The following is a 114,106-nucleotide window of genomic DNA, read 5'->3' as shown; positions in this document are numbered from 1 at the left end:
TGGAGAAAGGCGAACGAAAAGTTATGTGCTAGGTGCATGGAAAATGAAAATGTTTTCAACAACTTCAGAAGAGGGTTGTTCAATCAGAGCAATACTCGCGCAGGTCCAATATAGAAATTAAGGGACTTGTGCAACAGGACAATGAACACGTTGCTGAACTTGTTGGGAAAATTGGTGATGCGCTGGCTGAGCCCATAACTTCTTCTGGCATTGAAGTCTGTCACCGTGTGCCCACCCGAGAAGCTGGAAAATCTAATATAGTTGTCCAGTTTAAGAGCAAACAGAAGAGGGACAGTGTTCTTGAAAAAGCGCGGAAGGCTAGGTTGCGAAACAATCAGGTTGGAATTCCTGATGATACCAGAGTATTTATTAATGAGCACCTCTGTCCGACCTTGAAACGTCTTCTTTCGCTGGCATTAGCAAGAAAGCGCGAATGTCAGTGGCGCTTTGTCTGGACGCGAAATGGTAAAGTACTTGCACGCAAGACTGAAGCCAGTAGTGTTGTCCACATTGCCTCAGAGACTGACCTTCAAAAGATTGCCTAAACTGCAGCGTCTAAAGAAGTTAAACTTTGCTCTCTTTTGACTACACGATGTATCGTGAGTATAGCTTTCCAAGCGAAATTTCTCTGCCCGCACACGCAAAAAACATTTCCGCGCTTCTCGTGAATGCGCGTTCACTTGCCTATAAGCACGACATAGTAACTATGTTTCTAGCCGAGTTTACTTTTCCATTTGACATTATCATGTTCTCTGAAACATGGTATCAGGAACACAGTGAAATGCTGATCATAGATGGTTACAGACATTTCTTTATTAATCGCACCGATAAAAGTGGGGGCGGTGTAACATTGCATGTCAAGCGCGGCATACAGTGTGATGTGCTTGAGGAATTCACCTGCGTCACGCCACATTACGAAGTGCTAAGCGTTAAATCTGACAATAACCTGTTTGTTGTGATGTACCGACCACCTACTGGTAATATATCTAATTTCTTAGAATTTACTGAAAAGCTATTAGAGCATGCTACTTTTCACAATTACAAAGTGCTTCTTGGTGGTGACTTCAACATTAACGTGCTTGATGAAAGCGCTCCAACTCGTGCAGTAACCAATGTAATCAACTCTTCCGGTTTCTGCAGCGTTATTACGACACCTACTCGCGTGACACCATCTTGTCAATCAGGTCTCGACAATTTCATTGTTAACGCTGGTGCAGAGATATACACAGCCGGGACTATCAGCTATGATATCAGTGATCATTGTCCGATATTCATAATATGCTCATTTTATATTCACGAAAGAACTTTACCTGATACCACGTTCAGCTACAGATGCCTGTCAGGCGAAAATATGGAACACTTTCGCGCACTTGCTTTGCGCACAGACTGGTCTTCTCTTTATAACAATAAAGATGCTAGTCAAGCGTACGATGAATTTCTATCCATATTCAGTCGCCTATACAATTTGTCTTTCCCGCTTAAAACAGGAAAGGTAAAAAAACGCATTAGAAAGCCGTGGGTGCAACCACAGCATGTTCGAATGATTAACAAAAAAAATAGGATGTTCAATAAATTTCTGCGTACACGTCAGCAAAGTGATCTCGTTGCATTTAGGAAGTTAAGGAATACACTAAATAAAGAACTGCGAAAAGCTAAAGCACTCTATTACGAGAGCCTTTTTGCAGCCGTGCAGAGAAAAAATCCAGAAAAGACTTGGACAATTATCAATGATGCAATCAGACAGGGGATTGTGAATCGCAGTTTGGGTGAGATAACCGTGAATAATGAAAAGGTTTCAGGCATCCTCTTAACCGAACGTTTCAATGAACACTTTGTGAACATGACGGCATCATCAAATAGCACGGTCAGTGATACTACTATTAAGAGATGTACGCACAGCATTTTTCTCGAGCCTACTGACGATGCCGAAATTTGTCGTATATTTTTGGGCTTAAAAAACAGCAATGCTGTTGATGCAGACGGCATTCAAATCAGACCTATAAAATTTGTAATTGATGTCATCGCAGTTCATCTCGTATTTGTGTTTAACCTTGTTATAGAATCTGGACATTTTCCAACAAATATGAAGAAAGCAAGGGTGTCAGTTATTTTTAAAGGTGGGAACCGAAATGACCTGGGGAATTATAGGCCTATTTCCATTTTATCCGCTTTTTCTAAGGGTTTAGAAAAACTGATTTCTGCACGCATTACCAATTTCTTTGCGAAAAATGACGTTCTTTCTGATTGTCAACACGGATTCCGCTCGGGCAGGTCAACCGAAACAGCTTTGTTACGCCAAAAAGAACTAATAATTGATAATATTGATGCGGGCAAACTAACGTTGGGTATATTTATTGATTATAGCAAGGCATTTGATCGTTTAAGTCATCAAATTTTAATAAGTAAACTAGAAGGATATGGTATCCGTGGCGTGGCAAATCAGCTCTTTCAATCTTATCTGTCTGGGCGGACGCAGTGCGTTGCTATCGAAAAATACTGCTCTTCATATAGGGAAATTAAATCAGGTGTGCCCCAAGGTAGCGTTTTAGGCCCGATTTTGTTTAATATCTATGTAAACGATATTGCTGAAATAATAAGTGACACATCCATTGTACTATACGCTGACGATACGAGCCTGTTTGTCTCTGACAATGATCTTGATAATCTGTTACAAAGATCTCGCAGTATCCTTTCTAAACTGTCGAGTTGGTCTCGTGATAACGCTCTAACAATTAATAGCTCCAAATCAAAGGCCATATTGTTCAAGGCAAGAGGCAGGCGGTCTTATTTAAATGAAGAATTATTGTTGGATGGCGCGCCCATTGAGATTGTAACCAGATACAAAGTATTGGGCGTGACGCTGTCAGAAGATATGAACTGGACATATCACATTGAACAAATTATGAAATCATTGTCATCTGCCGCAGGTGCATTGTCCCGTTGCCGTCATTTTTTCCCAGAGAAATTAAAGTTGTACATATATTATGCCTTGTTTCAATCGCATCTGAATTATTGTTCGCTTGTATGGGCCATCACCACGAAACGTAATCTTCATGCGCTTCTTCAACTTCAAAAACGAGCACTTCGACATGTAGCGAATGTACCTTATTGCCATTCTACTGCGCAACTTTTTGAAAGTTATAACATAATACAAGTAACTAACATTTACGAATACAGGCTACTGTATTCTTTCTGCTTTGGCTCCGAAAAGTTTCAAATATTTTTAAAAAATACGTCACGACTTGAATATGACAGAAGTGATGCGCGTACCCGCAGCAAAGACAGGTGGTCAGTACCGTACAGGCGTACAAATTACCTCATGCAGTCGCTAAGACACACGCTACCTTCATTGTTCAATAAATTTGGGAAAGAAATTGTTATGACAAATACCTTGACTCGGAAACAGCTTAGAGCATATTTTTGTAAAGAAATTTTTGAAATGTGATCTTTGTAATTATTGTAAATGTAACCCATTGCATTGTATACTGTATTTGTACTTGTACTGCTGCCATGTGAGGGCCTTCGGGCACATTCAAGCTGTATGTCGCAGCTTTTCGCCTGGAGGACCCCCAACAGGTTTGTTGGAAATAAAACATTTTTGATTTTTTTTTTTTTGATAATGAAGCATACTCGTAGGAGGCCACAAGCGTCCTAGCTAGCACTGCGGCAGATGTGCTTAAAGGGGTGGAGACATCAAAATTTTCGTTCATGCGTTCGTTGATTTAAACGTTGCGTCATGCTTCAGGGAGCACGATACACACAGCGGGATTCATATATATCCGATAAATAATTTAATAATACCATTATTATACCGAGCGATTTCGGTTTCTGGGCTCCGGAGGATGCTATGACGTCACAGCGGAGGAAACGCAACATGGCTTGGTCACGTGGGTCACAAAAAATAGTGACGTAAAACTATGCTGCGTCGTCTGCTCGCGCATACGCGTGCTCTGCCAGCAGATGTCAACAACTGGCGATTCGAAGTGCATGTCGCGATTATTATAATTATTGCGAAGAGCGACAACAACGGTAAGAAAATATTGCGGCTTGTGAGAGTCGGTGATTCATTCCGAAGCGCCGTAAGCTTTAGCTTTGAAGTGAACCTTAAAAGGCCTAGCGACGATATCGGCGGCGCCGAACGATCAGAGGCGGTGAAGCTGCCGTCGGTGCCAGAGTGACCACTCCTTGGTCGCTGATTGGCCGCTTCGCCGTACGGCTGCCGCACAAAGGGGTCCCGGGCGTGTATTTAGAATTGCTCGTAGGTACAACGGGGCGTGCCACTTTTGACGGAGCTCGACGTTTCTGCGCAGGCGCGAGTAAGAGCGGGCGCGAGAGAGAAAATCTGGGGGCTTTTGCTCCTTGAATATATGACTCAGCCTAGGCACTACGGAGGAGGTTTCTTAGATTGCGTTGTATTCGTTTGTCCCCTGACATGCCGGCATTGCGGAGTTCGGTCGAGTTGGTTTATACGCTCCGCCGCTGGCTGCCCGCGCGGTGAGGCAGCGGGCGCGGACGCCGCTTGGTGATCGCTGTGTCTGAAGGGACAATGTTCTGACTGGTGTTTTATAAGTCGCGGGTCGAATTTTTCGTCGCGAGGATAGATCGGATTTTTTACAAGCACTGCTCCAGGAGGGCACATGTAACCGGCAAACGGAGGCCTCAGGAGAGCACCTGAGGTTATATTAAAGCAGGCGGCGCAGGATCTCCGGGGCACCCAAGCGGTAGCGGGGGGATCAAAGCTGGAAGCCGGGCGGCCCGTGGGTTGGGGCCGCAGAGGCCGAAGCGTGCCTGGGGGTGTTCGCATAAAACATTGGCTGTCCGCGATAGCGGACAGCCGATCTTATACTCCCCTGGCACGCGCAGGCCTCTGCGAGCCCCAACCCACGGACCAGTCCGGCTTCTAGCTTTGATATCCCCGTTGCCGCTTTGGTGTCCTGGAGGCGCAGCCAATAATGCGAAATAATGACACGTTGTTTTCATTAGTAAAAACATGATCGATTAAATATGATTGCGTCGAGCCGCCAACTTGCGATGCTAAGTTCAGCACAACCGCGCCCCGCGACTTCTGCCGGCACGGCGCGCCTAGGGACAAGCGCATACACCGCGCCCCAAGGGACTCCTCCGTAGTACCTAGGCAGAGTCGTATTTTCAAGAATCAAAACTCCCCACATTTCCTCTCTCGCACCCGCTCTCACTCGCGCATGCGCGCAAACGTCCGTCGTCTCCGCAAGTTCCACGCCCCGTTGTACCTACGAGCAGTTGGAAATACGCGTCCCGGGCCCGTCATCTCTACGGCAAGGAAATCTCGCCGTTCGCGAGCAAAACCGCCGTCGCACGGGAGCCCGCGAACGGCAAACGGCGTGCGGCGAGTTTCCGTGCCGGTAACGTGGACGGGCCCTAACATTGAGAAAGGCCAAGCGAACGAGGGACCGCTCCGAGCTGCCGAACTATGCGACTATATATATGGTAAGAGGGAAGCGGACAACACGAACGCCGCATATCCTGGTCCCTTTCGGAGTCGGCCGGCTAGTGTTACACTCAAACGTAGGCCCGTCCGCACGCAGTGTGCCGTTCGCGGGCCGCCGTGCGGCGTTCGTGTTGTCCACTTCACTCCTCTTGTGTCCGTGCCTGCACGCCTTACCCATTCTTTGCATTAAGAAAGGATTTCTATACGCCTGTAGCTCGGTCGTAGTGGAGGCTATGCTCGGTCGCTCGGCTCAGCAGGCTCCGTAATCGGCATTTCATCGCTACTCATCATACGTCACGTTTTTGTGCTAGTGTACTATGACGTCAATATTTTCGTTCCTCCTCTGTGACGTAGTAACTACCGCGCTAGCGATGGGTCTCGACTACGAGAAGGAGTTTTTAATGACTTTTTGTAGCTGAATTAAAATTATTTTAAAATGTTTGCAGCGTCCAATACCTCGTTCTGGGTGTCCTTGCATACGGAAGCAGCCTACAACATGCTTTTTATAGCCTCAAAATTTGGTGTCCCAACCCCTTTAAAAGTACTTGAAGACGTTTAGCAATCGTGGCAACCGACGCAGCCTCTCGAAAGAGCGAAAGAGTTGGTTGGCAAGTGCCTGTCGTCTGTGAGAGAAGTCTCGCGTTCGCAGCGAGCAGGCGTCGTAGCAGACGACACTTGTATCATTCCTCTAAAAGGCGCAACGCTTTCTCACAATACCATATGTTTATTTCCATGAGTACTTGATGATTATTTTTACATAAGTACATGCACGATTGTTATTGCTGTCGTAAAAATAAATAAATAATTATTCTCTGGCATTAAATAGGGAACAGAATTGCAGAAGAATGTATACCCTGGTGTGCCCTGGTGGCATGGAGCATAGAGTTTCCTACAAATAATTTTTTGTAGGAAACTCTATGGCATGGAGGAAGGAAACTGAGGAAATGACTGAGGTATTGGCCTCGAGCTCCACCACTGGAAAAGCTGGCGCCACCGTCGGCGTGACGTGCTATTAGGGATCACGTGGACATAGCGTCCGCGTCGGCTGCTTCGGGAGCGCCGAAGCGAGCTGAAAACGAGAGTTTAAATTCCCTCGTACGCTGCGGTCCTCATTTAGTGGCGAGATTCTCCCGCTTTGAGTGTCTCCTTTACAACGCTTGAAAGCACCACAATAGGTAGTGGCTGCCTTTGAAGGCGCGCAACATGGTAGGCTACTGCTCGGTGCCGCAGTGGCGGACGTACGCAACGGAGCCCGGTGTCAGCCTTATTCACACGTAGCCGCAGGACAAGACGCTGCGTGAAGCTTGGCTCGCGAAACAAAAAACCGGCAAACATTCATCGGCTACAACTCGGGTATGCAGCAAGCACAGACGCGAGGAAGATTTCTGCTACGGCGCCGGGTCTGCGATGTTCGGAAAACGCGCGCTGAGACGTTCGCCCGAGTCCGCTGCCCGACTCATGTCATGACGGTTTGGTCTATGAACTTGTCGATGCTATAGATACTGGCAAGTTCACTGGAGTGGAAAGGTAGTGGTAAGAAGCACATTAAAGAAAGCATGGCATATGGTCATGTTTGTGTTATGAATTAATGCACTGGATTACAAAGAAGAAGCAGCGGGAAATCGCACGCTGAGAACACCGATAAACATACAGTGCGACGCAACTCGAGAAATAATATTGAAACGTCCAAGAATTTAGAAGAAGAAAAAAAAAAGATTGAATCGTCGCGACGGCACATCCCAGTCCCCGTCGAAGTCTCTAGAATGAAATTATTTTTGAACAACTCTGATAGCGCCCACGCACCAAGGGTTGCTTGTATACTGTCAAATGCTCATCTTCTGCGGCCTAAAGCTCATGGCACGGTGCGAAAACGCACACGCGGTGAAAGCGAAACAGTGCGCGGACAAGCATGCAGACGCGCAGTCGGTCGCTGCGAATCTGTGCGATCGCTGCATTGAGGCTTCATTCTATTACGCTCCATTCAGTTATATAAACACTATAAGAATATATTTCACATAGTTTGCTCTCGGCGTTTACCTACCTTTCACCCAAGAAGCCGGTTTGAGAGACTCCATCGCGGCGACCGCGCGCAGTGGCGTTCACTGTACGTATTCGGTAAAGAGATAGCGTCTGTAACCGATTCTGTACTTTCAGTTTGCCCATGATTATTATTTAGACAGTAACAAACTTCTCGTTTCGAAAGTACTTACAGAAATGTCCGGGAGAGCTCGTGTGTGGTGTTTTCAGTGAGCGATGACAGCAAAACCTATGAGGAGCGCGCCACGTGATCCCTCATACTACGCCAGCCAGGCGCTTCCGATAGATGACGACTCCGTAACTCCTCGCCGCCAATACTGAGGAGAGGCCCTACCCCCTCCGCGCGCTAGGAGAAAAGTGTGGAGGAAGTGACGTAGTAGGTTCTCCTCTTTTTTGCTGATTTTTTATTTATTTGTCGTAGGGGCCACGCCTTTCGGGCCACAATGGCGGCTCTGTTTTGGTTCTGTGCGCTCACACGTGTTGCTCCGTAGGTTTCGTACCGTGGAAAAGGCGCCGTGCGGGCAGGTTTGCGTTGGTCTCCGTGTTTTGATGCGCTGCGTTATCTGGACCGTGCTCGCCCGGATGTTGCTGTGGCCAGGTGGGACAGGAGGAACTAAAGTTTGTGAAATGAACGCGCATGCAACGCTGTACGCAATGTACCGCGCCACGGCAATGGCAACGGACGAAGGAATATCCGCGGGAAATTTTGCCCTCTTTGGCGGAATCATGCTAACGTGCCAACGATTGTTTAGTATTGCTGCGGAGCGCGCGGGTCCGAGCAGCAAGGTTGCGCGCAGCGCGGCGTGGTTTCGCGAGAAATCTAAACAAGAGAGGAGAGCTGGCCCGATAGGCGGAGCAACGCCATGAGCAACTCCAACTTCCGGCTTCACTTTAGCTTCACAAAGATTGACGTCAGGGCACGGAGGAAGGAAACTAAGGAGAGGCCCTGACGTCATTTGCATTTCACTTTGTGGGTGTGGCAGTCAAAATAGGATCTTAGTACCGATATAAAGAACGAGAAGGCCGTTTGTGGATCTTTCATATCTGTTATAGAAGACCAATCAGCTTGGCTTAGTGAATGAATGAAATCTTCTTTGTTGAGTGTCATCTTCGTGTAAGTGGCTTTGACAGAGTCGTCATTATTCTGAAAGCATAAAAATATCGGGTAGTGATCAGTTAGATTTTGTGACAGGACGCCTGCGTCTGGTGGAGACAGCAAATTGGAAAGCGCATGATCGACTATTGTACCATATGTATAGTTAGTGCACCGCGTAGGTACTTTTATTAAGTATTCGTAACCGAAGCTATTGAAACAATTTGAATATTGTAAGGCGTATGCAGACGAGCTGTCTGCGAGTTTAATGTTAATATCGCCTATAATTATAACGTTTTTATTCTCGTCTGCCAGGATATTTAGCACGTCATGAATCGCGGCGCAGAAATCATTCATAGACGATGAAGGCGAGCGATATACACAGCCTATTATTAGATTTTTGTTGTCCGCACTAATAAAGTCACTCTTAAGTTCGACACACACTGACTCACAGTCACGTACGCCGAGAAGAAGGTCGTGCCTTCTTTTGTACGTAACAGTACTTAAAATATAGAGAGCGGCACCGCCATGACAGCTATACGGACGATTTGAGTATTCTGCTTCATAGTTAGGAAAGCAAAACAGGTTCTTGTCGTGGTCACTTAGCCAAGTTTCCGAGATTCCAATTATTCAGCATGAGAATTGAAGTGTCGCAATCAGATTTGAAAAGACATCATAGTGTCTGCGTATGCTTCGTGCGTCAAAATGAATGATGGATTTTTGATTATTGGACATATAATTATTTAGCTCGTTAGTTGTAAAATATGACGACATTGTGAATTTGTGTGGTGATGCGATTTGTCAAAGGCGAAGGTAGCTAAGTGATTACAGAAAGGTCTGCCTCCGTGACGATCCGAAAAACGCGGCTGCCAGTTGTTTATGGATCTTTTAATATAGTTAAGCGATCTTGAGGCATCGGCTGTTATTTGTAGAAGGTTGATCGACCAAGTTAGTTTGTTAGTGATGATAACGCCAAGGTAGCGGTAACCGTCGACCTCAGATAAATTCACAGCGCCCAAAGAGTATAGAAATTTCGATGTAGAGCGTTTACGTGATACATCCATTAACTTGCATTCGGAGACATTTAGTTCCATCATCCAGCGTGAGCACCACTTGTCAATAGAATTTGGGTCATTTTGCAGAATGGATTGGTCAGTGTTAGTAGTGACATGACGGTAAATAACACAGTCATCGGCGAATAGACGTATTGTGGATGATATGTCTGTTGGGAGGCGTTAATGTATATTAGAAAAAGGAGTGAGCCGAGGACGGATCCCAGCGGTACACCTGATATTACTTTGGTAGTATCTGAACAGCGACCGCCAACACAGGTGAACTGGAGGCGATCTGTCAGGAAGCAAATGATCCATGATAGGAATAGTGGGTAGAGGTGAAGGCATGAAAGTTTGGACACTAGTCGGTGATGAGGAACGCGATCGAAAGCCTTTGAAAAATCTAATTACATCAGTCTGAAATGAAGAATCTAAGTTTAGGTGGAGATCTGTGGTGAATTCAAAAAGTTGTGTTCCGCATGATAAGCCCGGACGAAAGCCATGTTGTTTGCTAAAGAAAAAATAACTTCTGTCGAGGTGGAACGCTATATGGGAATATATGATATGTTCTAAAAGTTAACAGGCAATACAGGTAAGTGAGATCGGGCGATAATAGTATGGGTCGGAGCGCTTACCAGATTTAAAAACGGGGGTTACTTTGCTTAGTTTCCAGTCTTTGCGCATAGTACCCTCGCTCATAGACTGGGTAAAAATGATTTGTAATATCTGGCTATAAATGACGTCAGTGGCTTTAGTAAGCACTGCTAAGGTTACGCTAAAAGTTGGCTAATGGACAGCTTGAAAAGAACTGAAGACTTCTTTTAGACATACTCTCAAAATTTTGCGGCAGCTGTTACAGTAAAACGAGGTTTGCCCACAGTTGCAAATTATTTTAAATAAGGCACGGACATCAGAAAAAAAGTTTATATTGTCGGATAGTGATGCACATGTAGTCTTTCCAGATGCGAACCATGTGAATAGTGTAGTACAGTCTCATTGGTCAATTAGTGCTTCTTACTTAGACCAATCAATTGAATGCCGCCTGTCAGAATTATTTTGCAAATAAAACAAGATATGTATTGTATGCTAATATAATGCCAATGTTCGCCCATTGACCTAAACAAGAACGTCTCTTCATGAAACACGTCATTATTGACAAAACTTCGTACTGCTGGGTCTCCACCAAACTGAAATAGTTTCTAGCAGGGAAACATTTTGTCAGTGATGCTGCAGTTCAGGCAAAAAATTACATACTGGTTTCCGCTACAGGGGGCACAACAGCCTGACACCGCTATATGAAACAGAACGCTGTGCTTCAATGAACTGTTCAGAAATAAAGGATAGTACACATCTGGAAAAACACTCTGCGAACCACTCTAACTGGCAATATAAATATATTTTTTCTGATATCCATGCTTCATTTAAAAGTAAATTGTAACTTACTTTGTGGGTGACCCTTGTAAGGTAACGCCATATGCTTGCACATCATCACACAGAATAATGGCCAATTCTTCGGCGTACCCTCCATTAGTGAATTCCTTGCACAGTGCATGTTACCGGAACTGAAAGATAAATCACAATATGCTGTTGATTGTTTTCATACACTGTGCGATGAGTTTTTCACGCATAAAAGATGATTGCAAGCGAAAATGCAGCAAGACATCTACTTCACACCATGTCACATAGTCATACTTTATTACCTAATAAATTAGAAAAGATGCAGAAAGTGTAATTAACAAGAGTGACAAATAGCAGCAAAGGTGATCATGGATAAATCTTGAAGATGATTGTCGCCGCTGCCAGGGCAGGCCAACCTTCGTAGGAGAACTGGCTGCCCAAAAGAGCTTGCTGTCACAGGGCACGCGTGAAGGTTCTGGTAGACATAGGCAGGCAATACCTGCACAGAAGAGGGAAAAAAGGCGAGGGAGGAAATGGGAATGTTAAAATTGGAACTTCAGTTAGCAATATGTGCGAAGTAAGAAGTTTGGCTCACATTAAAAATAAATTCAAGCACTCATTTCTATTAAATTCTTAAGGTATCTTAAGGTATGTATGTGATGATGTTTAATATTGTTACACACGAGGTGTTTAATGCAGAACCAGATGAATCTGGTTGATAGGCGCGGTTGTTCAAGAGCGGTCTCGCGGCAGCCCGGCTAACGTCGTTCTCTTCTTTCTTTTTGTTGTCTCCGCGGCAGGCGTGGTTCATGACAGCTTGTGACATTTCCCCGCTGGCAGACGAAGCCCGCCGGGCGAGTCAGTCATCTCGTGGGTTGTAACGCCTCAGACGCGCGACGTGCGTCACTTCAGCCTTGGCCGAGCGTCGTCCACTGCTCGTGAGACGCGCAATGCGGTAGTTTACTTCGCTGAGGCGCTCCAGAATAACGTAAGGGCCGACGTAGTGGGCGAGAAACTTCTGGCACAAGCCACGCTTCCGCAACGGCGTCCAGAGCCACACAAGGTCCCCAGGATCGAAGGAAACGTGGCGGTGACGCCCGTCATAGCGGATCTTGGACCGGTCCTGCGATGCTAGGGTGCGTAGCCTAGCGAGGCGTCGCGCTTCTTCTGCTCGACATAGGATCTCATCAATTGATTCGTTGTCATGAACGAAGTATGGAAATATGGTGTCGAGGGTGTAGCGCGGCGGACGAGCATACAGAAGGAAAAATGGTGAGTAACCAGTGGTCTCGTGTCTCGCGGTATTGAAGGCATAGGTAATGAAAGGCAAGATACTGTCCCAATTCTTGTGTGCTGAATCGACGTACATGGACAGCATGTTGGCAAGCGTTCTGTTTGTGCGCTCGACCAGACCATTAGTTTGTGGATGGTAGGGCGTAGAATGGCGGAAGCTACATGAACACAGACGAAGGGTTTCTTCAACCACGTCCGCGGTAAACTGTCGCCCACGATCGCTGATTACTATGCGAGGAGGTCCATGTCGGAGTATAACGTTAGCCAGCAAGAAGATAGAAACTTCTGTAGCTGTGGCCGATGGCAATGCGGCGGTCTCACAATAGCGGGTAAGGTGATCTACGCAAACGATAACCCAACGATTACCCTTGGAGGATCGCGGGAAAGGGCCCAGAAGATCTATACCGACTTGCTCAAAGGGGACGCTAGAAGGGGGAACTGGTTGAAGCAGGCCATGTGGCGCTTGTGGCGGACGCTTGTAGCGCTGGCATTGAGAGCAGCTGGCGACGTACCGTTCGATATCTTTCCGCATCTTAGGCCAGTAAAAACGTTCTTGAGCCCGGTAGAGTGTACGTGTGGAACCAAGATGACCGGAAGTTGGGTCATCGTGCATGGCGTGTAATACTTGGTGGCGAAGGTTCTTGGGGACAACTAAAAGGTGGCGTGCACCGGTGGTCGAGTAGCTCTTCTTATACAGCGCGCCACCATCACGTAGGCGAAAGCGACTGCCTGCAGGTGACTCCTGTGCTGCCGCGAAGAGCGGTTGTAAGCTCTCGTCCTTGTGCTGCTCGGATATGACGGTACCCATATCCGGAAATTCCGGGGACACAAAAGCGATGTATTCATCAAAATTGTCCGCATCACATTCAGTTGTTTGAAGTGGCATCCGAGAGAGACAATCAGCGTCAGCATGTCGCCGGCCACTTTTGTAGCAAATAACGAAATCGTATTCCTGTAGACGGAGGGCCCAGCGCGCTAGTCGTCCTGAGGGATCCCGCAGATTCACAAGCCAGCATAGCGAATGATGATCTGTTATCACAGTGAAAGGGTGCCCATAGAGATACGAACGAAACCGTTGCACGGCGAAGATGACCGCCAGACACTCTTGTTCGGTGACTGTGTAGTTGCGCTCGGAGCGGCTCAAGGACCGGCTAGCGTAAGAGATCACGTGCTCACTGTCGTCAACACGCTGAACTAGCACAGCACCGATGCCTACGCCGCTGGCATCGGTGTGAATTTCAGTTGGTGATGAAGGATCAAAGTGCCGAAGAATTGGTTGGGATGTCAACAGGAACTTGAGCTGGCGAAACGATGAGTCGCAATCTGCAGTCCACTCAAAGGGAACGCCTTTTTGGAGAAGGCGTGTAAGGGGATGAGCCATGTCAGCAAACCGGGGAATGAATCGGCGAAAATAGGAGCACAAGCCCAAGAAACTTCTTAACTGCTTGACAGAGTTGGGTACTCTAAATGCTTCTACGGCCGCAGTCTTTTGTGGATCTGGTCGGATGCCTTCCTTAGCGACGAGATGGCCTAGCACAAGAGTTTGTCGTTCCCCAAAACGGCATTTTTTTGAATTGAGCACAAGGCCCGCTTTCTCCAAGCAGTTCAAGACCAAATCCAAACGTTTGTTGTGCTCACTAAACGTTCGCCCGAAGATCACAACGTCGTCTAAGTAGCACATGCAAACTTCCCATTTTAAGCCGCGTAATATCGTGTCCATGAACCTTTCGAACGTTGCAGGTGCGTTACACAACCCGAAAGGCATCACGTTAAACTCGAATAGTCCGTCGGGTGTTACAAATGCTGTCTTTTCTCTGTCGTCCTTGTGTATAGGAATTTGCCAGTAACCTGACCGTAAATCGATTGAGGAAAAGTAAGATGCCGCAAAGAGACAGTCGATGGCGTCGTCAATTCGTGGGAGCGGATACACATCTTTCTTAGTGACGGCGTTTAGGCGACGGTAATCAACACAGAACCGCCACGTACCGTCTTTCTTCTTCACCAATATCACGGGTGCTGCCCAAGGACTAGATGATTCTCGAATGACGCCTTTGCATAGCATTTCTTGGACCTGATCACTGATTATCTTGCGTTCTGACGGAGATACACGATAGGGTTTTTGTCGGATTGGCTGGGCGGCTCCTGTGTTGATGCGGTGACGAGTTCTGGACGCAGGAATTGATGGCGGGCCATCGTGCTGCGCAAAGTCGAATACCGAGGTATGTTTCGTAAGCAGGGCCATCAAAACTCGACGCTCGTGATCGCTGAGTGACTTGTCAATCATGGAAAGTATCTTCGAGCTCCCGGGGCTCGAGACACTGGTTGCTCCTCCATCGGGGAGCTCTGTAAGTACTGCCACCGATACGGGCGAGTCTTCCTGAAACGTGGCAATCTTTAGGCCTTGAGGTAGCACTGCCGCTTCAGTGGAACAGTTTAGCGCCCACAGCCCCGCGCATCCATTGGTCACTGAGACTACGCAGTGCGGAACTAACACGTTTTTCTTGAGGCAGTTCCGATGTACAGGTTCCACTGCAGCGTCGAACGAGATAGGAGCCGGAGATGAACAGGCGACGGCAACACGCATCGCGGATAAGGCGGGCACAATTCCTCAGACACGCACAGCACACTCTCCGGGCAAGCTTCACCTTCAAAGAGCACAGGTGAAACACTGGTGTCGACACTGAGTTCTCCCGTCCGGCAGTCAACATTCGCACCACACAATTGCAAAAAGTCAATCCCCAGAATCACGTCATGCGAGGAGCGAGGAAGAACAGTAAACTCTGCATTAAAAACTTTCCCACCCAATGACACATCCACGTTACACACACCAACCGGGTATAATGATTCACCACTGACTCCACGGAAACTTGTGCACTGGTCCCAACGAAACATAACCTTGCGTCCCAGAAGGCCTTTAAACCCCACACTCATGACCGAGACAGTTGCTCCCGTGTCGACTAAAGCCATTGTAGAGACCCCATCAATCAGTACATGAACCTTATTCTTTAGCATGAAAATAGTTGGAGGCAGTTGAGTCGGCAGCACACATTTTCCAGCGACCTCACCTCCATCGGCCGCGCTGGCTAGTTTCCCGGCGGGGGCGACACGAAACGGCGCCGAGGCGATGGTGACGTGAATCGCGGCCGAGGGGATGGTGATCGGGAGGCTCGGAAGGCTGGTGGTGGCGTCAGAGTACGGTCGGAGGCAGGGGAGCGGTAGCGGTTCCGGGTTCTTTCTTCTCCAAGGTAGGTTTCCTGGGCGCTGCATCGGTCCTCTCGAAAGTGGCTTCCTGAAGTGGAGTCTCCTGGCCACTGAGTGCGCAGTTGACGACCGCTAGACCGCATAGTCGGCGCTGACGATCCGTAGTTTGATGCTCGGCGTCGGCTACAGTACCTAGCTATATGGCCAGGCATGCCGCAGCAGTAACACACTGGCGAAGGGCGAACTTCAGAATGCGAATTGAAGTATTCTGCCGGAGACATCGGTTGAGGGTAACGAGGCTCTTCCCCTTGAAAGTCGTAGGTAGCGGCGAGTCTTCGTGGACGAAAGTTGCGTGGGCGTGGATCAAAACGTTGAGGGGGCGAATCATTGCGTGGTGGTTCGGTCGTAATGTAATGCGGTTCGTCTCTGGAGCCGTTAAGATCCGCGACGTTCACCGAGTGGTTCCAAGTAGCCGAAGGGGGTTCCCAAAGAATGTCTCGGAAAACGGAGGAGCTGCAACGTGGCGCCGCATAACGTGCCTGTTCGTCATGTCGCTGTAGCTCCTCGCGGACTATCTGGCGGATGGCGGACGATAGGTCTGGGAGCGGAGGACTCGTGTCAACACTTGCTACGGTCGTTACATTGGCCAGCCGTCCAAACTTTGGTGTAATTCGGCGAGTCTTCAGCGCTTCGAACGTACGGCAGTGCCGTATCAGTTCTGATACAGTGTGCAAGTTCTCTTTACCAATGAGGAAGTTGTACACGTCTTCCGCTATTCCTTTTACCACGTGCCCCACTTTATCTTCCTCTGTCATTTGAGGGTTGACGGTTCGGCACAGCTTCAAAACTTCTTCGATATAGGTAGTGCAAGTCTCGCCGGGTACCTGAGCTCTCTGGGCCAATGTGAGTTCCGCACGTTTCCTCTTTGCGTCTGAGTCACCGAAACACTTTTTGATCTCCTCAACGAAGCGTGTCCAAGTAGTTAGCATGTCCGCGTGGTTGTCATACCATACCAATGCCGTGCCGGCCAAGAAGAAAACAACGTTCCTAAGCTGACTGGCAGCGTTCCAGTTATTGTATTGGCTTACCCTTTCGTAATGGGTTAGCCACTCATCCACATCTTCCTCTGCCTTCGCCGAGAACGTGCGTGGCTCTCGGTAGTGCTGGATAGGGACTGGGCTCGCCGAGGCACTGCTGGTGAGGATATTTTGCTCTGTGGCCATGATTGAGCGCGACGGCGAAAGTCCGGCGAGGCGACGGCTTCGGCGTAGCTCTTGTGCTGGTGGCTCCGTTGTAGGTCGTGGGAGTTACCCCGCACAGCTCCACCAAATGTTACACACGAGGTGTTTAATGCAGAACCAGATGAATCTGGTTGATAGGCGCGGTTGTTCAAGAGCGGTCTCGCGGCAGCCCGGCTAACGTCGTTCTCTTCTTTCTTTTTGTTGTCTCCGCGGCAGGCGTGGTTCATGACAGCTTGTGACAATATGACTAGTATATTTCCTGGAATATAGTTATTAAATTGCAGAGCTGAGTTAAAGTCAGCCTTGAAATTAGTATATTGTGTCTTGTGGCTAAAAAGCCACTTATCAACTTTTCAAACAAGACTGAGAAAGTCCCTGCAAAATGTAATCAGTTTAAAACAGTAACCCACTCTGCAGGTAAATGATGTATTAAGTTAATTAAAAAGTTAAATAGTGTTTTATATTGTTAAACCAAAAGCAAATTTGGCATTTTGCACTGTCTAGCCGTTGCCTTTTTTTCAAACTTAAACATGACACAGTACAGAGTAAGCAGGTAGCATGCAAAAGAGTACTGGTGCTAAAGTAGTGTTCCAAAGCAGCACTCCTAGGTAGATCAATCACTTTTGTTGACATATTTTTATAGGACTTTAATTGGCTTAGGGCAATCCCGCACACAAATGATGCATTAACTTGGATGATGCGTCATACAACATTGAAAGTATCTCATGATGTGATCAAACGATAACATTGCCCACTGTCTTGGAAGTGTTAACATGCTGTTTGCGCGAGAAAGTGCAAAGTGATTCGTATACGTGGCAAATTCATCAGTGCATCTATAGCCTCAGGTAATTCTGAGCATCTACATTGACTCGCATTCGAGAAGCCACTGCACACAAAAAGGTGTATTCAAGTAATGGTTCATGCTGAATAATTGCCCACCTAGTGAAAAGTCAAATGTGGCAGGCTAATGGGCCAGGGCAAATAAATGGCTAAATTCTGATAGCACCTCCAATGATATTATAGAAATAGGTGACAGAAACAGCACAGGTAAAATTATAGTTATGACAAAATTTTAAAAGCACCTCTGTAAACTGCTGGAACTCTGAACATCATGCCTGTTCTACACGCACATATGTTGCAGTACAATCTCTATCTCAGACGCAGGGGCCTCCACACACCACTGTGTGATCTCCTCACAATAAGGTTAAAGAACAGTCTGGAACAAGCTACCTGATGTGATTCATTTTGCAAGCGCCAGCCAAGTGCTGACAGTGGTAGAGCGAAACTGGAGTTTGTCCTTGTATGGAAGCCTCGGCCCATGTTTTATCAATTGTAGCGGCAAAGCACACCTTTTACAGCACACATAAATCTTAAATTAGACTGCTTGCTGATGCTGTACAGTAAATTCCTGAAAAGAAACTAAATCATATAGAAAACATTTAGGATACAGAACTAATCCCATACTGGCTTGAATATATTTGTGCATTAGGGAAGCAAGGTGTAATGTACACTGTTGTAGCAAATTATTGCTCATCTATGGAATACTCGTATGACACAACAGAGTTAATTTGTGAGCTCTTACATAGCAATGACTATCTACAGGCAAATTTTGTAAGGCTTAGGGAAACGAATTATTAGTAGAACTGTGTATGTACACTGGCACTGAGAAATTGGTTGTAATAGTGGAAGCTTATAAGTGACCAGTGCAAAAAAAATATTCCCGTTCGTGAGACATCAAGTAGCTATTTTACCACGAAGCGCTCCCTGGCCTTAACCCATATACAAAGCACTTGGAGGACCAGAGAGGGTACAGTACATTGCCTTACACTGGCCATGATGAAGACCTGTCATCCAGCTAGCGCCAAGGTACAAGAAGGATGTCCAGCCGTCTATGGAGTGAAAGGAACAAAAGAAGACAGTTGAAAATAAGAGTTGAAAGACAGATTTGCAATTACAAAGGAGGTGACCCAGTCCCAGTCATTCATTAATAAATGCCAAGCAGTCGTGATTGCATTCCCAGATGAAGCACCTACTAGGCTAAAAGTATTGCTGCAGCTTATTTAGAAGAAAACACAAATAAAATTTGTAAATCAGCAGACGATTGCACTTGGAAATGTATATATGAAGTAAACATTGCAGTTATATTTTTCATTTGCCATAAAGTGGGAGCGCTGGAAGCTGCATAGTCATTGACATACGCGCGCGCGCAGGCAACGCTGTAACCCATGCAAGAAAAAAAGGACACAAAATAGGGCAAGTTCAGTCTGGTTCAGCATTGCAGCCAGCGCGTCGTCTTCGAATGTACTCCCTTCGGTTGGTTCGTGCTAAGTTAACCACAAAGACTAACAAGCAGGGCAAAGTTTTGACTGGTGTTGCGGAAGTCGTGGAGCGCGGTAGCGCTGAGCTGCTGAACACAAGCAGAACCGTCGTATAAAAGTAAAGATGACGGAAACCTGCAGGGCAGAAGAGCCCATCCATCAAGAATTGTCGCGTGTAACACCTAAAAATATTCACATTGTTGACAAAAAACGAAGTGCAATGTATTTCACTTACCGGAAAAAGTGTTATCCCAACGTGCGACGCACTAAGACGCACCGAGACACGAAGGCGGCGAACGCAGATCCCCGCCATTGTGGTAGTAAGCCGTCGGCGAAAACACGCAATACAGTCGATGTCATGAAGCACTGATGCAAAACACACGGCAAATAGCATCAGCACAGCTAAATGACTCCAGTTAATATCAAGTATAAATGTACAGAACGGCTTAGAATGACGCACAACTGGCATGACGAATTACGAACCCACGACCGAGACATTGCGGGCGGCAATGGCCGTTTCTTCAAACTTCTTGTCTTCCAGTGTTTACAGCACGGAATGAGATGTCTACAAAGTTAGAGTGTGCCTATCTAACTGCCGCCGAAGTGATCGCAGCACGGTGGCTCTGCGGTGCAACACCGGCATTTCGCTCCTGCTGCTGTTAGTACCTGCTGCGCGAGCACAGAATGGTTTCCAGGTGCCGTGTGCGCGCTCCGCATGGAAAACGATAACTCGCCTTTGATTGCTGAAGTTCTGGAGTGAAATTATTTACCATTAAAGCTAACTTATTATGTTGCTTTTAACGAGTTCGATTTGCCTGTGGCGTCCTTTATTCGCTAACGCCGACGGTAACCGCACTTTTAACACGTCGTTTGGCATTTTGTGCACTTTTAGACAAAAAGACTTAGAAGTTCTTGAGTTAGACGTTCTGAATGTGTTTACCAAAACAGACTCGAGTGACACCAGTAGTGGGTTTTGCAGCAGATAGAATATATACTAGCATATCCCAAGTGCTGATGTTATGTTTAGAAGAAATTCTATTTTCAGTCTTATCATAGACCATGACGTGTATAGCCGATTCAAGAGGTTTTCAAGAGGTTCTGTGTTTCGTGGCGAGCCATCTGTGTGAAACTTTTGTACAACGTGGAAAAGGCGCGTAAGTAATGTGAAATTACAAATTCTCTGCCGACAAGGAATGGACAGGAAGCTAAAAAGCAACCTTTTGTGTCGGTTTACAGTTCTTCCTTTTGTGACAACCAGCGTAATTCGCACGACGTTATCAAGCTTCTTATAATGCGTGTTTGCTTGTTGGGGTCTTGCTCCTAAATTCGAACTCATGAGCATGTCATTTTTCCTCCGCATGCATTCTGCAAGCGCGAGAGTGCAATTATCGCCGCAGAAACGAGAGCCGCGCTCTATTTCAACTGCCGCCCAAACCCACTGCCGTTTATCTCGGAACCAAGCACAACGCGAAGCAGCACGAAAGGCGCGAAGCGAGCCATGTTTTTTACAAAGCACGGTTGAGAGCACTGTAATCGTGGCGTATTCGGGCGCAGAGAACACGCTGTCATGTGGTATTTTTTAAACTCCGCGTGCTTTCGTTTTTTGAGAATAAAAACGGCCATGCTAAGTCTATCTCGTTGGAAGTGCCTGGGTTAGGAAATACTTGTGGAGCTCCGCAACTTTCCTCTTGACGCCTGAACGTTTCAAGCTATATTTATTATGTTAATTTATCTCGGCTAATTACCACAAAAAAGACGAGCATACGAATGGTACTGTAAGTTTAGATAACCGCTAAACCGCTAAAGCCATGCGATTTCTGTTCTGATGAATGCATAGGTCTTTTTCAAAATCTTGGTCCAAGTTAGCTGGTACACCCTATATATATATATATATATATATATATATATATATATATATATATATATATATATATTAAAGTCATTTTTGTCTGCTAAGGATATTACTTCTGCCAATGAAAGTTATGTGTGTGCACTATTCACTAATAAGTGTGTTTGCTACTGAAAACACGCTTATTCCAGTCGGGAGTTTTCACTTTTTCAATTAGTGCATTTAGAATGTTTGATACTTTTTTCTCTTGCATATATGTCGTGAATATATACGTCTATGTACCCCTTGATTTACCTAGAAGTGCATTGCTCATTCTTCGCGCAACGCAGTTAGTAAACATGGTTTCGTTTACTTTGTCATGGCTAAAACTAACTTTCCTACCGGCCGAGAAGGGTCATATGCGCACCAGAGCAACTAAAAACATAAAAAAATGTACTGCGCAGATTTTCTGCGAGAGAAAGTGGCCGTCCGCCAGCGTCCGCACAACGAACGCTAGCTCGCTAGCAGATGACGCGCTTGACAACCGCAAGATTGAAGACGGCACGTTGTATAACCCATGCCCCAAATTCATGTACGCAGCAAAAAGGTCTCAATATAAATTGGCAATTAAAATAAAGCCCCATTCTGAGTGCGTTCAAACGCGATCCGTCTCAAAACCCGCAGCGAAAGTACGTTGAATATGCCGCGAAGCGTGTCTCTGCCCTTAGTTAAAGCCCCTCAATCTCCCAAAGTAGCGCCATTCGCTTCCCTCCTCCTCCGCTCGGCGCGGCCTCGACGGTGGCGCCGCCGGTGGTGGGCCTGCCGTAGCAGACGACGGCTAACAAGCTACGGGAGGAAATCCGCAGAAAAGTTCGTTCGAGCCCTGCGGAGCAGTTTTTTAAATCGAGATCTTTCTTCGTCAGTCGGTAACTGGCCTTTAGAATTTCGTGTTGGAATTGCGGAAGAAATAGAGAAAATGACCATTATTGAAGGCGTATTTAAGGCGTAAAGCGCGTGACGTTGAGAGTTCGTGTTGCTGAAACACGACGCAAGCACGCGGTGTACTCAAACACGCGTGTAATTACCAAAGTTTCAGGTGTTGACAGCGTGAAAGTATGTGTACGCGGTTTCGTAGGTTCATTCACGTACCTGCAGGACACTTTTGTTCGGTCGGCGCGTGAGAGATTCCGGCTGTGTGCGGTGAGCAGTGACTGGCAACAGGGCCGTTTTTTTCATTGCGGGGTGCTTTGGTAATCGTGACGATATATATATTTTTTTTTTACAAGTACTTCTCCAGGAGGGCACATGTAATGGCTAACGGAGGCCTCTGAAGAGCACGTAACATTACACTAATGCAGGCGTCGCAGGGAGCGTTCGCATACAAAATTGGCTGTCCGCAATCTTATACCCCCTTGGCATGCACAGGCCTCGGCGAGCCCCATCCAGCCCTGGTTCTAGCTTTGGTGGTCCCGTTGCCGCTTTGGTGCCCTGGAGGCACCGTCAATAATACGAAATAATGACAAGTTGTTACAACTAGTAAATAAAATTTATTGAAGAAATACAATCGCGCCGAGGCGCCAACTTCTGAAGCAGCGCTAGCGCGCGAGTATTACGAAACGCCAACGAGAAATTTACCGGCCCACGTACGACTCTACGATCAAAGTGCACGTTAAACATCGCCAGGCGAGCTAGATAATGTTATCCGGAGCCATCCACTACGACCTCCATCCTAGCTTTAGTCGCTTCGGAACGTTAAAAACGTTAATCACCGCAAACCAAATCAATACATGCGGGCGTACATTCGAAGCTAAGAGACTGCATCGTAAGTCATAGTGAGCCTTGCAAAAGCGTCGAGAATGTCCTAACTTCTGGTGGAGCTCAAAACACACCCTGAATAAAGTCGCTTTTATGTCACAGGCCAGCTGCAGATGCGTGCATTTCACCGCAAGACGAAACTACATGAAACAAAGAGAGCACATTCGAAAAAAAAAAAGAAAGTCAAACAACGCGCTAAAAACCACGCAGAGCATGAACACACACTTTTTCGAAGCGGAAGGCGTGAACTAGGCTCAAAATAAGAAGTTGTGAGTAGCCGTGGCCCTTCACTAAGCCATGCGTTCTTTGCCACTTCCTCGAAGTCAGACCGCCCGATCCTGCGAATCCACAATTCTTTTTGCGTTGCGCCCGCCGGACGGCAAAGCAAAAAGCTTTTTGCCCTCGCTGTGTCTGTTGCGGCAACCGAAGGCGCAGCAGCATGGCATCGCATTTAAGTTCTCGGCCCTGCACATTCTACTACGCTAACGCACTCCGCCAGTCCGCCTGCCGTACTTTCGTCGCCCAGGCCCAAGAATGGAGGTCGGCGCGCGCTGGAAAGAAAAAATATACAAAAGCGCGGCGCCTGCTCCGCGCTGGAATGAAAAAAATATACAAAAGCGAGGCGCCAGCTTCCACGTGACACAGATTGGCCAATGGGGGAGCGGAGGAGGCTGGGGCGCCAGGAGGCGTTAAAGCCCCTTAAACTTCGTAAAGTAGTGCCACGCTTTGAAGAATGCCGCCCCCTCCTCGAGCGCTCTGCCCGAAGCCGACGCCGCGTCGCTATTGGCCTAATGGCATCACGTGGCCCCTTGCACCGGCTTCGTTTGTTTACAGTCGCACTTCAGTGCCATCTTTGCTCGAGAAGCGGCGCTTGTTGGCGGCATTCCTTCCGTACCTATTCTGTGTTTTGATTTTGTGAACGCCTTGAAGGATGTTTTGTGGCAAGTGCGACGTCGCTTCACGTCATTTTCTGTTACCATGACCTGCTGCGCGTTTGGATGCCAATATAGTTTAGCAAAGGCAAGAATATGTTCGCGATACCGTCCGGTAAGCGCAACGCGTTAAAGAGAAAGACATGGCTTCACCGAATCGGGAGGGACAACTTCCGACCAACTTCCTCCGCGCGACTATGTGATGTAAGTTGTGGCCCTCTCAGAGTATTGTATGTGCCAGGCTTGTGTATCGTGCTGCGGGCAATAACGTAGTAGATATTGCACAGTTCACTGTGCATGTTGTCATTTGTACGCACGCTTTAACATGATTTTTACGCAACGTCCGCTTTGCTTATATGCGCACTACGTGGTCGTGTTTGCACATTTGGTGCGCTTAATCGTTTTGAACGCCAACCGGCTTGAGTTCGCGGGCACGCGAGGTTGCGTGCGATAACGTGATTACGAAATTTTTAAGATTCAGCGCAGTCCTTTTGATAAAATTTCAGTCTCGATCATGAAAACGCCTCAGGAGAGCAACTCTCTGCCTTTTGTGGTTACTTACTAGCCTTCTTTAGATAGACTAGCTTTGTTTGCCACATTTGTTCGTGTTCCTCTTTGGCGGTCGCCCGGTGGATTTGCGATACAGAGGCACCGATGAAAAGCGTGCGTGCTCTCCCGAAACCGTGTTACGCGGTGCGTTCGTCGTCGAGCGACAGCATCATAGGTAATTGAGACGTATGTGCTAATTCGCGTGCGCTTTAGTGTGCGAAGCTTAAGATGCGGCGGTGGAGCACTCGCAAAGAAAACGTGCGGTCGCCCGCCCGTTCCCTGGCTGGTTTAGTCGTCGTTCGTGCTTAGTCGTTTGCTCGTTCGTTCGCACGCTCGTTTAGTCGTTTGCTCGCTCGTTTAGTTCGCGCGCTCATATAGTCGTTCGCTTGCTCGTCTATGCCACTATTAGTTTCTACAGTCACTATGCCTAATTGAGACGCGCTTACTGTAGGACTCTTAGGCTGGTGCGTTTATTTACGCAATGAGACAATAAATGGTGCACACGGACTTGTGACTGCAAAGGCAAATCTGTAATGCATCTATGTGAAAATAAACTGTTGACTTGCAACTCGAATGCCGTTTCATATCATTTTAACCTATGGATAAAACATCGTTTCACTTGCCGTAATTTCGGCCGCGTCATGGCGGGGGGATTCATTGCGCGATCATGATTTCACTAATAAAGTCATGTCTCGCAAATGTTACTTCGAAGGGAGTACAACCGTCCTGAATGCATGCACCTCAGTGCAACTCGGTTCGCGACAAGTACGTCACTTAGTAAACGGACGAACCAACGCACGGTGAAGTGTTATTCGTGATAAGTCATTAACCTGAAAAAATTACTGAAGGCCACAGTGGTCTTGTTTGAGATTGAGTCAAGCATTGTTATCGCGCTCCCGCTTCGCGCACGAATGCTAAAAAACTCATTTTATTTTCTTGGCTACGCACAGTCCTGACTCGATGATCGGCCGCGGTATTTCTGTCGGCGTTGAGACACGAGAAACATAATAGCACCATCGCCCACCTCTGAGGCTTTGCGCGCGCTTAGATTGGCAAGCACGCACGTTGGCGGCATTGTAGCTTGTAATACACTTTCGAACCTCCAGAGCAGTGATCTCCGTCAGCCTTTGTTCGTCATAGCTGATACGCGCCGCGAATTCACATGGTAAGGGCGGCGCGGATTCTTTAGGCTGAGGGCTTGCTGGAAGCCAAGAGGTTGTCATTCAATGGTAAACGTGTTATTTACAACCATTCGCAACAAGATCTTGCAACACGCCCTTGACAAATGTTGCGTACCTAATTGTAGGGCACGCGATACATTCGCAGTCGTCAACGCACAGCGTTAACACTCCTTCAGATACTTTTTTTAAGAAATAGTTATCAAAAAATGAAACAAAAGCTGCCGTTACCGAATTTGTATAAGCATCCGACTAGAAATTCTATGCTGTACACGAAGTTACGCGGAGCTGGAAAGTCAGCGTGAACGCCTAAAGAGCACTGCCTTGCTATGCGTGCATTCACTCTGCGAAAGGTCGTCTGCTGCGCTCGAGCAACGTAGGCGGCGCCATGGTCGAGGAGGGAGCGTGAAAGAGAGGAGAAACGAGGAGGAGTGAACGCGGAGGAGGAGAGTGGCACTACTTTACGAAGTTTCAGGGGCTTTAGGAGGCGTGGAGGAGGACGCGCCAGGGTGAGCGGGGTGGCGGAAAGATCTAAGAATGGCGCTACTTTTGAAAAATTGAGGGGTTTTACCCTTAGTTCGCTCGCAGCGCCCTCGCAAAATCTTTCCACACGCGGCGCCTCAGCGGGAGAGCGCCGTTCGGCCCACTCGACCTAGTGGACCTAGACTCTAGTGGAGAGCAAACTATAAGATGACAGGTGCCTTAAACAATTAAAAATTGCGGCCTTTTTACATGAATGCTTCTCAAATTACGAACGCTTAAAGTCATATTGCGCCTTGGCTCTGAGGCAGAGTGTACATTCACTTCAAGTGCAAAGCTGAAGGAGTTTCTTGAAGTCACTTCATTGCGGAAGTCATTTGGTTCTAATGGCATTAAATATCACTGTGTAGCAGCGAAATATTGCCATTCGATGCTAATGCCAATGAAACGTCCAGTATGACAGGGGTAGTTGAGCTGCTCCTTACCTTTCTGGTAACGGATTTGGTCACAGCATGTACAACAAATTTAGTTAAGTTGGCTTTTAAAAGCCTGTTCATTGGATGAAATCAGAGCAACAGACAAGTTGACCCCTATTTGTACAAGTGGCCAATAAATCATTGTATGCTGTCTTAAAGCATCAAAGTGGCTAAAATCAGGGTTCTCAAGCAGTATGCTTATGTACTATGTGATGCATGCAGTTAAAAGACTGTTCTATGTCGTCAGTTGTGGCTGCGAGTGCTACCGGCTAGTTCCCAGGGCTGCTATTCTACACACGCACAAATACTTAAGGTGGATTGGAGGATGAGTGCCACGCACAGTAGCTGAATTGGTAAAGCACCGCATGCATAATGCAGAACATATGAATTGAGTTCCCATTTACAGGAAGTTGTTCCCTCAACTTTTATTTCCCTTTTCCATTTTTATCTGGCGTCCGCCCCGATCCCGCAAAAGTTCGTCCTGTTCTCGATTTTCCTGTGCTGACCTGTGTAAAGACGTCCGCAGCTTTGTAGGCTTATGCTCTTATTTCCGTCGATTTGTCAGAAATTTTGCCTCACTGAGGTACGTATAGATGGTAGTGGCTATGGAATTGGCGCAGTTTTAGCTCAATGTCAACGTGGTCGTGACAAAGCCATTGCATACGCAAGCCACATGCTTTCACATGCTGAACGCAATTACTTCATTACAGAGTGCGAGTGCCTCGCACTCGTATGGGCAGCGAGCGAATTCCAGCCGTACTCATAGGGTCGACCTTTCACTGTTACCACGGACCATCACGCTCTCTGTTGGCTCTCGGCACTTAAGGATCCAACGGGTCGTCTAGGTCGCTGGGCACTACGTCTTCAAGAATTCACCTACACAGTGGTGTACAAGTCCGGTAGGCTACACCAGGATGCCGACTGTTTGTCTTGGCACCCCGTCGATGCCCCTGACTCCAGTGATGCAACTGCTGGAATATTGGCGTACAACTCTCCTCTTTGGTTGTGACCCAACATTGCCTTTCGACACGCTCCTGCCAAGTGCTCTAGAGTCCCCGTCTGAGCACGCTCGCGACGCTATAGCTACAGCTGCCCAGGCACGTCAGATTGCCCACCGTCGCCTTTCTGATTACAGAAAAGACAGAAGTTTCTTTATGACAACCGTCATCATGGTGTCCAGTTCTCTGCCGGCGACCTCGTACACCTTTGGACTCCTTCAAGGCATGTGGGCCTATCGGAAAAACTGCTCTCCCAGTACTCTAGTCCTTACCACGTCGTCCAACAGCTCAGTGGTGTGACTTACTAAGTAGCTCCAGCCGATACTTCCCCGTCGTCCATGTCAACTGATATCGTCCACGTGGGTCGTCTCAAGCCACATCATGCGGCCGCCATCTAGAAGGCGCCGGGTCGGTGCTTTTGCCACCGGGGTTATGTCACGGTGCCACGAGAGGGACAAAGACGATGATCACTAACAAGACAAAAAAGACGACGTAGTGGGACTAGCCTTACGTTCGGCCATACTGCTTGTACCGGCCATATCTTCTGCAGAGTAAACGCGGTCCCATTTAGCCTTATCTCTCTGCCCGTTTCAATATGTTCAAAACAAACATTTATCCAGCGATTTTTTAACCTCATTGTTTGTTTTCATCACCTGGTCAAAGGAATTAGGGCTCAGCTTGATACAGGCCATTTCACCTTGGAAGACACAAACATTCAAGGAGGCTTAAAGAAGTTACTTGCAGGGAGATTGTGGATACTGTTCAGAATGAGTTTTAGAAAATAAGAAGTCTTCAGCTAAATGCATGGCAGAGACGCTCGATTCGTCATAAAGGGCCTCAGGGTAACAAACATAAAAGTTCTAGCCTAGTGTGCCCCCACTGCTGACAAAAAATCGAAACATGTGTTAACGTCATATTCCACCATATGCTATCCTGAAAAAAGTAAAGAAAATTTTTTGTAGGCTACTTTTCATGAATTCACACATGGATAATTTTGTACAATCTCAAAACCAAGAAAAGTGAAGACATTTGTTTCCCTCAGTCCAAGGAATTCCAAATCCAAATTTCTGCAGGTTAGCTGATGCCGTCTATCTTTTGGGACCAAGAAGGAACTACCTTGGATTATTTGTAAGTGGGTGCTACAGTAACAGCAGTGAATTAATTGATGGACAAAATGAGGCAGATTAGACCAACAGGCATTTAAAGGCCAGTTTACCCTATAAATAATGCGTGCCATGTCCGAAACCATCCTTGAAAAGCTGAAGAGCATCTCAACGACTTACCAATCAGACACCACTAGACCTAAGGCTGCCATATGTGCACAAATTTAGCCACCGCTTGAACAACATGTCTGCTAGATAGTGTCTCACTTGTTTTCATATACGCCCATCAAATGAGCCCAGTTGCAGTCTTGTACCACAAGTGTGTACGAAACATTACGTCCATTTTCTGCACTGTGCTGCCTGGTGATCTACGAAATAGCTTTCAGCCTTGGGAAGTTCTGTGGGCCAAGTGGGGCAATGCTTAAATGACTATCGGAGGGAGCATTCAAACAATTTACATAAGCTGGATGGTGCAGTGCACATTGCAAGGCCTGCTCACTGAGCCATGCTTTCACAGATTATGATGCTGGGCAAGAGTAGCAATAAAACAGCACGAGCTTATGAAGGCATATTTTATCAGAAAGATCTTGCACAAGTTAGTAACACTTCAATCGCCTTATATTCCGCAGAGGGGCACTTGTTTAAGGTTGATTTGGAGCATTACTAGGAAAATGAACACTGTCACATCTGCATCTTGCATTTCACAAAATTTGCACCATATGTTCCATCCTTTAGCTTTTTAAATCAGTTAAAGTTGGCATATTGTGTGCATGTGTTCATCCTGTGTAAGTGCCTTTTTGTACACAGAAACTATGCTGAGAAAACTTCACTAAGTTGCCCTGGGGAAGTACACTTGAGTCTTAAAAATATCGTTCACAGTCTTTCTTTTTGCAAAGAGAAATTCTGTCACTGCATGGCATGCTGAACTAATTCTCATGTGGTTGACAACTTCACTGATAAAGATGGGAGTAAAAAAAAAGGTTATAGAAATAAAAAGTGCCACATTGTCACCCAGATATATTTCCTAACGCAGTGCTTAAACTATTTCTTTTTCAGACAACAGGATTAAGGTAAGGCTCAAGACTCAGGATACGATTGCCCAGGTCAAGGGGTTGCACAAACAACTCCTGTGAAGTGCTGCAAGGTGTAGATTCATACATTATAAACCTAGTATTTGCTTGAGAGTGGTGTATAGGTCACCAGCATTCCGTTAGAATGGCAGACGTTCGTGGCTACCCCTGGACAATGGTTGACTGTATATACGTACTGGCCTTTGAATAAAGGGGGCATTTGTTTGGGAAAGGACCTGTTGGGCGTCTTTCTTTCTATGCGGATAAAACATGGCGTCAGAAGTGGGATTGGTATGCCACCCACCCTTCTAAGTGAATGGCTACAGTGAAGCGTGGTCGATAGCAATCCAATGGCCAGCGGCGAGGACCAGCGTAGTGCCAGCGAGCAGCCAGGTGTCAAACAATTCAGCCTAAAACTGCAGCTGCCTGTAAAAATTGCCTCACCAATCCGGCAGCTGGCAGACATGGCAAACCCACTACGAGGACTACGCAACTGTTTTTGTACTCAGCCAGGAGTCAAAAGACATAGGGGTATGCTTGCTTCTTTATTCCATGAGTCCCAGAGCTCGCCCACTCCCCAATACGGTTTTGCTTGGCGCCCAGTCGCTTGCCTCTTACAATATGGTCACTGCTCATTTCACTGCACACTTCGTTTACGCGGCAAACGAATCGTATGCATCCCGATGCTTTCCCAAGCGGGTTCAGATGCCTGATGAAGGCGTCAATAATTGTTACTCTGACCTGTACTGGCTAGTCGAACGTTGCAACTATCCTTCAGCTGGGATAGAAGGAAGGCTATAGTGTGCGACCGGTTCTCCGTTGGCCTGCGCGACACTCGGCTATTGTCGCAGGTGTATCACAATGCGAATTAAGATGACACTCACAGATGCATGCACGCAAGCGCGAATCCGCAGATGCAGCTAAGGTACGAAAGTTGTCGTACTTTGGCAGCGAGCATTCCCGCGAGCTTCATTCAGATGCCGCTAAATCCAGAAAGTCCGCCTCCCGTTGCCGTAATGATGCAAAATTTCGAACCCGAACACCTACAAGAGCAGCCCACATGCAATTTTTGTGACCGCTTCCCTCACTCGCGCTTCGACTGCCCGGCTCGACATTGTTTGCAACTTCTATGAAAGGAAAGGGCAGTTTGCCGAAGTCTGTCTCTTGTGCAAGACCAAGCAGGCCAAGCTCAGCTTCATCCAAGTTCTTGCCGTTGGTGCACCCACTAAGGCAAAATTTGTGGACGTAACTGTTGCGCTGTTTAAGTTCGACTCGGGAGCCTAAATGTGCACGGTTCCATGCGACTTTCCTACGATGCCAGCGCAACTATGCCAGTCACTATTCGTGCTAAGCTCACATTCTCACATTCAGCTCAAACTCGCAACTTCAATGGCAACAAAAAATTAGCACTCAACCATTACGTTGCCAAGTCCCTCACTCTGCCTCTCCTAGGTTTACTGGCGCTGCAAGCTCTTGGAGTTAACAAATTTCTCGGTGAACTTGATGCTCCAGCAGCAACTCTGCATGCCGAGCCGTTCTGTGAACTCCACACACTCAAGGACGAGTACACCACCCATCTAACAGCCGATGGAGCACCCTTTTCAATAACCGTTTCACGTAGGATTCCTATACCACTGCGTGGAACTATACAAAATGAACAGGATAACTGGTGAAGGCAGGCGTGATACGCTGAGTAGAGTATCACACCATGGTGCTCTGATCGCGTCATCGTGCATAAAAAGGATGCATCCTATTGACACAGCTGAACAAGATGCTTCTGAGAGAGCACCACATACTTGCAAATGTGGGGCAAGTGCTTGGCCACCTTGGTGATTCAACTATCTTTTCGAAGTTCGATGCAACCGCAAGCTTCCACCAGGTGATACTCTCTCCCTAATTCCACGAGCTGACTACATCTATAAGCCATTTTGGTCGGAACTGCCTTTGCCGGCTGCTCTTTGGCATCATCTCCGCCCCCACATAATTTCAAAAGCAAATGGCTAGAATCTTTGAACGCCAGTCGGGGGTGGTGAATATAATATCTGATATCGTTGTCTTTGGTTGCACCCGCAAAGAATACCACTCCAGACTGGGCCAAGTGGCAACACGACTTAAGGAGGCTGGCGTCACACTCAACCAGACAAAAAATGTCTATTTGCGGTCTCGGAAGTCTCCTTTCTCGGAGTTGTGGTTTCATTCGAAGGCGTATCGCCCGATCCGAGCAAGGTCGACGTGGTTGAAGCCATGGAAGCTCCTAAGGATGTGGCAGGAGTTTGGCGTTGCTGGGAAAAGTGAATCACATAGCCTGATTCTTGCTGTACATTTTCAATGTCACAGCATCCATCTGGGCCCTCCTGCACAAGTCAGCCTGTTGAACCTGGACAAGGTCAAGAGGTGGCATTCATTAGAGTTAAAGAACTCTTCCACATCAGATCGCTGCAGGGCGAAATACTATCCGGCCTTTGCTACCACAATTTCCGCAGACGTAATCTCTTTTGGAGTTGGTGCGGTCTTGTTGCAAGTGCAACCTGCAGGAGAGAGTTGGCCAGTCACTTTTGCTCTGAGGTGCATGACCGAGACAAAGGAACACCATAGCCAGACTAAAAATGAAGCTTTAGCTATGACATGGGCTATCGAGTGCTTTGATGAGTTCATCCAGGGATTATGTTTGAATGCTGAAACCGACCATTTGTCACTCCTTTCACTTTTTGAGAAGATGGAGCTGGACGTGTTGCTTCCTTGAATACAGAGGCTGAGGTTGAAAACAATGTAGTGTCAGTTCCGGATGCTAAATGTACCAGGAAAGCTCCTAACCACAGCAGATAACCTGATGCACATGTCCCAAAAATATCTTACCCCTGTGGGAACGGCTCGGTCCCTCAGTTCACGCCAGCAGGCCCCAGTCCTGGCCAGCCGCGCCCAAAAGCGCCCTGCCGAGAGCCTCGAAGCACTGCTCGCACTTTCCAGTCCCTTCGTCCTCTCCTTCGACTGCTGCCTCCGATGCCGGAGTTTTGACGATGCCGGAGTTCCAATGATGCCGGTGGCTCCGATGATGATGATGGTAGAGTTCCCATACTACCCCTCCTTCTGCGAAGGCAACGATGGAACTGGCCCACGGCGGCTTGCCGCGGCGGCCCCGCATCCCCGGCAGCGGGCAAACCCTGCAGACTGCTGCACCGAACGAGGATCGGTGGAGCAGGCAACGTCTGAGTCACCTAGGTCTTCCAGGAACCCAAAGGCCCTAAACCTGGCTGGCTTCCCGGACTATGCTTCGCGAAGATGCGGCAGACTAGATGGTGGAACCTCAGATTTGTCGAGGTCTTGCAGGAACCAGAAGGCCCTAAACCTGGCTGGCTTCCCGGACTATGCTTCGCGAAGATGCGGCAGACTAGATGGTGGAACCTCAGATTTGTCGTGGTCTTGCAGGAACCAGAAGGCCCTAAAACATTCCCGGAGGCACACCTGGTCAGGTCTTCTTTACCGACCTCATTCTGGGGAGTGCACACAGCAGGTAGCCTGAAGGTGCAGCCGCATGCTTACTGTCATGCCACCGCATAGAGACCAGCACCAACCATCACAGGTGCGCAGGCACCACAGGTGAGCAGGTAACAGGATGGGAAGATGATAGGCTACCATTATCATTGCTCGAAGAGTGCTGCTTCCACTACGGCTGACAACCAGCCTCGAGCACCTGCGATTTCATTGGAATACCGGGCACCACTCGCCAAGTCCTCTTGAGTCTACTTTGTGGAAGTCCCCACACTACATCGCCGAGGGACACAGCCACTCATGGAGGTGATCGTGATGCCGTCGTGTTGCTGTCATCCACGCCAGTAGCGTCCTTCCCAATGACGGCGCCGAGAGCTACAGCAGGACATAGCAGACCATGACGCCCCCAAGTCCCATGCCAGACCCGATGACGGTGACCGAGGAGGAGCCAGCGGAAATGCTTCTTGGCGAACGCCAGAGCTGCAGCTCACGCCCCGGAGATGGCCACGTACCAAGCTAGGCAGGCCTCGCTACTGGCTGTGGAACGGGCGCTGCCCGTCTTCCCACGAGCATGGTTTGTCCCGGAACGCAGCCAAGGCCCCATGTTACGGCCGCCAGTGTGGGAATGGCGCGTCCCTCAGTTCACGCCAGAAGGCCCCAATCCTGGCCGGCTACGCCCAGCCGAGCCTCGAACCACCACTCGCACTCTCCAGTCATTGACTGCTGGCTCCGATGCCGCAGTTCCAATGATGATGATGGTGGAGTTCCTATATCCCCGAGGCTAGACACCGTAGAAATATTTGCAATGCAAGTAGTCTTCTGCTTATTCGAAGCCTACGCCTGAATATACAGGAATTGCGTCAGGCACAAGACTCGGACGATAAGTGCAAACCACTTATCACATTCTGGCAACATGGATGCCGACAGAAATCGAAGATTCCATTTTATCTAAGCAAGTATGCCTTAGTGGAAGAAAAGCGCTCGGTCTGCAGTAACCGTCTACTCAAGGGTGCCTGCATGTGCGTGTGCACTCCGTATAGCAGTACTGACTCTGCTAGATGTAAGGCACCAAGGAGTGAACAGGAGCAAGGCTCTGGCTCGTGTGTTTGGTGTCCTCGTATACTGGCAGACACCGCTTTTGTTGTCACCAACTGTGAACAATGTGCCCCCACTACAATCAGCAGGGCTGAATGTCCGATTCAGCCCTGCTGATTAGGTCGAACCACGTTACAAAAATATGCCAAACTGCGAAAAAGAAGCTTTGGTTCTTGCGACGGAAATTGCAGTTAGCCTCACAGTCAGTAAAACTAACAGCTTATTTAACGTACGTTCGACCCACGTTAGAATATGCCAGCATAATCTGGGACCCTTATCAGTCAGGGTTAATTGAGAGACTGGAAAGAGTTCAACGTCGAGCAGCGAGGTTTATTCTATCGCGCTATTTTCGCACAGATTCAGTCCACGAAATGCTCGGTTTGCTGAACTTGCCTACGCTCGCTGAACGCAGGCGCATAGCTCGGTTAAAGTTCTTTTTTCTTCTCACAAAAAACACATTCAACATCAACAGCGAACAGTATTTGATAGCAAGACAAGGTAGAACACTACGGAAAAGCAAATATAATACTTTTCAAGTAGCTCAGATGCACATTACCGCTTACGCATTTTCCTTCTTCCCAAGAACCATTAAAGAATGGAATGAATTACCGGTGTTAACGCGAGAAAGCATCAGTGCGGAAGAAATTGAGAAAAAACTTAAAGCAACATTGAAAGATGTACGCACGCATACTTGCTCACCCTTTTCTTTTTTGAGGGGGGGGGGGGTATAACTTCTTTTATTAACACCGCATTTATAGTCATATTGATCGGAGTATCTGCAGAAGATTTCGCTTATGTATCTTCTTTGTTCGCTTATGTTCACCTATTAAAATATTCATGTCCTGCCTTAGTCATGTACTTTACTAATTCCCGAAATACTGCTATTGACTTTTGTTTTTGTGCTATATGTATTATTGTAATACCATGTATTCTACTAATTGTTGAAGTGCTGCTTTGACCCACCCTGTAACGGCCGACAGGCCAACAGTATGAGTAAATAAAAAATTCCCACATGCCTACCTGGATGTCTCTGGGAACTTATTGACTTCGACTTGTTTCACTTTACGGGCCAAACATTCATTCTCGTGGTCGAGTACTACTCTAGGTTTCCCGAGGTGATTAGCTTGGCGGTTGAGGCAGCTCAAGCAGTCACTGATGTCCTGAAGTGCACCTTTGCACAGCATGCGATCCCTTAAGGTCAGGTCGGACCACAGCTCACCATTTGCATCCTGGGAATTTGCAACGTTTGCAGCGGCATATAGCTTTGACCACGTAACCAGACACCAGCACTATGCATTCAAATGGAGAGGATGAGAGGATTCGGACCGCGAAGAATCTGTTCTGTAAAGCAGAAGACCCTCACTTGGCCTTATTGAGTTACCAGGATACTCCAGGAGTCAGTGGTTTCAGTCGGGCTCACCTCTTGATAGGGCGACAACTACGGACCAGACTCCCACATAGTGATTGATGAACAGTTACATCCGAACTGGCCAGTAAGAGGGAAGATGGAACGTAGAGAAGTAAGGTACAAGCAGAAGCGGAGCAGAGACTTTAATAGGTGCCAACAAGCCGTACACCTCCTCCCACTACAAACAGGTCTGAGTGGCTACGGCAGGTCACAATGTGTGAGTGTGACCTGACCTAGTAAAGGCTACAGTTTAGCTTGGTCCAAAGGCCATGATGCAACGTGGTTGAAATGCAACGAGGCGGTGTACTGCAACGTAATCTCATGACTTGACTCCTTTTGTTCCTGCTAGAGAACAACAAACAACACCAGGTAGACAAGAGCCACACCAGCATCCTTTTGCCGTCTGGGAACCATCATCTTACAGCACAGCAAGGTCAAGAACAACCCCGGGACAGTCCTCTATGGATAGTGATCAAGTGGTGCGTACATGTGAGGGGGGCCTACGCATTGTTCCCCCAGATCGCCAAAATTTATAATTGTTTCCTGGCCTCACCTCTCCTCTATGGTCTTTAATGGGGGATATGTAGAGGCCGCCACTTCCGTTAGAATGACACAAGTGCATAGCTCTCCCTGGACTTTGGTTTGACTGTACAGTCGAACCCACTTATAACAACATTCAAGTGCCACGAACATTCCATCTTATAACCAATAATTGTTATAACCGGGTTCAATGAAAAAAATCAAAATAGGGGGATGGCAGAGCTGATGCGAGAAAACTATAATAGCAGGGAAATCAGTGCCCCTCCCCAGCACCTGTCTCCACCTAGCTGCTGATTCTGTTCACTCGTTTAACTGCTTCCTAGGTGCTCCGATCGTGTGTAACAAGCCGCGGCTGTCGGCGTTAAAGAATGGCACTAATATAACAACTGCAAAGGGGGTCACGGGTGGCACGCGATATGCGAGCACCGCCGAGGCATCGCTTTGGTGGTCCCAAAAGGGGCCTTTTAAAAATTGCGAGAAGGCTGCCGCAGCAGCCTGTCAGCTTGAGAAATCCAGAAGGAATGCTGAGGCGAGATCACCACAAGCATCTCGCCACGCACTTCTTACTGGCTTGCACGAGAAAACCCATCTACCAATCGCGCTACCGCACTACCCTTGAAGATGCATTACCAACAAGCCCACATTGCAACCCTTGTGAACCCTATGTCCGTCAGCCTTGCATGCTTTACGCGAAGCTTGCCTACATCCTCCAAGGCATCCAGGTGCACCAGGTAGTGCAGCAAAAGGTTCCTCGCGATAATGAAGCCCCAGAGGGACTGAATCATCTGCCGGGCCTCCTGCAAGGACAACGTTGAGGCAGCCTGCCCTACCGCGTCACCACTACCGTCGTCGTCATCGCTGTCTGATGCAAGCACGTTCGCGACGATCGCCTGATTGGTTAGAAGCACATAGTTTCCAAATCTATAGCCGTGCGCTTTCTTTTCACCGGCAATGTCGTGCATTGCCGATGATTAGCGGGCGGATCAGCCATCTTCCGTTTCGGCGGCAAGTCAAACCAACTGTTGGTCAAATGAGGCTGAGAAACTGCATGGCCAGGAACGATTTTGACGCAACAAACAAAGATGAACGCGAGCGATTAAGCTGTTTGCAGAAATGTGCTGAATGAGGAGCCAGCGAGCAACATGCGAGCAACCTGCGAGCAGCGCAGTTGATGCGGTCCATTCGTGTTTCGGAGGGTGGGGCAGCTTAGAGCTATGGGCGCAGCCCATTCGTGTTCGGAGGGGTGGAAGGGCAAACGGGAGAGGCACAGGAAAAACTAGCATGCGGTGGCTGTTGGAGCAGTGGCCCATCTTGCAGCGGCTCAAATTTCTCGTCTCTTTTCTTTTTCTTTTCAAGGATTTCGCATTTCACTACCTTTCGGCTCGGACACCCAGCAGCCAGATTTTATCGTTATAACCGATAATGCAGCACCGGGGCATTGTAGTAAGCAGGTTATTTCACCATGGAACACATACAAAAGTTGACGGTGCAGCAGTTTCTCATTGTTATAACCGATATATTGTTAAAACCGGTATCATTGTAAGTGGGTTCGACTGTATATACATACAGGCCTTCAATTAAAGGAGGCTCTTGTTTGGGATTGAATGTGTCGGACGTCTGTCTTCTTATGCGGACACAGCAAGTGACATGGGCTTTCAAGCCTACCCCAGTTATATTTGCAGACATCTTACATCTACAACATAGTATGGGCTCCTGCAATGAACCTACGTCGTGTTTGCACACAAGTTGTGAGGAACATAGTGCACACATAGTGCCTCGCATAGTATCATCAAAAGAAGCAATAATAAACAGCAGCTTAGTAAACTAGCTCCAATAAATCTCAGAAAAATTTCTTAGACTTCAAGGCAACCAAATTTTACAGCAAAATTAAGCATGAGTAGAACTGTCAGTGGCTGGGCCACATTCCTCAATATTCATGTTCAATGTTTACACTCGGGTTACTCAACATGTGCCTTTTTCACTGTGTCGAGCAGGTAGGTGCTCAAGCAAGTCTTGATTCACTAGTTGCCAAAATCAGAGATAAGCAGGGTAACAGTATGAACATGCAAGGCAAGAAACAGTACACGTAAACGCTACACGGAGTGCCAGTGAAATTTGCAACAGCTCACTCACGCATTATCTGCAACAGCAAGCCCCAGAAAAAAAGAAATTTTTTTTTCCCAAGTGATGCACAAAACTAAGTGGCAATGACAGTAACAAGTGTTACAACCAGCTTGAACCTTTCCACCATAAGAGAAGAAAGTCCAAGTTGAGAGCCCACATGTGCCCCATTCATAATGGCAAATTCAACAATCAAGAGCAACATCACTCAAAAAAGGAATAAAAGCTGCCGAAGACCCATCTACCAACCACACACACGCTGCAAGGCACAAGAAAATGAGCTGCTCCAGAGTTGTGCCCAAGTGTCCCAGAGTATGTGTGGTCTCACCCTAAGTTTAGCATGATTCGAGGCTAGTTGAGTGTTCAAAACTAGCGAGACCCAACGACTACATACGACACCAATAAGCAGGGTGGCCAAACCTTGATTCCTACGTGGGTGGTCGCGGCTGATCATGAGGTTCCAGAAGTACGTATCGAAATTCGAAAGCAAATTTTTGCTTCCTACAGCCTGGTTATTAAACTGCGTCAATACATATAAACAATAGCAGTAGAAAGAAGCGCACTGAACTGAACACCCTTCTAGATTGATGCCAGCTATTTGCCAACAGCAGCCATGTGTCAGTACCATTTGTATTACCAAATAAAGCAGCCGAACAAGTGTTAGGAGCAAGCTTCTGTCAAAAAAACAGCATATGAGAAAAAAGAAAGAAAGGTGACTGTGTGCTCTGTCTGTGAGCTCCACATGTCACGCATAACTAAAAAAATTTGGCTTAGATGTTCACAGCAGCACATCCTATCAGCGAACTGCATTTCTTCACCAAGCATGCGGGGTGGTTCAGGACCCCTTTAAAAAGTACCACTTAACAACAGTCACAGTGCTGCATTCCTGTCTCTATGGAGATGTGCCATGACTACATGAACTTGGACAATCTTTCACCTTGGAATTATACATCCACAGCCATTCAGTAGAGAACAAAAGCTCCACTGGCGAGTTCAATATTGCAACAATTGAAATGACCGTATAGCTACGAGGTGCTCTTTGATACATGCGGACGTGACGGTTAACTCAAGACGAGGACAAATAGCTTTCTCAAACCCTACACACCCCGAGATCCAAGCCACTCAAAGCTATGCAACAGACTTTTCAGACCGCTTATTATTTGAGCAGCAGGCTATGCACGATACTACAGAAACCATTGCCAACTTGCCTAACATCAGCATAACCCACATTTATTTGACAGGCTCAGTGCAGTTAAAAAAACAAACGCTGCGGATTTGTAAGCAGATTCACAAACTTTACAATTCTATGCACGTGAACAGTACTGTCTACTGGGTGCAGGCACATGTGGCATTGACCATAACAATCATTGGCCTTGAAGTTCAAATTCACTTTTTTTTCAACCTCCGTAACAGCTCTTTCACTTCCCTTTTCCCTCGCTATTTTATTACTGCCCGAAAATCCATCATCCGGTGTGACACACATGCCCATATCCCTCCACGTATCTGCTTCACTGCCCACAATCTCGGGTGGAGGAAGTCACTGTTCAGAGACTTCAAACCAAACCAAGGTTGCCTTTACAGCAGCCACCATTTCCACCTAGGGTCAGCGATATCTACACATTGTCCACTGTCTGCAATGCTCCGCTCCTGCATCTATAGCTGATGCCTGCCATCTATTTTAGACGTACCCAGGGCCTCTGGGTCAAATTCAACTCGCGAAAGTGTACTTCAAGGTGTGAAAATTAATAGTGATCAAGCAGAAGACTATGAAAGATTGATTGTGGACAGCACATCCTATAAGTATGTTGCAATATCTCAGTGAAACGAGATACTGCAAATATTTAGTTTCATACCGCTGTTACGCCCATGGCAACCAAAGAATAAAAAAGAAGCATTTTGTTGTGGACGAGGAACACTCCTATATTCAAGGCGATGCAGGCACTTATGTTTAGCCATGTGAATGATACATACAAAACCATTCCGGAACGCAAGTTCCATGCAACATTTCTTCGCAAAAAAATACTACAGGCTTTTGAGCACCTTACGCTTCCGTTTGTGTGACTAGGGTGGCCGCCACATGGTCCAGCTGTGCGGCATATTATGCAGCACAAAAAAGGAATAGTCCATATATCATCGTACATACCTCATCAAGAGAAATTGCCCTCGAAAGTAAGAATGAAACATTCAACTGCATGTAAAGGAGGCCAAACCCGGACATGGCAGCAATGCTAAGGCAGGTACAGAGGCATCCTTCTCCAGAGACATGCCAGCTTCTCTGCACATTGGGTGTGCAGCAACACCCCCTCTTATCCCGATTCGATTCTCCGTCAGCGTTAATGATCTCTTAAATCTGTGTGCAAACAAAAAAGTGGGAAAGGAAGGGATAGGAACTATGGAAAAGCGGGTGCGATATCCTGAAGGCCAAGAAGTTTGAGAACCCCTGCCTTGTGTAACTGTGCAGTGCTCTAAGAAAGGCATATCAACATCATCATCATCATCATCATCATCATCAGCCTGGTTACGCTTACTGCAGGGCAAAGGCCTCTCCCATATTTCTCAAACTACCTTGGTCATGTACTAATGGTGGCCATGTTGTCCCTGCAAACTTCTTAATCTCATCCGCCCACCTAACTTTCTGCCGCCCCCTGCTACGCTTCCCTTCCCTTGGAATCCAGTCCGTAACCCTTAATGACCATCGGTTATCTTCCCTCCTCATTACATGTCCTGCCCATGCCCATTTCTTTTTCTTGATTTCAACTAAGATGTCATTAACTTGCGTTTGTTCTCTCACCCAATCTGCTCTTTTCTTATCCCTTAACGTTACACCTATCATTCTTCTTTCCATAGCTCGTTGCGTCCTCAATTTAAGTAGAACCCTTTTCGTAAGCCTCCAGGTTTCTGCCCCGTACGTGAGTACTGGTAAGACACAGCTGTTATACACTTTTCTCTTGAGGGATAATGACAACCTGCTGTTCATGATCTGCGAATGCCTGCCAAACGCACCCCAGCCCATTCTTATTCTTCTGATTATTTCACTCTCATGATCCGGATCCGCAGTCACTACCTGTCCTAAATAAATGCATTCCCTTAAAAAGGCATATATGCTAGCACAAATCCTAAGGGAACCTGAAGTGACCTACGAGGGTTTCAATGTGTCACTCATTGTGAAGGGAGCCTGCACATGAAAAAATTATCTATTTCAATGAACATAACTGGTAATGTCGTTTTGCCTCCACAGACTTGGAGGCAAAAGGATCACTCATGGCAGAATGAGAATATTCCAGCAAAACGAACAAGCAAGTTCATTCACAAGTGTATTCACACTGCTTATATTCTAAACGCCTCGGCAGTGTAGCTTCACTCCAACTAAACAACGCATCCACAGAATGGTGTTATTTAACCAAACAGGTCTTCCCAAGAATTCAAGACAATAAGAACTCAGAAAAACAATATGTAATTATTTGTCCTTGTGTACATATAATACTCTTTTCATGCACAAGGATGTTCAACTAGGCAGCGATTTACATGGAGAAAAACATGCCTTAGTGAGACACACTACATTCGCAGTTTATCCCTAATGAGTATTTTACAGTGCACTAGAGCCTTTTGTAGGCAAAATGAATAAACAAGTACTTCGCCGTTGAGCTGTTACATCAAGGAACATCACATGTTCAAGGCCATTAAAATAAGTGCTAGAAATTGATTAACAAAATTGTCCCTGCAACCTTCAACACAGCTGGCCTCAGCTATACCTTAATATAACTAAAGAACTTGTTAATTAATATTTCCTCAATGTGCACCTACATAACTGGTACCCTACTTGACTGTGATATGGTGACGTCAGTGTCATGTGTCAGGTTATATCGGTGTTCTCAATTGTTTCATTACAATGTTAAAACACAACGAAATAGTTTGTCACATTATGTTGAAACATGCTACGAGTTACCCCGGCAGCTCAACATATCCGAGCATACGGTAACACTTTTGTAACAGAATGTCATGCAGCATGCTGCACATATATGCATATTCCCAGTTCAGGTTTTATGTAATACATAGATACCTACATGGCTGAACTATATGGATAGACAATTGCCATTGGAGTTCACCAGTTACGAATCTTTGAAAGAACCTGCACTGATATGGTCAATTGTTGGTGCAGGCACCTCTTCACATGGCTGTAACATGCCCAAGTCTGAAGGCTTACGTGTCACCAAAATGGCTGAGTGGATGTGGAGGTAATCCTTAGGAGTGGAACTTGGCAAAAAGAAAAGTCTCACATGTTTACTTTGACATGTAGGTACATTGTTGCTGAATATAGACCTAAACTAGTGGTGCGCAAAATAAATTTTTCAGATTGAATGGAATACGAATCAAATAATGCCAGAAGCAGAATATGTTTCCAGTAGTTTTTGAAAAATAAACAGTTATGATCAAAATATGTATAAAACAATGTGCACACAGTGGGGTTCATAACAGTCGCAAGTTCCTGTTGTTCCATCACACGTTATAAAGGACTGTTTACTAAAAGCACAAATGGAAGCACTAGGACCAAATGCTCGTACACAAAGGGCTCTTCGGAGAGTGGAAGTGATCCCTGTGTAGCCAGGAAAGTCTAGCTCCCTCAGCAATGTATGCAGCCTCTACTATGCACACTCTCATATTTTATGCATATACTACGCCCAAGAGTTTGAACAGGGTGCATACGTAATGTTTTAAAGGGTCCCTGAAACGGTTTGGAGAAGCTTTGTAAACACATAGGGTGGAGCTACAGTAAAACATTTGCACCACAATTTGTATGAAGCGTTTGAGATTAAGAGAGCTATGGACGAGTACAAGTTACCATCCTACATAGCAATGCATTTTCTCAACTTGTTTGCCGAGTGATGAGGTCTAAGCTCCATTTTCACTGGCTCTGCGTCATGATGCAACGTCGTGTCATCTACTTCCAGTTGTCATGGAGCCAGCGTGCCAAGCCCCACCAACCTCTCTGCCAGCCGCCTGGCAGTCGATCCCAAGCGAGCTATCGAAGCAGCATGTGTTGCGAGCATTCGGTTGCAGCGCCGAGCGTGTCCGGTATTTCGGTAACCACAGGCAAGCTGGGCATTTTGACGGATAGATGAAGGCATGAGCTACAGCCCCTCCATATTACTATTGCTGTGATGGAGGAGCTTTAGCATAGACATACCTGAGCGGTCTGATCGGTGTGCATGGTTCAGCCACCTGGTGACGCAGAGCTTAATCAGCCAAAGAGCTGATACTGCTTTAAGCATGTGTAAAATTTTAAACATTTAGAAAAACAATGTCTTCATGATGACACTCGTGCCAAAAATTTACACAAGCAGCAAAATAGAATGCACTTCGTTACTGCTGTATTATTCCTGTTTGGTTGAGCTCTGTGCCACCAGGTGACTGCACCATGCAGTCCTTTCACATTTGTGCCTCCATTCATCCCATAAACACCCATGCCCAGTCCACTTGCACTTTCATTTACACGAATACGCTAAAAGTCTCTATTATGGTAGCAATGCTCCTGTGGGAAGTAACATCCGCAAATGCATAGATTCTTGTGCAGATTGGATCCCGACAGTCACATGCACTGCAGCCACTAAGCTCATCTGCTGCCTTGCACAAGGAGTCGATGTCACAGCTTGACATATTGCCAGTTTGCAGCCCACAATGTAACAAAAGCGAACCATGGTGTTCGCAAAAAGACAAATAGAGACCAACACTGACCACAGAGCTCTTGTCAACACAGAGGACGTTGTAACACAAGTAGATGACACTTGCTGTGTGCCAGAAGTCCCGAGTCTAGTGATGAAATTGTCTTTGTGCATTCTCTTTGTTATTTTCTTTTCTATAGAAAAAAATTAACATTCCAACTATTTCAAACAAGATTTGTTCGCCATAAAGTTGGAAAGATTATCTATGATGCGCCCTAGGCAGCGAATGAGACAGCTCGCTCTACTAGCGTCATATGGTCACCTTGTGTCACCTGGTCAGGGGCAACTGAAAACTCAGCCGAGTGGCATGCTGCAATCGGTAGAAATGTACATTTTTTAAAACCTCATAATAAATTGCGCGCTTCATGTGGAGCTTTTAGATGCGGCATTGACAAGAACTCACCCTAACAACTCAATAAGTTTGCACAATATCGTCAAAATCGTTTCAGGGTCCCTTTAAGTGTTCAAAGGCTATTAGAAAATACTTCTATTTATGAAGTGCTTATTCGAAAGCATAAAATATTCGCACACCCTTAATCAAAACAGCTAATGCTTGGATTTATTTTCTGAAGAATGTGTCCTGTGCACAACTTTGTTGGTGAGGAAATTCCTTACGAGATACTGGCACAACTGTGATTCATAAAGAACCTTTACAAATGTGTAAAAACAGGATTGGCCTAATTTCTTGCCTTCTGCACACAACTTTATTATGAAGTGCAGGTGTCATTGTATGCTCGATTCGAAACATAAATTTTACACAAATACTTCTACAGATATATGTCACACTAGTGCTTCTTGATATGCTGATACATTGGTTGAAATAAAATGTAGGAATGAATTAAGCATGGGGCACTTGACATTTGACTCTAGACTTGAATTACTCATGTGTATTGGTTATAACAAGTGACTTCTGTGCTGATAATGAAATTCCAACTGCCATCACTCAACTTCCCTTGACGCCCCCCCGATACAATAAAATGCTAACATCACTATACCACATGCTTCAAGTACTAAAATACACACGAACAGCCAATGAATACTCATTAAACACAGGCATTTATATGGTGCTCTGATGAAACAGACAGTGGAAAGCTAACTTACTGAACAATCAATTCCTCTAAAAAACTACCAATCTGTAAAAAAAAAAGGCGCAAATAGAATAAGATCAGAAGTCTCCAGGATGAACCACGTATACCAAAACCTAGAGGCAACAAATACATGAATGAGTCAAACAGAATAAGTTCATATGTACCAAAAGAGAATACAGGGGAAAGAAAAAATACAGAGCTTAGAAAGCAGATCACTCAGACATCTGTAGTGTAATAATAATTATTACAATGAACATACATAGTTTGTAGGGGCATGCAAGCAGTAATTTTTGAGATAAGGTTGAACATTGAATACTTTTCGCATAATGAAAAGCCACAATTTAACAAAGCAAATTATTGATTTTCCTGTCATTACGTAAAGGTGAAACTGTACATTTATGTTTCTGCTCAGTTGTAACGGCATTGTGTGGGTCAGTTTTCATAATTTCTTTTGCTCTATGTACTATGACATGCTGCGAAGAGATCTAGAGGAAATATGGTAACCCCCCAAAAAAAGTGGTTTATACACTAAAGGCAAATAATAACTCGACGTGGACTGCTTAAACACCATTCCAAAAACATCACAACACTTGTTCTATGCCAAGAAAGGACTTAGTTTACATCTGAGAAAATTGCATCTGAAGGGTCCGCACAAATGCCCTTTTAGAAATTCAAATCTCCCGCCACACAACCGGGGGAGTGGTGCCGTTGCATATGCCATCACCGCCCGAAGCTGCCGTCAGTGAGGTAAACGGCATTCGATAAATGGTGGCAGCACTGAGCCAAGACAGAGCAGTGGATTCACCGCAGCAGCTGCTTGTTGGTCAAATGGTGTGAACCGTTTGGGCATCCCAAGACATAACATGGACGTTAAATTTGCTATTACTTGCAGTTTGTGCAGATTTCGCGAACCAGCAAAACCAGTCCAGCACTGCGCGATAACGAAATTGCTGAAACGCTAAAGTGTGGGCAGTGCAGAGTAGAGCAAAAGCAAACCCCTTCAACTGCCTGCATCATTGTCAAGGGTAATTTCAATGAGTTCTTTTTTTCTGAAAATAAAATAGAACTGGAGAAGTAGCATTTTATTTCGCCTTATAATACGACACAACAATGTTTCTTGCAATGAGTGGTTGAGTACTAGTGACATAATTTAAGTGAAGAGTGCTTTCGTCATTGGGCATGTACTTGAATGTCCCGGCAGAGTCAATCATGTCCTGCATTTTCTTTAGTTTTTCAATTATTAAGGCTCTGTTGGCGATAATATTGATGCCTTAAAGAGATTCTCAAGCACTAATCTATCCCTTTCGCTTGGCTTAATATTTGCTGCAGTGTCCCTTCAAGAGCACATGGAGACATTTGTGTTACCTGCTGCTATCCAGCATGCTACATGCCTGTAGATTTTTAATTGGCTCCAGTTCAACATGGTTGTCGACCTCCCCTACAGTATCATGGTGCTGTGCTCTCGTATGTCTGCTTAAGTGATGAGACTGCTTAAAAGACCTAGAGCAGACGGTGCAACTGTATGGCCGGTCACCTGTGTGAATGCGCTCGTGCACCTTCATGGCACTCTTCAACGAGAAGCTCTGGAGGCATAAAGGGCACTGATATGGCTTTTCACCTGTGTGGGTGCGCAGGTGGGATTTCAGGCTGGCCTTTCGTAAGAAGCGCTGAAGGCATGTAGGGCATTGAAATGGCTTCTCACCTGTGTGGGTGCCCATGTGCTCTTTCAGGTAGGCCTTACGTGAGAAGCTCCGAAAGCACGAAGGGCACTGAAATGGCTTTTCACCTGTGTGAGTGCGCAGGTGGGTTTTGAGGTAGGTCTTATGTGAGAAGCTCTGAGAGCATGAAGGGCACTCAAATGGCTTCTCGCCTGTGTGGGTTCGCACATGGCCTTGCAGGTGGGTCTTTTGTGAAAAGCTCTGAGGGCAAAAAGGGCACTGAAATGGCTTCTCACCTGTGTGGGTGCGCATGTGTTCCATAAGGTTGCTCTTTTGTGAGCAACTGTGAGAGCATGAAGGGCACTGATATGGCTTCTGGCCTGTGTGTGTGCGCAGGTGGGATATCAGGTTGGACTTATGTGTGAAGCTCTGAAGGCATGAAGGACACTGATATGGCTTCTCACCTGTGTGGGTGCGCAGGTGCTGAGTTAGATAGGTCTTTCGTGAGAAGCTCCAAGAGCATGAGGGGCACTGAAAAGGCTTCTCGCCTGTGTGGGTGCGCAGGTGGACTTTCAGGTGGGCCTTTTGTGAGAAGCTCCGAGAGCACGAAGGACATTGAAATGGCTTCTCGCCTGTGTGGGTGGACAGGTGTTTCAAAAGGTTGCCCATTTGTGCAAAGCTTTGAGAGCATGAATGGCACTGATATGGCTTCTCGCCTGTGTGGGTGCGTAGGTGGGCTTTCAGGCTGGCCTTTTGTGAAAAGCTTTGAAGACATGAAGGGCACTTAAATGGCTTCTCGCCTGTGTGGGTGCGCAGGTGCTCTGTCAGGTGGCTTTTTCCTGAGAAGCTCCGAGAGCATGAAGGGCACTGAAAAGGCTTCTCGCCTGTGTGGATGCGCAGGTGTGTCATAAGGCTGCCCTTTCGTGAGCAGCTGTAAGAACATGAAGGGCACTGATATGGCTTCTCGCCTGTGTGGATGTGCATGTGTCTCCTAAGGTTGCCCTTCTCTGAAAAACTCCGAGAGCATGAAGGGCACTGAAATTGCTTCTCGCCAGTGTGGGTGCTGGCATGCGTTTCCAGATGAGACAGTTTATCAGTCGCATAGTCACATAAGTGACATCGGTGGAGGCATCCTTGCTTTGAGTTGTCACATTTGGCAGTTGATGGAGAAATAGAAGGCCCAAGTGCTGCACAAATAAAACAAAAGTAAGCAAAAGTTAATATGTAATGCCAAAACACAACACAGACGCCAAATTTACTGGCAAGCTTTATTTTCCTTTTTTGTTTATTTGGGAAGTCTTCAGGGTCATTTCAAGTATGATGAAACCAAGAACTCCTAATGGTCCTTTTTAATTTACCCAATATTTCTGCACCTGAATATTTCATGATCCTGTTTGTGAAGTCCACCAATAAAAAAATTATTTTTTAGAAAGGCGAAAAATGACAAAGTGAATAGAGTGTTTGAAGACTTTCATGGATTTTTACGACCCTTACAGAACAGATTAAAAATACTTTGATTGAGCTCGCTCTCTCGTCCTAAATGAGCACTCGAGGATCAGAAGCCAGATTTGGCACTACTTGCAAAACTTGTTACAATTCGCTGGCACAACAAAATTGTCTCATAAGAGATTTAATCAGTGGGATTTTTCTTGATTGCATGCTGAACTTTGGCAACGTTTATGCAAGTTGAGAGTGCAAGGAGCCAGCTAGAAAATAGCGTATTTTCCCCCGTATAACCCACCGACATGTAAAACCCGCACCCTCTTTTAGAAAACGTTAAGCGTGGATGGCTGGGCTAGTTGGTTGTGAATAGCATTATGAAGCATTGTTCCAGAGCACAAAAAAACATGGACGAGCAGAGAAGGACAAGAACAGGTGTTCTTGTTGCCTTTCTGTGCTCACCCGTGTTTATTTCTGCGCTGGAACGTTTCACATTTTCAGAATAGGCCAGAAAGAAAAAATTTCACCTTCTCATGTCTGCTCTTGCTCCTCCCCCTTACATGAGAACTGCCTCTTCTCCCCCCTCTGCTATACCATTCTATCTAACTTCCCTCTGGACTTGCACATTAGTAGAAAGATAAGCAGTGTAATCTCTGCAATGCTTTTGTGGGGGATCACGGATAATTACAGCTGCTAAGAGGCTAATGTGGCGACGCCCAGGGAACTGTAAAGGGCATTGTTCACATTCGACACGGTGGCGTCGAAACGAGTTTCTTGTGTCGCCTTTCCTCTCTGCCTCGCTCCTGTCAGGCAAACGCCCACTCTGAACCACCCCTGATGCAGTGTGCCAAACAACAGTAGCAGCAGCAGCAGCAGTGGAAAAGTCGAAGGAAGAGGCAAAGAAAGCTTGTCTTTAAAAAAAAAAATAGCGCGTATAACCCACAGAAACAACTGCATACAATCCTCGGACAGTTATAAAAACAGTATCCATTTGGAGATGAACGACTTGCCCTTGTTTTATCTTCAGCCAGTGACTCGGTCCTACTGTTTTTAAAGGTGCTGCTGGGCCACTGATCACAGCTTATCGTGATCAAAGTTCTACTTTGCTGGCATTGTTTGCACTATTCGCTAACTGCTAAATGCAAGATGGCGATGCATACAGAGTAGGAGAATGACCGAAAATGAAGGGGAGAACGGAGTTTTGACACACAGGCGTGGGAAGACAGTGGACTTCCCCAGGAGATAATGAAAGTTTGATTAGTCCCGAACCTTGCCCTGAAGTGTGGCTTTGTGGCAACACACACTGTGCTGTCATGAAGCCAGACCTCAAACTGAAGTTTTACACTCTCACCTGCACATATTCTTGACTTCTATCACACCAACTAAAACTGCTGCAGTTTCCTTTATATTAGATGGCATGGCTGTTTGAGACCCCTCCGATATAGCTAATGTTTTAATGTCTACTTCTAATCAGTGTTCACGCATGACAACAACTCCTTCCTACTGTTCACGAATACTAATCCTGTGCTCTCTATCAGCGATGTGGTAATCAGTGAAAACAGCACCAGAAACTTGATTCTCAATTTAGACACAAAGAAATGCAGTGGTCCAGACAATATTCAAAACAGCTTTCTGGTAAGATACTCTCTCTGGTGTTCATGTTACTTAGCGGTCATCTTTCCCAAGTCCTTGCCTTAGGCATCGTGTATCAGTCCTTGAAGCTAGCCAGAGTCCTGCCTTTGCATAAATCTGGTGAAAAGCAATTTTTTTCTAACTATAGACCTATATCGCTTACCTCCAATTCCGGTAAGCTACTGGAGCATATCATACAGAAGCATATAACAAAGTATCTTGAATCGAATAACCTTCTCTTTAACATACAACATGGATTTTGTCGTAGTCTGAGCACAACACAACTGGTTAAATTTTCACATGACATTACTAAAAACCTTGATATTGGCAATCAAATTGATGCGTTATTTGTACACTTTTCCAAAGCTTCGACACGGTTATACACAACAAGCTACTAAGTCAACTAAACATAATTTGAAATAATCCTCGACTGATTGACTGGATAGCTAGCGTTCTTAATTCTCACTCTCAATTCATTTCATTTATTTCCACTTCGTCCTCAACTGTAAATGTAACATTAACAGCTCACCGCCCCTGGTGACCTTTTTTCGTCACTGACCATTCTAGGACCTTTGTTATTTTTACTATTTATAAATGACCTTCCCAGCAATATTAAGTGAAATGCCTGTCTTTATGCCAACGACTGCTTCCTATACCAGGTCACTTCTTCTAGTGATCACACCTTACTTCAGGATTCCTTCAACCGATTTTGCACCAGGTGTACGGACTGGCAGATGCGCATCAACTTTCAGAAAACCGTAGTAGTGTCATTTAGGAACAGCTATTTTCCTTCACAGCATGTGTACGCTTTCAACAACACAATAGTTCTTCAGGCACAGGTGTACAAATACCTTAGATTTATCTTCACACACAACATGCAGTGGTCACAGCACCCCCATATTGGGTAGGGAACTCTCGCTTGTATCAGCTCTCACTTTACAACAACTTTTCTAGTGTTTCTTTACCGAGTGCTCAAAAACGATTGTTTGCATCAGATCCGTGAAGGCATCAGGATTCTATCGATACCATATTTGACCACAGTGGGTGGATTTCCCACGAATTTACTGTCATTTTCTTCTCCTGAGAGGTGGCGCCTCGCTAACCCTAGGCTTACTTTTGCCTGCAGCTGGCCTTTTGGAGGCCTGGTATGCTTAATTTATTACTCAAGATGGAGTATCAAGTGGTGGGGGGAGGATACCTTGCCGGAAAAGGTTACTTAGGATCAAGCTTGACAGTCTGTGGGGGTCAGAAGAGTTGGTGCCAAAACGCACATGGAGGACCCTAATGTGCCATCCCCACAGCCGGGAGCATGCCGTGGCAAACCAGGCGGTGCTGCACTAAAATCCAAGGTGCTACGAGCAGGAAGGATGCCCTGGATGCCCTCACTTCCTCGAGATGATATCAAGATTGCGATCAGGAGTGCGAGGTGGAATCAATATCTTGAAGATTGGCGCAATTATGGTGGCAGAGGCAATACTCGCCGCCACTGGCATCAGCCAGGAAGACCTATGCCAAGATACTCTGTGCCCGAATCCACAGCAAATTATTGTGGTGGCCAGTACTCCCAAACGCGAGAATGTGAGCCGCTACGTTGGGATATGGCTGATACTTATCTCGGGCAAGGTACATGAGCTGAGTGCCTAAGAGATGGCCCCAAACTCCACATCCAAGGGGGTAATGCGCAACATCCTCCTTCACGATGGCCCTAACATCATCGATGCCAAGATTATCAACACGAATAATCCACTCACCTTGGCAGCCAAGAGAATAGCCCAAACCAGCAAGGTCATTGTCGCATTCGATGGGCATCGTGTACCGAACTTCGTCAAGTATGGACCGTTACTCATACAGTGCTCGCTCTACAGCAAGCAAATCGTGAAGTGTGTTATAGATGCGGCCACCTCGGCCATCGCGCCATGTGCTCCACTCCCCGTGATGCGATTTGCCCTGGCTGTGGTGCCCCTAGCCCTGACAAGCAGCATCAGTGTACCCCGAAGTGTAAACTCTGGTGGCCAGCATTTCACGGCAAGTAAAGACTGCGCTCAAAAGTTCAGGATCCCATGCATCGTTGTCACAGTGAGCGCATCAAGATGGTCGGTGCCATGCCACCATCCCCTCAGTGGCGCTCCGCATACAGCGTGGACGAGTTTCATCGTTTGTCCACACCGGGCGCTCAGTGCAGAGGACACTCCCATTCCAGGGGCCACCTGAGCGGTCGTTCCGGGCACAGGGGCCATTGCACCTCTAGGAGACGATACGGCTCCCGCCCCGGGTCCAGAGGACAGGCATGTCCCCGGGGATGCTCTGGTTTTCGGCTTTGCTCCAGCTCCAGGCCAAGGCACGACATGTCGCAGCGGACCAGGTCCCGCTCCCACACGCCCACCACCCTCAGAAGCAAGACAAAGCCAACATCCTCTCGGGCCGACAAGGTCCAAGGGGGACGTGAGGCCCTCAGAGGCGATGACCTGCCTTGTAATTCGCACCATGCGAATGAGCTCAAGGATTTAAAATGAGCTAACGAGCAGTTGAGGAAAGAAAACACGCAAGTTAGGCAAGAAATAAGCAGGCTACGCATTAAGCAGCAGAGAATAGACAGGAAGATGAGACTATAAAATCACTCTCGGAACTCAAGAATGCTTTCACCAGCGTGCAGGCTGGCTTGGTAAAGGTCCAATAAGCTATAGTGCACCCCAAAATGGGCTTTGGTGCACTCAGTGAGCGCATAAGCCAAGTTGAGGACGTCGTTGCCAGGAGAGAACCCAGGCTGGCTCCTTCGCAGGCTACAGCACAATACAGTCGAGCCCACTTATAATAATATTCAAGTGCCACAAAAATTCCATTGTTATAATCGCTAGTTGTTATAACCGGGTTGCATGAAAAAAAAAATCCATATGGAGGATGGCATAGCTGTTCCGAGAAAACTATAATGGCGGGGAAGCCAGTTCATCTCCCCACCCCGTTCCTCCATCCAGCTTCTGATTGTGCTAACTCGTTTAACTGTTTAACTCTACTTCCTGCACGCTCTGATCGCATGTTGTTAACAAGCCACAGCTATCGGTGTTCAAGAATGGCACTGCCATAACAACTGCAAAGAAAGGTCACGGGCAGCAAGTGACATACAAGCTCCGCCGAGGCATAGCTTTAGTTGCCCCAAAAGGCGCCTTTTAAAATATGCAGGAAGGTTGCCATAGAAGCATCTCAGCTTGAGAAACCCAGAATAAACGCTGGAGCGAGATCGCCACAAGCATCTCGCCACGTAATTCTCACTCGCTTGCACAAGAAAACCGCATGTCCGTCAGCCTTGCTTGCTTTATGTGAAACTTGCCGACATTCTTCTCTAAGGCATCCAGGAGCTCCACGTAGTGAAGCAGAAGGTCCCTCGCGAAAACAAGCCCTAGAGGGACTGAATGATCTACAGGACCTCCCGCAGGGACAATGTTGAGGCAGCCTGCCTTACCACGTCAGAGCTGCCATCGTGGCCATCACGTTCGTGATGATTGCCCCATTGGTTTGCAGCACTTTGTTTCCAAATCTATAGCAGTACAATTTCTTTTCACCAGCAATGTTGTGCATTGCCGATGATCAGCCATGTTCTTTTTCGACAGCAAGTCAAACGAGGCTGAAAAACAACGTGGCCAGGAATGACTTCGAAGCAACGAACAAAGACAAGCACGGGCGACTTAATCCGTTAGCAGAATTGCGCAGAATGAGAGCCATAGAATAATGAACCAACTGTGAGGGCTGAGTGAGCAATCTGGAAGCAGTGCCATCAGCGCAGCTGGCGTGGTCCATTCGTGTTTCGGAGGGTGGCACGGTGCAGAGAGCTATGGGCGCAGCCCATTCCTGTTTGGAGGGTTGGAAGGGCAACGCGAGAGATGCATGCGGGGCTGGGATGCATCGCTCATGGAGAGAAGCGTGCAGTGACAGTTGGGGTGGCGGGCGATCGTGCAACGGCTCGTAGTTTACTTTTCTTATTTTCAAGGATTTCGCATTTCATTACCTTTTGGCATGGAAACCCAACAGCCAGACTTCATAGTTATAACCGATAATGCAGCTTGGGTACATTGTAATTACCGGGTTATTTCCCCATAGAAAACATACAAAAGTTGGCAGTGCAGCAGCTTTTTATTGTTATAACAGATATATTGTTAAAACCGGTATTGTAAGTGGGTTAGACTGTATCTACTAGCACCACCGACGGTGGCCGCGATTCTCAGGGCCGCCTTAACTACTCAACCCTCCCTCAGCCTAGGCATGGATAGTGCGGAGGGTTTCCTAACAAGAAGCTGCTGCTGCAGCAACATTTAAGAACCTTCGCAGCTAAGCCCTAAATCATAGCTATTCAGGAAGTTGCATCTGATACCCCTGTCAAACTTGCGGGTTATCTAGTAGTATCCTCGCACTCATGAGGTAGGAGAGTTGCTACCGTAGTCAACAAAAGGTACAGTTGCCTCTTCTGCGACCTCAGCGCATTTGGTGATGGCATCGAGTGCAACATGACCGAAATCCTCATGGACCCACCAAGAAGGGGCCTCAAAAGAAACAGCCTCTTTATCCTCAATGTATACTGCAGTCCCAGTTATCACAGGGCGAGAGCAAACTTTCCCCTCAAGAGGGCCATCAGCCTGGCCAGTGGACGTGCCCTTGCCGTTGTTAGCAATTTCAACGCCCCACACCCATGACACAATCAGGGGACGCGAGCTGTGGCAAACTGCGATGGAAGCGGACTTGACCGTTATCACCGATAAGGATTTCCTCACTAGGAGAGGCAACTCCACATGCTGGGAACTACCCGGACCTCTCTTTCATCAAGGACGTCGCAGAGGTCAAGTGGGTCAACACAGCTCTAGACCATGGAAGTGACCACTACGTCATTGAGGTCTCCCTCACGATTGCCCACTGAAGGACGAGGAAATTCAAGGTGATCAACTGGGACGTTTTCCACAAGATCGTCTTTTTCTGCAAGATACCCCTCATGTAGAAGCCCGTTGGGGACACTTCAGGTTCAAATCAAGATTTTAAAAAATCAGAGCTGAGCATGCACTGACGGCTGAGACAAAGATTTTGAAGGTTGGTGCAAAGGGATCAGGGTTGATGCTGCGGCGGTGGCCAACAAGGTCGTTACAGACCTCGACGTTGACAAGATGACAGCAGGTTGGCCCACCTGATGGAAGTCAAGCAAGCCCTCCTCAGGAGATGGAACGGCGAGAAGCATAACAGGAGGCTCCTCAAGGTTTCCGAGGTTAACAGGGAGATCGAAGGGCACTGCAAGAACCTGTGTAAATAACAATGGGAGGAGCTCTGCAAATCTGTCGAGGGCCAGCTCAGATCCGGCAAGAGCTGGGGTCTGCTGAAACACCTTCTCGATAAGGGCAGCACCAGGTCCAGCCAGAGACGATCCCTTGCGTGAGCCATCCGCCTCGTTACTGGCTCTACCCCAGATGAGATGATTGTCAAAAGGCTCATAGGCAAGTACCTGCCAGCCGTGGACAGCTCTGCGCCCGCCCAGTTCCCAGACTACGCGAGGTGTGAGGTGCCGAAGTTGGACTAGGAATTTACTGTAGCCGAGATCCGACAGATCCTCTTCTCCCTCAACGACAAATCCACCCCTGGCCCGGATGGCATCACTAACACGATTCTCAAGAATCTCGATGAGTCAGTCGGCTTCAGCACTGAAAGAATTAGTGAACTTTGGCGCAGTGGACAGGTCCCCACACAATGGAAGACGGCCTGCATGGCACTCATCCCCAGGAATTGACAATTCAAGATCAACTTCCCTGATGTCCTGTGTTGGTAATGTCACAGAGCATGCCCTGCTCAACTGGCTCACCGTGCACATCGAGACCAACAATATGTACACCCACAATATGATTCGTTTCGGAGCCAGCTTCTCAACATAAGATGCCATAAAGCTGATAAAGCATTAGATCATCGACCGGAGGACAGAAGATACCAGAGCCATCCTTGAATTAGACCTGGAGAAGTTCTTCAAGAACATCTCAGACGAATTCATTCCCCAGTCTATTGCTGGCCTCGGGCTCGGAAAGAGGGCCTACGACTTGATTCGATCCTTCCTTAGCCAGAGAAATAAATGTAAAGCTCAAGATTGAAGGATACGTCTCGCAAGAGATCACCCTCAGTTCACGTGGTACACCTCAGGGCTCAGTCATCTTGCCAACATTATTCAACATCGCAATGATTGGACTTTCCAAGGAACTTTCCAAGATTCAAGGACTTAACCATACCATCTACACAGATGACATCACCATCAGGTGCATTAGAGGCAGCGACGGCCAAGTTGAGGACATTATGCAGAGCGCCATAGATGCGACTGGGCACTTTGTCCACCCCACTGGGCTCAGATGTTCTCCATCCAAGTTTTAACTGCCTCTCTACAAGAAAAAAGCCAGAGGCGGTGGCCATCATGATTGGAAACCAGCGTCCGAAAGCGAAATATGTACGACTTTTCATTGGCGACAGGTCCCCTGTGCCCAGAGTGGACTCACTCCGAATATTGGGGATGTATATCGAGTCTAACGGTCCCAATGGAACCACACTCAGACAGATCACTTCCAAGGGAGAGTGCTCACGGCCTCATCCGGAGGCTCACCAACAAGCAATTGGTCAACAGGCACCACGGAATCAAGGAAGACAATCTCATCCACATTATACATGCTTTTGTGCTCTGCCACCTTTCATACTCGGTGACCATGCATAATTGGCATGTTGCAGAGAGGAGCAAGCTCATTTCCCTCATCAGAAAGGTCTTTAAGCTTGCCCTCAGCTTACCTGTAAGCACTGACACCGAAAACGTGTTCAAGCTTGGAGTGCACAGCACGCTGGAAAAAATAATCAAGCCGCAAGAGCACTCACAGCTACTCAGGCTATCCGACACCCTGGCGGGCCGCAAGATACTCAACGAGATGGGCCTCCACACTGCCAACCAGTGCCCCAACGCCGTGTGGATTCTAAGCGCCATCAGGCCCCAACTGCACATCGCGCCCATTCCCCGCAGTATGCACCCTGCACAAGACGTCGGCAGACATCGTGCCAGGGGTAGAGCTCTACTTGAGCATGTCCGTAACAACCACATTGAGGCAAGCTTCGTGGATGCCACAGCTTATGTCCAACAAGAGGCATTTGTCATCTCCATTGTTGGCTCCAATTGCAGGATCACTTGCTGCGCTATGGTACACACATCGAAGCTCGTGGTAGCCAAACAGGTAGCAATCACATTGGCTGTACTCGATGGCCACAGAGAGACAATATATAGCGATTCCAAGGTGGCCATTAAGGCCTACCAAACCGGGATGGTCTCCCCTCAGGCCCTCTGCATTCTCCAAAGCATCAAAAGTACCTCTCCCCATTCTCTCACTTGGTTTCTTACTCATTTGGGGTTGATTGATGGCTCTCCCTCTAACCCTAACGAGGGCGCGCACAAGGCTGCGTAAGGACTCACTGACCGTGCCATCTCCGCAGTTCCCCTGCTCCGCAGGGAACCCTTACTCACATTCAATGATATCACCAAAGACTACCATCTGCCAAAGCGGGTATTCCCCCTCCCACACCTTGCCTTATGCAGGGCGCAGGCGGTGACCCTTCGACTTTTACAAGCCAGTGCGTATCCTAAGCTTGCGATTCTTCATGCTATATACCCTTAAAGGTATCACAGTGCGGACTGCTCTGCCTGTGGACTAGCGGCAACATTGGACTATGTGCTATGTGTGTGTGAAGCCATTGGCTCTGCCTTCAGCGAGAATAGGTGGGCTGCGCTCTTGGGCAGCCCCGAATTCAACAAACAAACCCTGGCCGTCCGAGTGCCTGCGATCAGGCCATCAAGCTAGGCATGGCAGTCCCTATGTGGGACTAGCTGGGTGGCGTGGGGTCTCCCCTGCATCTTCTCGGGACCGAAATAAAGTTCTTTCACCCACCCACTCACTCACTATGAAAATGAGGTTACTTAAGATGAACATAACCTAAATTTCCAAAATACCCTGAATTACTAACGTATAAAACATTCATTCATCCTGTATTAGGGTACACTTCATGCATCTGGACGGAAGGCTGTTTGTTTCATTTGTCATCGCTATAATAGTGATTTTTCGTCCTCGTCCGCAATTCATTAATTCATTTGTTCTGTGCACAAGGCGGCATATTGATTCCATGAAGCCATTACATTCAATTATTCAATCGTCTTGCCGACTATCTGCTGATGTCATCGCATATGCCAACGTTTTTACAACAAGACATTGTAATACCCTCAACCTAAAGCTTTTCTTTGCGTGCACTAACATGTTGAACCTAGTTATTTCGCGAGAGTTGTTGACTGGTGGAATGAGTTACCAAGGTTCTGTTTGTGAAATGGCACTGTCACATTTCGTAAAGCACAGCTGTGATAAGATTGTTGTCCTTTTTTTCTTTTTATTCATTATGTTCAACTACCTTTTTGTCTGTTTCATGTATTTGTTATACAGTAAAAGCTCATTAATTCGAATTCCGCAGGGATGCTACGAAAATTCGAATTATACAAAATTCAATTCAATACAATACAGAATTATACAAATTATCCAAAGTCAGATAAAAAAATGCTCCATTAAGGTGTGTGTATAGTCCAACATAGCATGAGCGCGCACACGCACACACTATGTCATGTTGGCGAGAACGTCTATAGTTCGGACCACTAGCACAGCCAACGTAACAGGACGCGGCCAACGTGGCCCTACACGCACGACGTTGAGATGGCTCTGGCTCCACCCGTGTGCTCGCCGTGCTGATTGCGCCGACCCACAATGCATGGCACGGGGAAAAAAAAGGTGCCCACGCCGCTTCAACCAACGTTACTGGACTAGCTTCAGTTTTAAAACTCGGTGCCGTTGCGCGGTACCGCCACCTGCCCGCGCCTTCGTGGCGCTGCAGTCGCGCCCGGCTTCACTTCCTCACTAGCCAGCTACGCGGGCGGGCCGTACAAAGCACGCGGTGCAACGTTGGTGTATTCTGTACTTCGTTGTTGACAGCTAATTTCAGCAAGCATGTCATCCGTGGAACTGTAGCCTTCGCCGAGTTTCTTAAGAATATCAGCATACGATGCCGACGTGCTGCGTACCTGGCTGCATAGGCCGCTATCAGAACGATGTCAACAGTTCGGCGCACCACCTTTTCTGTGCTCTTAGCAATGCGACGCTTCGCTCGACGTGAAACAGAGCAATTCCTCGTGCCGACCGGGAACTCTCTGCGAAATCAACGGCACGCGCTCGTGCCACTGCTCCCGCGTTCGTCGTCGTCTTCCACAGCTGGCTGCGTGGCCGTTCATCTTTCCAGCATAGAATTTCACTTTACTTCTGTCGTCGTAATGGGGAGGCCGCGTTTACGGGGGTATGAGCCATTGCTTAAGGGAGTATGAGCCACTCATGGTCTTACGTAACGGAAAGATTTAATTTTGAATAAATTTAATTTCGAAGAATCACAAGCGGCAAATCGCAGGCGAAGGCTGCTGACCACGCCGCCGAGCAAACTCGAGACATCGAACGCAAGCGACAACTGCGGACTGCGGGCATACCGTCAGACGTCATTCTCTCCGTCGCAGCCGATTGTGTGTGTAACCTCATAACTGAGAAATACTTTAATGAACCCTCGGGATTAACCCAGTAATAAACACAGGGGCCGCACGTTTCAGCTTCGCTGATTAAGCATCTTCACGGAACGAAAAATCCGACTTCTTTCTTTCTCTTTTTTTTTGTGTGTGGCTTGTGTGTACAAAGACCGACATCATCTTTCTTTTTGTAGCGCTTCTTTGGCGTGGTGAGAAGCTTCGGTGGGGATGAAGATCATCCTACAATCACGCACTTTGGCCAGATATTCAGGCTCGTGAGCCTAAACTGCGCGAAACGTTAAGACGACAGGAAGAAATACACGACATTTAGAAACGCAGCTTCTGCGCTTCGCTGTATGCGTTTCTTCCTTTCGTGCAGTTTACCCTTCTTTCAGTATTAACGAACTGGCGCGATAAATCTTATTGCTGTAGGTGGATACCACTCTCACGTGGTATCACTAATTCGGACTAGGGAGAACGCCAGCGAGCGTGAAACACGTGTAAACTGCCAGTCCGCACAAGCTCAAGGCTGTGACGAGGCGTCTGCAGTGGAGCCCGATGGAACTGCGTTGCTCTCTGGCGGCTGTCACAGAAGTGGCGACAGCGGCTGTAAGCGCGCGGGTGGGGAGTTTTACAACTGAAGCTAGTCTAGTAACATTGGCTTCAACGATGGTTGCAGGCAGCTGTTCAAAGCGGTGTGTGCGTCGAAGTCTGGAGAGGACGGCATTTAGGCTGGCGCAGCGCAAGCACCATAGCGTGACTGGCCATACGCAATGCTTCCCGCAGGAACAAGAGCCGAATTATAGAATGCACTATCGAAACACATTGCAATCTGCTGCGACGTTGGTCTCCGTTGTACATTCGTAGATGCACCGGCTGCATGCTGCAGAGTTTCAATATACGCATAGGTGGCATCCAAGGACGTATCCCAGCGATGCTTTCCTTTGAGTAATAGCCACGAATTTCAAAGGCTATGCTTCTTGGTACTGCGAGCACCGACAAACATCACGGCTGCCATTTTATAGACATTACCTGGTGCTGCTTCTCGGCAGAACACCTCGTAGATAAAGAGCATAGCCTCCAAGATGTAACATGAAACAAAGAAAGAGAAAAAGACGTAGCCATACGAAGTATTCATAGTACACTTGCTAACTAAAATACTAAGCATGGCGTCAGCGCGCACAGCAAACATGAACACATCACACCTGATGACTATGGACATTCGCTGTCAAAACAATGGCGTGAGGAAACGTGGCAACAGCAGTGAGTGAAGTGACATTCGTGCTGCCTATCGCTTCAACGCAAAGTGAGCGTTGAGAACACAAAGCACGCACAAAGCTACAAGCCGCCGCCGCAACTAGATACGACGTAACTAGATATGGCTAGAGTACACCCTAATACAGCCGCAACCGCACGCAGCCACTACATGCACAGTTGCAGCCGAAAGGAACCCCCCCCCCTTTGGGCATCACAACGTTGGGTGCCTCACATGCGCGAGAAAATGGCGCGCTTTCTCTTCACATTCACTCACATTCACTCTTCACTTCACATAGGCCGCTTAAGGTATATTCTTTCTACGCGCATCAAACTCTTGCTGTATAATTCCCTTTTTTCTTCACATTTGAACTATTGTCAGTTAGTGTGGGGAAACACGACATCCAACAATTTAGAGCATATTCACTCACTACAGAAAGAATATCTCCGACATCCATATAATGCTCTACACTGCATCGACAATGACTGTCTTCATGAAAACCGGTGTAATTCCAGCGTATAATCTGTACAAATATCGATTAAGTCACGTCTATAAGGCAAAAGCCTATAAGAATATTTTTAATCTGCATAAATTAGCCCAATTGCAAACTAGAGCACCAAATTATATCACAAGACACTTCAAAGACTGGGCAGTACCGACACCACGGTCAAGCTATGAGAAACAGTGTCTGAGGTATACATTACCCACACTCCTAAACTATTACAATTCAGTTCGTTTCAATCTTTTCTCTTCGTCTCTCAATGAGCTCCGGCTGATGTATGTGATTGCTTTGTAATACTTGTATGACCATACTATGTGTATTTTTCCATTGATGCTCTTCGTGACTTCTTGAGTAATGTATATGATGTGCAATATTATGTATGTACGGTATACATGTGTATATTTTGAATGAATGAAGGAATGTGATGCTGCCTCTGCCCAAATGAGGGATGGTGGACTTGTCAAGCTGTCCACTGGACAGCTTTTTTTCTGCCACTCCCCCCATCTGTACCTTACAAGATGGAAAATAAACTTTTATTTCATTCGTCCCTTTCGTGCGGGCGTGGTTGAGCCACGATGGGCGGCTCCCCTCGCACGCATTTACTCGCACATACAGCGTAGGGCACGTAGCGGTGGTGTTATCGCCCTTGGACTTTATACGGAACCTCATGGTGACGTCTACACCCACACCGACAGCAGAAATGCGCTTAGAGTGTCCATATAGTTGCTGTCGCAATAAATAATAAAAAAGAAAAACATGCAGCACCGCATTTTTACCTTGGAGGTCTATTGAGAGAGGGAGAGAACTGACCTGCAACAGATGGCCGCAGATGGAAAGAGCAAAGCTGTGCGGCGACGATCGTTGCCAACATGCTCGCGCGCCGCTAGCACTATCCCTATCCACGATGGCGCGGAGTTCGCATTATCGGTGGTGGTGCGGATTTTAGTGTAAATTAGCAGGATGCGTTACATGTAGGTTTCAATACACTGTTGGACGGACCGTGGCAGTTACTTCGAATTATCTGAAATTTTGAATTAACGAGTTGTGAATTAACTAGCTTTTACTGTACTCCACTTCTGCAATAGCCCTGAATAGGGCTGCAGTATTTTAAAAAAAAAAAAAAAAATATCACCCAGTGCAAGACGCGCCTGCATGACTGGAACCTACAGAAATGTTATTGATGTTTCTATGCGTTGTGTATAGTCATCGAAGATTGTCTAATCAGATTGTATACGTGACATGAATTGTCTAGTACTTTCAAGCTACTCTGGAAACTTCAATAACTCATGTATCAAAGATTTTCGAGGATCGCCGACTGTGCTCACCGCTATTGTTCTTTGAGAGCAGCCTGTTTTGAGACCACAGGTTCGCCCAATAAAAGGCTAGCTTCATCATTCACAGTTTTGCTGCTTTCTTCACCGTTACTACTACGTCACAGTATAAATCAGTGCTACAGTCACAAGCACAGAGACAGACGCAAGCGAATCAAAGAGCACAATCGTGGGTTAGAACCAGGTAAATAAAAAGCAGATAACTTTCTGCACGAAACGACTGTACAATGTGGGAATTAACAAGCAGACAAAACGGAAGCTATGGCACGGAGCAAAACAAAGACTCACAGACATTCAATTTGTAGGTTCTATAATTTCACTAATTGTTATATCATTTAGTGAAGCAACAGATCAAACAAATAGCTGAAGTTGCCTTAAATAATTCTCGAAGTCACGCATCACTGTGAGTGACATCGCAGCACTGCAATTGGCGCAGTCACACTTGTGAGATTAATGCCAACTCATCAGCTAAGAATGCGGCGCCTGTGAGGTGAAGGACATACAGTGTTTGGTTTGAAATTTGAGCCCTTTGTGCAGTGCTTAGTGGTGTATACTTTGGAGACACGTTCGTTAGGATGCGTTGTATGCACTATTTTTGTCAGTTCAAGAAAACCAGATCTGAGAGGGGCCCTTCAAAGCTGCGCTTGTGCGAAAAGCTCTGTAGGTAGAAGTGCCAATGAAGTGGCTTCTCCCCGAGGTGCTTGCACTTGTGTGCAATGCGTGCGGACAGGATGCCAATAGCATAGTCACAACTGTCACAATGGTTGAGGCGGCTCTGCTACAACTCCTTTTGCTTGACTTTTGGCAAGAAGTCATTATGCCTCCCTGCCCAAAGAAGCATAAAAAGTAATTGGCTTGCGACCAATAGCACATCTTCTTGTTTACTAAGGAAAATTATAGTAAAAATTCTACACAATATTAACACCAGCCTTATCCTTTACTTATGCCAAATGAGCAAGATCCACAGTATCAAGGAGAAAATTAAGTTTGTTTGCTACAAGCACGCATGGTAGAAACAGATAACGGAAGTTGCATCACTATAATCTTCTTTGGTCACATTAGCTTAATATAAGATAGCAAAATTAGGCCTCCTCTATGCACAGTGAACTTTTGGTACACCACTGTTAGTACTATTCAATTGCTTTCTTTGAGTCCTCAGCTTCACTCCTGGGTCATCAGACTTGAAAAGATTTTTTTTTAAGTTTGAAAGTTTATCGAGACTTTCACTTTTCACATACAGCATCCAAACATACATTGTCACATCAGGAGGGAGGCTAAAGGCTGTGCGTGCCTGACAAGGCCTACCCTCCTGGTGGTGACAAATAGCGCATTTGAGACGGCAACAAGCTTCCTTGTGGCAGCATTAGAATAACACCAAAAAAGAACATCCACAATTCTGTGCAGTATATACATGTTTCAGCACAGCCAAGTTTTGAATTACAGCTATGAAAAGGATCAACACAGACGACACTCAAAAATACATAGCTAATCGGCCATGTTAAGACCACAATAGGTCAAAGTTGTGTGTATGACTTAATTAATAGATCCATAACATATTTTTTGTAAAGTATTTCACTTGGGAACTCGTGTATTATATTTTTGCTTGCCTTTCTCACTGGTCTACCTCGTCTTTTCAATCTGCCTACTCGCTGTGTTTTCTGTCCTTGCTTTTTGTGTTGTTGCCGCAATGTGATTAACCAACTCGCACAAAACAAATATTGATCAGCTATGAAAACAGAATGGTTTACAAATACATTTTCTTAAAAGTGTCATGTGGGTTGCAGAGGAACTTTGACTCTTACCTGTTTCATGTTTATGTACCAGTGCATGTGGCAGCTCGCCATAAGTGCACACGAAAGGGTGCCATATTGTGAAACAGCAAGCACCTTGCTATGTTGTTGCATTTTTCACGCTTCCAGTCTTAGTAAACAGACGGTTTTGCTGCCCATCAAATATGCTGGTACAAATTTCCAACAAGGATAACATAGTGCAGTGGGGTGTCATTTCCTGTCTGACGCTTTCATCGTTACAATAACATTTTTCAGTGAATGGAAGCCAAGCAAAGCAGCGCACTGAGAGCTTTTGCAACTTTCACCATTTACCGTATTTACTCGAATCTAACGCGCACCTTTTTTTTACGATAAAACGGGTCCAAAAATTGTGTGCGCGTTAGAATCAAGTATGACCCTAAATCTGCGTTGCCATATCACCATTGGCATTTAAAAATGGCCGCCTCATATAGGCTTTGAGCCTAGCTGCCATAGCTTCCTCCATGTGCTGTAGTATGTGTGCTTAGACAATGCTTCATTTGGCTGAGGTTATTGCACCATCCGTCTTCCCGGTCTTCCAGTTTTCTGCGTTTGCTCTATCAGCATGGAAGTGCCGAATGCAAAGACATGCCGAGTTCATCACGATGCCACAATTAAAAGGAAAGCGATCACGTGTGCGGGGATGGACAGAAATCGGGCCTCATCACGGGCGTTCGGAGTTCCCTAAACTTGCGTACGGGCCTGGCACAAACAGCAGAGCCATTCTACACTAGCGGCTGCTATGCACGGTGCAGCCGCACGGTCCCTATCTTGAAAGCGATCTGCGATGGAGACAAGAGTCTACGCATCTAGGCGCACCATGTTGTGTTCTCATCACTTAGTTCGCACTGAGGCGAGAGACCGCGCAAATGTCAATTCCTTCGCATCTGCTACCGCATTTGCTCACTCTAGTGTTTTGGTAAAGAGTTTCCGTGGTCATTAAGTGAGACGTGTTTATGTTTGCTTGTGCACGCGTGACACCACACTTGTTAATTTAGTTTGTAAGCGAATGTTTAAAAGTTTATATGGCCAATAAAACTACTATTCTTACTTTTCATATAGCTGTCTACTAATTTGCTATCATAACTGATGCTTCGCCTTTCGAGCGAAACTGCGACTTTTTTATTTATCGCAACTTTAGTGCATTGAGAGTAAATCTTTGTTTCTTCCAAATGAGAGAAAGTTGTATTTCTGTATGAAAGAATGAAGTGCACAGTACTGTAAAAAACTTTCCTTTTTTTAGGTCACGGCAAATGGGTGCGCGTTACAATCCCCCCCCCCGGGCGGTTTTCTTTCCTTTTTTTTTTGGTGACGGAAAACAGGCGCACATTACAATAGCGGGCGTGTTAGAATCGAGTAAATACAGTATTACTTCACCGATGTCACTGTCTGAATCTGACCGTCGCTATGCCAACGGCTTCGCATTAAAAAATTGCCTCAATAAAACACATTCAACCTTATTGAGCATTTTTTAGTACAAATAATGCTAGCAGAGCTATTCAGGGTAGATAATTGCACATGTACTTACATTCGTGTTAATTGCCCAGTCAGATAAACAAATAAAAGAATGGCTATGGTGTGACTGTGATTTGAAGTGCAGGCTGCAAACGGTGCCTTTCAAGCGTGCCCTCGACTACTGCTATTAATAGTTACCCGAATGGGTATTTTGGGCCTCACTAAGATAATGATGTTTTATAATTGTTCTCCAATTCCTATTACTTGCCTGAGCCAGATGACCAAAATAAAGAATGGAACCACATAATTATGCTTTGGCATGCAAGCTGCTAACAGTGGCGCTCAATTTTGCGTTTACTGCTGTTTCACCTACAATGGCTATGACATGGCTGCGCTTTGAAAGTGCAGACTGCTAAAGGTGCCTTTCAAGCATGCCCTCGACTACTGCTGTTAAGAGCTACCCGAATGAGAATTATGGGCCTCACTAAGCTTATGATGTTTGATAATTGCTTTTATTCGCATTACTTGCCTGAGCCAGATAACCAAAATAAAGAATGCAACCACATGAATGTGCTTTTGCATGCAAACTGCTAAAAGTGGCGGTCAATTTCGTGTTGACTACTGCTGTTTCACCTACAATGGCTATGACATGGCTGCGGTTTGAAGTGCAGACTGCTAAAGGTGCCTTTCAAGCATGCCCCTGACTGCTGCTATTTCACCAAAGGGCCCATTAAGCTCGACGGTGGTTGCCCAAATGAGTTTTCTGGGCCTCACTAAGCTAATGATGTTTGATAATTGTTGTCCTATTCGCATTACTTGCCTCACTAAGCTAATGAGGTTTGATAATTGTTCTCTTATTTGCATTACTCGCCTGGGCCAGATAACCAGAATAAACACTGCAACCACATAATTATGCTTTGGCATGCAAGCTCTGAACAGTGGCTGTCATTTTCACGTTGATTACTGCCGTTTCCCTAACAATGGCTATGACTTGACTGCGCTTTGAAATGCATAATGTTAAAGGTGCCTTTCAAGCATGCCCCGACTAGCCCCGACTACTGTTATTTCATCACAGGGCCCCTCATGCTCAATGGTGGGTGCCCAATAGAGTATTTTGGGCCTTCTGACATTGGCATTATTCCTCTCAACAGGCAGGAAAGAACAGTAAGGGCAGCACAACTACCTGGAAGCAGGCCGCCTAACAAGGGCATGCCACTCTGCATCGCTCTTATTTGTTCAAGTGGCTTAATGAAATTAACAATGACTGTGCGGTGAAGTAAACGGAGCCGATGGTGTGTTTTTCTTATTGCTTGGCTGCATGTATTGGCCTTTAGGGGCATGTAAATCTTGACGATGGCTCCAATACGACTGGTATTGTTTTCCTTTCGACATGCAGGCTGCCAACATTGGCGGTCGATTTCGGCTTGGCTGCTGCTACTTCACCATAGGGCCCGTCAACTCGAGAATGGCTGCCCTAGTGAACTATTTGGGCCTCACTAAGCTAACAATGTTTTATAATTGTTCACTTATTTGCATTATTTAACTAAGCCAGATAACCAAAATAAACAATGAAACCACATGAATGTGCTTTGGCATGGAGGCTGCTAAGAGTGGCTGTCAATTTCGCGTTGACTACTGCTTTTTTGTGTCAAGCTGGACAGTGGCTGCCCTAATACCGTATTTACTCGCATAATGATTGCACTTTCTTTGTCAGAAAAATTGACGCAAATTCAGGGGTGCGATCATTACGAGGGTTAAATTTCCCGCGGAAAAAAAAATTTTTGTTTTTGCCTCACGTTTGCTGCGGGATGCGAGATTGCGGGTGCGGGACACCAAAACAAAAATGGCGGCCGGCGGAGCAAGCCGAACGCGCCGAACCCGATTTTGTTTTCTTCTCGTGAGTACATTACGTGTATTGAAACAGTTTCTTCCGTATTAGTGATGAATAATATCGTTAATATCGGCAAGTTTGCGGCAGTAACGTAGCCATGTCCCTTTGGAGGGGACAGAAACAGGTGGGCGCGCTTAACTGCCAGCGACATAGAAATGCATGGCCGACGTGCTGCGGAAACTGCGGCATCTGTCTTCACTACTATCCTAATACGGCACGTTTCCGCTAAGGGTGGGCGAATATCTTAGCTGTGTTACAAGCGTTGGCGTATGAATAGGGTACACTTTTAACGTATCAGAGTAAACGTGGCTACTATCATTGCCGCGCGCGATTTGTTGCGTTGCTCACGAGTGCAAAAGCAGATGAAAAGAATCGAAATGCGCCTTTATTGTTTTTGTTGACATCAACCATTATAAAGCCAACCCATAATAAAGGCTATTTTGGTTGTACCTCATTTTGTCATGGAAGTACGGAAAGTGATGAAAGGAATGAAATGGGCCATCTGCTTAAGAATGTTTGGTGTGTGCAGACCGCTTGGTTTGTCTTGAAGAGTTGTTCGCGTAGCATTCGACAGATGGTAAGCGCGATTATTATTAGCTAGACTTGGCACACGACATATCACTGTGGCAAGTTCGGGGTGCGATCATTACACGGGAAATTAAAGAAATTGAATTTTGACGGCAAAATTCAGGGGTGCGATCATTACGTGAGTGCGATCATTATGCGAGTAAATATGGTATTTAGTTGTAATTTCTTTGTTTTCCCATTTGATTATGATTTTCTTTTCTATTGTGACATTCTGTTTCTTCCAGCCTTCTAGAAGCTCTTCCTCGCTCAGACTCAACAAGTCATCGTCAGAAATCACTCCTTTGCTTGTGCGCATGGATTGATGTGGAGTCACTGTGATGTTCACATTACCGAGTAAGACGAGATTTGGGAGCTTGTCATGCTGCTGTTTATTGCGGACATCAAGCAGGAGATTGCCACTAGCTAGTTCTCTGACTTCGTAGCAAGGGCCAATTGATTCGGTGAGACATTTTGCAACCATGAAAGGTGAAATCATTCTGTCTTTTCAGGGTTTTCACTATGAATTACATGAAATCAAGGGATGGTTTCTTTTCGGTGGCAAAAAAATTTCAGCTTTGCTGCGGTGCACCCTCTTTTGTTAAGAGGGCAATCCATCAGTCAGAGGAAGGATAGATCCATACACATTTATTTAATTTAGGAGGCCATACCAGCTGTACACCATCGAGCCCAACAAGGGAACGCTGCAAGACTCGAAGGAAACACAGATGCCAGCTGTACATAGCCGCTATAATATAACATAATAGACCTAAGTTAAGTTTGGATAAAGTACACCTGGTAAACCCTTGCTGCCTGGAAAATTGGAAGTAAAACGAAGTGAGTAGAAGACAGGAAAGATTGAAAGTATGAGAGAAAGATGAAGATTGGCGAGGAGGACAGACAAAGGCTACCGATTTCCCCCGGATGGGTCAGTCCGGAGGTCTTGTCTACCTGAAGCCCAGGCCAATTAAGTGTCTTGCCTTTGCCAAGGGGCCTTAAAGATCCAATCACTCAGTATCGGCTCAACCCCCAGAATCCCCTTTTTCCCGGATATGGCTAAGCCACGCATGGTTAGATGCGGGAGGGTCCGACCCTTGTGCACTCGGGTACGCAGTGTCGCAACACACCAAACACTTGCTGATGCAGACGTCTCGGCGGGGTATCATTTCCATATGCAAATGTTCGATGAGGTCAGCAGATAAAGGGGACTGATAAGGCTCGCTAGAGTTGCAATCATTGCATGACAATGGCATTTCACGTTGGATCGTGAAACCAGCGTGGCTCTGGATTGCATTCTCAGTCACAGCCTCTGTGCATCTAAAAGCATGCCGCCTGCAGGGATCAAGTCAATGTTGTAACTCTTGCCACTGTCGATGCATAGCACCATGCAACTAAGCACACGTGACCAAGTGAGCTGCTTGAGAGTCCGGATCCGTAGGTCCATCCGCTGCAGGAGTGATGTCTCATTCGACTGCAAGGATTCCGCTTGCATAGCTTTGAGGTCCTTGACATGGCCATGCGCAATGCAGTTGCCCATTGTAATTAGAACTGTGTCCTTGGCAGTCCAACTTTCTCTCCAGCTTCTGAATGCGTATTTCGAAAAGATGTTGCATGATCCACACCTTCTTGAGGGCTTCATACAGCACTTCAACATGCACTCTCTTAAAACATCTTGGATTCTTTTATTTACTGATAATAAGCGTCGGAAGGTTTTCAATTCCTGAAATGTTTCTGCCGACAAGAAAGGTCAGCCATTCCTTGCTGTGCTTGCCACCATGGCAAGGGTCCCCGGTGAGCGCAAGGGTTTCTTCACGTATAAACTGATAAAACAGTCTGGTTTCATCGCAGTTATATGTGTCTCGGGACATGAACTGCTGGACCAATCACTGCAGCCTACCACAACGATAACTTTCAACAGACGACTCATCTACAGTGGCACTTTCACAACACATCTTCTTAAAGCTTAAGTTCCTTCTCTTCTTAACATTTCGGACCCACCCATAAAAAAATTTCAAACCCTCAATGTTCATCTGGAGTGCAAGGGTTTCTGCCTTTTGATTTAGAATATCACCGGACAGCGGCACTTGCACAGTGATCATGGCTTTCAGCCACATCAGAAAAAATTCAAGTTCTGGGTGGGGCACCTTGGCTGACATTCTTCTGTCGGGATCCAGGAGATTTCAAATCTTCAGCTTGTTGTTTATGTAGTCTCATATTGTCTGCTTCAAGATTTCTCTCTCTTTTTTTTTGCTACTTCCACTTGTGACCGGCCATTTTGCAATTGCCTGGTAATGGTCGTCTTTTTTTCTATCGTCAACCTGCTATAATTTCCTCACTTTGACGCATTTGTCAAGTAGGAGGCAGATTGATTGCAAAGGTAATCGAATTACTCACTAGTGTCTCATTTTTCAAAGGGAAAAGGCTTCACTTTTCGCATCAGCAAAGGTGGATGAGCTTGAAGCACATTGCAACAAGAGTGATGAAGAGGAATAACTATCCGCTGGGATAAACTGACTGTACAGAAGAGGCCCGATCGGCCACTGCAGTCTGCAAACACCATGAAAAAAAAAAAAAACCTGAAGCTACCATCGATATCATCATCATCATCGTCATTATCAGCCTGGTTACGCCCACTGCAGGGCAAAGGCCTCTCCCATACTTCTCCAACTGCCCCGGTCACGTACTAATTGTGGCCATGTTGACCCTCCAAACTTCCTAATCTCATCTGCCCACCTAACTTTCTGTCGCCCCCTGCTACGCTTCCCTTCCCTCGGAATCCAGTCCGTAACCCTTAATGACCATCGGTTATCTTCCCTCCTCATTACATGTCCTGCCCATGCCCATTTATTTTTCTTGATTTCAACTAAGATGACATTTACGCACGTTTGTTCCCTCACCCAATCTGCTCTTTTCTTATCCCTTAATGTTACACCTATCATTCTTCTTTCTATAGCTCGTTGCGTCGTCCTCAATTTAAGTAGAACCCTTTTCGTAAGCCTCCAGGTTTCTGCCCCGTACGTGAGTACTGGTAAGACACAGCTGTTATAAACTTTTCTCTTGAGGGATAATGGCAACCTGCTGTTCACGATCTCAGAATGCCTGCCAAACGCACCCCAGCCCATTCTTATTCTTCTGATTATTTCACTCTCATGATCCGGATCAGCAGTCACTACCTGTCCTAAGTAGATGTATCCCCTTACCACTTCCAGTGCCTCGCTATCTATCGTAAACTGCTGTTCCCTTCCGAGACTGTTAAACATTACTTTAGTTTTCTGCAGATTAATTTTTAGTCCCACCCTTCTGCTCTGCCTCTCCAGGTCAGTGAGCATGCATTGCAGTTGCTCACTGACCATCGATAGCAGAGGACCAAAACAAGTGTATGGCCAGCAGTCACTTCAAGACACCGACCAGTCAAATGAAGTGATCCCTGGCGTGCGCCTCAGGTGCCCAGTGCATGCTGCTCCCTGCCCAATGATAGTGTTGCACATGCCTTGTCCTGCCTAGTCATCGCCAAAGATGTGCTGTGGGATGTCGCAACCCAAAGCTCTCCCAGAACAAGGATCCTGAGAGTTTCCCTGCAGTTTCTGCCTCCCTCAATGAATGAGCATATCGATAAAACAAGGCGTGTGTTTTCTAGTTAACTGCATGAAAGAATTTTGTTCACCCTAAACACAAAGGTCGACTTACATTCCGCATTGATCTATGATCATGTTCTTACATTTATCGCTGATTTAGGCATAGCTACAGACATCAGGGCAAGAGAGCTCTGGATTAAGCTATGCGATCTAAGCTGCTTCAATGTGCTCAGAAGAGCAGAATTTTTTGCAGATTGCCCCAATCAGTATGCAGACAAGAATCACAAACCTGCTAATTTGTCCTCGACAGCAGAATGTCACACACTTGAGCAAGTTGTATCAAGGTAGGCAGACTTGGCCATTTACCACACTCACACAAGCAAGCAAATCTTTGTAAGAGAAGTGGCGGTCACTGCCCACCTGGAGTAGAGCTTAACTGCTCCAGAGTCTCCGTAGTCTGCGCACTCCTAGACTCAGTCGTTGCTTTGAACAAGCACTCGACGGACTTGTCAGCCAGAGGCAAGCTGCACTGCATGCCAACCTCGACCTGACAGACGACCTTGGAAAGGGTGTGGCATTGGCATTCCATTTTGGCAGTGATGCTTTCAGCTAGGCTCATCGCATTCGTGAGGCCTGCACAAGATAATTGGGGTGATTGCAGTCCTGTCACATCGAGAAGAGGTAAATACATCAATGAAAAATATGCAGAGGCAGATTACAATGCATAGCCATGGAACACGAAATAACCCTTTCGGCGCAGGATTCCTAAAGGGTTACAAGGGACACTCCACATTGTATACTTGAAAGCAGGGCACCCTCTTTTTCTGTGGAAGGCTTACGACAGCAGAACATATCTTGGACACTTTTTCATGTCATACATGCTAAAGCTATTGATGTAGTCCAACTAATGAAAGTGGTTGCAAGATCCTAAGGTCATCGCTATCAGCCTATTTAATGTCCACTGTAGGATACCCAATCGCCCCATGTCTTATGCCAGTTGATACCATCCCGTGGTTGCAAATTATCGACTTCGTCACACTACCTAGTTGTCTGCTGTGCACAATTGGACATCAATTCCTTTGGTACTCATTCTGCAACCCTGATAGACTGTCTTTTAATGCAATAGCATTCTTTAAGAACTTGACCTTGTTAGCAGTAGGTCTGCATGCATGTATGTATGTCCACACCTAGCCTGTTTTCTGCCTTAGGTCACTGGGTAGTCTATGGTAAAACAGGTAGAGCATCTGGATGCTGTGTTGAGGGAACTGTTCAAAACCTACCGCCAGCCCAACTTGGGTCATTCATCATGTAACGCAGTCTATGTGCTGCTCTTCAAGAAACCTTTTTGACGCCAAGTCGGATCACTGGGTATGTGCCAATCTTCAATGACCCTGGGCGACATCTGCCACTGATCTCCAATTACCCTTATCCTGTCATCTACTTTTACCCTGACTGTGTCTAGGTTGGCTGGCCTGTTTCCTCTTAACTAATTAGGTCTTTCTGTCTAGGTCTACCTAATTAGGTCTAGGTCTACCTAATTAGGTCTACCTCCAGCCCAACTTGGGTCATTCAGCATGTAACATAGTCTATGTGCAGCTCTTCAAAAAACCTTTTTGATGCCAAGCTGGTTCACTGGGTATGTGCCCCTCTTCAATGACCCTAGGTGGCCTGTCCCACTGATCTCCAATTACCCTTATCCTGTCATCTACTTTTACCCTGACTGTGTCTAGGTTGGCTGGCCTGTTCTCTCTTAACTAATTAGGTTTTTCGCTCTTCAAATTGAGACCAATCCTCGACCTCATAACATATTATCACTGCATTTACTCTACCTAACACTTCTACATCCTGCACTACGCTAGGGTCAGCATTGAGCATGAAATCTACTTCCTTTCTTGTTTGCCTATTAGAGTTTTCCAGGTCAACTTCCTGTTAGTGCGCTTCCGGAAGAAGCTATTCATAATATGAAGGCAATTCCTCTCCGTGTACTCTACCAAAATCTCTCGTCTACTATTTCCGAAGTTGATTCCATAGTTGCAAGTCGCCCGTTCTCCCAGCCAATTTCCCCCCACTTTTGCATTAAAGTCACCTATGACTACAATGCACTGAGTTTGGACCTTTCTGGTTGCTAATTCAACATCCTCATAAAACTTCTATTGCTCCATAATCATCACTACAGCTTGAGGAGTAGGCCTGTACTACCTGTAATCGATGTAATCATAAGAGAATCTGTTATACATTTGTTAAGATGACTGCTATGCTTTTGTTAATGCTGTTGAGTTGTAGTGACGGTGAACAACCAAAGTGGCACAATGCACTGGGTAAACCTGTGCCCAGCAAAACCAGTAAAACAACACAATGATAGTGGCACGACCACTCACTGATCGTCAAAATGTCATCCGTGGGTCAAGTGCATCGGCTTTTATACATGACTCGTCAAAAGTTCCAGTTGTATCACTGGTGCCTTCATGCCTTTCAGAAAGCACTACACAATTTGTGTCGCACATACAATAGACGGGTTTTGTTTAGTGCACGCTATACCAGTGCGTGTGCTATAAAATAGCGGGTCATCAGTGCGCATGCATAGAATGCTGAACAACTCATAGAGTGTAGCATACAGAGAAAGGTGCTTCTTAAGCTGCGTGACAATATTGTAAGAGGAATCCTGGCCATGGCGGCCGCATTTCGATGGGGGCGAAATGCGAAAACACCCATGTGCTTAGATTTAGCTGCACGTTAAAGAACCCCAGGTGGTCAAAATTTCCGGAGTACTCCACTATGGAATGCCTCATAGTCAGAAAGTGGTTTTGGCCCATAAAACCCCACAATTTAATATTGTAAGAGAGATTGTTCCGTGAAAAAAAGTTATTCAAAAACAAGCTATTAATACGGATGCCAATACTGTAGAATTCATTCATGTTTCTTGCTGTTTCCTTATGAATTAGAAACCCTACCCCGTATTCCCTCTTATCTGGAAGATCTCTGTAGCAGAGGTCATGGCCGTTAGTCAGCTCTGTATAACCTTCCTGTTTTTCTAACCTCATTATGGAAAATGATATCTCGGGCAATGCCCGATACCTCAAAGACCCCCACTAAGTTAGCCCCATTTGAGAGGGTTCACATGTTAAATGTCGCCAGGTTCAATTTGCAGGGGCAGTCTGCACAGATACAGACATTCTTAGCACCCTCCGCCGCTTTACAGGTCTGACTGCCACCTTGTTAAGGTGCTTCACAGCCATACTGGGTACGTGCTGCCCTTCACTGAATCGCTTTGTTGCCAACTTGGGTACCAGGTGTGACCATTTCATATTATTCATCATACAATTATGCACCAATCTAGGGTTGCTATTGACATTAAAGTCGCCAATTATCTTTAAAGAATGGATGCACCACCCATTTTGTTCCTCTTAATCTTTCAAGGCATTTTTTTCCCGAAATGTGAATCCCCAGGGTCGAATATTTTTACTGTAGATTTAAAATCTTTAGAGTGACCAATTTTGGAGAAAAGTTACTTCAAATTTTTCTGAGCGACGATAAAGTGACAAAACATATTCTCTGCAAGTAAACATGCAATGTTTTTTCAAGAGTACAGATACGCTTGCACAAACACTTATCACAATAAAAAAAAAAAATAGATGAAAATAGACCTTTCTAATTTGGCACTTAGGTGGTAGTCAGCAATGAAGCAATCTTCATTCGACTCAATAGTGGCAGAGCAACCAGCGACCATGCCCATGGCGTAATCAAACTGTGTATATTAGTGTATGCAAGAAACCCCGATGCTTGTCAGCCACAAACTTTTTTTCAAGGCAAACATCAAACAGCAAAATACAGTCAAACCTCGATATAATGAAGTATTTAACCTTTCATAACCTCTTGTCAGTAGAACACCATGTATACAGAACCTTAATATAATGAAGTGTGTTTGTATGCGATTTCAAAATAATGAAATGTCGCTTCCCCCACAAAGGAACGCCAACACAATAAATGGAAACTGGATGCAGATGGTCAACTGATTGAATTACAAGTGGCTGCTTGTAAACTCACCTCTGAAATCGCATGCGCAATCAGGGCAACCACTGCGATCAGAGTGGAGCCGCATCATGTTTCGTAAAAAGTCAAAGTGGATAAGATCCTATCACACACTGAGCACTTCGAGCGAGGGTGATACAAGAAAGAGGGTGGCTTCACAAGTGCGGCCTTGACGTGCGAGCAAAGGGGGAAAAAGGAGAGGGGAGCGAGCTAGTAGTATTACGATCAAGCGCGCACGAGGAGCGAGGGGGCAGTTGACGCGTGTGGCAATTTCTGGCACGCATCTCTGATGTGGCTGTGTATGGCTGTAAGCATGGCTGAGTGCATACGTAGCCGTGCACCCTGCTATAGAGGTCATCTCCTGTGTGTGCAAGGTGTGGGTGTGCCAAGACAGCGTGGCTCATGTAAGCCGTCTTCCTGTATGCCTAGTATTGCAGGTTGCGTAATCTCGAGTTTCAGTGACCCGTTGGAGAGACAGGCAGACGAAGCATTCGCTCCCTGCTGCCAGCGTTTTTCATGATAGCGTTATGATTGCGCCATGAGCCGCAACCACGGAGTGCACACGAAGGCATGGCTGGCTTCGCTTAATTCGTACCACCATTGTGAAGATATAGTCTATGTGGCATGAAACTGTATCATTCATCACCGACTCCGAATATCATCAGAATTAATTGTTTTCTCAATCAAATTTCATTTTTTGATTGCCCGATATTGCAGAGCATTCTGCGACCCCTTTCCATGTAAGAAAAATTGATTGGCTACTGTACTTGTTTGCATAAAATATTGAATTTTAATGCAAAAATGTTTCGATATAATGAAGCAAATTGCCGATTTTACCTACTTTGTTATTTCGACATTTAACTGTATTCAACACAATTAATCGGAAATTCAGATACTTACATGACACTAGTATGTGTACTGCACCTTGATCCAGGAGTGCTTTCCAGCAGTCCTCAGAGGTATAAAGGCAGATGTGATGGTTCGTTTCAGCCACAGGGATTACAGTGCAGTAATTACAGTGCAGTCCACTTATAACAGTATCAAAAAGATCAATCTTACAACCGATCATCGCTATATCTGGACTGCTACAAAAACAAAAAAAGCTGCCAAATATACCTTTGTACCTCTGAACACAAATATGCCACTCACGTTAAAGAATAGTCACTGTAGAAAGTAGGCTTTAAAAAATTATATGTTTGTTTATGGCCCTAAACAGCACGTCAAGCATTAGGCGTGCTGAAATAGTCAGAAATGTGCACCTGCCTTTTCGGTAGTTTTGTATTCACAACTGCAGTGCATCACATCCAGCTGCTGCACATACACTGGCAGCAATCCTCAAGCGTGCACAAAATCAATGAGGGCCTTGATTGACAACAGTGCATTTTGCATTGTCTACCTTGTTGTTACAGCGACTACCGGTGAACCGACTACCGGTGAAACGGTGATTACGTGCAGCTTCACTTGGCGTCTCATCGTGGAGAACACAATTAGCCGCATAGCGAACTAGCCATGGATGTGGTTGATAATTGTGGAGGCTGTTCGACGCGGCGTCACTTTAACTCCGGCTGCAGAGTTCTGCTTTAGTCTTTAGATTTGACCTGTTGCAGTGTTCTACTTTGGTCTTTAGATTTGTCCTGTTGCTCTCCTTTCCTCTTTCCTTTTTCCTACCCTCCTTCCTATCTTCCATTTCTGTGTTGCTGTCACCTCCCTTCAGAGAAGTAGGCAGGCATTGTGCCCCTTCCGGTGGCAGTTGCCAGCCTGCTCCTCGCTTTCCCTTTCCTGATACCTGTGTATCATGTGTATATGTGTATACAGCGACTGCTGTAGTTATACAATGCTGCTGTTTGTAATGACAATGATCGCCTCGTAGGAGATCTCTTTGCAGAACAAGGCAGCACTATCTGCACTCAGAAACTCCTCCATTGAAGCCCCACCTGTTTCACCATCAGTAGCAATATTAGCGGCGAGAATTAGGAGTGGCGCCCTCTCGCGAGTGACGTCATGGCCAGGACGCCGCTCGCTCGGCTGCCGCGCGCGCTTGTTCCCTTCGTGTATGCTTGGGGTATGGGTGGCTCGAGCCGTAACTATTGAAGGATATGTCGGCTTCTTTCTGCTGCCATGCCTGAACCACAGTTCCTTCTCCTAAAGCGCATGAGTCAATAAAATTTGCGGCCTGGATATCGCAAGCTATGTAGTGTTGAAGGAGTCTACGGGCATTGCAATGGATATATGAGCCGTGTCTGTCTATAAATTTTGCGTAAAAGGAATGTCTGCAAATTCAACATGCGAAGTTGTGTATGATGTCTCACTAAACACTTAACATTCCCTTAGTATTTAGCTATGAGAGACATTGCATTTTACATGGAAGAAAAATCTGGGTAATTGGTGTCAGCATGTTATCCGTGTTAGAAAGACACTGTCCAGCGAAGCTGTCATCATGATCCTTATTACTCTGGTGTGTTCTATTCAAATATGGCCATTCATTAATGCGTAAAAAAATAGGCACGCATTTCTTATGAAAATGTTTGCTGCTACTTTCATCCCCCTCTGAAATAGGCCTCCAGAAAACGAATTGCTCGTGGCTGCTAACACGACGGCGCGTCACGTAGAGTACTTACATAGTTAATTCACAAACACCATAGTAGCAATCACCTGAGAGAAAGGTTTCGTTGTTAAGATCGAGAGCCAATCACTTGAAAGTGATGAAATGTTTCATAGTGGCCCTCAGTAGCCTTTATCGACAATATGGAACACCCCTGATCACCTAACGGTAGCAATCGACTGCCGGTATGGCGAGGCGCGCTATGTTCGCGAAACCCATCAGTTCACTACAACTTCGAATTGAAACCACAAAGCATGTTTTACAGTGCCAACTGGAATGGCTAAAGTATTCTCGAGCTACTACAGCGCAGCTTAGATTGCCTAGAAAAGGAAAATTCAAACACCTTCTGTCTCACCATGTATCGTTCCAGCGTTCTTTAATTATACAAACAGATAACTATTCACTTTGTCGGTACATAAAAGAGAACCTTGCCCAACTGCAGGCTAAATAAAGTTTGCTCCAATCCAATCGCAAACATTCATAAAAAAAGCGCCACAAGCCTTGCATATACTTTCACTTGATTTCTTACCCTCCACCAGGAAATTTTGATATCTTCAATGTATGTAATGTAATGTAATATCAATGTAACTAATGATTGACGCTTCGACTTCTTTCTGGCTGCAGCCATGCGGTCCAACAGGCATATTTCACAAAAAAAATTGGGTCGAGCAGCCTGTGTCAGTTCGCCAAACAGATTCGTCATGTATATCCCTCAAGCAACAGGCACCAGTAAATTTCTGAAGTGAGTTGAACGTGTAGCACGGAAAAGGGAATATATATTGGTACATTTCTATTTGTATTCTGTAAATAGCTGCAAGCCTTCATTAACTTTACTTCAAATTTCTGCCGCTTAAAATAAACAGGGGAAGAACCGCCTAATTTTGACAAGCAGTCAAAGAAGCAAGTGGTCCTGTAGAATCTAAACTGCAGTATTAAGTCCCCGTGTTACTACCGAGCGTTTCTGTGAAGAAATGCAAAAATTCTACATTATACCATGAACTACTCGACGTGAGCAAACCTGTTTTAGCGGATTCAAATCAACGTAATTGTTGTAGACATCATATATAGCCAGCGTTTGTGACGTACTTGTTGCACCGCGGCAGGTATGGTATCATAACTGGATTCTTATATGCTATGTTTTTGCGATTGTCCATCCGCGCATGAAAAAACCGCAATGGGCTGGTCTGCGCTCCTTCGGCTGGCACTGTAGCGTTGCCTTTGAGCTGCATTGTTGTATATGAAATTTGCTCTTTGAACGTATGTTCGCAAAGGAAGACGTCGTAAAAATATATTTGAGACTACCACCATAAGTATACAAGCAGAGAGAACGAGGGCGAACAAACGAAAACACCGCAGAAAGCGCCCGGACAACGCCCGAACTGTAGCAGACGACAGACGCGAATCCGTGCCCTGACGTCACGCGAGCGGCGCTCACAGCACCCCTGTAGTTCGTTCTCGGGGCTTATAGAGGCTAGAAACAGCGACATGCTCAGAGAGCTTGGTTATTTCAGTGGCTTTCATCATGTTGGTATCCCTACCATGGGGGTTTCGCTTTGGCAAACAAAGCCCGCCTTTTTCAAACAGTAGTTTATGGTGGAAAATGGTCTCCAACCCTTTTTTCATAGATAGACATGGTCACTGGGTCCAGCCTTCATGATCACGGCCCTCCCAGTTTTCAGAAATAACATCGCCGAATACAACAGCTCGTACTTCTTTGAGGCTTGCAAGATTTGCAGCTTCGTCTCAAGCAACACTGTTTTGTGCTTTGTCGGCACTATCATATACAAACAGGACTGTGCCCTGCTTCTGGCATGCTTAGGTGGCAAATTTTCCACATAGTTTCCACGCTCACTGAGAGAGAGAGATATTGTAGAAAGGGGGGGTGCCACCAACCTGCTTCGCATTTCACTTTTAGCATTTTTGTTTTTTCGCTTTCTCTCTGGACGTGTATGAAGCATCATCGTGATTGACGTGGATGCAAGGCAGACGATGCCACTTGTGGCATCCTGTGCCAAGTCGCGATGCTCTCTGTGGCTTTTGCATAATCAGTGCATAATGATGTTGATGCACTGCGTGGAATGGTGGCAAATACCAACTTGCATAGGTAAACTTTCCACCCTCTCTGAGCATCGTTTGTTTAAAGGAAACTTAGAAATGCAAATGTCAAGCTCAGTCTGCTTTCAAAGCACCACCCAGAAGACATAACTTTGGTGGTTGTATCTAAACTACGGTCACAACATGTCGTGGTATATGTTTTTTTTTTTTTTAAGCAAAGCTTTCTTTGCCCTTTTCTTCGGCTTTCCACTTGCTGTTGCTGTCTTGCAAGCTGCGTTGGGTGGTGGGTGAGAGCATGCATGTACATGGCAGGAGCGTGGTAGAGAGGAAAGGTGACGCAAGACGCTCGTTCAAGCCTTTCCATTGTGTCGCTTGTGCACAGTGCCCTTTGGAGCTCCCTGATCATCACCAGTTAAGCCTCTTGACAGCTGTAAGTATCTGCGAGTCCCAGCAAAAGAATCGCAGAAACTCTTCTATTAACATGCAAGTCCAGAAGGGTGATAAATAGAATGCAGAGGATAGGCAGAACTTACGCAGTTGTGACACGAGTGAGTAACAGTCTTGCCACTCTTCACTCACAGTTTATGTACAGAGGGGGTGGGCAAGGGCAGGAGGGAAAGGGTGATTTGAGAAGACAAGGAAACACGACGGCACTTGCGGGCAATGTAAAGGTACGGTATGGTAAATTGACGCTATTTATGAAACATCACGCACATTTGCCATGTAGACAACTGACACGAGGCGTGCAGACGCCAAGCCCCACTAAATCACTGTAGTGTCCATGTGACAGAACGAAAGCAGCAGCAGATCAAATAAACACTTCTGTACTCGCAGCAGTAGTTTTGCGGCTGTAGTACCGCTCAAGGTCGCAGGTTCAATCCTGACCGTGGCAGCTGCATTTTGCATACTTTTGCACTTCGATATAGATGCATGTTAAAGGATACCAGGGTCTCAAAACTAATGCACAGTCTGCCACTACGGAGTGCCTCATAACCTGATTCAAGTTTTGACACATACAGCCCCATAATTGAAGTAATGTTTAACACATCTGCCACGATGCGACATGCCATGTGAGGAAAAGATAATGCTTCACTCTCTTAGAGGTTACGAACAATGGCGTACAACAACGCCTCAAGAAACACATCTCCCTGTGTGTTCTCTGTACTATGCAAACAAACAGGAAAGGTGCATGCAAGGTAATGTTTACCATCAGCTCACCACCCTCACATTGGACTAACCGTTAAAGACATTCAAAATTCGCAATCAACACCACTGCCAATTATCGTCAATCAAAGCAAACAGCATAGAAAACTCTGCTTACATCGATTCCCACAGCACCTGGGATCCGCATAATTTTCCTGATAGTCCCAAGGGTCTCTAAGTTGATGCGCCAAGTTGAGTCATCGTGATAATTGATATATCATTATAAGTGATATTGTTATAAGTGGACTGCACTGTATGTAGCATGTGATGATAGATGCAAGCAACAAGCCAATAAACTCTTGTCTTGAGGCACCAAGGTAGCACACGAGTCAAGACCTTTGCAGTCAGCAAGCATGAACTATCGGGGGAATCTAGGGGCTCAAGGTTTACTGCGCAGCTCTCGAACACCGATTCCTGGGTAAAGCGTTGGCGGCATTATGCCTTGTGACCGAGAAAACAAGTGCAAGCGAAAGATGAAAGGGAATGCAGAGTGCAGCAGTAGATGAAAGAAGGGTGCATGAGGAGGAAAGTGGAGGAGGAGTGGAGGGGAAACTCATCAAGCGATCTCATCTGCACTTCCAAGCGGGGCCAGGGTGGCGTGAGGTGTGGAGGGCTATGCTCGTCCACGGCATCACCTGCCGAGATCAGTCCGCGGTACGAACGTTTGTGCCATGTTAGGCAGACTGGTTAGGCAGACCGCAAACGAAAAAGACGTAATTTTTAAAATTATACACTTCTAAATTCCCATGACAAATCGTCAATATTGAAGAAAGGTTTTAAACTTAAAGGCTAGAAATTTGCCATTGGGGAAGATTTTTCTCCTAAAATTTGAGACATTAGAAACAAACTGTGGAACAGTGCCAAAGAAAATCGCAACAAACACAATGAAGTCTTGCTCACCTTCGACAAATTGCACATTAACAGTCGCGCCTTTGTTTGGAGTGATGAAACCGATAACAATGTACCCCTAAAAAAAAGAAACGAAGCGGAAGCAAGCGAAATGAACAGCCCGCCAATGATGTGGGGAAGAGCTCGATCAAACAACTAACCATCATAAATGTAAATGCAAGAAGCCTTCTAAACAAAATGGAATATTTCGAAAACCTGTTAACTGATCGTGAACCTGGTATAGTTGCCGTCACGGAAATGTGGCTTTCACCGCATATTTCCAGCCATGAAATCGTGCCACTGAACTATTCAGTCATTCGCAAAGATCGGTGTTCCCATGGCAGTGGCTCTTATGATAAACAAGAGCCCCCCCATTTGTTTTACTGCCAGATGGGTCGGGTGCTGAAAGCACGTTTTGCAGGCTTCTTTGTAACAGTACTACAATTTGTGTGGGTTGCTTCTACAGAAGCCCCTCGTCAGGTGATCAGAGCATTTCTGCCATTCACGAGTTTCTACACAGATATGTTAACTCAACTTTAGAATTATCTTTATGGGAGACTAACATTCCGGACGTGGACTGGGTAACTATGCATCACACATCATCTTCTTCAGAAATTCTTTTTGAACCTAAAGTTATCCGTTAATCTTCGCCAAATAATCCTAGAACCGATGCGTAAGCAAGGTTCGGCAAACAACATCCTTGATCTCATACTAATCAGTGATCATTTTTCAGGGCACCAAGCACAGAACAGAAATTATTGAAGGCATTTCTGACTACAACATACCGCTATGCTTGTTGCCTCTAGACTGCCCGATAAACATGTGTTGTAATGCATCTATAGTACTCAACGTTGAGAAGGCAGATGATGCCAGCACATTAACCCTTTGAGGGTCAATGATGTAAATATACGGCGCTGCGAACAAGTCCAAAATGGTTGATGCTGTATATTTACGGCACCGTCTGTACGTTTAAAAAGCACGCCAATTTCCAAACTTTCTCTTTTCTGTCATGTGCTGCCACTATGTGGGAATACAGGGAATTTTGTTCCCGCGCCTCCTTCTCCCAGTTTTCGTTGCATGGTTTGTTTTAGCGCTAGTTCGCTCCCGCGCGTCTATATAATACCGCTCGTGCATTGGCGCACGGGCGGGCGGGCAGGTGACGGGTCGGGTTTTGTTCTGCGGGTGGTTTCGGCTTCTTGTGCTTGCAAAACTGATGGCTATCTCATTACTAAACGCTCAAAGGGTGATTGCTTCTTTCTCGCTCGTTTAGTGCTCACAGGGGTGCACATAGGCAGGTTGCCGCCGTGCATGCGTTTCCGTTGCTTTTTTTTTTCTTTAGACTCGCGAAAACTAATTGCCTCTGGTTGGCAATAAGATGAAGATTAGCGGAAGTTTGTCGCATGTTTTGCTTTTTTTACAGGCACACAATCACAGTTTTTCTTGAGTGCATGCACCTACGCAGTTCGATTATGCTATGGATGCACATATTAGTGTAAGAGCAGGAACATTTGAGTCTTGCGAAATATTGTCGTGTGCGCATTTTCAAAGCCTTGAACTATAACAAAATTTAATTCAAAATTTTGTCTCAGAATTTTAATTCTTATACGTTTATTTCCTTTTTTACTGTTGTTATTCATGAATGAAGAGTACATATATACCAACGCAAAATATTTTTTTTCTCACTTTACAGTCACCCTAGAAAAAATTACGGAACATTTTTTTTCGAAATAAGTCCCTAAGAAGAATTGGAATCTGCAATAAAAATAATCGACCCTGGGCGGTTTCATATGGTGAAATAAATCAACCCTCAAAGAGTTAATCCACCTTGCGCACGACCTTCAAGCCTCCTTCGACCCGCCAATCAATGTGAACATAGCATACCTGCCAACCTGGCGAGATGAAAAATCAGGAGACATTTTACTCGCGCCAACGGGGGAGTTGCATTTATTGTTTAAACTTCCAGTGGAACCGGGGTGGGGGGGCTGTTTCGTTCAAACTTTCAGGCAGTGTTCGGCGAGTCCTTTTGCAGGGACCTTGCAGTAGCAGACTTTGCTCAATTCGTCGGAGTAGCTTTGCTCAAAACATAGTCCAGACTGACAGCCCTTCACTAGCAGCAGGTGTTGGAGGGTTGTGTTGCACATCGATAAAAGCAATTCAGTCCTAGTTTTTTCGCGCCGTGCTAAAGATACTCTCACACACTGCGTAGCTATGTGGTATCAGGAGTAAATCCAGCATCACATTAGCAACTCAGTGAAACATGCTTTCCATCAGTGTTTTTCATTTTCCCAACCATAGACCACTGCACATCCAACCTTTCTTCATTCAGGATGTCTTCTGGAAGACTGTATGCCTGTAGAGTGGCAAACTCAGCTTCAAGAGCATCTAAAGCGTCTTCAGGAGATTCATTGGAATCTTGGGGCAGCAGCTGAGGGAAACGCTGAATAAAGAAACGAAGACTCGAAAGCGATGCCTGCGAAATAAATTTCAAGTTGGCCACCTCCGCATTCTTCAGAGTTGCATCCACATCCCTAACGCTTCGCCTCGTCACATTTCAGAAACATTTTCCGTAGAAGAGGCCCAACGTGGTCACTGACACTAAGGGGTAGGTTGTGTTCGGCGAGGAATCCTGTAAACAGGCACTCCACACGTATCGGTTCGCGGCCATACAAGAGGTAAAACGGGGAAAAGCTGGCAGTTTCGAGATGGGAAGAGCTGTATGCAAAGGTAATGTAGGGTAGAGCCAGGTCCCAGTCACGGTGGTCGTCTGAAACGTATTTGGATAGCATGTCTGTAAGGGTGCGGTTCAAACGCTCAGTGAGGCAGTTCGTTTGAGGGTGGTAGGAGGTAGCAAATTTATGCTGAATGGAGCAGGCCCGCATGATGTCGTCAATGACTTTCGCCAAAAACGTATGGCCACAGTCTGTTAGCAATTGACGCGGAGCACCATGCATCAAAATGATATCATGTAGAAGGAAGTCCGCAACGTGAGTTGCGCAACTGGTCGGAAGAGCGCGGGTTACAACGAAGCGGGTCGCGTAGTCAGCCACGACTGCAACCCACTTGTTTCCTGATGTAGATTCCGGAAATGGGCCGAGGAGGTCTAAGCCAACACGATGGAAGGGCTCGGCAGGGATGTCGAGCGGCTGCAGGTAACCAGCGGGGGGCTGGGAAGGCCTCTCGCGTCGTTGGCAAAGTTCACAAGCAGCGACGTAACGTCGTACAAAACGAGCAAGGCCCGGCCAGAAAAAACGGCGACGTACACGGTCATAGGTTCGAGATACGCCGAGGTGTCCTGCCGTTGGTGCGTCGTGGAGCTCTTCTAGAACGGTTGAGCAGAGGTGTTTAGGTATGACAAGTAGGAACTCAGAGCCGTCCGGATGAAGGTTACTACGGTACAGAGTACCATCACGGAGGACGAAGAGGCGTAGAGTGGCGTCGGCCGGAGTGTTCAAAATGGTCGATGAGACCTCTGATGTTGGCGTCACAACGTTGCTCGTCGCCTAAATGAAGCAGCTGTGACACAGAGAATACACAAGCAGCACTGGTAATTTTGGAAGAGTCAGGGTCGTCAACAGGGTAACGCGACAGGCTGTCAGCGTCTTGGTGCAGGCGGCCAGACTTGTAGACCACAGAATACGAAAATTTTTTGTAGTCTCAAAGCCCATCGACCAAGCTGGCCTGTAGGATCTTTTAGGGATGAGAGCCAGCAGAGAGCATGATGGTCAGTGACTACGGAAAAAGGGTGACCGTAGAGGTAAGGACGGAACTTCGCAACCGCCCAGACTACAGCAAGGCATTCTCGTTCCGTAATGGAACAGCTGCGCTCCGATGGTGTGAGGAGGCAGCTTGCATAAGCAATAATGCGATCCTGGCCACGCTGATGCTGGGCTAAGACGGCACCTACGCCATGACCGCTGGCATCTGTACGCAATTCTGTAGGGGCATCAGGGTCGAAGTGGGCGAGAATGGGTGGTGAGGAGAGAAGAGTGACAAGACGAGAAAAGGTGGCGGCTTCTGCAGTACCCCACGAGAATTGTACGCCTTTCTTCAAAAGATTAGTGAGGGGTCAAGCAATTGCCGCAAAATCTTGAACAAAACGACGAAAGTACGAGCATAGCCCGACAAAACTTCGAACGTCTGCGGCTGTCTTCGGAACTGGAAAGTCTCGGACAGCGCGAGTTTTTGTCGGGATCAGGCTGTACTCCGGAAGCATCAACGAGGTGGCCCAGAACAGTAATTTGGCGGTGGCCGAAACGACATTTCGACGAGTTAAGTTGCAGCTTCGCCTTTCGAAATACATCAAGTACAGCTGTTAGATGCTCAAGGTGAGTGTCGAACGTGGGCGAGAAGACGATGACGTCGTCGAGGTAGCAGAGACAAGTGGACCATTTGAAACCACGGAGCAAGGAGTCCATCATAGGCTCAAAGGTAGCAGGGGCGTTGCATAATCCAAACGGCATTACTTTAAATTGGTATATGCCATCAAATGTGATGAACGCGGTTTTTTTCTCTGTCCATATCGTCAACAGCAATCTGCCAGTATCCAGAACGAAGATCGATAGAAGAGAAATAGCTGGAACCATGGAGGCAGTCAAGGGCGTCGCCTATACGTGGGAGCGGGTAGTCTTTCTTATACCCCGGTCACACGGGCACCCACGAACTCCATTGAACTTCTTCGTCTTTACGCCAATGGAGTTGCGCTCCGTGTCACACGGTCTCCCTTGCGCCAAGGAAGTTAAATGGAGATTTTGGGCGAAGGGAGTTCGGCAATGACCATTACGGTTGGATGGAGTACTCTCGTTCCCAGGCAGCTACAGTTCTGCAGAAAACCACGCTAGTAAAATCGTCGTAACTGGTTCATTTACAAATTAGAGCGTTATTTTTTTTTTTGCCTTGGGATATATGCCACATAATGGAAGTTTTAATTTGTTTTTTAAGGGCATCAGCACCTGTACTCTCTACACCAATACTTCGCCACGCTGCATCGGGAAACGTTCCGCCATTTTGTCTGTTTTTATATGCACGGGAGCCGCACGTATCGTTCAAGCCGCACGGGTAAAATTCTCCGGTGACACGCACCATGAGCGATCACGGCGCACCGCGAACACACAGACACGCGCGATTACACAGCGGAATCACAACTCGAAGCGCACCGGCCCAATAACGTGACCCGCTCTGCCCACGCACGAAAGCAAGAGCACAGTGTGGCCAGCATCGCTTGCAACTTCGCTATGCTTGGAAAACAAGTCTTGCGGTAACGTACCGCAAAGATTCTCACTGTGATTTTATATTATTACATACTGCGTTAAAAAGATGCGCATAGATTACTTTAATGGCGACCGTATATGTGAACAGTTGCACATGGAAGTAAGCGCAGCAGCGCCGTTTGTACCCCGTGCGGCGCCCGTCCAAAGCTCGCGGTGTGCCGTGTAGCACGGCCACAACTCCATTGCCGTCAATCTCCGTTAGGGAGTTTCATGCTCAATGGAGTTCGCGGGTGCCCGTGTGACAGGGGTATCAGTAATGTTGTTCAGATGGCAGTAGTATAAACAGAAGCGCCACGTGCCATCTTTCTTCTTAACGAACACTGCAGGTGACGCCCAGGGACTCGAAGAAAGCTCAATGGTGTTTTTTGTCTAGCATTTTGTTGACTTCGCTTTGAATTACTCGGCGTTCTGACGCAGAAACTCGATACGGTCGTCGGCGAATAGGAGTAGCATCGCCAGTAAGAATCCGATGCTTGACCACGAGCGTCTGGCCTAAAGGGCGATCGTCGAAGTCGAAAATATATCTGTAGGACGATAATACTTGGTAAAGGTCTTCAGCCTGCGCAGAAGACAGGTACGTCGCAACCATTTTCTGTATCTTAGGATCGGCGACCGAGGCAGGCACGATGGGCCTGCTAAGCTCGCAAGAAGCATCGGTTGATAACGCTGCCACGTGATGGTCGCCGAGACAATCAACGTTGACAAGGCAAATACCTTACGGTAGAATTTGCTTTGCCAATCCAAAGTTAAAGATACGTATGCGAGTGCGGTTCGCAGTAATAGTAAGTATACTGTGAGGCATGGTAACGTCATACTGTAGTGGAATGTCGGGCAGAGGAGTGACGAGGTACTAGCCATCAGAGACTGGTAGGGAAGACAAGAGTTCAATATAGGCTATTGATTTTGGCGGCAGGCGAATAAAGCCGGTGGGGTGTAGGCGGCACTGGGGTGCGTCAGAAGGTCCTGCGAGAATCGACAACTCAAGGCGAAGGGTACTGGCAGAGCAGTCAATAAGAGCAGAATGCGCGGAGAGAAAATCGAGGCCGAGAATGAGGTCGTGGGGGCAATGAGCAATCACGGTGAAGAGGACAGGAGTGTGGCGGCTGGCGATGCTAACACGTGCCGTACACATGCCGATGATAGGCACAGTACCGCCATCCGCAACGCGGACGACGCATGCCGACGCTGGTGTGAAGAACTTGTTCAGTCGTCGTCGGAAGGTAGCACTCATAATAGAAAGATGTGCCCCTGTATCGATGAGTGCCGTGACAGGATAGCCATCAACGTCAACGTCAAGAAGGTTTTGGTTCGTGTTTAAACGTGAGCAGAGGATTTGAGGGCAGTGTCGACAATGCAGCTTCACCTCCAGAAGCTGCAGTGCCTAGTTTTCCGGCTGGGCCCGGGAGGCGATAGGTGGCGAAGAGAAGTGGCGGGGTTGGGGCGAACGAGACTGACGGCGTCAAGGTGAGGGCGAGCGGCTGTAGTGGAGGTTCGGAGCAGGGGCTTCAGCGGCAGTGGGTTCATGGCGGGTGGCATAGGGAACAGGAGGTCCAAAGGTGCGGGAATAAGTGGCGGCGTATGTACAAGGAGGTGGTGGCCATCGGTTGCGGCAGTGAAGAGCGACGTGGCCGATGCCACAGCAGTGGAAGCAGATTGGTCTGTCATCAGGGGTACGCCATTCGGACGGGTTGCAGCGAGATGTGGTAGAAAAGGACTGTCGGGGACGAGGAGGGCCGATAGAGAACTGGGGAGGACGGGGATCGCTGACCTCCACCATAATGTTACGTGTAGAAAGACACAGACGAAAGAGGCTATTTACAGGCTATTTATTACACTGGACTGGAGCCAGAGCGCCAGGCCGACATTCACTCGCGCCAAGGGCACAGACCCACTTCGTCGTCGTTCTCGCAGCGGCTCGTCTCTCGGGTATCTACCGCTAATATCGTAATACTATACTAACACTTTCGCCGCTATTCACAGGCATCGCTCGGGGCACACCAACTGCATTGTACAGATAGACACAGTCTTATGACAATGAGTCAAACATTGAGGCCGCAACTGGCAAGTGATAGTGCACCAGACACAAAAGACGTTGGAAAGCAGCAACAGTAGTGCCACAGGAAAATTGCTCACAGATGGAGACAATCGTTGGTGGTTAGCAAGATAATTGTTTCTCTACGATTTATTGTCTCGGTACGGCTGAAAATTTTCTGGATTGTTCTTCCACTGTGTCCTTTGTGATGGTATAAGGCATTAAGTGCAATACAATATTCCAAGCATTTTGGCCTAGACAATTTTACATGTGCATTTAATGTGTTGCGGGAACTTCCAACAGATAAATGGCCAGCCTTAGTGGCTTAATCTGAACATGCCTTGCCACCTGCATAGCACAATAGGCATAGGGTGTCATACATCAATCAAACCACTTTTAATTCAATCCTCCTTTACTGGAGCAGCTCAAGTATCACAAACAGCAGCATGCCTTGAGCAAATGGATATACATACCAGATCTGGATTGAGCAAACCAGCAGCAATCAGTAGTTGTGGCTATTTGTTGTCAATGAAGCAGAGATAGGCTAGATCTTGATGGGCACAACTAACGTCAGGAGGAACTGTAAAGACAGCAGTAGCACAGTAAAACAAATTAGACAAATGACTGTAAACACATCCAGGGATATGGGCCTAGAGCACTTCACCAATAACTGCCACAAAGTGAAATATACGTCCCTGATGCAACTAGGGAAAAAGTTCTTTTAGCTGTAAACATCACAAGTGTGTAGAGTTCGTCTGGGTAGTTCGTAATTGATATCTTAAAAACAGCACAGACAAAAATTAAGGCAGACACACTACCTGTGTAATCTAGTCCTTGCGACAGTGAAACTATCGTGGAAATCGAACATTTAAGAACACGAACAAGTTACACACATGATGTCACTTAATAGTGATGGTGCAGAAAGCAGCAGCAAAACTGTCAAAGATGAAACTAGTTTATTAGGCGAGCTTGTGCCCACAAAAACAGGCTACACTCAAAGAACGATAGCAGCAAACACAGTCAGCAATTGTTGAAATCTGATCAGCGGGTCAAGCGCATCGGCTTTTATATATCACTCTTCGAAAATTACAGTGCAATCGCTGGTGCCCGCGCGGTTTCCAGAAACTACTGCACAGTTTGTGTCGCACATGCAATCTGATTATACAAGGTTAGGTGAGGACACACACAACAGATGGAATCAATGATAATATTCACGTAAGTTCTAAATGATGCATGTGCGTCTTGCACTGAGCAATGACGTTTAACATTTGTTAGCCAGTGAAAAAGGGTGTCACCCGAGAAAGATAAACAGGCACACATGTCAATATATTGTTATATTGTGGGAGACGTTTATTTAGAAGACTCGACACTAAGTACTGGGTAGGGTGAGCCTGCCAGACCATACACGAAGTCCTCCTCTTCACCCTCCTTTTGACACGATATGATTAAGGGCCCTGTGTCGCAGAAAATCCTGTCTCTGCACTGCAGCATTGTAAATTAGAGAAAAATCATCCCGAACCACGCAGGCCCTCCGCGTGGCGCATAAGTATTACTGAACTAGTTTAATTTCTTAAAGTAAAATACATCATAAAATTCGTAAAGTACGAGTTACACACAACCTAGAGACATGATAGAATCAGATTGTAATTTGACTATACGAGATAAAATTCTGTTATTCAGAAACTGAAACCCCTTTTCCAGCTGCCGTTTGAGGACTGTCTTAGTAGGAGCGGGGCGATGCGCTCGGTTCCTTGCAACGCCATCCAGATGATACTTGGCCTCGCACATCCGCGGCACCAGCCGTGGGGGGGGGGACAAAAAAAATATACAGAAAGCTCGCCTTCATGCATAGCGTTCACTACCAGCATTTCCAGGAAAACATTACGGTTACATAAGCTGCAGTTAGTGGAAAGTGTGTACAGTCAGGGGATTTCTTAATGCTATTGCGTCCCACTCAAAGGCAAAGCTTAAGTGTCCTCCAAGTGTTTCTTCTTTTGTGTGTACAAACATGCCATTACATGAACAAAGAAAGCAACAGACATAGGTATAATGAGCTCATTCGTGCATTCATGCAGGTTTGCCTTTAAAAGCACACATACGTGACAGCAGGGGTCATACTCTGAAACGTTCGCATTCCACAATACTATCGCGTTGGCCATGCCTCTGGCAACAGCATGCGCAGATTGGCTGTTTTGGCAAAACCAGAAAATAACTAGTGCCATCTAGCAGTTCCTGACTATGTCACTTTAACATCATGGTGTCGTTCGGTGCTTCGGACGTATATTGAATAAACAAACACGTCTTTTGCCGTTCGGTTGCTGGTGGAGTGTAGTAGAGGGAAGAGAGGTGGTCATTTAAAGTATTCTTTTTGGTGGCGTCTTACATGTGTTCTTTCGCAGCAATCATCATCATCATCATCATCATCAGCCTGGTTACGCCCACTGCAGGGCAAAGGCCTCTCCCATACTTCTCCAACAACCCCGGTCATGTACTAATTGCGGCCATGCCGTCCCTGCAAACTTCTTAATCTCATCCGCCCACCTAACTTTCTGCCGCCCCCTGCTACGCTTCCCTTCCCTTGGGATCCAGTCCGTAACCCTTAATGACCATCGGTTATCTTCCCTCCTCATTACATGGCAGCAATATTTGTTGCTTATTGGTTGTGTTGTGTATTGTTTTGCCTAGTGGAAGTGACAAGTGTCGGTGGCAGTGTTTTAGGGCAGCTTTCGTCTTTGCTCAGCTCTACCCATTTTTTAACATAGGGTACCGTGCTTGCACGACGCCCCTCTGGCAGTGCCCGATGGCTGACACACACACGTAGAAACAAAGCGTGTCGTTTAATAAATCACCTAAATTGTGCTTCGTAATCGCGTTATAGCACAATTTATTCATTAAAATAAAACAATTCACACTTCCTTTTCCATTTATTTTACGTAAAGCGGCCGTAGCCAACCATAGTCAGTGTGCAGACCGCGTACTGCGGCCACTACACTCGAAAACAATACACTCGAGCCGCTCTTCACTCGCACAGTGCGCTCTCTCATGCGATGTTAAGTGTTCGAAAGCGTGTTGGTAGTGCGTGCTGACGTCACGGGTAAGCGGTCGCTTGATTTATCGAAAGTGATTATCACGGCGGCGAAACTATCACGAAAGGCGGACGTTTAAGAACACGGCCCCATCAGGTGAGTGAGTACCTCCGCGCTCACCACGTGCACATAGCATGACACAACTCCACGGCTCGCACATATATGAGCTGCTAACAAGCTTCAAATGAAGGAAACGTACTGTCACTGTCTGAGAGCAACAAATGGAAAGTTCTGACGCTTCAGCTGGAGCGGTCAGCACAATTAAACATTAAGGAAAAGAAATGCAGCAATGTGCGTGACCACTGCTGTGCACAATATCACAACCATCCCGTGACATCCACATAAAAGACGCATAGCCTAGAGTAATCAGATAAAGGTGGAGAAAACATTCGCTCAGTGCATATACACCTGTATACGTTCAGTGCATATACAGGTGTTGGCGCGGGAAGAGGCACCTTTTCCCCATCACGACTAAACACACGCCTGTTGCACATTGCAAACGGTGGTACTCCGTGGTTTCAACTAGGGGCAGCGCATACGAACTGCAGAAGTGCTTATCGAAGGCACGAATCCATGATCTAGCGATCTCTGCAAGACTGCAGCAACCGTTTCGCGCCATCTGAAATTTCGAGACCACGTAATACCGCACGAATTCACAAACGCGCTTGTTCCTACATTCTAGTGTGGGCAAAAGTATAGGTAATAGTGACACACTCCGAGAAGTACTTTCACCTTTGTTCCAGATGCGTTGAGGTAGCATGGGCAGCTAGACAACGGGGACTGACAATGGAACAGGCCCTGGGAGGCCCGACGATGGCCCCATGGAATAAAAATGACGGCCCTAGGCTTCCTCCGACAGCAGTCCTTTATTCTATGAAAGCATTGTAACCAAAGTCGCCCGCCTGCAGACGAGACGTTCATTTGAGGGCAGCGTTGCCAGATTGGAAAGTCGGCACGACACCAGAAACTCGCTAAAGTTTCCCCAGATTTCAGCAGAAAATAAAATTGCCTTAAAATGCACAAGAATAACCAAGAATTAACATTCGTCAAGCACTCATCTTATTATTTATATAAAATCACGATGAGAAGCCTTTAAACATCCCTTGGAGCATCGTAGATGCCTGAACGAAACCTGTTGCGTAGCATATCGTCTGTGATAGTGAACTTCACGCAACACCCCTCTCTAGAGGTCAACGTTGTGCGAATTCGTACAATGGAATCCAAAGTTTTCAGCGACATTTTGTTCCTGTACTTCGTCTTAACACACGTCACCTGACTGAAGACACGCTCCACCACTGCATTCGACACTGGGCAAGAAAGACATGCCAGTGCATACAATGCAAGTTCCTGGTAGGGCTTTTCCCCCATGGCATTTTTAAACTTGAAAATTCTAGCCCAGAATGTTGCAGAATCCTCGGGAAGTTCCCCGTCGAAGACGGCCTGCGCAACAGGTTTTTGTGACAGCGAAACGAGCGGAGCGTCAGCACGTGTGTTGGCTGGCCACTTGACGCATTGCCGATGGGGCCGGTGGCCCGGCGTTGCTCTTCCCGTGCTTCCCACGGTAAATTCATTCCTCCACTAGAACAGCCGGTGCCGTCTATTGAAACGACTTATAACTATACGTTCGTTGAAACCTAGCGCTAGCATCACACGGTAGCACAAACCTTAGCTACAGTAAGCTTTATATGTTCACTGTAGCCTACACTCTTAGAAAAATTTACACCCTTTGGGGCGTATCTTGTCCCACAACAATAATCGTCATCCGTGCTGCCCGCGTTTCCTTTCTTTAACGCTGCGAGCACGGTACTTTCTATTCACGAACGGCATGCGCCTTATCAGTGTGACGCAGCATTCTCGACAGGAAAGTAGCGAGCGCCGAGTTTTCAGGAAAGGAAACGCAAGCAAGGCAGATGACGATTATTGTTGTGGGACAAATATACACCCCAAAGGGTGCAACCGTTGTAAGAGTGTAGCAGTAGCAGAGCAACACAGGGATTTCATGAGGAATAAACCAATACAAATATAGGCCTTAGAATCGTGGCGGCCGCAGGCGCTACCTAGTGTTAAATGTTTGGATGAGCAGCGCGGGTGGACGGTAATTTCGGTAGAGTGGTTTTCCCCAGATATCCCCAGATTTTGTCTGGTGTAGTAGTTTGTTGGCCTGGCCACCAGGAGCTCTACATTTTCACCAGATTTCCGAAATCTGGTGGCCCATTTCACCAGATGGCAACGCTGTTTGAGGGATCGCCAGTCGTTTGTGCGCAAGCGCGAGTAAGAGCGGGCGGGAGAGAGAAAATCTGGGGGCTTATGCTCCTTCAACATATGACTCTGCCTAGGTACTGCGTGTTGTAGGCCTTTGTCCCTAGGCGTGCCGGCATCGCTCGGACGCTGGCTGCCAGCGCGGTAAAGTAGGCGAAGCAGCGGGCGAAGGATCGTAGCTTTCTCGCTCTTCACGGCGATGTACCTTGTAGATAACATCACAGATGTTTCTGTGGGAGCAGTAGCGAGCGTAGTAGAGCCCGGACCGCATATATGGAAAGTCATGACTTTTTTTGCATTTGCCTTAGCAACCGCGGTTGAACCGCAAGTGGCTGAAAGGCCGCCGGTGTGACCCAGCACCAGCGCCGCAGGCACGAGAAAGTCTGTCCGACGTACCTTCAGACGCAAAGTTCTTACTAGCGTTGCAGAAGTCGCGGGACGTGGTAGGGCTGAACTTCGCATCACATGTTGACGGCTGGACGTAATCATATTTATTCAAACGTATTTTTTTTTTTACTACTTGTAAAAACGTGTCATTATTTCTCATTATTGGCGGCGCGTCCAAGACATCGAAACGGCTACAGGGACACCAAAGCTAGAACCCGGACTGGTCCGTGGTTTGGGGCTCTCCGATGCCTGCGAGTGCCACGGGTGGATAAGATCGGCTGTCAGCCAATTTTTTATGCGAGCACCCCCTGGCACGCTTCGGCCTCCGCGGCTCCAACCCACGGGCCGCCCTGCTTCCAACTTTGATCCCCCCGCTACCCCTTGGGTGCCCTAGAGATCCTGCGCCGCCACTATAACCTTAGGTGCTCGCGTGAGGCCTCCGTTTGCTGGTTACATGTGACCTCCTGGAGCAGTGCTTGTGAAAAATACTATCTATCGTCGCGACGAAAAAAGCGACCCGTGACTTATACAACACCAGTCAGAACCTTGCCATAGCAAAAAAGCTGATAGAATAAACTGATAAAATTTCTTTTAGTTCTATTCTGCATGTATCTGTGCTATTCTGCTTGTACAAGTCTACTAGTGTATTCTTGTTATTAGTGTAATAGCGTGTTGGTATTAGTTTGTCAGATCTATAGTCTATCAGTATCTATGTGTGTTGTATAGGTGTAATGTGCTTCAAGGAGAAGCAAGCTTCCTCGATTGCCAAAAAAGTGAGTCAGAAACAGGCACGTACCCAGGGGGGGGGGGGGCCCCCCCGAAATCAAGTGGCATACCCCCCCCCCTCCCCACCCACGTACGCCACCACTCCTCACACATTCCTAAAGTGCCGCCAGATCAGTGTTGATACTTGGCAGCTGTTCATCGGTCAGCATTATGCTGCCTTTTTCACTCCTTTTAGATGGCGGTAGTTATCGGCATCTCTTGTAATGTGAAGGACAGTTTTCTCATAGATTCCGCACCCGTGCGATTAACTCGAGATGCGTTCAGTTGTCACCATCTATTCAACCGTCACGCGCATAGCTGCTGCTTTTGTTAGTTCAACCTTCTATGTTTAGGCAGATCCTGGGACCAGGAGAGGGATACGGCTGTTACTCAGCTTGTCTGTACTCTCATAGAACGAGTTGCGGCCGGAGAAAATGCCAATTGCGTTTAACTTTTCCATTTGCTTCATTATTTCCTCGAGTTACGGCTCGCCGCGACGCTGGCAGATGCCCGGAACCATATACACGTGATATGGGTTAGATAAGGTGGGAAATAAAATAATGTGCAAGAGCGTCCATCATGAGACCCTGCAATAACCCTTAAACCCATAAGCAAGATGACTGTCGCCCGATACCTCGTCTGTTTTTCCCTAATTGTATAGCACCTTTCGTGCAAAATTGGCAACTGTAAACAAAAAATCGCAAGGAGTTGAGAAATTAAGCGATCTACTAAGGGAGAGAGCCAAGGCAACAACCAAACTGCAAGCAAAAGCGAATAATAAAAAAAGTTCACCGTTGTTTATGAGAATATTTATGCATCAACATCTTTTTATTTAAAAAGGAAGTAGAGAAAAGGCCGCCAGAAGTGGAAAACAATTACTTGTTTTGAATGACGCTTCCACAGTTATTGGTCGAACCGCCTCACGTAGCCACTTCTCTGCTGTGCTTATGTGGGTGTTTTTCTAACCTATCGCGGTGAGCGCAGTACGTCTAGAATCGCAGAGTCCTGCGCTCTACGCGGTTGTATGGGACTGGTGGCCGCACAGCGTTACGCAATTCGCGGAGCTGTCAAAACTCATCAACAAGGCGAAAATAACTGATATTCGAAACTATAACATGAGAAAGACTGAAGAAGCCGTAAAAAATGAACGCAGCCTGAAATCAGTAAAAAAGAAACCTGGCATAGGACAAACCATGATGTATGCACTAAAAGATAAGAAGGATAATATCATCAGCAATCTCGAAGATATAGTAAAAGCAGCGGAAATATTCTAAGCTGACCTGTATACAGTACCCAGAGGAGTCACGATACCTCACTTAGAAACAGTAATGACCAGGATAGAGAAACTCTCCTATAACTAGCCATGAGGTCAGAAGGGCCCTGCAAGACATGAAACGATGAAGAGCAGGAGGAAAAGGTGGAATAACAGTCGATTTAATCAAAGATGGAGGAGACATAATGCTTTGAGAACTGGCGGCTCTTTATACGAAGTGTCTATCGACTGCAAGGGTCCAAGAAAACTGGAAGAATGCAGACATACTAATCCACAAAAAAGGAGACGTTAAAGAATTGAAAAATTATAGGACCATTAGCTTGCTCCCAGTATTATATAAAATATTTACCAAAATAATATCCAATAAAATAAGGGCAACACTGGATTTTATCAACCAAGGGAACAGGGTGGCTTCAGGAAGATATACTTTACAATGGATCACATCCATGTCATCAATCAGGTTATCGCGAAATCTGCAGAGTACAATAAGCCTCTCTATGTGGCTTATATAGATTACGAAAATGCATTTAATTTAGTAGCGATACCAGCAGTGATAGAGGCACTACGTAATCAAGGAGTACAGAACGCTTACGTAAAAAGCTTGGAAAGTATTGCTACATGCGTGTGGTATTTGTTTGTTTGAACGATGCGCGTGGGCGCCATCACTCCAGAAAAGAGGAGGAAGAACGAACTGGGCTCGCGCTGTGAATCTAACCGGTCAGCGCTGCAACCGTTGTTGTAAATATAATCTGTAAATAGTTTCTCTTCTTACTGACTCGTCCTTCGCGGAAGAATATCTACAGAGGTTCTACAGCTACCTTAATTCTATACAAGAAAAGCAGGGGAGATACCTATAGAGAAAGGGGTCAGACAGGGAGACACAATTTCTCCAAAGCTATTCACTGCGTGCTTAGAAGAATTCAAGCTATTAAACTGGGAAGGCTTAGGAATAAAGATCGACGGCAAATATCTCAGCAACCTTCGGTTTGCCGATGACATTGTTCTATTCAACAACAATGCAGACGAGTTACAACAAATGATTGGAGACCTTAACAGAGAGAGTGTAAGAGTGGGGTTGAATATTAATATGCAGAAGATGAAGATAATGATAAATAGCCGGGCAAAAGAACAAGAGATCAGGATCGCCAGTCGGCCACTAGAGACTGTGAAGGAGTACGTTTACCTAGGTCAATCAATCACAGGGAACCCTGATCATGAGAAGGAAATTCACAGAAGAATAAAAATAGGTTGGATCGCATACGGCAGACATTGCCAGCTCCTGACTGGAAACTTACCATTATTATTAAAAAGTAAGGTGTGCAATCAGTGCATTTCGCCAGTGCTGACATATGGGGCAGTGACTTGAGAGCAAGTTAAGGACAGCGCAAAGAGCGATCGAACGAAGATTGCTAGGCACAACGTTAAGAGAGAGAAAGATAGCGGTTTGGATCAGAGAGCGAACGGGTATAGAGGATATTCAAATTGAAATCAAGAATAAAAAATGTAGCTGGGCAGGTCATGTAATGCGCCGGTTAGATAACCGTTGGACAATTAGGGTTACAGAATGGGTTCCAAGAGAAGGGAAGCGCAATCGAGCACGACAAAACACTAGGTCGAGCGATGAAATTAGGAAATTTGCGGGTGCTAGTTGGAATCAGTTGGCGCAGGACAGGGGTAATTGGAGATCGCAGGGAGAGGCGTTCGTCCTGCAGTGCACATAAAACAGGCTGATGATCATGATGATGACGACGATGATGATGATGATGGAGGTGGTGGGCCCCCCCCGAAAAAAAATCCTGGGTACGTGCCTGGTCAGAAATAATGTATTTATATTATCACAAAAGACAATACATATAAATCAAATATGAAGCCCAGGATTTGCAAACGAAAGATTATTGAAAGAAACCTAAACAACATATATACTCTACCCGGACAAGCCGCCATTGGAATATGAACCTGGCAACGTTTAACGCTAGAATGTTATCTAGTGAGGCGAGTCTAGCAGTGCTATTGGAGGAATTAGAGGGCAGTAAGTGGGATATAATAGGGCTCAGTGAAGTTAGGAGACCAAAAGAAGCATATACAGTGCTAAAAAGCGGGCATGTCCTGTGCTACCGGGGCTTAGCGGAGAGACGAGAACTAGGAGTCGGATTCCTGATTAATAAGAATACAACAGCTTAAAAAGAATAAAAATGTGATCACATTTAAAAGAGAATAGATGTTTACATTGGTTCACGACAAAGTTTAGCATCTTTAAACAGAAGGTTATTGGCAATCAAGCTACCTAATTGGTTCACACGTACACCACGAAGATTGTCAGACTTCACAATCTGGAAAGCTAGTGAATGGGAGTGGTGGGTTCTTCATTATTCATTACCATGCCTTCATGGCTGTTTGCCGGATAAGTATGTCAGACATTTCAGTTTGCTTGTGGAGGGTATCTATATACTTCTACTGGACATCGTCGCTTCAGATGACATAATGAGATCATCCGATCTTCTCTCAGAGTTTGTTGTGAGAACACAGTCTTTGTATGAATTGGGTACAATGACATACAATGTACACCAAATTCTGCTTCTTCCTAATGGTGTGGCTAAACTAGGACCTCTTTGGTCGCATTCTTCATTTGTATTTGAAGGCGAAAATGGACTTGTAAAACTGGCCAGCCGAGCTAATGGTGTTCCTTTACAAATATTGGAACGTTATGTACTTGCTTGAAAGTTACAGGCAACTAAAGCTAGTTTACATCTTTCACCAGAAGCAGTCAGTTTTCTTGCTGTACAGGAGAGGAGAGCTGGTCAGCAGACAGTTTTGTTTGGCACAGGAGAGCTGTGCCTGAACTTAGATGAACGTGAAAAACAGGCTGTAGTCCACAACCATGGCTGTGACTCAACAAGTGTCACTGAATATTACTGAATGGTCCTCAACCGAAGAACATTCCACTCTCTCCAGTACACTTGGACTATAAAGACTAACAACAGTGCATTTGTCAGCTTCCCAGGTGCGCTTTTTCTCATTTGCAGAATTCTTACTGGAGCGAATTCTTTTGTCATTCTGCAATGCCAGAAACTATTTCCTGTTGAAATTCTCCATGCAAAGCACCTTTCAGTCTGTGTCAGAAGAGAGGAGCCACTAGTTTACGTAACACCCAGCGAAGTTATGCACCTTTATGTGTTTCTAGAAATAGACCACAATATTTTTGTATAGACAATACCAAATCTTTATGAAAGAGACTAATTCTTCCCATGCTCAAGACATGGTAACGATAAATAGTGGTATGTCTTCAGCCATGGTACATGAATATCTATGTGGTAATAACATGTTGTAGCTTTAAAAAACAGAAGTTGGTGACAGTGCACCACGCTTAAATTTACGGCATTCTTTAGGAATCAGCTTTTTGATGTTTGGATATATTAAACAAGCCAGAGCCATCAAAATTCTAGAGCTTTTATTTTTTCTAGCGATAGCTTCTTGTTTTCCTAATGAACCAGCTAGCCCAATTTGCCACTCTTCATTATTGTACTCTTGTTGAGCAAGTACTTGGGGAATTGCATGGTCTGCATGTTGGCAGTAGGGATGCAGCTGCTAATGAACAGTCGTGGTAGCCAAAACATGACACTTACAAGACTTATGCATGGTTTCGGGTCAGTGTCCTTACGCGTAGCAAAGGACCCTCCTTAACCAAGTGACTGCCTTGAGTGGGTGATCACAGTGAAAAAACAGTGCTCCACTAGCACATAGTGGAGAGGTAAAGCTTCTCCGTCTATATGCAGAGGCATGGAAAGCAGCTGAATGATGCCTGAAGTGAGCAGTTGTGCTACTTGATACAACAGCATCACTTTCACACCATGGATCTGTCTTCCTCACTTTATTTTCTCCTTTGACTCAATGTAGCTGGTGCAAGTTTATCTGTTAACTGTGGCGGCATGACTAAGACACTGTCTTTTTTCTGAATGAAACAAGCAAACTCCGAAATTTTATTTTAACAGTGTATTACGGTTTGAATCAAAGACTCCAAACACTATATATGAAGCCTGTTGCTGATAGTCTTCTTTGCTGTCACGTGCTGAAGGCTACACAGGTTAAACTGCTCTTACACATTTCGACATGCGGTGGTTGAACTAGCACCCAGTGAAGAATTGTGTCTTCTGATTTTGCAATATGTGCGCTTGATGTTTTGCTGTTCTTGTTCATGAATATGTGGTTTTAAAAATGGTAAATCCATGTTCTTACTTGAATAAGTTCTCAGATCTGTACTCGCTATTGCTTAAATAATATTGCTGTATTGTCATGTTCTGATGTGTTGCTGTAGATCTTGTACCAATAGCGATGCTTGTCCTGTTTCCTTGCTTCCTGTCAGTGTGCCATGCCAGTTTGTTCTTTTTGCTCAAGCTCACTTGTGTTCTGTCACATATCACAGCACTTTTGGGATGAATGCAAAAGCGCATAGTCTGGAAAAAATAGCTTCATATGAAGTTGGAATATGATAAAAACATGTACCAACTATGCATGGCGTTCTATGCAGCATATCTGTGAGCACAAATGGGCATGGTGATGTTGGTACTTCAATCTGTGTTTTTCTAGCTCTTAGGTGTTTGTTTAAATGTGGCTAAAGTTGCTTGTTATTCTTTAGATAATGGAGTGTAAAATAAACCCTGGTTATGTTGGTAGTCATGTCGCTTGTGTCTCGTCCTTGTTCCTTTGTGGATGCATGTGTTAGCGCTGTTATAATATTCAAATCAAGTATGCACCAACTAGCCCAGGAAGAACTTTTAATGAAATCACACGTTGGTAGTGTCTAATTTATGGCATTCACAAACTTAGCCTGACATGTTAGAGCTGCAGTTAGTATCCACAGTCTTGAAAGTGCTTTGTTTTGCCTTTGCAAATAAATTTTATTTCAACAGTAATCCTGTTTTGAATATGCATTAAATGTTTCACATTGGTCTCGCAAAATTTGTAAGTGCAATTTTGTATTAAAAGAACTGGAGCAGACCTGCTACAAAAATTGACTGATACTTTTCTCATGCAGCTTCCCCAACGTAGTTTCACGGACTAAGTAACACTGCTGTGCTTTGTGAACGTGTGCTTTAATTTATGTTGAAACATGTTTAGAATATATATATCTGCATACAAGCTGTAAAAAGTTTTGATAATTTAACAGTTTACACAGTTCATTCTCATTTGATGCTCTAATATCCCAACTGTGTTTGTTAATCTATTCACGTGGCAGGCAATGTGTTCGGATTCGTATGTTCAGTTAACTTTAAAAACATCTCTTAATTCAGGTGTGTGGGCACCGGTGTGTGTGCTATTTCTAACATGCTTTATCAGTGCCTTAATTAGATTTCTGTATGTTGTATGACGATCTCTATCTTGGTTTAAAAGACTGATACATGATCCTATTTGGTCTTGTAGACAGCACAGTGAGACCTATCTGGTAAAGTGCTGTGTGGGTCAGGTAGGAATATATATCAGACTCATAGAAGGACCTGCACAACCTATACATATTTCTAACAGACTTGTAGAAATTTCCATCAGTTTTTCTGCTAAGGTGCCTCTTTAGACACAGTGATCACCAAATGGGGCGGCCGTACCCACTGCCTCACCGCGCTACCAATCTGGCCATGCCATCTATCCCAAGCCCTGTACGGGCCTCACAAAGGCGGAGGAGCGCATTCTCCTTCGCCTTTATACCAAAACTCTGCTGTGCCCGGCAGCCTTAAAATACTTTGACCCCGCTTGCACGGGGGAGTGTCCGCACTGTGGGGAAAAGTCCTCAGACATTTTCCACATGGTATGGGCATGTCAAAAAACCCCAAATCTAACCCCCCTACCCAACCCTTCCCGGGAGGACTGGGAGGCAGCCCTGCTCGGCTGCTCTGACCTGACGGCCCAACGGGCCTTGGTCGAGCGGCGTGCGTCTATTTGTCGTACAAAAATCCCTCACGTGACCTGATCCTAGGTGCCTAGGGACAGCATCGTTTAGGGATTTTTGAGAAGGCGCGATGCTGGCGCCGAGCGACGCCGTGGCGTGTTCGTCCTCGGCGTGATCGTTCTCTGGACCGCGCGTTGTTCAACATTGCTCATGTAATCGTGCGTGCGTTGCTTGTGTGTTGGTTGTAGGTTCTGTGTCACTTGGCGGAAAGCCGTGAGTAGTGGCGGTGCGGCAATGCGGCTTTGGCCTCGATGAGCTCTGGCGCTACAGAATCTGCGTTGTGTGACCCGTGCTTTCTTGAGAACCCGGCGGTGGTGACAATTAAAATATCGAAGTGGCCTAGCGCCTCGGCAGCGAAGTTCTGCGAACCGCGGTGTGGCGTCGCCGTGTCCGACTTTGCTTAACGGACATCGAGGCATGTGCTGCTCGCTGCAAGTCATGTAAATGCAACTGCGTCGACCGCCCACTGTTCAGCGCTGAATGTGTGTTTGGTGTGCTGTGCTTGAAACGAGTGGTGCAGCCGTGCAGTGGGGGTGGCGGAAGAGCAGAGTGGCTCCGTTTGCGCGTTCACAGACATGTGCTCCCGTCTTGGTCTCATTAGCGGCTGTCGCGGGACTGTGGTGTGCCAGCTCCTTGCCTAGTATGAAGTTTACGACGCTAACACACAGCATGTTCACGTTTTTCCGCGCTATATGTCATTTGCATGACGGCCGAGTTGAAAACGAGACATATAGTGTTCTTTGCGTTTGTGTGTTGTAAATTACTTTTCTATTGTGGAAGTTCTGGGAGTCTTATTACGCAAGGAGTGCGAACGTAAACATAAACACATATGTGTGTAAAATTTTGAATTACCCATAATACCCTTTACGACTGATTGTAGTATAGTGTCGCCCCCTGTCAGATCTCTGTGTCATCGCACATGTATGTTTGTAATTGCTTAGCTAGATGGCGCACCCCCCTTCTGTCATGTGACAAGCTTGGACCAATCGGGAGGTGCCATCTAGCAGGTGAAGCCTTTATAAGCAATAAACAGCCGCAGGTCGGCGGAGTCTTCGTTCCGGTTTTCATCGGGAGCAGTTAGCTCCGTGTCTCCTTCACTGCGCCGGCGCTAGCCGCGCGTTCGCCGTCGGGGCCCCCCGCTTGCCTGCCGCTGCCGACACAACATCTTTTGGCGACGAAGATGGGATTCCCGCAGCGGTTCCGACCGAAGCCCCGGGACACCAACGAGCTTCGTAAGTGAAGCGACCCTTCCCGTGTCCGCACGGCAGGCAAACGCCGCCGACGCACTTGGCGTCGCGAGGCTTCCGAGCCTAGGCCTACTCGCCCCCTTGTTCTTCCTTGCCCCATTCCTGCGGCGAGCTCCGGCTTGCCTCCTGCACTGTCTCCTGCACGCTACCCGGCATGGCTTTTACGGCGAACCTTCCCGTTTTTCTTGAAGTGCCCGGCCCACCGTTAATCCCTTGGTACCGCTGGAAAAAAATTTTTCAGGCCCACCTCGAAGCGGCCGGCGGTGGCGACTGGACGGACGCGCGACGAGCGTCCGCGCTCGTCAGCGCTCTCGGGCGTGAGGGACAACGGAAGTACTTCGCAGACGAGGAGCAGGAAGCAGCAAGGCAGTTAACCGGCGCAGCGTCACCGTCAAGTGAAGCAGCAAGGCAGTCGACCGGCGCAGCGTCAACGTCAAGTGATGCGGTCCCGCCAGCATCAGAGTTTCCGAGACTCTTGGAGCGGCTTGACCGGCTGTTCGCCGCGTCAACAAATGTCCTGGCGGAACGGCACGAATTCACCAGTCGGAAGCAGTTCGACGGAGAAGGATTCCTGGAATTCGTGACCGCATTGAAGGAGAAGGCGGTACAGTGCAACTTCGGCACAACCTATGGCGAGCGCGTCCGAGACCAAATCATACATGGGGTAGCGAACGTCAGCGTTCGCGAAAAGTTGCTGGCTCACGGCGAAACCCTGACCTTGGACAAGGCAGAGGAAATTGGACGCTCGTTAGAAGCCCTACATCGAGCGAACCGCGCGTTCGGCTCGGAGAAAATACAAAGAATTGAGGCAGCTCAACTTGGCGCTCCATCGACGAGCCAAGATGGCCGACGTAGTCCGGGAGGCCATGACGATGGCCGACTTCTTCTGGGGAGCCGCCAAGATGGCCGACGTAGTGCAGGAGGCCATGAAGATGGCAGACTTCTTCCGAGGAGCCGCCAAGATGGCCGCCGTCTTCCAAGAAGCCGCCCAGATGATCGACATTTTCCGCGAGGCTCCTCCGGGACCCGCAATGAAGCACAGGATGCGAAGGACCCTAATTTCGAGCATAGTTCATGCGACCGGTGTGGCAGTACGAAGCATGTTGCAACGTACAGGAATTGCCCCGCAAGGAACCGGCGGTGCAACGCCTGCCACACGTTGGGTCATTTTGCATCAGTATGCCGAAAAACCCGTACTGTCCAGCACGTCTCTTCCGCAGAGACGCGGTCTTCGTCAACTTCCGCAGGACAGCCGTCCGCGTCTGTCTTGACGGTGAGCACCTTGGAAGCTAAAAGGGATTTACAAGTCCCGGTCGTAGTTAACGACGTCGCCATGCGGCTGCTCGTGGACACAGGCGCGTCTGTCTCATTGATGACGGCCGAGGATTTTGAAAAGCACTTTGGTCGACAGCACAGACTGTCAAAAGCAGCAGTGGACTTGAGGAATTTCTCCAAGCAACGCATCGACATTCAAGGCCTTTTCCAAGCCACTGTCCAGTTTCTTCAAAGGTCGTGCTCAGTCACGTTCCATGTAACGTCCACAGGAACATCACTGCTGGGTCTTGACGCCATCCAGCGCTTGGGGATACAAATCGACGGTACTTCGCTGACATGCTGCCTGGCTACGCTTCCTCCAGTACAGAGCCCCACAGGTGTGCCTCCGGGTTTTGATCACCTCTTCAGTGGCGAGTTGGGACTCGTCAAAAACTTCGTGCACCGAATACATCGGCGGCAAGGTATGAAACCTGTATCTTCCAAGTTGCGCAGGCTACCCCTGGCTCTCCGTGACCAGGTGACAAATGAACTGCGGCGTCTCGAGGACTGCGACGTCATCGAGCGCGTCGAGGCTTCTGAATGGGTGTCTCCACTCGTCGTGGTGCGCAAAAAGGATGGAGCCATCCGGCTCTGTGTTGACCTCCGAGAACCGAATAAGGCAATTGTCATTGATGGGTATCCTTTGCCGCACGTGGAAGAGTTATTGCAAATGTTTCATGGTGCCACATATTTTTCTAAGCTGGATCTAGCATCTGCTTACCACCAGCTGTTACTGGAAGAAGGTAGTAGAGATCTCACCACATTCATAACTCATGAAGGCTTATTCAGGTTCAAGCGTGTCTGTTTTGGGTTGGCATCCGCGCCAGCAGTGTTTCAGAAAATGATGTCACAAATCTTGCAGAATTGTAAGAATGTTGTCTGTTACCTTGATGACATTTTGGTATGGGGTCAGACGAAACCTGAGCATGATGCTAATTTAAGAGAAGTCTTGCTTTGCATTTCAAACAGTGGTATGAAACTGAATGAAAAATGTGTCTTCTCTGTGAGAGAACTGACTTTTCTGGGCCATAAAATTTCAGCTGAAGGCATTTCGCCTACAGAGAGCAAGGTAAAGGCAATCCTGAATGCACCTGTTCCTACAGATATTAAGTCATTGCAATCCTTCTTAGGATTAGCTGGTTACTATGCCAAGTTCATTGATCATTATGCAGAACTTGTAGAACCGCTTCGCCTCATGCTCAGGCAAGGGCAAAATTTTGCTTGGTCTGATGACGCACAACGTAGCTTCAATCAGTTGAAAGCTCATCTTACATGTTCCCCTGTCATTAAGATTTTCAACCCTGAATTGCCTGTGGTAGTCACGACTGATGCATCTGATGTTGGTGTTGGTGCTGTGTTACAGCAACCGTATGGTTCCAAGCTAGAAACTGTAGCTTTTGCATCTAGAACTTTGTCTGTAGCTGAACGAAAGTATTCTGTAGGAGAGCGTGAAGCGCTAGCATGTCTGTTCGCATGTGAAAAATGGCATGTTTACCTCTGGGGTAGACGGTTCACTCTTCGAACTGACCATCAAGCAGTAGTTGCATTACTGTCCGCTGGCGACTCAGGTCGTCGACCTCTTCGCATTTCAAGATGGTCAGCCAGGCTCCTGTATTACAACTTTCAGATTGAATATTGCAAAGGATCAGAAAATCTAGTAGCTGATGCCTTGTCTAGACTTCCAGTAAAAGATTCCCAGAATGTAGTTCAGGAGGAAGAAATAGTATCCTTAGTCACATCAGTCGTTGACAAGGAAACGGTGCAACTTGCAACGAGTACAGATGAGACGCTTCAGAAGGTCAGTAAATGCCTAGCAGAAGGTTGGCCTTCTAAGAAAGCCATAGACAATGCTTTAATAGCTTACTTTCATGTAAATGAAGAATTGTCCTTTGTAGACGGATTACTCATGCGTGGTGATCGTGTGGTAATACCCAGTGTCCTAATACCTACATTTCTACAGCTGGCACATGAAAATCATCAGGGCATAGTACGTACTAAGCAGCTTCTTCGTGAACGCTATTGGTGGCCCCAGATGGATAGCACTGTTGAACAGTATGTAAAGCATTGTCATGTATGTAAGCTGGCAGACAAGTCTGCAAAGCCTCATGTAGCTCCACTGCAGCCAGTCGAATGGCCGAACGGGCCTTGGCAGAAATTGGGAATGGACATTATTGGCCCATTAAACATGTCCTACCCTAGGTATCTAGTCACCCTTGTTGATTACTACTCAAAGTGGCCAGAAGTACTTGGTACTAATTCCATCTCCACAGATGATGTCATTAAGCTTCTTGATTGGGCTTTCAGCCGTGAAGGATTGCCAGACTCTATAGTTACAGACAATGGTCCACAGTTTGTCTCAAAACAATTCAAAGATTACCTAAAGGAAAAAGGAATCGCTCATTTTTTCTCCTCCAACTATTATCCTCAGGGAAATGGTCAAATAGAAAGGTTCAACAGAGTCATTAAGGAACACCTGCAGGTAGCAAGGCTTGAAGGTCGAGATGCTTCGAAAAGCATTTCAGAATTCTTGGGTTCTTATAGGATTACGCCACATGCTACAACGGGTCTCTCCCCAGCTTTCCTACTTCATGGTCGTCAACCCCGTTCAAAGGTAGATATTAGCAACTTCAGGTTGCCTAAGCACACAGCGGTTCAGAACAGTAAAGTTCGCGAGAGAGTCTCGCAGAAACAGCAGCAAACTAAACAGTATGTAGACAAACTGAGAGGTGCTCAGGCAACTCGTATCAAGGTGGGAGACACCGTCAAAGTAAAACTTGCCAAGAAAAGATTTTTTAAGTACAGTACGCCTCGTACAGTTAAAGCCCAGGTAGGACCATCCTCTTTTGTACTCAGTGATGGGAAGACGTGGAATGCCTCTAAGTTAACCACAGTAGTAGATAATTCAAAACATAGTACATTGTCCACAACGGATAAAGATTTTTTGTACTCGTATTCAAACCTGGATAGTCATTCCGATGACTCGTCTGGCATGACATCGTCCTTTCATAGGCATCACTTAAGTAGTGCATCTGACTGTATTGCTTCAGAGGCTACACAGTCAGCAATCATTTCTGATTCCGTGGGGGAATCGGTAGCATCCCAGGACTTGTTGGGACTTCGAGAGGAGCTTCCTGGGCAACCCTCTCCAGCTTTGCGCGACAACCACATTCAATTGTCCAACCAGGGGGAGGGAAATAGTAGTGGGACGACTGGGTCTTTAAAGTCGACCGAAACGAGTCGCAACCCCCAAAGTTCTTCTGAGGTACGCATGCGTCCTCATCGTGTCAAAAAACGGCCTCCGTGGCTTGACGATTATGTTTCTTGAATGTAGAGCGTTTTGCAGTCTTCGAAATGCCACGGCTAGGGGCCTCGCTGTGACATTTGGGAGGCACTTCACATTTTTTCGTTCACACAGGTAAAATGTGTTCCTTGTTGCGGTGCATTGAGTTTTGTGCCGTGTTCCGTGTTGGACTTTGTTTGAGTGACTGCCCATATTTTGGTGCCCAAGACTGGTGCGCGTGTGTGTGGACTTGGGCGGGGATGGATTGAATTTGTGGACTTAAGTGCGTGCTTTGTGTGCAACTGGTGCGCGTGTGTGAACATGGGGGGGGAATGAACTGAAATTGTTTTGGACTTAAGTGCGCGTCTTGTGTGCGCGTTTCAATGTATGCTCGCTTTGTTTCCAGGGGGGGATGATGTAGTATAGTGTCGCCCCCTGTCAGATCTCTGTGTCATCGCACATGTATGTTTTGTAATTGCTTAGCTAGATGGCGCACCCCCCTTCTGTCATGTGACAAGCTTGGACCAATCGGGAGGTGCCATCTAGCAGGTGAAGCCTTTATAAGCAATAAACAGCCGCAGGTCGGCGGAGTCTTCGTTCCGGTTTTCATCGGGAGCAGTTAGCTCCGTGTCTCCTTCACTGCGCCGGCGCTAGCCGCGCGTTCGCCGTCGGGGCCCCCCGCTTGCCTGCCGCTGCCGACACAACACTGATAAGTGGGCTACACGGCCTGTGTGAATCAGCTACCGTATGTTGCGACGCTCATCCGTGTGGTAGACTGATGCATGGTGCGCGTTTATTTCTGTACTGTTGTAAAAACCATTTGTTTATTGACTCAATACAAATGTACGGCTTCTTCGCCGCAGTACGTTTTAGTTACGCAGTGAAGCATACTAAAAGTGGGAGGGGGCCACTATCAGCCAGCATAGTATGTCCACTTAGGCGACCTGAGAGGCGGCGGGTTCGCGAGTGTATGATTAAAGAACTCTTATTATGTCCAGTGACAGTGGCCCCTTTTCACTTTTAGTATGCTTCACCGCAGTACATTGCTTAGGTTTCACCGCGAAATAATAGTGAATTGCGAGAAAGATAATCGTAAAAAGCCTAATTATGCAACGTTTCTTTTGTAGCTTGCTACACCGCAATACAGGGGCGTAAATAAACATCCTGCAGTAAAGCATACTAAGAGTGGAAAGGGCACATAGGTTTACACTGTGCTCATTACTTTCAATTGTGACATAATTTGCAAGTGCATCTGTGCTCGTGGTAAGCTTCATTGACAATTCTTTGTACATTACAAATTAATATTGCAATTAAGCTTACTAAAGCACATTCGCCATTATGGTACGTGTTATTCACCTTCAATGCAGGAACACAATGCAGATTCTTGCCCCTGCTTTTGGCTGGACTGCACATGCTCTTTGAGAATTGATTCATTGTTCATAAGTGCACTGGCACTTTACTCTAAACTGGAGGCCTCAAGTTGATATGAAAGCACAGTTTTTATTAAGGGGACAAGATGTTGCCAAAATGGTTGCTGCACAGCTTTTTTTTTTCTTCCAGGCACCTTTTCTACTTGAAGCTTCCATTGCAGTGTTTCGAACCTCATTGAACCAGCACATAGCGTATATAAATATTGGACACTGATTGGGAACATCACCTAAGTTCATGTCTATATATAGTAAATAGATGTAGCACGACCAGACAAAATAAAAGTAGGGGGTGGGCTGTAGCAATACTAAGTGTTAAATGGTGCTTTATCCTTTCCCTTGAGTTTTCTGTTTTTGTGCTTTTTATGCATCCTCCGCAGTAACCATGCGAGTGCTGAGCTTGAGCTTGTTGGTTTCAAGTCTCATGGTTGTTACTAACAGAACAGTGTGATAAACGAACAAGGGCTTGGAGGCATCCATTCACCTTGCTTGCCTCATGGTGCTGCTTCATAAGCATCGTGAGCATCCAGGCCAACTAGGAAGGGAGGTTTGTTGCAATTGCTTCTGAACTTTATTGCCACCAAACCAACAGGGCTCTCAATGACAGCTTTTAGACAGTAGAATGCTTGCACCCAGCAAAGTCTTAAGAAGGAAGCATTCAGGATGTGCAAAATAGGCTTTTGAAGCTGGCAGCATTACTGAAGGGGCTTTGCCCATCTGCTCTCTTTATGGATACACAAAGATGATTTCCTCTTTAAGAGGGATTGTTTCAGAGGTCGTTACATGGCAAGGTGTTGGTGTTTAGTAGCTTGTCTTTGCTCACTGTTAATAACCTGTTCCTTCTCCAGTTCCCCTGTGAAGTGCCTACTTTTTGGACACAATGTGCTCTCCATGCATTCATGCATTTTTAGCTTGTAAAGACGTCTATTACCCCTTGCCTCAAGCTGGTCTTTGCTGATGTCACCCAAGAAGGCATTGGGGAGTATGACAATGTACGCTTACAAAACACTGTCGATACCAGTGAAACTAAATTAATGGAGCTGCTGTTCTTTTTTTGTCCACTCCATCCTTGTTAATTAAAATGAGCAATGTCCGAACAGAAGGCATATGTAGTTGGTCATGCATAGCCTGCTCACTAAGACTTGTTGGCATGTTATGACCTTAGCACAGTGTTTATATGTAAGAACCTTCTGATGTGTTCATGACTTCCTTCTCTTTATCATACTTTGCCTGGTGGAGCCAGCAAGTGGGTCAACCAGATGTTCAACAGGCTTCCCACTAGTTTTCCCAGTCTCCTTACCAGGGTGCTGCTCATAGATATCTGTTTTCTTGACCTTGCACTGCACTTCAACCATGGCCACACCTGCTAAACCTATAGCATGCGATCAAAAAAGTGCTATACATCATGTTGCTCCAAACTCGTAACATGTGCTACAAGGCCTTGAGGAACACCCTCATTTATTTACGCCCTCATCATACTGTATGAAGCTTCGCATGATAAGTGCGACAATTAGCATCTGCTGGTTTTTCAGTGTTATTCCTGTTCAGCTTGCTGAAAGCTATCCTGAGTGTTTCAAAAGCAAACGACCACTGCTGGACAAGAAGTGCTTAAAACAAGGGTCGCTATAACCACATATGTCGCACGAAATGAAGGCCACTGAGTATACAGGCGGTTTACTTCATATCCGACAAGCTTGGTTCTCCCTTTGCTAGTGAGTGAACTCAACTTGCCCCGAATACATGGCATGTGACAAACTATGTGCCAGATGCTGTGTCCCCTGCAAAGCTGAAGATGTGTATAAGATCCTGACAACCTGCAGCGGCTTCTACACTGGGCAAACAGGCTACTATAAAAACGACTGCCTTTACTAATATGCTAATAACATGAAAACGGGCAGAAATTTGGCTATTCATTGGACCCAACTGCAGGTGCAAGCCACCCTTCCACCAGATGTGTGTTGTTCACAGAAACTGGAGCTATACAAATGCAGATAAAAACAATGATGTTTGAAAGTAGTAGAGCTGCACTATATTCTGCACAAGCAGTGCTATCTGCAGCGCTGGTACCTAATAGCCACAATTCATGGCTGCACCACCATGCAAAGGCACTATTCTTGAATGATTAACTTCTATTATATTTATGGTGCCCATATATTGCAATTACATATCATCCACATTGTGTGCAATATGGTTAAATGTCAATTATGATAGCCATTCCTAATCTGAAATGCAACAAAAGAGCAAACATAGGCAACAAATTGCAATTCAAAGAGACAAAAGGGAACCAGTGCACAGGATAAGTGACAGACTTCCTTTTATTGAAAAAGAAACGTGACATGTGTCATGCCACCACCAGTGGGTAGCAATCTTTCAAGCTTGGGTGACAGAGGCAAAACTTAGCAAAATGCTACAATCGCGCTGTAAAACGGCCTTGGACACAAAAAACCGACATCATATTGTACAGAATGAAAGGGCAAGATTTCATCTAAGAACAGTCTATGGCACCACATACTTGAAATGGTGTAAAAAATGTTGACATGCCCTACCCATAAAGAAAAAGCAACAAACACAAAAAACACGCCTTAAAATGCAATGTGCAGAGTCTGAAACCAAGAAAAAACAACCCGAAAAAGGTTTCGCTAAGTCTTTCAATGATTAAAATTGTCAAACTATCATCACTTCTTAATGAACCTGCACGGCTGAAAAGGAAGGAAGGAAAGCTCAATAGCAGGGCTGCAGAAAATGTCACCGAATAAATATACTTTGCTTACCAACGATACCTGTGGTTTAGTTGTGGTCTGTGTATAAACTAATTGTGTATAAACTTTTCTTGTTTAGAATGGCTGAGCGGATAGGGAAAAAATGACCATAAGAGCACCAGGTGTATGCATAGTCTACGCACAAAAAGCCGCTGCTTTCTTACTTTTTTTTCTCTGTATTACTATTCATGGGAGTATTTAGGTGCCTTATTAGCACTGCTAACATCCCACTGCAAAACACAAAATTGGGCAAGTTGTGGCATAAAGAAAATTGCAGTTTCACTCATAATGTGAAACAATGATGCAGTAGCTGGTGAAATATGCACAGGAAGCTTACTTCATGCCGTGTTTGCTGAAGTGAACACTTGCCAATGCAAGTCGGTAATCTCCTTAAAAAAGTAAAATAAGTAAGAGTCCTATTTATTTGTGGGAGTTGTGCCTCAGTGTTGAAGTGGAAAGACTCGGCTTTTCTTCCTCCTCTTTCATATCCGGACTTAGCCACTGATCTACACCAAAACAACCATTTAGCTTCTTACTGCTGAATTCGTTTTGGTTTTCTCAAATCTATATTTGGGCTACGCATTGCTATATCTCGCGCTTTGCTT

General features: G+C 46.4%; 2 protein-coding genes across 2 annotated transcripts; one reads left to right on the top strand and one right to left on the bottom strand.

The window, feature by feature from the left end:
• Positions 1-46,046: 46,046 nt before the first annotated feature.
• On the bottom strand, positions 46,047-93,799 carry LOC126538766 (uncharacterized). Its single transcript, XM_072289730.1, has 4 exons — positions 93,585-93,799; positions 90,240-90,346; positions 72,111-72,323; positions 46,047-47,835 (listed from the first exon to the last, which is right to left on the bottom strand). The coding sequence occupies exons 3-4, from the start codon at positions 72,307-72,309 to the stop codon at positions 46,352-46,354; spliced, it is 1,683 nt and encodes a 560-aa protein (XP_072145831.1). The 5' UTR covers positions 72,310-72,323; positions 90,240-90,346; positions 93,585-93,799; the 3' UTR covers positions 46,047-46,351.
• LOC140212961 (uncharacterized) lies at positions 82,097-109,924 on the top strand. Its single transcript, XM_072284078.1, has 4 exons — positions 82,097-82,177; positions 104,587-104,706; positions 104,963-106,373; positions 106,489-109,924. The coding sequence occupies exons 1-4, from the start codon at positions 82,097-82,099 to the stop codon at positions 106,515-106,517; spliced, it is 1,641 nt and encodes a 546-aa protein (XP_072140179.1). The 3' UTR covers positions 106,518-109,924.
• The last annotated feature ends 4,182 nt before the right edge of the window (positions 109,925-114,106 follow it).

Source organism: Dermacentor andersoni, chromosome 8, assembly GCF_023375885.2.
Source record: "Dermacentor andersoni chromosome 8, qqDerAnde1_hic_scaffold, whole genome shotgun sequence".
Lineage (NCBI taxonomy): Eukaryota > Metazoa > Arthropoda > Arachnida > Ixodida > Ixodidae > Dermacentor > Dermacentor andersoni.
This window is presented reverse-complemented; position numbering and strand designations above follow the sequence as displayed.

What these genes read in the sequence shown, in the direction of transcription:
- LOC140212961 (XM_072284078.1), top strand. Translation starts at nt 82,097, where the DNA reads ATGAGGAGGAAAGTGGAGGAGGAGTGGAGGGGAAACTCATCAAGCGAT. An exon ending in CCAAGCGGGGCCAGGGTGGC is followed by an intron (nt 82,178 to 104,586) that starts GTGAGGTGTGGA and finishes CGCCGGCGCTAG; the next exon opens with CCGCGCGTTCGCCGTCGGGG. An exon ending in TCCAGTACAGAGCCCCACAG is followed by an intron (nt 106,374 to 106,488) that starts GTGTGCCTCCGG and finishes CAAGTTGCGCAG; the next exon opens with GCTACCCCTGGCTCTCCGTG.
- LOC126538766 (XM_072289730.1), bottom strand. Translation starts at nt 72,309, where the DNA reads ATGAGCCTAGCTGAAAGCATCACTGCCAAAATGGAATGCCAATGCCAC. An exon ending in GCAGTTAAGCTCTACTCCAG is followed by an intron (nt 47,836 to 72,110) that starts GTGGGCAGTGAC and finishes TTATTTGTGCAG; the next exon opens with CACTTGGGCCTTCTATTTCT.